This window comes from Prionailurus bengalensis, chromosome C1 (assembly GCF_016509475.1).
Source record: "Prionailurus bengalensis isolate Pbe53 chromosome C1, Fcat_Pben_1.1_paternal_pri, whole genome shotgun sequence".
In the NCBI taxonomy this organism is placed as follows: domain Eukaryota; kingdom Metazoa; phylum Chordata; class Mammalia; order Carnivora; family Felidae; genus Prionailurus; species Prionailurus bengalensis.
The window spans coordinates 211771459-211895717 of NC_057345.1; the positions used below are offsets into that span (position 1 = coordinate 211771459).

The following is a 124259-nucleotide window of genomic DNA, read 5'->3' on the forward strand; positions in this document are numbered from 1 at the left end:
ATTATTCATTTTCTTCTGGTGGCAATTTTTACTAAAAAATATTAAAACTATGAATAAAGGTAGCCCTTTAAAATTATATTTATAAGTTCACTCTACTAGGAAATGAGAATTTTTAATATGTGGGTTTGAAAATAATTTATTCTTCTCTGATTATAAAAGCAATATGTGTTTATTATAAAAAACTGACAAATATAGAAAAAAACCATGAAAACAAGTGGGGAGAGCCTCCCATCACCACAGGTAATTTCTGTTTTCATTTTGGTGAATTTCTTTCCAGTCTTTTTTTTTTTTTTAATGTATAAGTACAAATATACACAGTTTCCCATAATGGCTTAAGGTACTACTTATAACTTTGTGTCGTATGATTTATAACTTTGTGTCATACGATTTTCTCTATTTTTTTTTTTTAATTTTTTTTTTCAACGTTTATTTATTTTTGGGACAGAGAGAGACAGAGCATGAACGGGGGAGGGGCAGAGAGAGAGGGAGACACAGAATCGGAAACAGGCCCCAGGCTCCGAGCCATCAGCCCAGAGCCCGACGCGGGGCTCGAACTCACGGACCGCGAGATCGTGACCTGGCTGAAGTCGGACGCTTAACCGACTGCGCCACCCAGGCGCCCCCGATTTTCTCTATTTTTATGTCATTAGCATTTCCTCCCTTGCGTAAATGTTTCAAAATTATTTAAATGGCAACATATTATTCAATCATATGGAAATCCTATCATTGTTTTAATCACTGTTCTATTATTAACTAATTGGGTGTTTCCATTTTCTTTCCTATTCTACATAGTGCTGCAATGAACAGTTTTGTGTGTCATTTATGACTTTTTTTTTTTTTGCAAACATTTATGATTGTATTCTTAGTAAATGCAGATTGCCTGAAATAAGTGATGAGGCTTAGTCGTTCCTAGGGTAACTCTAGAAACGGGTAACAAATGGACCCTGAATCTCTCTCTCCAGAAGTGCAGTGAACTGGCAAAATCCGGAAGGATCTAAACATCACATATTAGAACTTGAACATGTCACCACGTCGACCCTGCTGGTCGTTTAGCCAATGCCATTCTTCAGGACCAAAGGACAGTTGTTAGCCCTCATATGAAACTGTGTGCTTTGCAGGAACATGTGGCATCGGTCTCCATCTGTGCCCTGACTAGGCAGCATTCCTTAGCAAATTATTCCCTGCCTACTCGGACTATTATAGCTGGCTCCTTCATGTCAGCTTTGAGAAAGCACGCAGGGGAATTTTCAAGTTTACAATAGGGAGCAACCGAGATTTCACCATCAGAGCAATAACTCAGTTAGATATTTAAAACCTCTAATCTGTTAAGTAAATACACTCAGTACCAAGAGGTTCCTTTGGAAAGTACGGGAGTCATAGGGACTGCCCTCCTCCTTTTCATCGGTTCTCTTCCGGTTCTTCGATGTCCCTGGCAAAATATTTACTTTAAGGGTTCAGGGCGTGGCATATACACTTCACAGCATGTTCGCTTTGTGTCAGGTAAAAATAAATAAATAAATAAATAAATAAATAAATAAATAAAAAGTCCACAGCAGTTAATGTGGCAGAGGCTAGGATGTATCACAGGGGCTGATAGCATTCAGGCATTTGCCACATTTAGACTTATATTTAATGGAGAAGTAGTTGTTCCTTCCACAAAGCCCTAAGTAAATACATGCATTTCTATTTGTTGATCCTGTGAAATACACAAGGAATTGGGTCCACTCACTCAGAATTCTGGTAGGTAGCTTTGCAATCTCAAAACTGTGAAATAGGTACACATTTCTAGACCCTAAAATTCCATTTCTCGGCCTTCTTTTAAGAAAGTGATTAAGAATATGTACAAAGATTCATCCATACAGAGTTCTTCATAGTACTATTTACAACAAGCAAAAAGTTAGAAACAACCTAGGGCGTTTAATCAGGGATAACCATGCAATAATGAGAAGCCATAGTACTGTTTAAAATGATAGAATAGAGAGTACATTTTTTGATATAAACATTAGACCATCTCTGTATTCTTAAATGAAAAGAATAGGTTTTTATTTTTTTTTTAATTTTTTTTTTCAACGTTTATTTATTTTTGGGACAGAGAGAGACAGAGCATGAACGGGGGAGGGGCAGAGAGAGAGGGAGACACAGAATCGGAAACTGGCTCCAGGCTCTGAGCCATCAGCCCAGAGCCTGACGCGGGGCTCGAACTCACAGACTGCGAGATCGTGACCTGGCTGAAGCCGGACGCCCAACCGACTGCGCCACCCAGGCGCCCCAAGAATAGGTTTTTAAATACATGTGCCGTGTGATCTGACTTAGGTTAAAGATATGAATAAACACAAGTCTACAAAGTTAAACAAAAAGTTTTTTTTTACCTCTCTAGTTCTCTAGGATGGTGAGTTTCTAATTAATCTTTGCTTTTCTCTTTTGACTTCTTTAATATCTTTTCTTTTTCAAAAATTCTTTTTTAACGTTTATTTATTTTTGAGACAGAGACAGAGCATGAACGGGGGAGGGTCAGAGAGAGAGGGAGACACAGAATCGGAAACAGGCTCCAGGCTCTGAGCGGTCAGCACAGAGCCCGACGCGGGCCTTGAACTCATGGGCCGCGAGATCATGACCTGAGCCGAAGTCGGCCACTTAACCAACTGAGCCACCCAGGCGCCCCAATATCTTTTCTTTTTCAGTGGCGTATGCATTATGGTAATATTTTTTAAAGGGGCAGGAAGATGTTTAAAGCTCTGTTTTTCTATAGTATGCCTTATAGATTTTCCCCCCAATTTTCAAGAAGAGACACTAGAAGACTTATGTGTTCAGCTTGATGTATACACTTTGTGATAAAATGTTTTTGCAAGGAAAAGACTAAATATTCCACCCTCTCATTAAACCCTTCAAACAATTCAGGAGGAGCTGTCACTCCAGGGACCACAAGTTTGCTGCCCTCGTTCACGTCTCCCTGCCTCACGGAAGCTACCTCTTTAAAACATCATGATACCTCACTGCCCCGCTCTTAACCTCAGAATCCTTGGCACATTTCATAAAAGGTTGACTTCCATTTGGAGCACGGGAAATATCATATTAAAATAATCATGAAACGGTTGAATTGCATTATTGCTTTTTCCACTGAATATGGTTATAAGAAAACTCCACTAAACCAAGCATAGCATTTCATCAGTGAGAAGTCCTTTAAGGAAAATACAATTAATGCTTTGGACTGTTTGAAGGAAGAAGTCAAACCTCATATTTGCCTGGGGAACTTTAAGGTAGCCTCCATGTTGCAGATATAGAAAATCAAGAATAGTTTTGTAGCACAACTTGTCAATTAGCGTGCATGTTTTAACAGTGTATGCCTAGAAAATTTTAACGTCTTCTCATTGTTACCCACGTACAAACCCACAACCAGCGTGAACACCGAAAATTTTGGTATCTCGGATGGTATTCCCTCTTATGGGAATTTTAATCTTGTGATGTTTCATGTAGCTATTAACCCTTCTTCAACCTGGATTTCAAGGCACAGATCTTGTGCGAGCAAGCCAGGCAAGCCTGTTAACCACTCTTCTAAGACGCACACTCAATCTTGGCTGAATGAATGAACGAATTTCTCTACTTCCTCCTCATGCACAGTAGGGTCCATGTAAATGAGGCGTTCTCTCCGGATCTTTCTTTTGAGGGATAATACTTCACATTCTTTGTCCCTTCCGTCTTATTTTGCCCTCTGTACATGTGTGTGTGCATGTATGCCTGTGTGTGTACATGTATATATTTTAAAATTCAAGATTAAGTCGGGATAATTTTCCACAGCAGGAAAGAAGTGGTGTCAGCAGCTCCATTGAGTCAGAGTTCCATTTAGAATTCTCTGGGAAAGATTCATTCCGTCCCGTGGCAGCACGGTGGAGAAAATAATTTTTTAGATGTCTATGAAGAACGTTTCCATTTTCCCAATGTCAATAACAAGGAGCAATGGTTCACCTAGTGGGCCCTCCAAAGACTTTGAGATGTGGTCTATTTGACCTGAGTTAAGTTTTCGTAATATTTGCTATTGAATGGAGGAGAGTGACTTCCTACGCTGTTGGGAAGGAGATACTGAAGGATGTCCATGGAGTGATGAAACGCTGGTCTTAATGTTACCCTGGGACCTTCTATTGGAGGCAAGTCCTCCTTGTGAGTCATAATGGCTGGGAAGAAGGAGCCCTGTTGTCTCTCTGGAGATATTCTGCGAAATAGAACCTCTCAACCTGCCAATGTCAAAAGTGCCACAGTTTGGTAAGTCCAAGATGGTAACATGGTGGGGGGCTTTGATGGTAAGAGAAAACAGGATTTTCAGCAGCCCTTTGGCAAATGTAAGCAGTTGGACAAGAAATGAACACATTTGATAAAATCATTCAAGAGCTACACTCAAAGTGGACTCCAAGGTGGAGAACCAGCTCATTTGGGGGGTGTCTGGAGGTGACAGAAAGAAGACCAGCATTGAAACGGAAGTGATTACAGATCCAACTGTCCTGTTTCTGGATGAGCCCACTGCTGGCTTGGATGCCAGACCATCAAATACAGTTTTGTTTTGTTTTGTTTTTTGTTTTGTTTTTCTAACTCTTGGAGAAGATGTCAAGTCCATGCTTGCCTTCACATCATCTTTGACCTGCTTCCCTATTCCATCTTTGTGATGTTTGATAGGCTAACCTTGCTGGCTTTGGGAAAGGTGACGTTCTATGGCCCTGCACAGGAGCTATGGCTTGGATTGCATCTGCTGGTTGCATGTGTGAGTTCTAAAACAACCCTGTTGATTTCTTCCCGTATGTCGTGAATAGAGACTCCTCTGCTGTGACTACACAGAAACTGAGGACCTGGGAAACGGGAGGCATTTGAAGAGCCTCGCAGTCAAGATAAACAATACAGAGAGGAATTAGCTTAAGTTTATGTTAATTCTTCTCTCTACAGAGCAATTAAATCTGAACTGGATGGACTCTCAGGAGGCTAAAAAAGGAGTATGCTGTTTTCACACATATAGCCTGAAGCACTCTCTTTGATCACTGGCTCAGGTGGGTGTCCAAACGTTCACTCAAAACTTTACACGGTGAGCCTCAAAACTCTCCTGAGATAATAGTGCCAGCTTTCAGCCTCCTAGTTGTAGAAGCTCTTTACTTCGGCTTAAACAACCCTGCAGGAATTCAGAAGAGAGCTGGCTTCCTGTTCTAACTGAAACCAATTCTTCAACCATCTCTCGGTGGTGTCTCTTTGGGCTCTTGAAAAGAAGCAGTTTATGCATGAGTCTGTCGGGGGCAATTATAGGATAACGTTATATGTATTTTTTGAAAACTAATGTCAGACCTGGTGCCTGTAGGAATTTGATCACGTATCACGTTGACAAGCAGAACCTGTTTAAGGTTGAGACTGAAACTGAATGGAGAAAACTTCTTTGTCTTGAGGCCTTTCCTCATGGTGCTCGCGCTGATGCCCAGAACCTTGTCTCTGGTGTTGCTTGTTGCAGGTCAAAGTCCCATTACATTCTTTGGCTGCTCTTCTTTTCACTATCCCTTTAGTGCTAATTATGACCTTACGAGGCCTCTTTGTGAATCTCAGAACCATGAGGTCTTGGTTTTCCGGAGTACAATGCGTAAGTATTTCTTAGGGTAACTACACAACTTTGCGTAATGAATCGATAGGCCAAAGCATTTGTCTCAGGATAAATGGGACACAAGAAAACAGAGCTGTTACTTGGCAGTGTGTTCCAGGGAAGACTTTTTACCAAACAAAGCTGCCCTCCCGGGGCCGGTGGGGGAATCGGCTGACCTTCGCCCACGTGACGGTTCGTTTCTCCACAATTCCCACCCCCAGATTTCTGCTTCTAGGGAAGCTTTTCTAAGCCAATTGTACCAGGCATCTCTGGACCCCCTGTCACGTTCTTTCAGCCACCATCGAGTTCAGCCTCAGCCCCAGATCCCAACTCACTGGCAACAACTTACCTTGTCTTTCCGCTCTAGGAAATTCTCACGGCTGAGAGAAAATGTTGGACCCGTCTTTCCCCTCCCAAGGAAAACTTAAATCTGTAGGGGAACTAATACCCCTGGGGACAGTCCTCAACTAATGAGGGATGTGAGCCAACTGCCAAATACTCCATTCACCATCGTTCAGGGGCATAATTCCAAGACATCTGTTTGTTTCTCAGGTGGCTCTAATGGAATCGGTGTCCCCAGAATGACCTTAAAAGCTGTTTTCTCCCTCCACCTTCCTGCTTCACTCGTGTTTCCTGATTTTATCACTCAAATAAATGACCTTCACCTGGGCCTTTGCTTTTAGGAAATCCAAACTAGGGTGCCAAGAAACAAGATCCTCGGTTTGTTTTAAGTAGTCATTGTGCGAATTCATATCGTTGCGACCCTCCGTTGGAGTTGTGGTGTATTATTTTCATTTTTAGTGATCTCTATAATACCTCAGCATTTGGTGGGTATGATTAAGCCTGTATAGAAACTACAACCTGTATTACTATCTAGAAGAAATGAAAGTGAAGCCTAACTATAGGGAACACCATCCATTGGATAATCAGACAATCAAAGTTTGAGGAGGAAATGAGGAACAATCCACTGACTTAGAGAGGAGGCCTGATTTCTAGATCTAGCTCTGGTCATGATTCCACAGTGACAAAGGCAAACGTCTCTCTGCCTTTGGTGTCCTCATCTTTAAAATTAAGGTATTGAATTAGATGGTCCCTGTCTTTCTCTAGCTTAGAAGTTCTGTAATTTGTACAAGTCAACACCGGGGTAAGAACCTTTCCTGTCAGCGGAGCTCAGCTACAGTCAGGGTCCGCTGTGTGGAACCCAGAAAGCCCATGGCTGCCGGCTTTTGGTGCACATCCCCTTGTTGGAATCGAACATCAGGTTTCTTTGCTTTCACAGCACATTCCCTTCCAAAATATCTGGCATCTCATAGGTGCTCAATAAATGCTGTTTTAAAGGGAACTCCTACCATCTTCTAAAAAAGACTTTGCATGGAACTCTACTAGAAAGAGAATGGTTTTTGATGGACGCTCCATTAGTCAGGATGTCATAGAAATGGAAGGGGAATTAAGCAACTTTTAAATGGTCACATTTTGTGAACAATTTCTGTGACAATGTTTTATGTAATATGAATACGACACTTACCCAAATTGCCGTGTCTTGTAGTTACTTGTGTTGTGTTTGATTCTCTTATTGTAAGTTCTCTTGAATTTAGTCACGTTCTAGTCATCTGTATATACCGCTAAGTGCTTGCCACATAAGACACTTGTCAATTTTGGGGATGGGAAGAGAAAGACACCAAGACTCCACTACATGTAGGAATTAGGACTCATTAGAAGTGTATCTGAGATATTTGAAAAGAACCGTTGGAGGGGTACCTAGGTGACTCAGTCAATTGAACGTCTGACTCTTGATTTCCACTCAGGTCATGATCCCAGGGTAATGGGATCAAGCCCTGTGTTGGGCTCTAAGCTGAGCATGGAGCCTGCTTGAGATTCTCTCTCTCTCTCTCTCTCTCTCTCTCTCTCTCTCTCACCCCCTCTCTTTCCCTCTGCCCCTCTCCCCTACTTGCACTTGCTCTCTCCCTAAAATAACAACAAAAAAAGAATAGCTAAAATAAATTCCAGTGTGATAAATAGCTTTCTAGTAACTTAGGTTTGAAATACTCTTTTTTTAAATAATTTTTTTACTTTATTTATTTTTCAGAGAAAGACAGAGAGACCAAGTGTGAGCTGGGGAGAAGCAGAGAGAGAGAGAGAGAGAGAGAGAGAGAGATTGAAAGACACACAGAATCCAGTGCAGGGCTCGAACTCACAAACTGTGAGATCATGACCTGGGCCGAAGTCGAATGCTTAACCGACTGAGCCACCCAGGCGCCCCTAGATTTGAAATAATCTCATGTTAAACTTCCCATTAACGTGTTTATTGACCCTCCGCCCCCCACCAAAAAAAAATCAGTTGAAGGTCACCTTTAAAAAACTGTTTAAGTGACAACATCTGTCAAACTAAGCACTGGGAAATACAATTTCAATCAGTATAAAAAAGTACCAAAAGAAAAAATATCAGCCAAAAACCACAATGTGCTTCCGAGATGAGAAAGAAGGAAAAGAAGAGACAACAGGAATGGAGGAAGAAGGAAAAATGGAGACAGTAGAGGAGAGAGGATCTGTGCATAGTGTGAATGTTTGATCGAGGTAGGTAGAGAATTTTTTACTGTTGTTATGAGCTTTATTGACATATAATTCATGTATCATAAAATTCACTCTTTCCAAGTGCACACTTAGCATACTCACAGTGTTATGCAACCATTGCCACCACCTATTTTTAGATTATAGAGAAACCACATACCCATTAGCAATCACTCTCCACTCCCCTCCTTTTCCCCTGACACCCCACCCTACCCCTACTTCCTGGCTCTATAAATTTACCACTTTTGAACATTTCATACAAATAGGATCTTATAATATGTGGCCTTTTGTGCTTGTTTTTTCTTTTCACTTAGTACATTGTTTTTTTTTTTTAAATTTTTTTTTTCAACGTTTATTTATTGTTTGGGACAGAGAGAGACAGAGCATGAACGGGCGAGGGGCAGAGAGAGAGGGAGACACAGAATCGGAAACAGGCTCCAGGCTCCGAGCCATCAGCCCAGAGCCCGACGCGGGGCTCGAACTCACGGACCGCGAGATCGTGACCTGGCTGAAGTCGGACGCTTAACCGACTGCGCCACCCAGGCGCCCCAGTACAGTGTTTTTAAGACTCATCCATGTTGTAGTATCTATCAGCACATCATTCATTTTTGTTGCCAAATAATGTTCCATTGTACAAATTTACACATTTTATTTAGCTATTCATCACTTGATGACATTTAGATTTTTCCTACTTTTGGGTGATTATGAGTAATGAAGCCATGAACACTCATGTACAGGTTTTTGTGTGGGCATGTGTTATCACTTATCTTGGGTGTATACCTAGAAGTAGAATTGCAGAATCATCTATGGGTAACCATTTGAGGAACTGTCAAACTATTTTTCAGAGGGACCACATCATTTTTCATTTCATCAACAGCATATAAGGGTTCCAATTTCTCTATGTCATTGTCAATATGTCTTAGCCATCTTTTTCGGTTATAGCCATTCTCATGGGTGGGAAGTGATATGTTATTGTGGTTTTGATTTACCTTCCCTAATGACTAATGACTTTGATGATCTTTGCATGTGTTGTTGGTCATTTACATCTCTTTGGAGAAATGTCTATTCAGATATTTTGTCCATTCTTAAATTGGGTTGGTTATCTTTTTATTACTGATTTACAAGAGTTCTTCATATATTCTGGATACAAGGAAGTCACTTATCAGATATACGAGTTGAAAATTATTTCATGCCTTTTTGTGGGTTATTTTTTGACATTTTTATAATAACCTTCGAAGCCCAAAAGTTTATCATTTTTATATACTCCAGTTTATTTGTTTTTTATTTTGTTGCTTGAGCTTTTGGTATTATGTCTGTAAAAAACCATTGCCAAGGTCATGAAGACTTACTCCTATATTTTCCTCTAAGAGTTTCATTGTTTTAGCTCTTATATTTAGGTATGTGATCCATGTTGAGTTCATTTTTGTGCATGGTGCGAGGTAGAGGGTTCTCATCATTTTTGTGCATGTGGATATCCAGTTGTCCCAGCACCATTTGTTGAAAAGATTTTTCTTTCCTCCACTGAATGGTCTTGGCACCGTAATGAAAAAAAAATCAGTTGATTATACAAGGGGGCTTCTAACTGGGCTCTCAGTCCTATTCCACTGATCTACATGTCTACACTTATGCCAGTATCACATGCCTTGATGACTGTAGTTGTGTAGTAAGTTTGGAATCAGGAACCGTAGGTCCTCCGACTTTGTTCTTCCATTTCTTTGTTGGGTTTGTTCTGAATATTTGGGATCTCTTGTAATTCTATATGAATTTGAGTATTGGCTTTTCCATTTCTGCAAATAAGCCAGATGGAATTTTGGTAGGAATTACGTTGAATCTGAAGATCAATTTTGGGGGTGGGTGGGTGGTGCCATCTTAACAATGCCAAGTCTGTCTGATTTATGAAGGAGGATGTCTTTCTCTTTATTTAGAAGTCTTCCTTCATTTCTTTAATAATAGTTTGTAGTTTTAGTTTCATTTTCCACATCTTTTGTGAAACTAACACCTAGGTATTTTGTCTTTGTTTTTGTTTTTGATGCTATTGTAGAAGTAACTGTTTTCTTAATTGTATTTTCAGGTGCGCATTATTATCAGTGAACACTGATAGTGTGTAGAGATACAATTGAGTTTTGTATGTTGACCTCGAATCTTGCAACCTTGCTGACCTTATCAGTTCTAATAGTTTTTTTTTTTTTAAGTGGGTTCTTTAAGATTTTCCATATATAAGATAATGTCATCTGCAAATTAAGATAGCTACTACTTCCTCTCCAATCTGGGTGTCTTCCTCCTTTTGTTGTACAGATGCCCTGGCTAGAATCTCCAGCACAATGTTGAATAGAATTGGTGAGAAGGGACATCCTTGTCTGGGGCCTGATCTCAGGAGGAAAGCATTCAGTCTTTCGACAGTAAGTATGATTAGCTGTGGGATTTTCATCGATGACCTTTATCAGGTTGAGGAAGTTCTTTACTCTGCCTAGTTTGTTGACTGTTTTTATTATGATAGGGTGTTGGGTTTTATTAAATGCCCTTCATACTTCTTTTAAATTTAGTTAATATTATTTATGCCATTTCATGAGATAAGTCCCGCTTGGTTATGGTGCGTGGTCCTTTGTATATATGTCTGGATATAGGTTACTAATGTTTCGTTGAGTATTTTTGTGTGTCTGTATTGATTAAGGCTGTTGGCCTATAGTTTTATTTTCTTGTGATGTCTTTATCTTACTTTAATATCAGTGTGATACTGTCCTCATAGAATGAGTTAGAAATCGTTATCTCTTTTTCTACTTATTGGAAACGTTTCTGAAAGAATTAGCTTCAATTTTTCTTTGAATATTTGGTAGAATTTACTTAGCTTTCTTTATGGAAATATTTTTAGTTACCAATTTGATATCTTTGTTTGTTGTTGGGCTTTTTGAGCTTTTTATGTTTACTTGAGTCAGTTTCAGGACGTTGTATCTTTCTACTCATTTGTCCCTTTTATCTATACTATCTAACTTATTGCATACAGTTGTTCATAGTCATTTTTCTTTCTTACAGTTGGTAGTGATGACCTCTCTTACATTCTTGAGTTTAGCAATTTGTCTCTCAGGGCCCACACCCCCTTCCCCTGCTTTTTCTTGGTTAGTCTAGTTAAAGGTTGTTAATTTTGTTGACCTCTTCCAAGAACCAACTTTTAGTTCCACCCATTTCCTCTATTGTTTTGCTATTATTTCATGCATCCTTGCTGTAAGTTTCCCTCTGAGCAGTACTTTCGCTGCACCACATGAATTTTGGTATGCTTGTGTTTCCGCTTTCATTCATGTCAAAGTATTTTCTACTTTCCTTATGATTTCCTCTTTGACACATAGGTTATATAGGAGTGTAACATTTAATATCCCCATATCATTGTAAATTTCCCAAAGTTCCTTCTGTTATTGATTCTAATTTAATTCCACTGTGTTTTGAAAACATACTTTGTATGATCTCAATCCTTTTAAATTTATTAGGACTTGTCCTCTGGCCTTGCATGTGATTTATTCTGGAGAATGTTTTAGGTGCACTTAAGAAGGGTGGATGCCTATTCTATTGTAGGGTGTAGTGTTCTATAGATATCTGTTAGGTCTAGTGGCTTTTCTATCTAGTTTTTCTATTCATTATTGAAAATGTGGTATTGAAGTATCCAGTTATTATTGTTGAATTATTTATTCCTCCATTCCATTCTGTCAGTTTTGCTTCATATATTTTCGGGGGTTATTGTTAGGTATATATATGATCATAACTCTTGTATCTTCCTGATGAATTTATCCTTTATTATAATGTAACCCCCTCTTTATCTCTAGTAACAATTTTTGTTGTAAAATTTATTTTGTCAGATATAAGCATAGCAACTCCAGCTTTTTTTTTTACTGTTTACATGGTATATCTTTTTTTGACCTATTACTTTCTTTTTTTTTAATATGAAATTTATTGTCAAATTGGTTTCCATACAACACCCAGTGCTCATCCCAACAGGTGCCCTCCTCAATGCCCATCACCCACTTTCCCCTCCCTCCCACCCCGCATCAACTCTCAGTTTATTCTCAGTTTTTAAGAGTCTCTTATGGTTTGCCTCCCTCCCTCTCTAACTTTTTTTTCCCTTCCCCTCCCCCATGGTCTTCTGTTAAGTTTCTCAGGATCCACATAAGTGTGAAAACATATGGTATCTGTCTTTCTCTTATGACTTATTTCACTCGGCATAACACTCTCCAGTTCCATCCACATTGCTACAAAAGGCCATATTAAAAAGAATTATTCACCACGATCAAGTGGGATTCATTCCTGGGCTGCAGGGCTGGTCCAATATTCGCAAATCAATCAATGTGATACATCACATTAATAAAAGAAAAGATAAGAACCATACGATCCTGTCAATTGACTTATTTACTTTCAACATATTTGTGTTTAGTGGATAGTTTTTGTTTAATGATTTCAGGGTTTTTTAAATTTATTTTTTTAAATAATCATACAATACTATTCATTTTTTCTCTGGATGTACAGTTCTAGGAATTTTAACATACATGTAGATATGTGTAACCATGCCTATGATAGGATAGAAAATAATTCCATTATCTCCAAAAACTCCCTTCCTACAAACCTAATCCCTAACATACAATGATATTCTCCCTTGTGGAGAGTTCTTATTATACCATCATAGGTCAGGGATCCATTTTACATTATTATCATTATCCCTATTATTTTTTTTTAAATTTTTTAATATTTGTTTATTTTTGACACAGAGAGAGAGAGACAGAGCATGAGCGGGGGAGGGGCAGAGAGAGAGGGAGACACAGAATCCGAAGCAGGCTCCAGGATCTGAGCCATCCTCACACAGCCCGACGTGGGGCTCGAACTCACGGACCGCGAGATCATGACCTGAGCCGAAGTCGGACGCTCAACCGACTGAGCCACCCAGGTGCCCCAATCATTATCACTATTATTTGACATGTATTTTCTGGATTGTCTTTATTCTTCAACTTTTCTGAGACTTTGTATTGAGCTATAAAACTACATCCGCATGAAGAGTTAAGGGCAGACGGGGAGTATTTTCTGGGCTGCGATATTGATTAGTCATATAAATGTAGAAGATTCTTAGAAGAATTGGCATGGCATCAAGATTGAGGCTTGAGTCACACTTAAGGTCTGGTATCTTCTGCCAAAATTGGGAAAACTACTACACCACTGTCATATTACCTAATCTGAGTGGTAGTTTGGAAATACAAGGTCTTCGGGGATAGCTGAGCACCAACTATTCAATTGTAAATGCGTCCCCAAGTATGCCTGGCGTCCTGTCTCATCCTCTTGCTCCCAGTTGACTCTGGAAAGCAAATACAGTGTGAACAATAGAGTCCTATAACGTCCAGGTGTAGGACTGACCTTTGTATCATTGTTAATCCTTGTCCTCTCTTTTCAGAGACGAGACATTAAGTTGAAACTGCATGAAAACCTTTCCTGAGCCACAGGGCTGGGCAGCTTTTCCCTCTTTGCAAATCCAAAGGATTTAGCAGGATTTCCCCCTTCTCAAACGCCGCCCCCCTCCTCTGACCTTCACAGCTTCCCAACATTAGGGAAAGGCAGGAAGTTTTCCCTGTGGTTATTTTTTTGTGACGACATGATGGGGCAGGTTGATCAATGGGGGAAAACCCACGTTAGAACACGCCTTCTGTGTACATTCCCAATATTTGCTATAAGTAGGGCCATCCCAGACCCAGGCTGCTACCAGAACCCAGCAGCACTCCTAGCAAACTGGGTACCCAGCACTGGGCAGATCTATTCCCTGAGCTGAAAATGATGGACAGTGGCAAGAATTTGCTCTTGGCTGCTTTGATGTCAGTGCTGCTACTCCACCTGTGCAGCAAGTCAGAAGGTGAGTATCACTCTTTCTGCTAACGCAGGAGGAAGAACTATTTTCATTTTCCACTAAGCCTTGAGCTCACCCGGGGGTCCCCAAGGAATGGGAGCCTGTTAGAAAGTCTTCAGAAGTGATGGGAGTTGTCAGCTCATTGGCGAGTGAGGAGGGAAAGGTTGCTGCTGCTGACCGGGCTTTTCTCTCTGCTGGCAATCCCAGCAGATTTGGAGGTGGGTGGGTGGGCTCTTAGGGACCCCCAAGCTCTGCAACAAGGCCAAAGCGCTATTTCTGGGAGTGATGTAAATTGGGTAACATTACCAGTAAATGGGGTCAATTCAGAAATGTGGGGAACACTCCCACCTTCCCAACTTTCTCACCTCTCAGCTAAATAGTAAAGATCAAAACTCACCCTTTAGGGGCAGATGATGGGACCTGTCTTCTCCGTCCTTACGTGGCTTTGGGGCCATCTTTTGCCAACTAGGAGACAACATTTATTCTTTACCGTATAGCAGGTTATAATTTAACCTGGGGGGGCGGGGAATGTCCAAGAATTGCTTTATGACTGTCAGAGCACATGATGTCTAATGACAGGTGCATCCCTGAAAATGCACGTGTTTAACTTTTATGATCAAAATAAAACATTAAAATAATAAATTAAATTAAAATATTTCCATTAATATTATAATTTCAATTGCAGCCCGGATAAGCAGCTCCAATAAATCACATTTTCCTTTATAACTTCTTGCCGTTCCCCTCCTCTTGGTACCCAGTGGCCAGATAATAGATTAAGATCTCCATACTTCTTCATTTTCTGAATTTGGAAGCTTATCTATAAGAGTTTCTTCAAGTGGGAGGTACTCATATTCTTGAGTGATTATAGTGAACTTAAAATAAAACACTGTCCATTTGTGTTTCTTAGTAAAGATATTCCTTTCGTTGGAGATCACGTGCTTCTAGACTTTCGAACCAAAATTGCCCAGCACGTAAACCATTTTTTTTTAAAGAGAATGCTGGGAGCTACCTTAAATCAGGTCTCAAAGCCATTGGAACTCTTTCTCTAAATAGTTTATTTAGCATCTACAACTCCAACTCCAAGTAGTTCTGTAATACTATCACAAGATACGTTCATTCATGTGGACTCAATACTTGCAATTTCTTTTTAGCAGCAAGCAGCTTTGACTGCTGCCTTCGGTATACAGAACGCATCGTTCATCCCAGATTTATCGTGGGCTTCACGCAGCAGCTGTCCAATGAAGCCTGTGATATCAATGCAATCATGTAAGTTATCAACTGACTTGAATTCAATTGTATCAGATGTACACGGGAATTTCGAGTCTCAAAACATGTTTGCCTTTTTTGGAGTTGCATTCAGAAATAACTGATGTGGCAAAGATACGTTTGTTTTGATAGGGCACATGTACTTCGAAGTTTAAATAGGACAGGACTAAGGTGAAAGCTTCTTTTTTTAGAAAAAGAACAGAGTCGAGGGCAAAAACCGCTTTCTAAGATAAACTTGTAAGCACCTAATGCGTTAGCCCATGAAAATATGGAAGACATCAATTTGGAAATGAGCATCTTCCACCAGAGAATGGTTGGGGCTTTTATATTTTCACATATAATATTCTAGATTCATATAGGATATTATACTTCGGAATGATATAAATTAGTCAGATATACTCATGTTTAGTGTAACCACCGGCAACAAAATTGAATCATTCTAAGACTATTTTCCAGCCATTGTTCAACCATTTGTTCAGTTGCAGAGAAAGTAGGAGAGAGTCCCTTTCATTTCTTGCATCAAGCTTTATCAGAAATTTTTTTTTTTTGGTATTTTGTTTCACCTCTGAAATAACTAAAATGCTTAGTGGGTAGAGCAGTCAGCTGGAATACAAAATTTCCATTGGGTGTTCTATGACATAGCCGTTCAAAACTTTTGAAGCACAAATAAAATTTTCTGGTTTTTTTGTTTTTTGTTTTTGGTTTTTTATAGCTTTTACACAAAGAAAAAATTCGCTGTGTGCGCAGATCCAAAGAAGAACTGGGTGAAACAGGCTGTGCATATCCTCAGGTATGAGATATTTACCATCAGTCCCTCTCCAAATGTCTGGGGCAAAGGTCAAGTGCAGAGTAGTGGACCATAGACTCGCTGGGACCCTTCTGCCTAAGTACTGTAGAATTTTAAAGGGGAAATTTGAGTTGGACCATAAAACAAAAATTCATTTGTTCCCACTTACATCCTTTTTATTTGTTTTTAATTTAGTGAGTTTTACGAGATGTGTTAGTGCTCCATGCATTTAAGAGTCACAAGCTTCTTCATTTTGGTGCAAAGATGCCTCCTATTTATAGAATTTACAGACCACATGATATTTCTTTGTTAAAAACTAAAAAATAAAGAGCCAACCAGAGATCAATATTCTGATTTCCATCGATGATAATGGAGAGTAACATTTTATCAACATGAACAGAAGCCACCTAATCCAAAGGTGCCATAGACACTGAATTTAAAGATGCAGCCTAAGCGCTCAATCCTGTTTCCATCTCTAGCCAGCTCACTTGTGTTGGGCAGGGCCCTTCCTCTCTGAACCTTGATTTCCTCATCTGGACTCTGAGCTGCTGGCACCCTGAGATTAATGAGAAGTAACGTTTAGGTACAAAAGGCACTCCTACCAGCCGGTCCATCCTGTCTTTGCTTATTGTTTTCTTCTCTTTCTCTTGACAGCCAAAGAGTCAAGAAGATGTAAAAACTGATGCTCTCTGCGAAGGAATTGGACAGAGCCCAAGAACAAAAGAATCGAGCTGGAGTTGGCAGTTGAGAGTTTAGCGCTTACCTGATTGGTGCCTCCTTGGACTTGTCCAATTGATGAAGTTGATACATATTGCATCATAGTTTGCTTTGTTAAGCATCACGTTAGAGTCAAACTCTATTTTATGTTATTTATATCTATGTTTTTTTGTGTGTGTTGCTATTTAATACTAATTTCCTATAAGCTATTTGGTTTAGTATGAATGTGTAGAGGAATGAGGTTATATAGCCTTTCTTGTAAGCTGCAAGCTATTTGTAAAAAAAACCTATTTAACATTCTTCTGTCTACATAGTTTTGTTTCTTAAACTGTTGTAATTAACCTGTAAAAGAGAAAAATGATTAAAAATAAATATTGAAAATAAAAGAATGAAACAAAAATTATTTGTTGATAGAGTTATATAACACTTACTAAGATATATATTAAAATATTTTTAAAATATTTAAAGGCATGGTAAATACCAAAATTGGGGGTGAGGAGGAATCGTATTTCCCCACTTACTCCTGCCTGGTTGTTCTTCTTAACTCTGTTCCTCATGGTCCTGGCTTTCATTCTATATGAATTATAATGAAAAGGTGCTTTATTTTATTTTTTTATTCAAAGTCATCCAAACCAAAAATTAGAAAAATCCTAAATCTGAGATCTATAGCTTAGTGTTTACTGATGTAAAACTTTTCAAAATGGAAAAGTGTACCCATAAACTTTGAGACTACAGGGATATAACAACAACTTCAAAAACACCCTGAGAAATTCCTTTGTCCATCTAGGGACCTAGGAATGGACACTTCAGCACTGAAACATTTCTGTATTTCAAAAGTCTTCCTGGGTCGTCTCCAAGCAGTTTCCAAAAAGAAAATGACTATGGAGAGGGTTCTAGAAACTGATTGCCTCTCTAAGCAGAAGAGAACTTCCGGGGCATGAAACCTAGCAAGAACCCAGACATAGGACAAAAGGGTCCTGAACCAGAGTGGTTATTATTGCAATGTTCAGGGGGCAAAGGTGATGGAGTGCCTGGACACAGCACTTGGGACAGTCTGCCTCAGATTTCAAAGGCCCCAAGGGATCACGGGAGGCAAGCACACTGATGGTCTGATGCAAAATCCAAACCCATGAACCCACAAAGCAGGGCGACGGAGGGTCATTGGTGTAGAGCCCAAAGCTGTCAGTGGCTCAGTCAGCCTGGAAGTCATCTCTATGCCCGGGAATAATAACACTGAGTCATCAGGGAAAGTATGCTCAATATCCTGTTTGTTTATTCATCAAATATGAGTTTATTACTTATGATGTGACAGGTACGGAGCCAAGTGAAGCTTGAGATACCGAGAGATTAAGTTCGGACTTGGTCTTTGCTCCCAGGTAATTAGGGCTGAGCAGTGAGTTGAGAGGGAGGGGACAAGAAAATCAGCTCTTACCACACATGGTGTGAACACCTGGATAAGGAAAAGCACAGAGTGCGGTAGGGCGTCAGTAGTGAGAGCTTCCAGAAAGAAAGAATACTTGGTTGAATCCTATTAAATAGTCAACACTCTGTGTTCTTGAACCATGAGGATGACAACTGTATATGATTCCATACGTGAGCTGAGGTATGAAGGGCCAGTATGAGCCACCCAGTTGGAACAGCAGGGGCTGTTTGGAAATATCTGGGAGCATATTTTAGTTCTCAGAATGTCTGAAGGTGGGGTATCGCAGGTATTCAGTGGGCAGAAGACAAGAACGCTAAACCTATTGGAATGCACAGGCCAGTCCTGCACAATAAAGAATTGCCCCATCCAAAATGTCAAGCGTGCCACCAATTTGGCAAACTGGATGAAGTGGAAAGTATGCAGGGAGTGGGGGTGGAGGTGCAGTAGTCGCAAGTTAGGCAAAACTGTTATCTCCGCCAAATCTAGTGGTTTGAACTTGAACATGGGAGCCCTGAAGAACCATTGAAAAAGTCCAAGCAGGGGGGAAGGGAAGTGGAATGGGAAAGGGAAGAAGCAGCGAAGAGAGTAGCAGTGAGTAAGGTTAGACACGACGAGAACTCAGTGAGAGCCAGTGTGGAAAGACAGGGGCAGAAGAGCTGAACTGGCGATTTCTAAGAATCACTCTAGACCTCCTTCCCACCCACACCCGTTCCACTCTCTTGGAACAGCACAGAGAAAGCAGGCCATGGTCAGGGAGCCCCGCACCGGGCTGGCTCCTGAGTGGTCTGGGCAAGGGATCCTCGAGGAGCCAGGAAAGTAGCACATGGGTGCTCCGAAGGCGTCTGACTCAAGACTAGGAGTGCTAGTAACTATTAGCTGAGTTTCTGGAGACTGAAATTTCCAGGCCAGGATGCCAACTGATTAATCACAGTGAAAACATTCCAGTGTCAAGTACACGGCCATGAGCACATGGGTGGATCAGCGCGTTCCCCGCTATGAGGTCAAGTTGGAATCACAAAGTCCCATTGCTCAAGCTGGGATCCCAGTGCACAGCTGAGTCCCAGCCGTACCATCTGAATGTTGAATTCCTTAGTCTCCCTGCACTAACTGCGTGGGTGGATTAGGGAGGTCGCTCCCTTTACACAGCTCTTCTTCTCCCACCCCACCCCCCTTTTTTTTCATTTTGGAAAATGTGTACCTTTCTATTTAATTTCTAATTCGGGTATAATTTACGCAGAGTGAAATATACAAATCTGAGCTTTGCATAGGTGCACGCCTGTGTGACGACTCCGGGCCATTCAAGATGTTGGATGCTTTTAGCACCCAGAAGGTTCTCTCATGCCCCCTCACGTCTGTACGGCCCCAGAATAACAGCTGCTCTGAGCCACTTCTTAATAGATGAGTTTGCCTCTTCTGGGTTTAGTATGAGTAGAACACCACAGAATGTACTCTGGTGTCTGGCTTCTTTCACTAGCCTCTTCTGTCTTTTTAACTGATATTTAATTATACACGTAATACACCAATCCATTCTCCTTCTTAGATTCCAGTGATTGAGAAACAGCAAAGGCCTCCTTCAACTTCCAACAAGGCCCCTCCTTCTCCGGAGGCAGCGCCACAGGATGGAGTTTGCTTTGTTTTACTCCGAGTGGCCCTGTCTGTCTGTGCAGTCGTCCTGAGAACAGAGATCGTCACCACTAATTTGCAATTAGAGTCTAGTCTTCTCTCCCCGGGATTAATCTCTGACCGCTTGAATGCGTCTCAGTTGTTCAGTCCTACTTTTTCCAAATGTCTCTGTGTAAACTGCTAATGCAAACGCGGATTTGGTTTGTATCCTCAGGGGTGGCTCCAAGTTCTTCTGTACCTCACCAGTGCCTCCCATTAGTGTAGACGTCAATAAAAGGCCACATAAGATCAGGATGGGGTAATAATGCCTTTTGACTCTGGCAATTGATTCTGTAGGTCATTGGTGATTTTAGAAATAGTGGGTTGAAGAATGAATGGTGATAAATAGTTTGGCAGCGAAAGGAAGAGGAAATGGAAGCTAGAAAGACAGGTTTTTTTCCTGACATTGAAAAGTATTGAAAAATCCAGAAGAAAGACAGACAGACAGAAGGAGAAAGAGGTTGAGAAGACACTGAGGATATTAAAGAGTTGAAGATTCTTTTTTGTTTTAATTTTTTTAAAGTTTACTTATTTTTGAGAGAGAGAGAGAGACAGAGCATGAACATGGGAGGCACAGTGAGAGAGGGAGACACAGAATCCAAAGCAGGCTCCAGGCTCTGAGCTGTCAGCACAGAGCCCGACGCGGGGCTCGAACTCACGAACCGTGAGATCATGACCTGAGCTGAAGTCAGAAGCTTAACCGACTGAGCCACCCAGGCGCCCCAGAGAGTTGAAGATTCTAAGAGGAGGGTAAATAGTGGTTAACTTCCCTCAAGAGGTGGGAGAAGTGGTTTCCAGAACACAGGTTCGCGGAGTTCGCATCTGGTGGTCTTGCCTTTCTTAGTGAAACACTCATTGTCCTTTCAGAGTTTTCAGAGTGCCGAGTGAAGAGGCAGAGTTGGGGCTTTGAGCTGAAAGGGGAAGCTTTGAGACAGCCAGCGAAGGACACAGGGACAGGCTGAAGGATTGTTCCGTGGTGTCGCGGTTTTACCGAGGTCGGGGACACTCGACGTGCTGTGCCTCCAACTGGCATGTGCCGTGCTGTGCCTCCAACTGGCATGTGCCAGGCAGCCTGTTGCAGGGTGAGTGTGAGAGCAGAGAACTCATGGGACGAGTCCAGGCATAGGCTTTGCCTCTAGAGACAATGTGAGGACAAGAGGGCAAGACAGTCAATGTCGAAGGGAGAGAGAGAGAGAGGTTGAAGTCCTCAACCATGGGCTGTAGACCAGAGATGAGATGAAGCCAGAAGGTATCTGAAGACTGGCAGAAAATGGAGAGGCCCCCAGATGAAAGGCCTCAATGTGGTAGAAGGGTGGGAGAGTGGGTGGGCTGGAGGGGCTGGAGGGGCTCCAGGGCCAAGGTGCAGGGTTATGACTGTGGTGTGTGGTGTGTGGGGAACTGGAACTTTCCCGTTGCATGGGCCACCCCCATGGATTGCTTCTCCCCACTTTGTATCAGGGAAAGTACAAAGGCAGAGGATCCTACGCGGAGCCCCCCTCACACAGCTTTAACCAACGAATGGCCATCTTGTCACATCTCTTAACATCGAACTCACTTCTCTCCACTTACGTACCCCCTGAGTAACTTAGCAGGAATCCCCAGACACCAAATTACTCTGTCTATAAATATATATTTGAAATGCAAGAACAATTTCAGGATCATAGATTTAAAGATCAACACTGATTCCCTAATATTACCAAATACCTGGTCAATACTGAAATAGTCCCGTTTGAAAAAGAAAGTCCCTGTTTGTCCCCCCCCCCCGCCGCCAAAATTGTTTTTATTTATTTATATATATTTTAGCAGTTGAATTTTTTTTTGAATGAAAATCCAGGGGCATGTGGGTGGCTCAGTTGGTTAAGCATCTGACTCTTGATTTCAGCTTAGGTCATGATCTCCCGGTTCATGCGTTTGAGCCCTGCATCGGGCTCTGTGCTGACAATGTGGAGGCTGCTCTCTCTCTCCCCCTCTCTCTCTCCGCCCCTACTCTGCTCACACCCTCTCACTCTCTCTCCCTGTCAAAATTAAAAAGAGAGAGAGAGAGAGAGAGAGAGAGAAAGAAAATCCAGAGAAGGGCCACACCACTGCGTTTGTTTGATTTGTTTCTTTTTACTTTTAATCTATGTTTCTGGTCACCCTCACCTCTGCAATTGATGTTTTGGAGAAACCAGGACATTTGTTCTGTAGTTTCTTACCTTCTGGATTTTGTTGATTGCCTGCCATATGGTGTCATTGAGCATGTTCCCTAACTCCAAGTTACAAATAGAGGCTGAGATGAAGCTTGATTGGAGCAGGGGGACATTTTATAAGTGACATTAGGCCAGGCAGGTGTAAAGTTGCCTACCTTGATGTAGCAACAGGAATGAAAGAAGCAACTGTAGGCCTGTGCCAAAGTCTTCACAGAATGTGAAGGATTGTTCCAGACCTTCAGCTGGCAGCTGGGGGTGGTGAGGGAGAGGGGATGTGTTAACCTCATGTACTTCAAAGGGGGTGATGGGGAAAGTGTAGAGGAATGGAGAGGTGCCATCATGGAGGCACAGGAATGCTTGTCTCAACCTGCTCCCGGCCCTATGCTTGTCAGAGAAGACCAGAGGGGGAGTGATGTCCTTGCCCCACACTCAGTTTTCAATACAGGCAAGGAGCTAGAGGAGCGAAGGATGGAAGAACAGGAAAGAGTTGCCAGGAGAGGCCAGAGCGGGCCATCGTGGACATGAGTTGGAGGCACAACACAGAATTAGAGTGGGAGCATGAGCGGTCTGGGAAAGGACAGACGAATGCAAGGATTTGGGATTGGGTAGCAGTCCTGTCATCAATAATATCTAGACTAGTAAGCCTAGGTGCTAATATAGGCTGCTAAGACTGCTGAGGTATTCTCTCATTTAAACAAGAGGTAGGGACTACCTTTGGGTCTGTTTTGCAGGTAGAGAAACTGAGGGTCAAAGGAATTAAAGAATTCATCTAGTGTCACACAGTCTCGTGAGATATGATGGAATCAGCTGGTCTCAGGTTCTGAGCAGGCATCAGGCATAAAGATGTTTCTGTGTCAGTGAAGACGGTAACAATGAGTGGTATTATTATTATTATTTTTTAATGTTTGTTTCAGAGAGGATGGGGGGGGAGGAGCAGAGAGACAGGGGGACAGAGGATCCGAATCGGACTCCACATTGTCAGGACAGAGCCTGATGCGGGGCTGGAACTCACTAACGGGAGCTCATGACCTGATCATGACCTGAGCGGGGGGGGGGGGGGGGGGGGGGGGGGGGGGGGGTAGAGAGAGAAGCTTAACTTGGCTGAGCCACCCAGGCGCCGCGGACAGCAGCACCCCTGATGTTTGATGCTTCCTAAGCTTCTTTCTTTTGGCTCTTGGTCGTCTTCAGAGTCCCCTGTGTGCTCTGCCACTTTAGAATGTATCCAAGTGTTAGAATATGGAACCTTGTAGACTTTTGGGAGGAGGGGGTATCAAAATGACTTAAAAAGTCTGTTTCTTGGAGAAGCAAACTCCCGCTGTGATGTGGGCGGAGGCAGACGCTTGTCACAACGTTGTGCTTTTTCTTTCCCCTTAGGTGGCAGTTTGCCAAGCCGTGGCTCCCGGGCTGGGCCCAGTGGGTGCAGTCCCCTCTGGCTGGGAAGCTGCGTTTCACCAGTGGAAGGGATTCCATTTCCTCAGTTTCCGCCCCCAAGGCTCCCGGGGCAGGGTTCAGGTTTGCTCTCACCGCCTGTGTCTTCCTGCCGCAGCCACGCGCTCGGCTGGGCTCTGACCTTGCCTGGGCCTGACCCCCTGCCCCACTGTACAAAATCGGCTCCACAATCTCCAGATGTGAAACCTGCCTGCGGATGAGTCAGCCTAGGTGGAAACGTCCCTTGCCGTGAAGGAGTGTTTTCCGCTTTGCGACAGACCGGGGACGAGGGGCATGTAAAAATATTGTCTCCCAGGAAAACCAACTAGAAACCCCCAACAGCATGGAGCGACCCAGGCAGGCTGACTGCCTCCTCTCTGAGAAGCCGCCTCTTCGCGGGCTTCCTAATCCCATTTCCGTGCGCCTGCTGTGCTTTAATCTCATGCAGGTCTCTGATTTCTTGGTTCCCACCTTTTCTTTCAACCTGTCTGGCTTCCGTTCCTCGCCTGCCAACCGAAACCTTATGATGTGTCACCCCGTTTCTGGCCACCTGATCCAGGCTGTCTTCCCACCTATTTCTTAGCACCTTGTAAATTACTCAGATGAACCGGCAAGCAGTTAGTGCCTCCGTTTCCATGTTTATAAAGTGGGGGTAATTCTAGCGCTTGCTATGTGCTGTTCTAGTGGTTATTATAAGGATGAAATGAATTTATGGTGGGAACTGTTCTCAGCGCCTCATAGACACTCAAACATTATCATTCCTGCCCCTTGCATCATCGATATTTATCCATTTATGTATCAGTTGGCTAGTTTCTTGAGCACATTCTGATATTGTAATGTAAGTTCATTGGTGCACATTTCTTTCTACTTGTATCCCCAGATACTCACTACTGTATCCCCAACGCCTAAAAGAGTGAGTACCTAGAGGGGATTCTCAATAAATAAGAGTTAAATGAAATTATTTCTGTAAAATACCAATCAGGCAGGTGTTCAGAGTATATATACATAGAAACAGAAAATCTACAAGAAAAAAAACAGTATTGATTGTTTGATTTTACATATATTATAAAAAGATAAGGATTATATTTTTATATTAATTATAAAAATATATAGTGTATATATGTTATATATCTTATGTGTATTATATATATCGTTTATATGTATTTTATAAGATATATATAAAATATAAATATATTCATATAAATACATTATAAATTTATATTTATAAATAACAAATTATGTATAAACATGCTTACATATTATATAAATATAAATAAAAATATAAATAAAAAGATGTATCTGTATATATATTTCAATATATTATATATATCTTTTTATGTATCATATATATTATAAAAATATATATGCATATTCATAGAAAAATTGAAAAATGAAACACCAATCTGATTATTTTTTTTAATTCTAGGCCTTGGAACAATGGGTACATTTTGTTTTCTTCTTAACATTTCATTTTCTTTTTGAAAACTTCTCTACCATGTACACATATTAATTTCATAATCAGAAAAAAATTTAAAAATGAATGCTATCTAAAGTTTTGATGAAATATCTAGACTTACTTAAAAATAGAAGCAGAATGGAAATAACCATCGGGTTTCATCTCTTGTTAAAAATAGATATTTCTAGAGATTCTGATTTATTAGGTCTAGAGTGAGGTCCACGAATCTCTATTTCTACAAGTGCCCAGCTGGTTCTCGACGGTGAAGTGAATTTGGTTCCTGGAAAAAGTTCATGAGTAAGGGAACAGATCTGTTTATCTCTGTGGAGGTTAAAGTCAGCCTAGAGGAGTCCTATCTTAAAAAGGTCTTTAAACTGGGGGGTTGATTAAGGAAAAGTCGATTAAAGCAAGAAAAATGTTTTCTTCCCCAAGGGTTGGCCTTCTTCATCTAAAGGAAATAAGTGAGCTTTCTCTCCCTACCCAATGGGATCAGGTCACTCCCTGCTTCAAAGTAGTTCTGTGTTGGACTTGTCCACCATGGGCACCAGGAAGACAGAGCCATCCAGGTGGGACAAATACCCAGGATTACATGGTCAGCAAGAGTTAAGGCTGGGAATGGAGCCCATGTCAGCTTGGTCCCCAAACCCATCTCTTTATTGAAGAGAATGAGACCATCATCAGATTAATGGTAGCCTTCCAAGCACATGTCACATACCCAGAAACCGAGGACCTTGTTCACCACTCTATGTCAGAGCTCAGCAGAGTGCCTGTCACATGCTGGGAACCCAGGAATACCTGCCAAGTTAATGAATGATTGTGAACTTGGCCTGCTCCTGTACAACACCATACATTGGTGATTTTCATTTAACATGAGGTCTTTAATTTCAGAGAACTCAGTGCAGTTGATACCCAAAAGAGGGATAAGAAATTAAAAGAAATTTGGGCATAGCTGTGGTCTACCTCTGTCATCAGCAGAAAGCAGCAACCGGGGGGCGCCTGGGTGGCTCAGTCAGTTAAGCGTCTGACTTCGGCTCAGGTCATGATCTCCCAGCTCACAAATTCGAGCCCCACATCAGGCTCTGCGCTGACAGCTCAGAGCCTGGAACCCTTGGTTCAGGTTGTGTCTCCCCCTCTCTCTGTTCCTCGCCTGCTCACGCTCTATCTCTCTGTCTCTCAAAAATAAATAAACATTAAAAAAAAAAAAAAGAAAGAAAGCAGCAACCCAGTGTCATTGTCAGACTCAGAATATTGAGAGCAGATGGGCTTCCATTCTCAATTATGTTTCAGGCTCTCACCGGCGATGTTAGAAGAAACACGCCCCTTTGCCTTGGCTTTCTGATTGAAGTTCATTGCACACATACCCGTGACCTCTTATCTTTTTCAGAACCACAGATTTCTGTGAAGCTTCTGTTATTTTATTTTGCTCTGTTTTCTTTTCCGTCTTTAATCAACTCTCTAACTGCTGAGTTTGGAGTTGGACCCGTAGTCGGGTAAGGTTAGTGAGCATCTCAAGGTGAGAGAGGCCCCAGGGAAAAATAAAGAAAGGCTAAGTAGAGAAGTGAACATAAAGTGTCGCTTATTTGAAAAGAGGCCTGAATGCTGCCCCAAATGAACGAAATACATCACTCCTCACTTAACGTTAACAACGGAGTAAAAGATCAAAGGAAAGGCCTCTGAGGTCACTTTCTAAAATGTACTTTCATTATTCATTTACACATTCCTTAAAAATTATTTCATTATTGGGGCTCATGGGTGACTCAGTCGGTTAAGTGTCCGACTTCGGCTCACGTCATGATCTCACAGTTCGTGGATTCGAGCCCTGCGTCGGGCTCTGTGCTGACAGCTCAGAGCCCGGAGCCTGTTTCAGATTCTGTGTCTCCCTCTCTCTATGCCCTTCCCCCACTCGCGCTCTGTCTCCCTCTGTCTCAAAAATAAGTAAACACTAAAAACAAACAAAAAAAATATTTCATTATTTTCAAGTTGTGCCTTTCACTCCAGGTCCCTGTTTTAAAATAATCATCTCTAAGATGGCTTCTAATCTTGTATCTTATAATTCCACGAATCTGCAATGTACTACTTTGAGACTCTGTTTTGGTAAATAAACAGTATCTGGAATGCGCTTTAAGCTAACAAAACTATTTTTTAAGCGCTTGGTAGTGTATCGTATGCAATTATAAGCTTAATATGCCATTTTGTAAAGTTAAATGTGCATTTCTAAGTCACATGTTTAACCTGAGCACGGACTGTATTGCATGGTTTTGAAAGAAGTTATTTCATTCTTGATGCAAAGCTGGCTTTTCTTAACACAGAGTTCCTGCCATGTTGATAAACTGCTGAAGACGATAAGGTAATCTGTAGAAGAGGAAGGTTGGGAAATATCAAAATGTCAGCATGGAGATTCTTGCATCAGACGGAAGATTAGATCTCATGACGTCTACAAACCTTTACACCTTAAAATCCTGCATGCTTGTCCATGGATTTCTGTGTTAGGCAGATTGCGTCATAATTACCTGGAGAGATTTTGAAAATACATGCTAGACTCCACCCAGAGAGATTCTTATTCTATAGGTTTTCGGTGGAGTCTGGTACTCTATTCCAGTGCCCAAGGTAGTTTGATGTTCCAGATTTTGGAATTCCTGACCAAATGTAAATTCCTGTTATTTCCAAATATCTTATATTTTAAGATACATGTTTCTCAGATTCAGAAAACCTTCCAGAGTTCAGTGTGGATAATGGAAGCCACTGTAGGTATTTTAATCAAAAAAGGTTTCAATGGAGGAAATTAGGTTTTTGAAAATTATTGGAAGGGTTGACAGAATGCATTCAAAGTTGGGTCTCCAGGAATAATTCTAGAACCATAAAGAAGTGACCCACCATGGGAATCAAGAATATTGATTGAAATCACCCACTGCTGGAAGTGGCCCTGGTGTCACCACTTCAGCCACCTCTAGATTATCTAGAAACTGGAAAATAGGTGCCAGGATCTTCAACCCAGGGATTAGAAAGCCTCAAAGCCTCATCAAGAGGCACCGATCACTCCCTACCCTCGCGAGTAGAGATGGACTTGGGATGCTAGCAGAGAAACCTCACGATGTCATGGTTTCTCCAGACAGCAAAAACCAGAAAAGGGGAATGTGAAGATGACCCTGCCTTATTTCTACATTCCAAATCTTGAACGAGTACATCTAACAGGCAGATCACACAGGCACACCCAGCACCCTGGCCGCAAAGGGGTTTGAAAACTGTGGCTTTAGCTTTCCAACCTCTCCGATGACAAGAAGGAGGGTAGTTGGGAGGCTGAGTGAGTCCATTTCCAGTATCCGGCACACTGGGAGAACAAAGGGACCTCGTACAAAGGTCATTTCTATCAAGTAGAACAAAGTCATTTGTCTGACTATTGTGGGGATTACAAACAGGAGTATGGCAGGAGACACAGAAGGGAATTTGGGACTTGACTTTGAACCACCGGAGGGTGAATAACATGATCTGATCCTTGCATGAGGTCCTCGTTTGTGTTGCTCACTGTGGATGGAATCATGGTTTTGTTTAGTGTATTCGATTAATATTATTTTAACCTTATTTTATTTTATTTTTTTAACATTTATTCATTTTTGAGAGACAGAGGGAGACAGACCACGAGCAGGAGAGGGGCAGAGAGACAGGGAGACACAGAATCCGAAGCAGGTTCCAGGCGCTGAGCTGTCAGCCCAGAGCCCGACCTGGGGCTTGAACCCACAAACTGCGAGATCATGTCCTGAGCCGAAGTCTAATGCTTAACCGACTAAGCCTCCCAGGTGCCCCATATTTTAACCTTATTCTAAATTATACTCTCCATTATCAGTTCTAAAACATTAATTTATTCATTACAGTTTCTTCTTTTTGTTAACATTTTTCTTACAAAAATTTTCAGTTGTGGAGAAAATTCGAAAGGCTGGGAGCAACACTGTGTATCGAATAACTAGTTTCGACACTTTTAAACATTTTGCCTCATTGTTCTCTTGCTCTTTTTTCAATCTCTGTCTGTCTGTCTCTTTCCCAGAATTATTTAGCTGAATCATTCAAAGTAAGTTTCAGATATAAGGCTATCATATCATAAGAATTTAGCAGGCACCTCCTAAAACAATGAAATTCTCCACGATCAACAGGTAAATTATCAACCCTGATAAAATTAACAGTCATTTTATAATATATCTAGTGCCTAATCCATATTATACTTCCCCAAAATTGTGCTCCACATATCTGTTTTGGCTAGTTTTTTCTTTCACATTAGTTTCCAACAAAGGTCTACACATCGTGCTTATTGATTTATTATACCTCTTTTGAACAGTTACGCTAGTTATTTGAATAATTTGCTCGAGTAATTATTTTATAAAAGTGCACATTGGGCATTTGGTGATTGTGTCTTTTAACTTCACTTATTCTCTGTCCTCCATATTTCCTGGAGGAGCAAAGCCTACGAGCTGACTAGATTCAGGTGAAATCTTCTGACATGATTTCATAGGTGAGGTTAATATCATGTGCTTCCCTTCACAAAGCACATAATGCCAGTTTGTCCCACAATTAGTGATGCTGATTTGGTCACTTGGCTCAGGTGGTGACAGCCATCTCTTTATTTGTAAAGGAAGTAATTCTCCTTGTAAATAGTAAGCCATCTGTGGGATGATACTTGGACACCATGCCGATATCCGCGACGTAACTTACGTAGCAGCTTTACATCCACTGCTGGTCCCTGCATGAATCAATTATTTCTGGTGGTTATAAATCTCCTATTATTCCTTCTATATTACTGGTTGGAGTTCTTCTGGAAAGAAGAGCTTTTCTTCAGCACTTGGGGATGATGTTCCCAAAAAGGTATTAATTTTCAGGATAATGATTTGGTAGGGTAGACACCGCCAGTGATGGCAAACGTTTCCTTTCTTTCTCTGGGTAATAGTATGGATATTTACTTGGTGTGTCACAATCCCTTAGGCTTCATGGAGCCCATAGTGTCCTAAAACCTGACTCCTGTGTCTGACATGTACCCAGTGATCTTTGCACATTTCTTGTTTCAGCAGCAAGATATCCCAGGCTTGTCTTGCACTTTCTCTGCCTCAGAATTGGAATCTGCGATTTCTCCAAGAAATCATAGTTGTGTCTGGGGGTGTGGGGGCGGTATATAGAAACCAAGATCTTTGTTCTAAGGTACTGGTTGTAACTGGGTGTACTGCTTCTAATATCTTCCCAGAGAAAGGACTAGGGAATATGTTTCTAAAAATATATGAGTATCTATAGATATTTCCAATTAAATATTACATTTTGCAATTGTAATTAATATTGCAGAATTTTTGCTTAGATCCTTGGGTTTTAGTGTTGTTCTCTCCTTTTGCACTGTCAATCTTGGCTCCTGATAATAACGATGTATTCACTTGCTTTATCTCACAGTATTTATGAGATAGTTTCAAAATAGTAGCAATGTTGTTCTTAACCATAAAACCAATAATTGAAGTTTATAATTTCTTTTTTAGGTCTATGTAGAATATATCCCACTAGGTTTATATAGGCTGCTGTGTTACAAATCACTTGAAATAAATGTTTTCCTCTGTGTTGTTATCAATTTGACCAATGACTAGGTGAATTATCTCCTTTTCCTTTTTCTTATTGATTTGTTTCTCTAGCATTTGTTATAAGGTTTTTCAAACATAGAGAGAAATGGAAACAATTGTACAGTGAACACCCATATGATAACTAGATATCATGATAGACATTTAAGTCTGCTCATCTCCATCATCAGTCTGACATGTTTTTGATGCATTTCCAATGACTTGCAGACATTAGCACACTCCACTCCCAACTATTTCAGCCTGCATATCAGGAAGTGTGGTTTGATATTTGTTCCAGTACTCCAGTTTTTTTTTTAAATAATTTACTTGAAACAAAATGCACACATCTTAAATGTGCCATTCCATGGGTTTTGACAAGTGCATACATTTGTGTAATCTAATCTGTTATCAAGATATATTCTCTTTTGTGTTTGGTTTCTTTTACTCAGCAAGGTTTGGGGATTTATCCAGATTGAAGTATGTATTAATACTTTATTTCTCGGGGCGCCTGGGTGGCTCAGCCGGTTGTGCATCTGACTTCGGCTCAGGTCGTGATCTCACGGTCCGTGGGTTAGAGCCCCGCGTCAGGCTCTGTGCGGACAGCTTGGAGCCTGGAGCCTGTTTCAGATTCTGTGTCTCCCTCTCTCTTTGCCCCTCCCCCGCTCAAGCCCTGTCTCGATACACATTGAAAAAAATATTAAAGAAATACTTTATTTCTCTTTTATTACTGAGTAATAGCTCATTGTATAGATATACCACAGTTTGTTTATCCATTCACCTGTTGGTGGACATCCAAGATCTTTCTTGTTTAGGGTTTTTATGAAGAAAGCTGCTATGAATATTCTTGTAGAGTATTTTTGTGGACATACATTTTCATTTTTCTTGGATAAATTAACTAGGACTGGAATTCTGGGTCAGAGAGTAAATATATATTTAGTTTTATAAGGAAGTGCCATATTTTTTTTTTTCTGAAATGGTTATAACATTTTATTTATTTATTTATTTTTTTAATTTAAAAAAAAATGTTTTTTTTTCCAACGTTTATTTATTTTTGGGACAGAGAGAGACAGAGCATGAACGGGGGAGGGGCAGAGAGAGAGGGAGACACAGAATCGGAAACAGGCTCCAGGCTCTGAGCCATCAGCCCAGAGCCCGACGCGGGGCTCGAACTCACGGGCCGCGAGATCGTGACCTGGCTGAAGTCGGACGCTTAACCGACTGCGCCACCCAGGCGCCCCGGTTATAACATTTTAAATTCCCACCAACCATGTAGGAAAGTTCCACATCTTTGCCAATATTTACTGATGCCATAAAAAAAAAAAAAACTTTTTTTTTTTTTTTTTAGCTATTCTGGTAAGTGTGTGGTGATTTTGTTATTGTTGCAAAAAGTTTTATCTTTTGAGAGTGTAAAATTTTATGATCTTTTCTGATTTATAAAAAAAGTTGTATTGCTTTATTAATTCTGGGGCCTCAGTATCAATCTTTCACAGAAATTAAAGCCTGCCTGTGATGTTAGATGTTATTTAATTTAACTCTTTTTCTAGGTATAGAAAATGAGGCTTAGGGAGCTTGTCCAAGTAGATGTCGAGAAGATTCTAGAATGTGAACTATGAGATTTCTATCCCAGTGCGCTTTCTTTTCTACAAAGCCCCTGCTACTTGCTCATGTGTTTTTCCCCCTTACTGATGACATTCTCTTCTTACAAAAGTTGCCTATTCTTGACTTTTAAAAAACAGTATGGCTGACTATGAGGGCACATGTGATCATTCTGAGTGAAGCTTTAATCTATTTTTTGTTTCATTGACTTATAACTATCATTCATTAAGAAGGATTCATTCATCAGTTAAGAAGGAATTGGGTGAGGCTGCCAGGGGCTGATAACAGGGAGGGTTGAGCCTGGAGAATCTTTCTTTCCATCTCAAACCTCATTTTCTGAGAGTGTTGCAAAAATTCACAATTTTCTAATGACATTCGCTTTTCCTACCAACTTTGGAGGAAGTTCTTAAATAACTTCTCCGATGGGCATGTACTTAACGTTCAATTTGAGGAACCTTTTCAAACACACGTTGTCCAAGTATTTCTAGAGGAAATGTCAAATGTGGAAAAGATTTTCAAATGAGAATTTTAAACCAACTTCTCACAGGGGCCCTAACCAAACGTCATTTTAAAACATTATAGAGCATTGACTCATACATTTAATTAACATCTAAATTAAGGGAAACACTTGTTTTTAAATGGGGAAATTTTTACTAGCAATACTACACTGGCATTTAAAAAAAGAATCCCTGAACAGTTCTAAATTTTTTTTTTTTTTTACATTTATTTATTTTTGAGAGACAAAGTATGAGCGGGGGAGGAGGGGCAGAGAGAGAGGGAGACACAGAATCCGAAGCAGGTTCCGGGCTCTGAGCTGACAGCACAGAGCCTGACTCGGGGCTCAAACTCACCAACCACTAGATCATGACCTGAGCCAAAGTCGGGTGCTTAACCGACTGAGCCACCCGGGGCACCCTCCATCTCATTTCTACTACCTCTCCGGTAAATAATCTCCAAAGAAGTATAAAGAGACAGTGCTAGGTAGGGCCCAAAAGGTCTCTTTTTTGCATTATTTAATTAAAAAAATTGGGGGGCCTGGGTGCTCAGTAGGTTAAGTGTTTGGCTCAGGTCATTATCTCACGGTTTGTGACTTTGAGTGCCATATTGGGCTCATTGCTGTCAACGCAGAGCCCGCTTCGGATCCTCTGTCTCCCCCTTCTCTCTGCCCCTCCTCTGCACTCTCTCTCTCTCTCAAAAATAAATAAACATTAAAACAATTTTAAAAATCAATCCATAGAAACTTGTAGTTTTAGAAAATTTACTGCTGAGCATCTATTAATGGACGGGGCGAGAATTTCAGGAGGGGCCCCAGGCGGTAGGTAGAAATGAGTGATTCTGCCGGCATCCTGCCTCCAGGGGTAGCAGAACTCCACAGAAAGTCCCTGGAAAGCCCAGATCTCTTGATTCCAGAACTTCTGGAATGGAAAGGCGGGATGGAAAGGCCCCTCCTGAGCTCAGGAATGTGGAGTGCTGACCATCCTTTCTCTTAGGGCTGGAGTCATGGGATGCACCACAGCCCCCTTCCTCCGCCGCCCCCCTACCCGCCCCCCCCCATCCCCTGCACAGAGGCTTTTACAAACTTCGTCCCATGCCCCAGCAGTGCTGGTGGAGCAAAGCCTTTACGTGTCAAAGAAAAGAAGTTTTCAGAGTTGTTGTCATTCCATGCATGCTTAACCCCAGTTCTCCTAAGGTAGGTCCTTGGAAAATTGTCAGACACGGCATAAGTCTGGAATGAAACATAAAACATAAGGGAGTTTTATGAATTAATAAATCCATGGGAGTTCTTGCTTCGACAGCACATATACTAATAAATGCATGGGGAACACCCTCTAGAAACCAGTCAATGGGGTAGCTCTGGGCATAGAGAGATGAAAATGCCCATTCCTGCTCATCAGATGGGCAAAGAAGGTGAGGCTCTGAATCAAAATGAATTTCCACAGACTGCCAGTGGGAATATAAATTGCTACCACCTCTTTGGAAGACCGTTTGGCATTTCCTACCGAAGCTGAACAGGAGCATGCTCTGTGACTCAGCGATTCTGTCCCATTTCTGACCTGGAGAAATACTTGCACACATGTGCCAGGATTCTTGTATAAGAATGTCTGCAGCAGCAATGTTTACGGTAGTTCCAAACTGGTCCATCAACTTTAGAGTGAATGAATAAATTGTGGGCTCTCATGCCATGGAAAATGTGCACGGAAGGGAAACTAAACAAAACCACAGCTAAACGCAATAGCCTGGAATCTCAAACACAGCACTGAGTGCAAGAAACAAGACAAAAGGCAGGGATCTTCGTGCCCTACCCCTGGGATGATCCCATTTTTATAAAATTCGAAATCAGGAAAAATGAAATGTTGTTGCTTAAGAAGGCATACGAAAGTGGTAAAACTCTAGAGTGAGGAGGGGCGCCTGGGTGCCTCAGTCGGTTGAGCATCCGACTTCGGCTCAGGTCATGATCTCACTGTCTGTGGGTTCGGAGCCCCACGGCGGGCTCTGTGCTGACAGCTCGGAGCCTGGAGCCTGCTTCGGATAAGTGAGGACGTGATTAGCCTAAAGGGAGAGGATAACAGTTATCTTCAGGGGTAAGCCGTCTGTGTGACAAAGGATACGTGAGACCTTGAAGAGTGCTAACCCAGGTGGAGGCTCTCTGGATTTTTAAAGATTATTATTCAATGTACTCCATATTTGTTTTATGCACTCTTTCCCTATGCTGTTATATCTGAAAAATTTAAAAACAGGTCAATTTAGGGGCACCCGGGTGAGTCAGCTGGTTGAGCATATGACTTTGGATTTTGGCTCAGGTCACGACCTCAAGGTTGTGGGATTGACCTGACTGTCAGGTTCCACACTGAACATGGAATCTGCTCAAGATTCTCTCTCTCACTCTCTCTCTCTCCTTCTGCCCCTCTCCACTGCTCTCTCTCTCTCTCTCTCTCAAAAAAGATAAAGAGGAAAAAAGAACACGTCAATTTATAATCCCACCTTGAATTTTTACTGATAAGGAAGTTAAACCCATGGGGTGACAGAAGTAGACATGACTTTTGACTAACCAGGCTAGGAAGGTCATGGAAAGGTGATGTCCTGCACGGGCACTGGAGGAACAGCAGGAGATAAGTTAGAGAAAACAGGAAAGCATTCTGGACAGAGGTAAAACTTATCCCGGAAAATGAATGATGGCTGAGACTCCAGGTTTATGTGTGAGAGAGTAAGGGGCAGGCAAGGAAGGTCAGATGCCAAATGTCCCGCTTGCTTATAGGAGATTTACTAGAAGCGCTTTTTTCCCCCAAAATAAATGCATTCTTGTCATGACGCAAGAACATGAAGACCTAAAGAAAAAAGAGGAAACGAAGGAAAACTTCAAAGGGAAAATTGAGGCATAGACACAAAGGAGAAAAGCAGGTAGGGGATGAGTCGGGAGGAAATCTGAGGGAAAAAATTTATAAAATGTATAAAAACTAAAAACATGAGGAAGGACTAGAGTGAGAGAAGGGAAGGCAGGCAGGCTGTTAAGAGCATTTTCCTCTCAGGTGAAGGAAGGGGAAAGATACATGAAAGAGAATTGAGAAACAAAGTTTTAACAGAAAACAGCGAAATCGATCAGAAATGTCTAACGGGAGTCGGGAAATTAAAAGTTCATGGGGTAAGAATAAAATGAGGCTTAGTTTTTAAAAGAACAAATATTTACAGGAAATCAAGAGGGCTTATATTTCAAAGTTCAACAAAACCAAATAATAGAAGTTAGGGGGAAAAAAGCCCAACAGCCAACAACGGTCATAAGAGAAAAGTCCAATTAATTTACTCATTTGTAGGTGCTTGGGGAGACGAGCAGGTCAATGGGGCAATATTTACGAGTTGTGATATCAGAGAGAGGATAGAAGGAAAAAAAAGATGAAAATGGTTAGATTTTCTAAATTTCCAGTGTCTTTACTTCTTGCTTTGCTAAGAAAAAAAGAAAAAGGAAACAAAAGATGAAAGACGAAAAGCACCACGATGCCAATCATTTAGGGTCACTCCAAGTCATTAAAACAGGAAGGCACAGGCGGCCTGGTCACAGTTGGGAGGAGGATGGGAAAATGATGAGTTCACTTTTCCCGGGGGCAGGACACTCCCTCAACTGGAAAGGCCAGTTCCACTCAAGCTAAAGGAGCAGCTAGGAAGTGACTTCACAAAAATCTTCCTCTGCTCTAGGGTAATTTGTGCCTTTCATGATTTAACTCAGTCTACCACATCTTGACCTAGTTGAAAACTGGGTCAGACCATTTTATAAACGGAAGCCTAAAAACCACTCACCTTTAAACAAATTCCTATTTTGCACTATTTTCCATATTCAGTTTCTTTTCTAAGTTTTTGGAGATGCTCACAAAAACTGCTTGAGCCCGACGAAGAGCCCGGACTCTGAATCCACAGAGAATTGGAAAGGAACAGGAAATTCACCAGACAGTAAGAGGATTTACTGGCAGCCCTTCCTGCTTGGTCCTGGGTGTTAACTTAGGAGATGTTCAGCTCGTTTCGTGGTGATTGTGACATTTCTCCTTCTCTCGTTGACAACGCAAGTGCAAATGAACCCCATTTTGGCTCAAAGACTTATGTGAGAGGCTGGAGGAAGACTGTGTGGAGGGAGTTGGGGAAGAGAGGAGGAGTGAGTAACACTTAAGGCTGCACAATAGGTTGGGGGCAGGGACTCCCCGGCAACATGAGTTTGCGGGAATTATAAAGAATGGTAATCTGCTCAGCTTCACATTTGAAGCAGGTTGGAAGGGACTTGAGTCTCTGGCGGAATGAGGGGGAAGAAATTGGTCTGAGCATAGGTCCAACGTGAGAAGCTGCTTACTATTGAACAAGCTTTCAGCTTGTCCGGGACCATAAACTTCTCTGAGAGTGTAATTACCCATGCTGGGTTTCCCATCTGCCTGTTTGAAATGGGTACGCTCTCCCAAGGAAGGTTGCCAGGGAAAATAGAGGGCAACCAGTTCATCTTGAGTTCCAGATACACAACGTATTTTTTCTTAGCATTGTTATGTTGCAGGCAATATTTGGAACAGACTTAACCTAAAAGTACTATGGGCTGATTATCTGCCATTCAAAGTTAATAGAGCATCGTGGATTTTTATTTGCTAAATCTGACAGCCGCGTCACCAAGGCATTCTTGGGAACCACAGATAGAAGAAGCTAGGGCCGAAACATGAAAGCAGATTGTGCCACTGAATCAAAGCTTGCGTGAGAACTACACAGGAGGGCTGCCTGGATTTTAGGACTCCTCCAGCTTTTAGAACAGTAAGGGAGTAAAGCGATGTTTTAAGTCACTAAGGTTGTGGTAATTTGTTACAGGGATTAATACATAGCTTAGCACTTTGGAACTACTGAACCTCTTCTCTTCTGTTTTTCTTCCTTTTCTGTCTTCCTTGTCTACCTCTCCTTAGACACAGAGAATGCCACCGCTGGAAAGGATATTAGAGATAATTGGAACCAATTCGCTTGTTTTCAGATGAGGAAACTGAGGACATGAGGACCATTTAATTCACTTGTAGAGTAGCTCACAGTGTTCTTTCCTCCATGCTATCTATACACTTTCATATTTCTTGTCCCCTTCCTCCTCTCTTCATCTCATTGTCTCCCTGTTCCAAAATCTTTCTAGTCTTCCTGTTTCTAGCCCTTATTCTTTTCTCCATCATCCATCCATCCCCCCTCCCTCCACACATGCATCCACCCATCCATCCATCATTTATCCAACATAGTATAGTCTTCCTTGTTTTCTTTAATTATTCAAAAGGAGCACTTTTCTTTTTTCTTTTTTTTTAAAGAAAATTTTTAAATGTTTATTTATTTTTGAGAGCGAGATAGAGACAGAGTGTGAGTGGGGGAGGGGCAGAGAGAGAGGGAGACACAGAATCAGAAGCCGGCTCCAGGCTCCGAGCTGTCAGTCAGCACAGAGCCGTGAGATCATGACCTGAGCCGAAGTCGGTTGCTTAACTGACGGAGCCACCCAGATGCCCCCAAAGAAGCACTTTTCTTTTCTTTTCTTTTCTTTTTTAATTTTTTTTTCAACGTTTATTTATTTTTGGGACAGAGAGAGACAGAGCATGAACGGGGGAGGGGCAGAGAGAGAGGGAGACACAGAATCGGAAACAGGCTCCAGGCTCTGAGCCATCAGCCCAGAGCCTGACGCAGGGCTCGAACTCCCGGACCGCGAGATCGTGACCTGGCTGAAGTCGGACGCTTAACCGACTGCGCCACCCAGACGCCCCAAGAAGCACTTTTCAAATTCACTAGTCCTCACTTCCCTCCAATTTAATCATTTGGCTCCTCCTTTCATTATGGTATGTCACTAGTTATAGATCTATCTGGGTAAAGAGATTTCCCTTTTAAAAAATGCAATTATCTCTAATTTGGTAGTCAGATTTCCATATGCAAAAACCTGTCTGGGGCACTTTGTTAAGAGTCCTACTCCACACCTACTCTTTGTATATTGCTTCAGTTCTCCATATACTTTGTATATTTGAATATTGTTTCAGTACTTTGATGAGCACCTAGTAGAAACCACTTGTTTCCCAGATTTTGGGATTTCACCGATTGGTTTGAAAAAAGATGTAGGGGATTCACCGTGAAGGGGGATTGAGGAACACAGAGTTATCAATTCTTTATTTTTCAAGGCAAAGTAATTAAAGACAAATGAACAAGCAACTATGCCATCATCTCATTTAATAAAGAACATTTTCCCCTCCTAACTATGAGAAGAATAATTTCAGAGCAGCGGACACTCGTCTCAAGAAAGCACAGGGAGCAAAATCACGTTGATCTCTAAATGTCCCTTCGAAAAAAGAGAATATATTACAGAATGCAAACAGATAAAAATACAGAACAACACGACCGTTTATTTTACTTTATTTGAGTGTGGCTCTTCTTTGATAAAAGCCTGTCGATTGGCACATTTATACCTGAAGCGGCGTGAAATGAGGTGACAATCTTCTTCTTCTTCCTGGATTTAATGTGTGTCAGTTACTGTTGGAAATCCGGCCTCAGATGCATATGTTGACAGAAATAGAAACCACTTTCTTCAGGCTCTGTCGGTCAACCTATAGTATCCTGGATACAGATAAAGAAGGGACGTCATGGCTCCAGCCATTTCTCCTGATTTTTCGCATCCTCAGGGGTGAAAGCAGTTCTTCTTGTTGATTGGCCCAACTGGGAAAGAAAGAGCCAGAGGTCCCAGGGCTCTCTCCATTCCTGGTGGCCCCTTCCACCCTGGGCTGCCCCACCCCCCCACCTCCGGGGGTGGGGGGTGGCTGAATGCAAGTGTTCTGGGTCCAGGTAGAGGTCTGGATGGGGGCGAACCTCATCCCCGCAGAAACCACAGCTCAGACTTCTGTTTGGGAGCCAACCTTTCTTCATCACAGGTGTGATGAAGATTTGGTGGCCCCTGGTTCTCCAGGGCACATCAGAATCACCTTTTAGAAATGTGTAGGCACTTGGCTTCAGTTCAGCCCCTGGGATCAAAGATTGTGGAAAGGAGGTGGTTAACGTATGTTTTTATTTTGTTGTTGTGTTTTAAACCACAAAACGATCTGCTGTCTATCTAGTTAAAGACCTTACTATGCATCAGTGGTTCTCACCGATGTCCATGAGTACACTTGCTTGGGGAGCAATGCCTGAGTCCACCCCAGACCATTTGTATCAGAATTATCTGGGGCCGCCTGGGTGGCTCAGTGGGTAAGCGTCCGACTTCGGCTCAGGTCATGATCTTGCAGTTTGCGAGTTCGAGGCCTGCTTCAGGCTCTCTGTTGTCAGCGCGGAGCCTGCTTCAGATCCTCTGTCTCCCTCACTGTCTGCCACTCCCCCGCTCTCAAAAAACAAAAAAGCAAACCATAAAAAATTCCAGATGATTCTAATATGCTGCCAGAGTTGAGAATAAGAGGGAATAGATGCTTGTATCTACAAAATTTTGCATGCCCTTTCACAAGCCCAACATTAAGGAATCTGGCAAATGACACTTGTAGCCAATAGTCAGCTAGCTACTCTTCAGTGTGACTTTAAATTTTTTTTTCAACGTTTATTTATTTTTGGGACAGAGAGAGACAGAGCATGAACGGGGGAGGGGCAGAGAGAGAGGGAGACACAGAACCGGAAACAGGCTCCAGGCTCTGAGCCATCAGCCCAGAGCCCGACACGGGGCTCGAACTCACGGACCGCGAGATCGTGACCTGGCTGAAGTCGGACGCTTAACCGACTGCGCCACCCAGGCGCCCCTCTTCAGTGTGACTTTATAAATCACGTCGGCTTTTTTAGAAGCAGAGTAAGTGTTGTAATAGAAGCTAATGCTTTCCGAGCACCTCCTGAGTGCCCAGTCCTGTTCCAGGGTTTGCACGTATTGCTAGAATGCACAAAGATGCCAAGAGGTTGACACCATTATTATCCTTGTTTTACAGGAGAGAGGACGAGGGTTGATTCAGTCGCCTGGGTTCGTGCTGTGGAGTCATGAGGCCGGTGTAGAGGCTTGTGATACCCTGGCAATTAGCACGAGTCCAGCGGGACCCTTGTGGAGGGCAGACACAGGAGAAAAAGAGATCTCTGGAGCATCCCTAGTGGGAAAGAGAATTGGTGCACGAAGACAGCTGAGACTGAGACGAAGACAAAGGTTCTTATCCTGTTTGAGCAAGTTTCCAGAGCTTTCTACCCTCAGAAGGGGAAGGAGACTGTCTTTTAGTGTGAGGCCTGCAAAGTGTAACCTGCCCTTCCAGGGTGAGCTCTTCCAGTTACCACGGGGCTGCCCAAAGAAAATCATCGGAATTGAAGATACAGCATCGCACTGGTAGGTTCTAGAACGAGGGAGGCAGCAGCCCTTTTCCCTTGTGACGTTCAGACCACAAGCAGAGAATGAGCCATATCTGGAAAAGCAGAAGAGGGTGTGCAGGGTTTCGAGGTACCTTGAAGGGCACGTAGAGCTGGCTTCCCATGGGCTGTCCTGTAGAAGATTTATTAGACTTGCTGAGTCTGGTCTCCAGGGCTGGACTGTTGGTGGACACTGAAGATTTATCCTGTTAGAACAAAGCTATCTCTAACCGCCTTGAGAAGTGAATTCTTTATTCCTGGAAAGAACCAAGGTAAGTCGAACCATGCCTCTGGACGAGAGCACCTTTCCAAGGTCTTGGCAAGTGACCTTGTGTGGTTCTGTGATGATTCCTGATCCTTATTCAGTTAGTGAGCAAGGGTTTATTGTCCTTGAACTAGGCACGAGGGACGCAGTGGTGAACCCACGGATGTGGCAAGTAGGGAGGAAAGAGAAATGGCAGCTTCATTCCTACACCCATGATCCCTCGCTCCCAGGACCTATTCAGATTGTTCGGATTCAGATTATTTGGCACGTTTCTTATTATATTTCGGAGTCAACCTGTCTCTTTCTCTTTTTCTTTCCTTCTCTTTCTCCCTTTGCTCATATGCCCTACGTAATTCCCTCCCTCTTTGTCTGCTTTTAATGCCTCCTTTTCCCTTCTTTTTAACCATTTCACTCTGGTTTTTTTAATTTTCTGTTTTATTCCCTGTTCTTTCCTTTACCTCCATCCTATCACCCGCTAATGGGTGGAATTAATACATATATTAAAGAATATCTATGCACTATATTTATATAGGTACACACCTAAATATCTGCTCAATGTTTTTATATTTGGGGTTAATTTAGAAGAATCCAATGAATATGGTCTGCAAATATTCAAGGATTGCATATAACTTTCACTGGGCTTATGAAATATTTTAACTACAGAGAAAGCAGATTGCTTCTTTCCTCTAAACCAGTTCCCAAAGGTGAACTTCCTTTCTCGGCTCTGTGTATGGGAAGCACTGAGCAGGTTATGTCATTAATATGTCACACAATGTATATTTTGTTACCCGCCAATGAATAGCTTTCTTGTTCTGTTCCGGTTTATCAGGTACCAACATTTCGAGGACAATAGCATCAGTGGCACAGCCAGCCCTGAAAGCTAACTTCACTTCATTGTTTCAAAAAGTGGTGGTTTCCACTGTGAAGAAATGTGGTTTAAAGTTTTTATTGTTGTCACTGCTGGAGGTTAACGTGGTGAGTGAATTTTGAGAACAAGCATTTCCAACAGTTCTGCTCTAACATGAAAGTGGAGACCATGTAACAACATATTTTAGGAACTCTAACTTGGAAGGTGCTAAAAAAAAAAAAAAAAAAAGAACACAGTAGACGATTGCTATGTATTAAAGAGCACGTTCTGCTCCAAGAGGGAAATAAATGAAGACGGTAGAGGAAGCAGGGAGCTACCCAAGAACACGGTTCTGTCTTCTGTAAACCACTTAACAAACACATCTGGTTAAAGCCGTGGTGCGGTCCCGAAGTTTTAGTGGGATATTAACCCCCCATTTTAAAGGGGACTTTGGCCCAGATAACTTCCTACTTCTAAAAAGAAATCAGATTGCCGTGATAGTTCCCCTGGCTTCATGCCCTGTTAAGATAATATCATGAATTCTTTCCTTACCGTTCCTACGATGTTGCACTACTTTTTTTTTTTTTTTTTTTAACCTCACTGTGTTTCTGGAAAAGATACAACCAGTTGCCAAACTGCCAAACAGATCTGTCGATTGTTGAGGGACGAGGAACCGCCATTTGGCGATGTGTGCCAGGTACTGTACTAGGTGGTTTACACTCATGATCTCACTTATTTCTCACGACAGGGAGAGGTTATCCTTCCACGTACGGGATGCTGGGGCTCAGCTCTGGGAAGGTCAGGGTTCGGCAATCGATGAGGGGATTCACACTCTCATTCTTCTGACTCTGACACCCCCGCACTTAATATTGCAGCTGAAAACAGAGCCCAAATCAGGGTTTAGACACCTCTCCCCCCATTCTGCTTGGGAGAGGTCTAGGGTGGCGAGGCCGTGTGGAAAAACGTATGCTAGAAGGATGTCTGGGAGATGCAGTCTTGGATTCTCAGCCTCCGGCGTGCAGTAATGCCTGATCCAACACAAGGGGTTGGAATGGACTAGATGGAGCCATTATCCAATGCTCGCCACAGACCACACCTTTGGCCCCCCCACACCCACGAATACCCTTCATCCTGCCTGTCAACTTTCAAACCACAGCAGCAACAACAAAAAATGCCCTCATTATTGTCATGAAACCATCGCTCATGCAAATAACACATTCAACCTGCCCCCCAAAGCAGACACCCAAATGTTACCGGTGTCAGCCATCGCCTCTGGAGGTCAGCCTTTCCTCCTTTAGTTCGATCTCTGCCTGGGTTGTTTTGCTATAACCTACTGGCAAAATTATAACCAAGCCCCATGGAAAATAGTAAGAAAAGGGAGGGACAAGGTAAGATACGACACAGCATGGTGAGTGGAAACATGTCACCCTCACAGTGTTCATTTCTGCATCTGGTTGTGTGGCTTTATTCAGTATTTGCTATTTCTGTCTTCCTTACTCCACTGCCAGTTCTGTGTCCCCCCCTCAGCAGGTTGGGGTTCTTAATTCAGGGGGAAACTGAAACCTTGGTTCTCGAGGGGCATGAATCTTAAGGAAGTCCTTGTTAAATCGATTCTCATGGTCTTCCATTGACTTTGACCACCTGATATAGAGCATGATCTAGACGATTTTGGGGGCTCGGGGGATCGTCTTTGGTCAACATTCACAGGACGTAATAAAGATTCTCACAACCTAGCCCCATTCTGAGATCCCCTCCGCCTTCGTCTTCTCTAGACCTCCTTGTCTCAAAATTCCAACTTTTTCTTTCCAGTTCCCTGAACATTTTTCCAAGTGGTAGCCATTGCTCACACACCAGGCCCTCTTTCCCACCCCAGGCAAAGTGGACGTTGAGCTGCGCCATTTCGAGTTCTGTTCCGAACATGGCTTTTCACTCCCCAGTGTCCCTGACGGTTACTGCTAACTGGGATTGTAACTCTGCAGCTGTCCATGTCCAACCCATGAAGGCACATTTCAATCATGTTTAATTTTTTTGTCTTCTTCAGCCCACTGCAAAGCTCCTGACGTGGCTAGAGGTGTGGGCAGAAGAGAAAATGTCAGGGGAGCAGTATAGACATCCTAGGGGTATACAGTTTGTTCATGCAACGAACTGATGCCTTCAGGATCTGCTCCAACGGGATCCCACGAATGTGCTCCCTCTTGTTGATAGCGTGCTGCTGGTTACATCTGACTTTATTGCTTGCAGAGCCAGGCAACATCCAGTTTGTGGTGGACACCTCCATTTACAAGGCAACTGGTCTTTTGGTAAGGGGTTTAGCCTCTACTAGGGCTCCATAGCAAGCCAAGCACTATTTTTCCAAAGAAGATTTTCTTCAAGAAGCCATGGTGTACTTCGAAACCCAGTGATTTTTCCTTCACGTCTCTCTGTCTAGAGGCTCTATCCATCATCCATTATGCTTTGACCCTTAAGAACCAAGAGGTGGGGCCGTTCACACTGCAGCCTGGAGAACTGAGGGCGCTCCCAGCTCAGTCCCACTCAGTCAGCCGCCTTAGAGGTCATTCAGTAAATGAGTTGAGACCTTCCAGATTCCCACCAAGCTTTTTGCCTCTTAATTGAATGGAGTGCGGGGTACAACATCTTATTCTTCTCTGTGAAGCTTATGTCCCAACAAGCTTGAGAATACTGGTCTCCCACAAACATCTGGAAGGTGGCAGATCCTTGCATTTAACGGAATTTATCTCTGAACCACTTGCATCGATGGGGTACAGCAAGGTATCCTGCCCTTGCTCACTCCATCTTATTAGTGTATTGTCATTACCTAGTGAACCAGCATGGTCTCTCGGGGGCCACTGGGATGGCCAAAGTGCCCCCATGCTGTGGACTCTCAATATTTCATCCTACAATGGTTACAGACCCAACCGTATCCGATGACCACTCCAAGATGCCTATCTTTGAATATCTCTCTCCAATCACTTTTTCTGACCGAGTAATGATTGGGCAGGGCTTTATTTTGTTTTATTTATTGATTATTTATTTAAAAATTTTTAAGACATTTTATTTGTTTTTGAGAGACAGAGAGAGACAGAGCATGAGTGGGGGAGGGGCAGAGAGAGAGGGGGAGACATAGAATCCGAAGCAGGCTCCACGCTCTGAGCTGTCAGCACAGATCCTGACGCGGGGCTTCAATTCATGAACTGCGAGATCATGACCTGAGCCGAAGGCGGATGCTTAACCTACTGAGCCACCCAGGCACCCCTATTTATTTATTTTTTTAAGTTTCTTTATTTATTTCTAGAGAGACAGAGATAGTGCAAGCAGGTGAGACACAGAGAGAGAGAGAGAGAGACAGAGACAGAGAGAGACAGAAAGAGACAGAGAGAGACAGAGAGAGAGAGAGAGTATTCCAAGCAGGCTCCACACTGTCAGTGCACAGCCTGATGCGGGGCTCGAACTCACGGACCGTGAGATCCTTCCCTAGGCCGAAACCGAGAGTCGGACGCTGAAGCGACGTAACCACCCCGGCGCCCCCAGGACTTCATTTTAAACAAAAGTCATTAAAACAGGAAATGAGAACGTTTCCAAGTCCCTGGAGGGCTAGAAGAACAGCTGTTGAGCGGAAACTTCAGGGGGGTCTGTGAAAACACCACCAGGGAGCCGGTGAACCACGTGGGTGGCCAGCTCTGCCTCGGTCAGAAGGCAGGGACTCAGGACGCCAGGACCCGGCGGATGGCCACCGGGGCCACAGCACCGTGGGCGTTCCGGGTGGCCCACGCCCTGCTTACCGGCATCCACGAAGCGAGAGGGCAGACGTGGCAAAGTCTGTTAAAGCTGCTGCCGAAAAAGCTGCGGCGCTCCCTGCGCTGGGAGGCTGAGCCCGCGGCTGCAGCACAATTTCTGCTGCCCGACGGTGGCTCTGCTTCCGGATGGCACAGGCGCCACCTGTTTGGTGGGAGTCAGGCCCCACGTGCACCCGGGCTCTGACCCCATCTGCAGCCACCAGCCGACCCGAGGCCCCCTAGCGGGGGGATGAAGCCCAGCTGAGGGAGAGCCTTCCTTGCAGGGTCTGCCAAAGGGGCCGCGCAGGAGTTCTGGAAATCGAAACACTCATCGGGGCGATTCAACAGGAGGACAGAGAGGGAGGGAAGTGGAGGAAGCGTCCGAAGACGAGCCGGTTTGGGAAAAGGGTGCTGTTCCGTAGGTCCCGTTGGAGACAGCAGCGCGGGACTGGAACAAGAAAGAACCAAGTAGATCAGAGAGGCAGGAGAAAGCCACAGACGCTTTGGGAAAGAAGGGGGTGGCATTGAGAGAAAGGGGAGCGAGGGGGGAAAGATCCGGAACCCCCACTGACGGTAGAGCAGCTGAGCTCCGCTCCGCTCCACCTTCCTGTGATTACCCCCAAACACCGCTGCTCTGAGACATACGGGAAGTCCAGGGGATTTAATTCGGGGGGAAAGGATGACAGCAGCAATGACAACAACAAGGACAGCACCCTGGGTCTCAAATTCCGTGTTGCTGAAAGTAGTTCTGCGTATATTCCCATGGCAAAGAAGACAGGATGAGGGCGGTTTGAATTTTTTTTTTTTTCCTTTTCCATTTTGAAATAAGAGCTGTTAGCGACCAGGCCGTGGGTTGAATTGACCCACGTGAAGTCACAGTCCTGGCTGACAGAGGGACAGACATTACTGCCCTGCCAGGGCCGTGGCTCTGGAGTCCGCACAGACTCCTCTTGGGGAAGGGGCTACATTCTTTGAAAGAAAAGCAGGGGGCCCCTGGGTGGCTCAGTTGGCTAAGCATCTGAGGTCATGATCTCAAGGTTCCTGAGCTCCAGCCAGCCAGCGTCTGGGCTCTGTGCTGACAGCTCAGAGCCTGGAGCCTACTTTGAATTTTGTGTTTCCCTTGCTCTCTGCCCCTCCCCCACTCATGCTCCTCTGCTCCTCCCCCACTCATGCTCGCGATCTCTCTCTCTCTCTCTCTCTCTCTCAAAAATGAATAAACATTAAAGAAAACCTAACAAGAAAAAAAAAAGGCAGGAGAAAATAGAATTTCAGATTTTTTTTGAATAAAAAGTGTAGACTAAAAAGGCAAGCGAAAAAAATAAAACAACTGTTTAAAAAGGCCACACACAGGGGGAAGGAGGCTCAAGTTACCTTGCCCTCTCAAAGCCTCAGTTTTCCGTCTGTTAAATGGGGACAATGATCCTCACTTCACTGAGGTGTTGTGAAGATTAAATCAGGTCATAATTTGTGTAATACACTCACCCCTTTGTGGCTGGCACAAAGTAAGCGCTCAGTAAATGTAAATTATTATTACGGTTACCGTTGCCAGCATATTTGCATGTTATTAGCAAGGCTCTCCAAACCACGTGCTTTGGTTTCTTACAGCTCTGTCTCCTACCGTAATCACTACCGTATTATACATTCCATAATTGATTTCTTTGGTTTCTGTCAAACAGATTAAACTGTGGCTGAGAATATAGCAGTGAGGCATAAGTAAAGTTGAATGCGATAGAAAACAAGAGAGTCTAGCTCACCAACATTGAACATTCTTTCCAAGCAAAGAGGAGCACACATTCAAATGACCAAACCTCAACAGATACAAAATCACGAAAAGATGAACAAGAATCTGTCTTGTGTGCTGTTTTGGTATATCCAGGGCATGGTCTGCAAGGACAGGTTTCTGGAATCCCGACGGAGGGAGTGCACTCTGCAAGAGGGTTGGTACATTCCTTTGTGTGACCCAGTCTCTGCGGTCTCTGCACGTTGGAAAGCAAGGGTCCCCGCTCATAGGGAACATATGTATAATGCTGCCCCCTACTGCCAGTGGGCTACTTAGCAGCTAAATAACCGCAACTGATGTGTAAAAAGCCCTCCAAGTGATACTTAGTTTGAAAGAATGGTCAGCTACATGGTACATGGATACGTTCCAGAGTTAGATATTTCAGCTGTAGAGGCAGATAATTGCAGTGTGATAATGTTTAAAGAAAAATAATGTTAGATGCCTGCAGATTTAAAGGGGTAAACGGTGCGTTGCGTATAGTTATGTCATTAATCGGTGCACGAGTCTCACGAGGCCAACGCTATTATTACCCCTGCCGTGAGTGAAGGAAACCAGGTTCTAAAAGTGACCCTGCTGTACACGGCAGAACCGGCATTCAACTTCAAACTTCTCTGACTCATTTGGGCGTCCTTTCCAGGCCACGATGCCTCCCTGAAGGAGACACAGCGGTCCACAGCATCAAAAGGTTGACTGTTGGCAAGTCTAACAGAATCGCTCTTACACTGCCTCTGCCCTTACTTCTTCTGCATTGAAAAGCGGCTTGCAGGCAAATGCACTTCATTAGAGGATGAGCCACACAAGCGAGTTTAGGGGGGGCTAAAGGCTTTTATGTGAATAGGGCTGGGAGGATCAACACCCCCCTTGGGCATGCGCGGAGGACAGCCCTGCTCTGGAGGAAGAGTATGCAGAAACCTGGCCCATGGCCAGCTCAGGTCGGCCTGCTATGGGGGTGCCCCCATTAATCCTGGCCCTGGAACCCTAGAACGGTGAAGGGGCATCGTTTATAATTTTCCAACCCAGACGTGACACCTTTTTATAATCCCCCAAAGGCATGGCTCGTGCTAGTGTCGACTCCGTAGAAAGCACTGCTGAGTGTTATCTGCCTGTTGGTGATTCACAAGTCCGGCCGAAAGTACTGGCAGACGGGTTCCAAACCGACCCCCTTCACCAGCACCACTCACCAGCATATTTAGAAAATGACCCTGTCACGTGGGTAGACGAAGGAAAGATGGGGACAGTTTGTTATAAGATGAGGGGGGGTGACGGAGAACTTCTTTGGCGTTTGGGATCCAGGAGCAAAGAAGAACGATACCAGCCTTCTCTGAGATACTGGAATCCAACAAGCCTCACAGCGGAGCTTTTGTGTGTTACCACAACGGGTGGAAACTGGGTAGACCTGGCAGCCCAAGGTGGGTTAGAGAGAACCCCCTAATTTCGCATGGTCCAACTGGTGAGTTTAGACACCGGAAACTTCTCAGGGCCCACGATCGGGGCACGAAAGGTAACACAGGAAAAGCTAGAGAGCCTTCTAGGTTCTGCTGGCCTCGAGGAGCAAAGGGAGAGGTGACGCACAGACGGTCCAGCTGGGATCCAAAGCAAGACATAGTCACATCTCAGCAGCCGGCTGCAAAGAGGCGGCAGGGAGGACCCTGGCAGGTAGGGGGAGGGCTTGCGAACGCAAGTAGGAAGGCAGGACCAAGGGTAACCGGGACTGAGACTTCCGGGCCTTTCTCCGCGGCAAGCCAGGCCAAGTGGCTATCGTGTAAGATCCATTGGGAGTTTAGAGTAAACTCTGAGGAGCGCAACACAAATACAGTTCTGAATGTAATGAGGTTTTAAACACGAAATGGCTTCCAGAGGAATCTCCGGACTCCTATCAACGTACCTGAAAGCGGCCGGGTGCAGGGTTCTGAATGGGGGCTCGAGGCGGGAACTGCCCGCGTCGTGATGGGAAACCCACACGCATATGGTTAAATTGAGCTGAGCATGGGCATCATGCTCATGACTGGAGCCTGGTATGACGTCGGAGCGGAGGAAGCACGCAGCCTGTCAGGTGGAAGGGTGCCAGACCCAGAGCCCAGAGCATGAATAAGCGGGCCACGTTAGGCTGCACCTGCATGGAATGAAAGACAACGATCTGCAGATGAGTAACTGGGCGAGGACAAAGGATTGCTCAAAGGTCACCGGTGGGAAGGGCAGGATGGGAGCTTTCGTCTTCCAACCTCCAGTCGAGCGCCATTCCCCTGTCCGCATTTCTTCCCTTGTGAAAACACACAGGCAGAGCAGAATCAAAGAACGGTAGCACCGACACGGAAATTAGACCTCCTATGTAGTTTGGACTCTCATCCCGTTGACATTGTGTCCCGCAGTCACAAGCCGGCAGCTGGTCAAAGCGCCTCCGTGAAAACTTGCCACGCTGGGAAATCCTCAGGATTTTCTGAGACAGGCTGGTCTGTTACTGGTCACGCTGGCACGAAGTTCTCTGTATTGAGCGGCCCTCTGTCTCTGGGGATCTGCCTCTGTCAACCCTGACCTCTACCTGCACACAGTCAGTTGCTTCCTCTTCCAAATGGACCCTCCAAGTTCTTTCTTTTCTTTTTTTAACATCTCTTTTTGAGAGAGAGAGAGAAAGAGCGCTCAAGAGGGGAAGGGGCAGAGAGAGAGGGAGGCAGCGGGTCTGAAGCACTGTCAGCGTGGAGCCCTATGCGGGGCTTGAACTCACGAACCGTGAGATCACTGTCTGAGCTGAAGTCGGACACTCAACCGACTGAGCCACCCAGGGGCCCTGGATCCTCTAAGTTCTTAAGCATCAGACATTAATGGAGGACTCACTCTGTGCCAGGCATGGAAGGTGGTATCGTGCCCATGCTAGGCTCCCTTGTTCACGTTTTACACATTCTCAGGTCCTTACCCACTTTTGTTGTTCTTCTCTGGACAGTCTCTAGAGTTGTTAAGTCACGTAGCCCTCTCCTCCATTCCAAATCCTCACGGGCCATTTCTTTAAGAAGGCAAATCTATTTGGATCTACACAGAAAGTAGTTACGTCCCTAGGGATGTAAACTAGTTTTCGTATTCATACAAATTATACCCATACTAACATAACTGGAAATGTATACAGAGGACTCCAAATTGCACGTAGGTGATTATTAGAGGAATAGTTGATCTAGGTTATCAGTTTAAATGGTAGGAATATGCATACACCCTTTCCCCAGTTTCAAACAAACAGCCTTAGGAAAACAAATGCTGGTTATCACCCCCATCGTTGACACAGAGTGTTTCTGAGCAAGCCAGACGCGGAGATAACAACCCCATTAATTAGATGCTGGCATCATTTTTATCTCTCCGATGAAGAAACTGAAGCCACAGGGGTCATGGACCTTGCCTAAGAGCACACGGCTGGTAGACAGCAGGGTCAGGCCTCAAGTCAAGCCTCCTGCTCTTAGTGGCAAAAGCTGTTGGTGCACCAGCCCTGTCAATGTGGCCCGCATGTCCCCACGGTGACCCCTCAGTGAAGGTAAATGCGGTCCCACCTAGAGACATGTCCCCGTCCTCGCACACAATAGTTTCAAACCACCTGAAGTCTGATCCTTTCTAGGAATGACATCCCCCAGGTATTTTTTTGCAGAATTAGATCCCTTGTACCTGAATGGTGACTCACACTGGTACGTCTTTGAGGCGTACATACTGAATGATTCACTTAGTGGCCCCTGGCCCCACAGGTTTCCCGGTTCCAGGTTAAGATGAGTCCTTCAGTGGTGTGGAGGCAGGAATGGGAAGAAGGTTCAAAAGCCCGGCGGCAGCCCCTCTGGGCTCACTGTGCTGGGGTCCACTTACCTGGTGGGGGCACAGCTCTGCCCTGTACTGCCAGTCTCTGAACATTCAGATCTCATTCTTTGTACTTTCTTGCCAGGAAGGCACCGCCCCTTTTTAATGGACCGCTTTCAGCAGGTGCCCCAGAGACCAGTGAGTGAGGCCTCTCATCCATGCCATCGCTCCTTCCAGAAGAAACGGGTCAAATGGGAACCCCTGAGCCCCGCTGGGGCCGGAACCCCATTCCTGCCCATCTGTCTCACCTCAGTGCTGAGCCAGGTTCTCCGGCCTCCCTTCCTGGGTCCTTCTCCTCCTCCTTCTTTCCATCTCCCACTTGTAGATTCCCCCGCCCCCAGCCTTCCTTCACAGTCTGGTACCTATTGGTGTCTCTCAGGGCATTGAGCCTCTGAAATCCAATTACGTGGAGAATTCCAGTTCCTTCCCACATTGTTTCTGGGTCTTACTCACAATCTCGGATGTGGCTGAGCGACCAGTTTACTGTCCCTGACGACCAGGGAAGACTGTTCAGAATACATAACGGGCCTGACAGTAGGGGGACGGTGACCGATTTCACTCAGCCTTGGCCAAGTCATGGCCACTTACTACACCAGCTGAGTGGCTTTCGCTCTTTACGGTTCATCAGAATCACCAAAAAGGCTTATTCAAACATGGACGGTTGGGCATCACTACCAGCATCTGTGACCCTGTAGGTGGCAGGGTGGGGCAAGAATTTACATTTTTAGCAAATTATGGGTGGTACTGATGCTACGGATCCAGGGACCCACTGAGAACTGAAACCCAGAGTGGCTTCCATCCACCAGACAGAATTCATTTGGGGGAGTGAAGTTGATGCTACTAATTTTTAAGTTTCTGGTTGTTCAAGGCAGATGCCAGTGGGAAGAAACCCAGAGTCAAGAGTTACATTTATAGGTACCAATCCGTACGAATGGCCGTTGTTGATCTAGTGAGTCACCGATGCCCAAATCAACACAGAATGGCACGAATTGAGGAAAAGTATTATACGACTTTTAGGAAGGTACCTGCGTAGCCCCGTGAGGAAGTCGAACCTAGTCAGCAGGACACTGAGATGAGAACCCATTACCCGGGCAATGTGGGAGTTCTGGTTTTGCAAATTTCTGTACATCACTCATGCTCATAGCTCTGCACTGGGGCTGAGTTAGCGTGAAACAGACTTTGACTCAGGTTGAGAGATTCATGCAGCACCTTCTGGGAATGAGTAAAGGGTGAGTCAGTTCAGTGTAGCTGTAACCTCAAGTGAAGCCAAGGCCAAAAAGAGAAATCTGCCGGCACTCGTGAACTTTGCTTGCTTCTCTGTGGATCACCGCTTCATTTGCATGTAACCCTACGACCTTCCAAAGAGGAGGATGGGGTACTTACATTGGGTATTGGGACAGGATTATGGGTTGTCATGTCATAACACTAAGAATCCTATCAGGAGAGTGTCTAGGGAGGGAACTTGGGAAACTGAAGGACAGCCAGGGTGCTTGGACATCCAGATAAATGACTCTCGAGCAACAGCAGAGGTGAGGGCTCCTGACCTCTGGGGACCACGGGCTGTGGAAAGATCAGACCTCAACGCCAAAGGCCTGTGCTCCAGGGATGGTAAGCAGGGCTCTGGATATGATGTGGCTAGGAAGTTCTCTAACTTAAGTGGGAGAACTTGGCTTAACTTCTTTGAGCCAATGGAAGCATGTCTAAAGCTTCAGAGCTGGCATTCTTTTTTGAAAAGCAAAAGGACAACCTGTTAAAGTTTGGTTCAAAGGAGTAGGAGAAATCCTTTACCTGGAACAGAAACACAGGAGCCACTTAGGAAGTCCAGGAGTCCTGCAAATGGAGAGAGTGGGGAAGGATAGGTCACAAAGGTGAAGGCTTTTGGTCTCATAACTAGAGGAAGATGGAGGTAGAATTAGGGGTGAAACAGGGAGTGAACTTGAACTTGGGACTCTCTTAACAAAAGTGCAGCCAAATAGTGCTGTGGTTGTTATCTATATCCTGGAGCATTCTGAAGCCTGGCTTGTTTTGTGAAAACAAAGGCCACTCTATTTTGTAATCATTTCAAACATATGAAAAAGTTACAAGAGTTGGATGAGGAACTTCTCAGAAGGAGCCCTTTTGCCTAGCTGGATTCCACATTTTGCTCACTGGCTTTATTGTTTCTTATCCACCCACCTATCCAAACACACACACACACACACACACACACACACACACACACACACACCTATACATAAACATAAAGTCTTCAAAAAACATTTGAGAGTTGATTGCAGATATCATACCTCTTTATCTCTAAATAAGTCAGTGTATTTTTTTCTAAGAACAAGGACATTCACTTATATAACCAAAGTACAATTATCAAAATCAGGAAACATAATAGTGATATACTATTAATATAATGTTATCTAAACCACCATTCCTACTCAAATCTCATCCAATTGTCCAACCATGTCCTTTAGAGCTAATTTTCTTCCTGGTTCAGGACCCAGGATCACTCAGGGCCTCTAATTGTTTTATGTCTTTAGTGTCCTTTAAATTTTTTTTTTTAACGTTTATATATTATTGAGAGACAGGGAGACACAGAGTGTGAGCAGGGGAGGGGCAGAGAGAGGGGGAGACACAGAATCTGAAGCAGGCTCCAGGTTCTGAGCTATTAGCACAGAGCCCAACATGGAGCTTGAACCCACAAACCACGAGATCATGACCTGAGCTAAAGTTGGATGCTTAACCGACTGAGCCACCCAGGTGTTCCAATGTCTTTAGTGTTCTTTAATCTGAAGTAGCGTTCAGTCTTTTTCTTTCTTGACCTTGACAGTTACTTTGTACAATTTCTTCAGCTGGGGTTGCCCTGATGCTTCCTTGTGATTGGACACAGGTATGTATTGCAGGCAGGAATTCCGGAGAACTGCTGTGTCCTTTTCAGCGCTTGTAATAGGAAGTATGGATGTCAGTTTGTCACTATATTGGGGAGGTTAACTTTGATCACATGGCTATATGGTGTCTCCATTTACTATTTTTCCAAAGGCCTCATTTTAATTTTTTTTTTTTTACATTTATTCATTTTTGAGAAAGAGACAGAGCACAAGCAGGAGAGGGGAGGAGAGAGAGGGAGACACAGACTGTGAAGCAGGCTCCAGGCTCCCAGCTATCAGCACAGAGCCTGACGCGGGGCTTGAACTCACAAGCCGTGAGAATAATGACCTGAGCTGAAGTCGGATGCACAACCGGCTGAGCCATCCAGGCTCCCCCATTTTAATGCGGGCCTCATTTAAAATTTTTTTTTTCAACGTTTATTTATTTTTGGAACAGAGAGAGACAGAGTATGAACGGGGGAGGGGCAGAGAGAGAGGGAGACACAGAATCGGAAACAGGCTCCAGGCTCTGAGCCATCAGCCCAGAGCCCGACGCGGGGCTCGAACTCACGGACCGCGAGATCGTGACCTGGCTGAAGTCGGACGCTTAACCGACTGCACCACCCAGGCGCCCCAATGGGGGCCTCATTTTAAATGTCACAAGCATAAACAATAAATGGGTGAACAAAATCTACTAAAGGCTACCTCGTTTCTATAGATGAACTCTTGGCCCTTCCATACTTAAACCTTTTCCAGTGTTAACAATGAGGGCAGAGTTTGAAGTGGAAGGAATCTTTAGATTTCGTCTGGTTTTCGGTTTGCCAAGTGTGGGATGCTATGTGCTGGCCATTTGTATTAGGCTACATTGTATCACACAGTAGCAAAGGTTCCCCTATTCATTGATCTCTCCAATCTCCTGGGTCCCGGAAGTAGAAAGGCTCAGTTGGGTGCCTAGGCTGTCTTGAAAATTTCAAACGGTTGCTGATTTTTCCCTATTTTTTTTTATTTGTTTAAGAAAGGGAAGGCCTTTGGTTCTTGGTCTCTGGTAGGCACTAGTGTAGAATTATTCAATAGAGTTTAAAAAAATCACACGTGGGGCACCTGGATGGCTCATTCGGTTAAGAGTAGGAATTTTGGTTTCAGTTCAGGTCATGATGTCACCGGTTGGTGAGTTCCAGCCCCATGACGGGTTCTGCACTGACAGTGCAGAGCCTGTTTGGGATTCTCTGTCTCCCTCTCTCTGTTCCTCTCCCCCCTCAAAATAAGTAAATAAGTAAACATTTTAAATAAATAAATAAATAAATAAATAGTCACATTTATTGCTACAGTTACCTGCTGCTCTTCATTGAAAATCGTGTACACATTTTAATTTACAGGATTAACACCTTTCTTCTTCAGTTTACATTTAAAAACGTGAAGTAAAATAAGCGAGTCGATTTAGAGAAATTGTAAGATCTTGCAGAAAACTTTCAGGGAGGGGGTCATGGGAGGCATAGGGGAAATTCTGACTTAGAAACTTCGGCCAAATTCCTTAAAGGAAATGGGCAGTGTGGCTTGCTGACCCTTCCCGGCCAGTTCTCCTAATGGCAACTCAAGCTGGCAGGCAAAGGACAGACGCTGGCAAGAAACAGGACAGGCCACCAGAAGGTCCGGATGGCCTTAAACCCAGGGTTTAGGGCACACCGGGCTCCAGGTTACAGCCTTTCATCCCGCTTCCGCTGCTACCTAGCTGGGATCGGCTGTACTTTCTTTGAATCTCAGTCGTCTCATCCGTGACATGGGCCGGTAAGAAACGGTGCACAGCTCCTCTCTCGGTTGGTCTCTATCCCTATAGGTGCAGAAGGTCCCTGGCGCAGCGTCAGGAAACGTAGCCTCTTCAGTGGTGCTCCTAATTCTTTTGTGGGGACCGGGCCTGTGGAGGGGCCTGGAACGGTGACCCGGAGGGGATTTTTCTTCCATCCCTCCTCCTGGGAAACCTAATGGGCCACAGTGCACGCGGCCCGCACCTCGCCCTGCTGGGCCGCGCCTCTCCCCTTGTGAGGTCACCCCGACTGAAGACGCGAGGGGACCCCGTCTCTGTCCGGCCGGGGCGCCGAGGGTGCAGATTCGGGCGGGAGCAACGCCGCGATCGCTGTCGTCGGCCACGCGCCCTGGAGCCCCGGTCCGCCCCCGGGGACACGCAGGCAGGTTCGGGCGCGCCCCCTGGTGGCGCCTCGTGGGGCCGCGGGCCCCGGTCCAGCCTGCGCGCCCAGCTCCTCGCGCTGAAGCCCGCGCATGCGCGCAGTTCGCCCCGCCGCTGTTTGGCCGTTTCCATGGCTACGAAGAGCCTTGACAGGGGGGTCTGGGAAGGAGAAAATGAAACTCAAGAGCCTCCTGCTCCGGTATTACCCTCCAGGTACCCGCCGGGCCCCTTCCGTCCTCGCGTGGGGTCCTTGGCTCTGGGAGGGTCTGGGGCGGAGGAGGCTGCGGGGGCCCCAGGGGCCGGGGTGGGGGGTCCCCTATACGGTGATCCACGTGGCGGACAAGAAGCAGGGCACTACCCAACCTAACCCACCACTCCTTGGGTTGCTGGGCTCTGTTCCTGGACACTTTCAAAATGATTCTTTTAGGAAACCTCTAAACGTGGAAGTTACAATGCTTTTCTGGCTAGTTAGGAATGTGGCAGGTGGGGAGGGAGAAGGCCCAAGATACTGGTTTCCAGAGGGGAAGACACCCAACAAGGACGACACTTTTCATTTTAAACGTCCCAGGATGATTACGTCAAGGTATGTTGGATATGAAAAGAATGCATATTCAACAGAGCATATTACGTGGGTGACCGCATTCCAGACCACACAAAGCAGTTGATCCGTGCATTTATTGAGGGCCTGCCAACGCGCACTCTGTGCCTTGGGGCTTGAAGGTCACAGCCCTCGACGCCCATGAGTTAAGGAATTTGGAAAGAAGTCCACAGGACGCTATAGTTTTAGAAAAGGATAAACTTGCCTGGTTCTCTTGTTTCATAGGTGAGGACATGGGCATCTTTGAAGAATTAAGTGAAGCCCACTGGTCACCGGCTCCTTAGGTACAGACATAGGGGAAGAACTCTTGGTTCCGGGTCAGAATTCCCGTAGAAAATAAGAAGAATATAGAATAAAAAGTCCGCAAAACTTGCTACAAAGCAAGTAGGTGACCAAATATCCTGGCCTGATGAGACCTGAATGACTTAACTTTCACCCCTTTGCTGCGGAATGGAGGTTAACATGAGGAGCTCTGGGGTCATGATAACTGGCTCTCCACCATATACAAATTTTGTAACGTGGGCAATTTGTTTCGAGCCATCAAGCCATTTTGGTCACCAAGTCACATGGTGATAATAACACTTCTCCCACTGGTCTCCTGACCCTTTGCAGGTGCTCTCCCATTTGTCTCTTTCCCTTCCCAGCAAACCTCCTTGGAGGAATGTTTTCCTCATTTCTCTTCTCCCGTCTGTCTGGGACTCACTCCTATCATGTTTTCACCTTCACCGCTCCATTGAAACTGTGCTTTTCAAGATCTTCAGTGGCCTCTAACATCACTAAACGCTCTGGCCACCTCTCAGTCCTACCTTTCCTGACCTGAGAGCAACATTTGATGAATTTGGCCACTCTGTCCATGTCCATTGGCTTCCACACCTACTTTTTTCCCTCTTGCTTCATTGTCATTTCTTCTTTGTCCATCATGTTGGCTTCTCTTCCTTCTGACTTTGATGTTGGAGTGTCCCAGAGCCCTGTCCTTGGACTTTGCTGTCTATACTGGGTGATCTCATCCATTCTCAAGGTTTAAAAACCTGCGTAGTCTTGAGTAACTCACAGCCTGCCTGGTTATTCCTTTGGATCTTGCAATGTGCACGTCATTGAGGCATCCTACGGTCTGTCTCCTATCAGTCAATGGCAGTTTCCTTCCTCCACTTGCTCAGGCCACAACCTTGGACTCATTCTTTTCTCCCATCTTGCACACCCCACGTTTAGGCCAGTAATAAATCCTACTAGTTCACCTTTATTTTTTTATTTATTTAAAATTTTTTAATGTTCATTCATTTTTGAGAGACAGAGAGAGACAGAATGTGAGCAGGGGAGGGGCAGAGAGAGCGCGGGAGACACAGAACCCGAAGCAGTCTCCAGGCCCAAGCTGTCGGCACAGAGCCCAACGCGGGGCTCCAACCCATGAACCGTAAGATCCTGACCTGAGCTGAAGTCAGACGCTTAACCGACTGAGCCACCCAGGAGCCCCTTACCAGTTCACCTTTAAAATATTTACAGCTATATATACAATGGAGTATGACTTGGCATTCAAAAAGAATGAAATCTTGCCATTTGCAACTACATGGATGGAACTAGAGGGTATTATGCTGAGCAAAATTAGTCAGAGAAAGACACATATTGTATGATTTCATTCATCTGGGAACTTTAAGATACAAAACAGACGAACCTAAGGGAAGGGAAGCAAAAACAATATAAAAACAGGGAGGGGGACAAAACATAAGAGACTTTCAAATATGGAGAATAAACAGAAAGTTACTGGAGGAGTTGTGGGAGGGGGGGATGGGTAAATGGGTAAGGGGCATTAAGGAATCTACTCCTGAAATCACTGTGGCACTACAGGCCATCTAACTGGGATGTAAATTAAAAAATAAATAATAAAGTAAAAGAAAAGAAAAGTAAATATACACAGCATTCATGGTAGCAATGCTTACCATGTTTCCTGTTGTTAGTGTGTTCACCCTTGCCCCACTCCTGTTTATTTTCAACACAACAGCAGGATGACTGGAGAACCTAAATCTGATCATGTCACTCTTAGGCTTGAGTCCTCCAATGACCTTTCATTTCACTTAACGTAAAAAGGCTATGGTCTTCAAGGTCATAATCTCCAAGGCCCTACAGGCCCTTCCATACCTTTGCCTTGGACTCCACCCTCCTTCCCCTCCAGCAAAGCTGCTCTTCCCAGTGTTCCTTGGCTGAGCTGGGCATGACCCCCACTCGGGGTCCCTGCACTTCCTCCTCTTTTGGCCTGGAATCATCTTCCCTGGACATCTACATCATCAACACTCTCATGGTTTGTGTGTGTGTTTTTTTTTTTTTATAGCTCTGTCCTTAAAAGCAAGTACAGTGAGAAAAGTGAAAGTGAAGCTTCCCTTCTAGAATTTCTAGCATTGCCAGCTTCTCCTCAAGATATTTCATAGCCTCCCCGCCTGCTTTGTTTTTTCTTAGCATGATCTCAGCTCAATATACCATGATTTTAATTTACTTATTTCCCTCGATCACCCCTGCTACCATAAAAGCTTCATGAGGTACGGGACTGTGTTTTGTTTACAACCGTATCTCTAGCACCTAGAGGAGACAAGAGACTGGGGAATGAATAGACATGCAACATAGTTGTTGAGTAAATGAGTTTAATGTATTGATATGTATTGAGTAGAAAACCTGGAGCTCCTGAAATGTGAATAAGTCAGAGAGATGATCTGTAGGGTTCGCTCCGGCTCTGAAAGTCCAGGTTCCAGCAATGCCACATTCCAGGAAGGCTGTGGTCTCCCACTGGCAACTGTTGCCTTAATGATTATCTTTCAATGAAGTCATATCACTTATCAGGTTAGACACTGAATTTCTGAATTCCAGTCTTTGGTGAGCCATACATTATATGCAAGTTTCCAAGGTACTTCTGAATAGCAGGTGGGTGTTGGAATAACATTATCAAGTGGGAAAAAAATCGCTCACCGCTGAATCATTCCCATGTTACCTTTATCCCTTCTGCAGTTTTGTTTCATCACTTAATCCCCCGATTTCCATCCTCCTACTTTCTTTTGAGTATCGCATAGGTCAAGAGCATTCCATTGTTGGCATCCATGGAATGATCTCTCTCCCTCCTAAAAGTCCATAGCAGTAATACAGCTAATCAATCATGGGCATTCTCTTTTTATCTTATTCATTAATTCATAAGCTCTTTGCTTTGTGAAGAATGGGTGTCCCATACGTGCTTTTCACCTGACTCAGGCATCACAGCCATTGTCTTTTACTTCTTGTGTGTAGGCCTCTGGTGTTTTGGGTCAGGAGAAGGAACTAAATAAGCAGTAATGAAACTAGTTAAGGGGCGCCTGGGTGGCTCAGTCGGTTAAGCGTCCAACTTTGGCTCAGGTCACGATCTTGTGGTTTGTTGGTTTGAGCCCCGCGTGGGGCTCTGTGCTGCCAGCTCAGAGCCTGGAGCCTGCTTCAGATTCTGTGTCTCCCTCTCTCTCTCTCTCTCTGACTCTCCCCAGCTCGCACTCTCTCTCTCTGCCTCTCAAAAATAAATAAAAGATGTTAAAAAAAAAAAGCCTAGTTAATATTTTGGGCACTTTAAAGGTCTTTGTTGGTTGAATGTGATCTGAGTAAGGAATGCTCACATCTTTTAAGGCTTAGCCTTTGAGAACATTGCAGAATTTGGGGAGTAGCAGCTTCTTCGATGTTTTGGGAATCATGCTTATTACACGAAAATGCACAACCAGGGGCAGATCAAGAAGACTAAGGTACTGTGGGAAACAGTCACTGAAGAACCACATGTACTCCTGGAGCATCTTTGTCTGTGTTCCACTTGACCTCTTCACTGTGCACCACCCAGCCTCTGGCTAGTACGGGAACTCAGTGGTCACGGGAGGGGTGAGCATTTGACCTTGGTGTTTTGTCTCAGTGAAATAGTCCAATGCTCAGGTTTCAGATGTTGCCCTTTGTTTCCTAGATCTGCTTGTATAGTAACCCACTAATTTTTAGTAGTCAACTTAAAGACCTAACATTTTTTTTATTTTATAAGAAACAAGATAGTTGTGAATAAAGAACACAGAATTTTGTGCATTTGCTGCAATTTTTTAGTGCATTCCCTTAGGATATAGATTATGCCGTGTCGGCTGTCAAGTGCTAATTTTTTTTTTTTAATGTTTATTTACTTTTGAGAAAGAGAGAGAGTGCGTGCCTCTCTTCCCCCAACAGTGCACATGAGCAGGGGAGGGGCAGAGAGAGAGGGCGACAGAGAAACCCAAGCAGGTCCTGCACTGTCAGAGCAGATCCCAATGTGGGGCTCAAACTCACGAACCTTGAGTTCGTGAGCTGAGCTGAAGGCATTAAATTGATAGCAATTTGGTAGGTTTTATAGTTCTGTATCTTATTTGACTTTTCAAATAACCTTTCAGGGATCTTGATCTTCAGGACTTGATGTTCTATTAATGTTAATCTCTGTCATTTTTCTTCCTTTTTCTCCATGTTCTAATTTTTCTCCTACTTTTTCCTTTCCTTTCCCTCTGACTTTTTTTTTTAATTACAGAAGTAGTATTTACTTTTAACAAAATTCTGAAAAATACATAAAAGGTTAGCTGAGATCGTGCTCAACTCACTGAAGGTGTGACGGGCCCTGGAAGAGAGCCACCTGATATGTCTACCAACAGGAAGTGAGAATACCTGTCCCGAACCTTGCTAATATTTAGTTAGTATCGTCAATCTTTGCAATATTGCTAATCTGATGAGTAAAAATTATATCTGTTGTTGCATTTTGTGTTTCTTATTAATGGAGTTGGGTACATTTTAGTTTGGTCTGTTTATTGCCTTTTTCTGTTTGCAAATTGACTATTCATGCCTTTTGGCCATTAAAAAATATTTTTAGGCTCCTATATATTAAGTTCTTCAGGTTTTGCATTTAGAGTTGAAGTTTTTTTGGTGGCTATCATTTGTCTTTAACTTTGTGGTATCTTCTCTTGCGAGAAGCTTCAAATTTGGCTTCAGACAAATGCATCAGTTTTTCTTTTTTGGGCGTTGAGTTTCACATCATACTTAAAAAGCCAACTACATACACTAAGATGTAAATATGTTCTAGTATTTTGATCATTTTATAGTTTGTTTTTAATATTAAAATTTCTAATCCGCCTAGAATATGTTTTTGTATATTGTAGAAATCCAATTTTACCAATTTTTCCAAAATCCAACTGCTTATTACATCATTATTTATTGAATAATTTATTCTTTCCCCATTAATTTAAAATATTACCATCACTTCATTTTTAAATTCCCATATATAGATGATTCTCTTATATTGATCCAATTTTGTGTCAGAACTGCACTTTATTGTTTTATAGTTTGTGGTAAATTTTCAAATTCCAAAAAATAGAATCATTATAATTACTTTAATTCATCGATTAATTTAACATCTTTATAATATTGCATTTTCTCATCTAGAAATGTGTCTCTCCATTTCATCACAATTTTCTTTTATGTTCAATAGTACAAAAAATTTAAAATAGTACAGCCAGGCCTTGTACTTTTGTTGTTAATTTTATATTTAGGTGTTCAATGCAATTGCGAATTTGATCTTTCCTTTTCTTGAATCTTCCCTTGTCAATGTATCTAATTCTTACTTCCAATCTTAGCTTCTTGTATTCTATTTTTCTAAGCTCTCTTAAATCCTTTCCAGAACATATGGCATACAAATAGGATTTTAGAAAGATTTTGACAGTGTTATGACATCCATATTTTGTTGAAAAAGTTAGTGTGGAACATGAAGCCTCTTTTTACACTAAGGAAACAACAGTATTTACAGTGGTTGGCTCTGCACTGGATCCTTTCTTTTTTTAATTTGTTAAGTTTGCTTCTTAGAGTCTGGCTTCGGGTCTTTGATATGAAAGAATCACTTCTTCGGGAAAAGAAACAAAATAAAACTGAACCAAACCAGCCTGTTCGGTACAGCTGTTTGCCTGCTGGGTCTTGCTGTTCTGGGCAGTTTGTTGTTGTTGTAGTTGTTCGGTTATTAAAAGCATTTGGAATGATTTTTCGGTTACAAAATGTTACCCTTCATTACACAACGGCTGGTAGGGTTTGCCTACTTAGTTGTGGCAAATCCATGAAGCCGACTGTGTGAAAATGAGCTCCTCCTGAGACTGTAGCTGTGCAGTTGGGTGAGTGGTCATGTCTGACACTGAGGAACAGCTCTCCAGGAGAAACAGGATTGAAGAGAAAGATCCTGGACTTGTGGGAGGTGCAGGCGAGATATCAACATGTCTGGAACTCAGAGGAGGTCTAGACGGGAGAGTTATTTTTGGTGTTGATGGCAATTAAAGCCGTGAGGATAGGTGAATTTATACAGAGAAAAAGACTGGCACCCTAAATCAGTAGTTCAAGGTCAGGCAGAAGAGATCAGTAAAGGAGAAATGGAAAATAACGAAGTGGAGAAAAAGATGGAAGGATTTCATAGAAGCCTATTGAGGATAGTATTTGAAGGAGGGACGTGGTCATCGTGCCAATTATTTCTGAAAGTCCATGTGTCATAAAGACAGGGACTGTCAATTGCATCAAGCTGTCTGGAGACACTCATCCAATCATCTGTCCGTTAGTTCACGTATTCAACAAGCACTGTTTGGACAGTTCCTGTGTACCAAATTTCATGGTAGATGCTAGGGGTGAAGAGAGGCAGACCCAGGAGACCATAGTCATTATGTTGCCAGGACAGAAGATAGAAAGACGGTAAAGACAATGAAGTAGGCAGGCACCATGGAGGGAGAAATGGAAATCACAGAGGGGAAGTAACGTCAATCCATTTGACAGTGTTGTTTGTACTTGAAACTGGCCAAATCATGCACTTATTGTGTGGAAACCATCACGACTCATTCCAGGGAGGGTCCTCCTGGGAGTATGAAGAGGCAAATAGTTTCCTTCTCAAAGGTGTCACAGTGTCATTGAGAGAGAAGGCATCGATGCAATTTAAGTAATACAAGCTGACTATGTCGGATATGTTGCAAGGCAGTATTTGATTAATCGTTAGGTAATAAGCACTACTTAATGAGTTTCTATATGCCAGGAGCTTTATGTATGTATTCTTTAATTTCAGCCAGCAAACTGAAGGTATTCTCTACAGATAAGAAAAGTGGGATATAAAGGGATTACTTTACTAGTATCATGAAGTAAATAGGGAATCGAGCTGGAGCTCAAACCTGGACCTCTTTGATGCCAAGCACATGCCTTTTCAACCCTGCCACACTCCATTTCAATGGTGTAGTGCTTTGGAAAGCAAATACAGTGCTTTGATAGAATTTCCTATTTTCTCTTGATCTGAAATGCTTCAGAAATCCTATCTTTTATATCAAATATATCTGATAGCAGGGATTCTCAAATTGTAACAGGACCCTTGGGGTCTCTTGCACCCTTTCAGTGGGGCCTCAAGGTCAAATCTCTACATAATAACAGTCAGATACCATCTGCTTTTTTCGCTGTACTGACATTTGCCCTACTCGTACAAAAGCAAGGGGAGGTGAAACTGCTAGAAACTTACTACAAATCAGGCGGTGGGTGGCCACAAACTCTCAGAGTGGTCATTGTATTTCTCACTGACACACACTGGCACAAGGAAGAAACCCCCTCAGTTTCACGTAGGAATGTCCTTGATGAAACAGTAAAGCTCACTAATGTAGTGAGACACTGACATAGGAGTACTTGCATTCTGGGTGGTGAAATAGAAACTACTCATTAAACACTTCTGCACAGTAGTGTTCCGTAGTGGTTTTGAGGAAAACACCGTGCGGTCCTTTGAGCTGAGAGATGAACTAGCCATTTTCTTCACGGAGCACCATTTTTACTTGAAGGACTGAGAAGCAAATGTAACTTTCAGACCCGGACATTTGGGAGACATTTTGCTTGAAAAGGGGCAAAGTGAGCCTGAAACTTACAAGCAAAACTGTCAGCATTTCTTGCCAGTGACAAAATTTGAGCTTTCAAGCAAAAACTAGAATTTCAGAAAACTTGTATCTACCTCCATGAGCTGGGTAGCTTACCAACACTAAAAGAGTTTTCTGATGATAGATGTTGGTAGTGATATTAACAAATGTGATTTGGGGGGGGGATATTGTATGATTATATACGTCAACATTTAGAAGATGTGCATAACTCGGTAAACTAATATTTTTCAGATGTCTGGTGCATGGTTTATAAACCATACATGAATAAGATATCCTTTGAACATGCGATATAGACCAGTGGATTTTAACGTAATGTACGCAGTTAATTGATGTGGTTTCAGATTCTGTATTGCAACCATTCTTTATGAATTAACACTTGTTAAGTTTTAATGTAGTATTAAAGAAGATTATCCATGATTACCGGAAAATGCAGTTAAAATATTTGTCCTTTTTCCAACTGCATATCTGGATATGACCAGATTTTTTCCCATATACTTCATCTGAAATACCATGTAGCAACAACTTGAACGCAGAAGCAGAGATGAGACTCCAGCTGTGTTTTTATTTATTTATTTTTTATTAAAAATTTTTTTTTGGGGCGCCTGGGTGGCGCAGTCGGTTAAGCGTCCGACTTCAGCCAGGTCACGATATCACGGTCCGTGAGTTCGAGCCCCGCGTCAGGCTCTGGGCTGATGGCTCAGAGCCTGGAGCCTGCTTCCGATTCTGTGTCTCCCTCTCTCTCTGCCCCTCCCCCGTTCATGCTCTGTCTCTCTCTGTCCCAAAAATAAATAAACGTTTAAAAAAAAATTAAAAAAAATTTTTTTTAATGTTTATTCATTTTTGAGAGACAGAGACAGAGCACAAGCAGGGGAGGGACAAAGAGAGAGAGGGAGACATAGAATCGGAAGCAGACTCCAGGCTCTGAGCTGTCAGCACAGATCCCGCCGTGGGGCTCGAATTCACAAACCGTGACATCATGACCTGAACCGAAGTTGGATGCTTAACCGACTGAGCCACCCAGGCACCCTGAGACTCCAGCTGTGTTTAATTAAGCCAGATATTAAAGAGATTTGAAAAGTGTAAAGCGATGTTACTTTTCTTGGTTATTTCTATAAAATATGTATTTACATGAACATGATATGACTTTATTATTGCTATTTTAAAACAGTTTAATACAGAATTTAAATTTTCCCATTTTTAATGCGGAAAATATTACAGAAATAAAATTTCTTTGGCCTCCTCAATAATTTGGAGAATGTAAAGTGGTCCTAAGGCCAAAACTTGTGAGATCCACTGGCCCACATTTATAGAGGTAGTACAATAAAGTGGTTAAGAGGCCCTGTTCAGGTCCCCACCCCCCCCTTCAGTAACTTATCTTTCTGTTGTTCAGATGGAATATAGTCTATTGATCTGTCTTCAAGTTCACTGATTCTATCCTTTGTCCTCTTCACTCTCCTATTGAACTTATTCAACAAGTTTTTCACTTTGTCCTTTGAATTTCCAGTTACATAATACCCATTTAGTGTGTTTTAAAAACTTCTATTTTTCTGAGATTTTAAAAATTTCGTTCATTTGTTTCAAGTGAATTTGTAAATGGTTGCTACAGCATTTTTGATCTCTCCTTTAAAATCCTTGTCAGATATTTCCAGCCTCTGATTCACCTCCATGTCTGTGTTCATTGATTATCTTTCTCTGGTTCTTGGTGTGAGAGGTGATTTCCTATGGTATCCTGGCTATTGGGGTTTGTCGATGGTCTTTTCCTGTTTATTGTATCCTGGACATTTTGGTTCTTATGTTAGCAGACTCTTGATCCTATCGGAATCTACTTTGGCAGACAGTTACCACGTTTAGATTTCGCGTAGAAGTTCTGGTCTACTTTGTGGGCTTTAGTTCCAACGGCAGCTTAGTGTTTTGAGCCCTTGCAATGCTCTTCCGGTCTGCTTTGTTTTTCTGATGGTGCTAAGGCCCTACTCAGTTCCAGCTGGTGCCACCTGCAGGGTAGGAGGTACTTCCCAGGATGGCTGGTCTCACTGAGTGACCTTCTGGGGGCGGGGAACAGGACTCTACCTGGTTACACTGCTGGTTAAAATGCAGGAAGACACTTGCTTTGTCAGCTCGTTGCGGAGTGGGGTCTGGGATATCCCAGGACTTCACTGCCGCCCCCTTTGCAGGTGGATGAGACTGCCCACCAATGGCTTGGTTGTGGAGTGGGGTCTGAGCGGTCCGGGGACTTCTCTGTCTCTGCTGCAGAGAGATAAGATAGTGCCCCGGGGCCCCAGCTGAGAAGCCGAGGTCGAGGACACCTGGGGCTTTGTCGCTGGGCTGCTGCAGGCAGATCAGAGCACTGCTGGGGCCCAGCTTTGCAGGAGAACTGGGGCAGCCCCGGGCTTCCACGGAGGGAATCAGACTGCCTAAGGGGCCCCAGCTGTGGAGCAGGGCTTAGGGCTCCCCATGAATTTGTTTGTTTGTTTGACTTCCTTCTCCTGGTCCTCTGGCCACAGGGAGCAAGCTTAGCTGCGGCTCGGTTTTTGTTGGCTGTGCTCTTTGGTGGTTCCGGGCAGCAGGTCAAGCTCCTCTCCTGTTGAGGGACACGTGGGAGACAAAAAGAAAACCCAGGGGACTCACCATGCTGTCATTCCTCAAGTCCTGAGGCCTCTGGCCGGTCCACCTTCTACCCAGCTTGCGATTATTTTAGCATCACCTGTTGAAGACTTTCAAGAGTATGTAGCTGTATTTAGGGGAAGGACTAGGGAAAAGCGAGTTCACACAACCGTGTTTTAAAATCAGACATCACTGCATTATGTTTTATGCTGAGAAATTTTCATTTTTTAATTATTTACTTTTGAGAGAGAGAGAGAGAGAGACAGACGACAGAGCCTGAGTGGGGGAGGGGCAGAGAGAGAGGGAGACACCGAATCCGAAGCAGATTCCAGGCTCCGAGCTGTGAGCACAGAGCCCGACATGGGGCTCGAACCCACGAACCGGGAGATCATGACCTGAGCCGAAATCAAGAGTCGGACACTGAACCGACTGAGCCACCCAGGCGCCCCGGATGCCAAGAAATTTTACAAACTAAAAAAATAGACGAGAAAAAAAGGTTACGGCAAAGTAGACTAACTTCTGACGTTGGCGTGTCATCCCCAGTGTCTTACACCACGTTTGTTTATTTTTACAGGAATTATGTTGGAATATGAAACGAGTGGAGAACTGAAGACCAAATGCATCGATTTGCTCAACCTCAGTCCCAGGTAAACCCGCCATGTGGTGCAGCCTGGGTTTCCGAGCCAGATTTGTTATTGACAAATGCTGGTGCGGGGCGGGGTATGGAAGGGCTGCGTGGACTCACCGTGCAGTGCTCAACACATGTTCTGCGGCGTATTGTTTCCTGCTTGCTTCAGTGAGACCTGCTGGAGTGCCTTGCTGGGTGAGGACGAGGTGGGAAAAGGATCGTCCGTCTGCCCTTTGTTTTTCTTCCTAAATACACCTGTTGTTGTTTTTAACCTTTTAGGTTAGAGCAGTTTTAGAAAGCTGTGAAGACAGGAGCTCCCCCACGCCCCATGCCCCGCATCCCAGACTCTTAACTTCGTAGATTTGTGTGGTGCGTTGGTCAGAGTTAATGAACCGGTATTCGCACATTATTACTAACGAAAGACCATATCTTGTTCAATTTTACTTGTGTTTTGTTGTTGTTGTTGTAGTTGTTGTGGTGGTTTGTTTTCTGCGTGATTAGCTTTTTCTCGTCCAAGATCCCACATTACGTTTCACTGTCAAGTCTCCTCAGGCTTGGGGTGGTGGTGACAGACTCTCAGACTTCGCTTCTTCTTGATGACCATTTAACATTTTTGAGGAATGCTGGTGATTGGCATTTTAAGAATAGTACTGAGCCTGTTATTTCCCTGGTAGACAAACATCTCACGGGGCTGACTGTATTCCGCTCCCCTCATTAATTGTGACGGGGCAGAAGTGGGAGGACGCCATCTTTGTCTCCAAAGCTTGTTGTGCGCCCAGAGGAAATCCTCTTGTGAGGGCATATTGCCCAGAATTCATTCCCTTTAGGAAATCCTGTGCAAAACTAAGAAAAAAAAAAATCATCCTCTGCAAAACTCCACTTCAAGAGACAGGATCAGATCAGTGATTATCCTGTGGGAGCCCAGGCTCAGATAAGGTGAAGATATTTTGAGTGGAAGAAAATTGTAAAGCAAAACAAAAATGCCACGATATGTGTTTCAGAGTTGTGGGCCAGTGAAATAAGCGAATTTCCACTGTGACTGACCTGCTTGGCCATGATTAGTGGAGCAGGGACAGACACGGGCAGCGAAGAGGACCTCTCACAGAACCACAGTTAGATAGTAGACGAGCTGCTCTCCAGTTTGAAACCTCTCTCATGGCCACGGCCACTTGAGCAGTCTGGAGTCTGTGGTGAGGACCGGTCGTGGCTCAGATGGTGACGGCCCAGGTAGAGTTCATTGCCACTGCCAGGTGACCCCACAGAGAAGGCGGTCAACTGTTTGCTTTTTAATCAAAGAAGAAATGGTGGCAAAGATAAGGCATCGAATGTCATCCACAACAATCATTGCTCTATCTATTTTTCGGGGGAGACAAAGTCTCAGATCAAGTCACGATTTTCGGTTCTTTGGGTAACTGGCACATATCACTGGTAAGTGTGATTCCGCCAGCATGCTGAAAGTTCCTTTGTTAGACATTCATTTATTTAGTCTGTAACGATGTTTTGTGCACCACCTCCATGCAAAGCTCTAGGTTAGGTTCTATAAGAGGTTCTAAAGATATTAATCTTAATCCCTGCCTCAACGAATTTATTGTCTAGCTTACTAGAGAAACGACTTGTATAAAACATGAGTGGCACAGATAAATGTCTATATGAGAAAATATCTTGCAGGTAGAGATTCAGAAAAATACAGATTTTGTATTTAAAAAACTGTAGATCCTTTTGGCGCCTGGGTGGCTCAGTTGGTTAAGTGTCCGACTCTTGATTTCGACTCAGGCCATGATCTTAGGGTTGGTGAGATCGAGCCCCGCATCAGGCTCTGCACTGACAGTGGGGAGCCTGCTTGAGATTCTCTCTCTTCTTCTCTCTCTGCCCCTCCTCCATTCTCAAAATAAATAAAATCAACATTAAAAAGAAGTGTAGATCCTGGGGATGCTGTAGTCATCCTATGTAGTGAATAAATGTCTCAAAGTAAAAAAGAGAAAGGACGGATCTTATTTCTAGTTCTGCTCAAGAAGCTGAGTGAATTCTGCATATAAAAACATTTGCATGACATGGGGCACACTCGAGTTACTGTATTAGAATTAGAATTCGAATTCCACAGGGTTGGGATGGACAGATTAAATATCTGGTTAATTTAGACCTTGCTGGGAAATCTGTTTTGCTTTACAACATTTGTTGGAAACCTTTCCAAGAGGCATTATTATCTTTCTAATTCTTATGAAAGTATAACTGCTTTGACAACAGACTCTGGAAATTCATCCAACTCATCATTGTAAACTGTCTCTGATTCATTCCTGTTCTAAATATTCACTCCTATTCCGATAGATTGTATTTCTTGAGAGCCGAGCTGACATCTTTTACACTCCCAGGGCCCAACCGTAGTAGGGACTCAGTAAATGTAGGTGGGATGAATCGTCTTCTAACTCAGTCCCTTACACAAGACTGGAGCTCAGGAGATGTTTATTTACGAAGACCAAGGCCTGCTTATCAGAGTTTGCATTTCTGGGCAGTAGAGGCTGAGACGGAGGCAGGTGGGTGAGAGGTTTATTGGGAAGTGACATCTGTGACAGACGGGATGGAACAAGGCTCAGCACGAGGAGCCATCAGCCACGATGATGCAGAGGTGATAACATTTTCTGCCAAGCCCACGAGGGAGCTCCAGAGTAAAGCTCATTGGTGAGAGTCGCTTGCGGGGCAGAAATGGCCAGGCTGACCTTGGGCTCAGCCCTGGGCTCGGGGCCGCTAGGGAAAAGCATGCCTCGGGCTCCCATGCTGAGGTGGATCCCGAAGGAGCGGCCGCTGGAGACTGTCAGCTACCTAAACACCTGCCCCCCAGCGGGGCCCCGAGTCCTTTCTTGAAGGGAGGGAACTGGACAGTACATCTTTGAGACATGTTCGTGACATGTTTTGCAGAATGACCCCATTTTGGATGCTTTGTGGCTTATAGACGCTATTCTTTGTCCTGAACAATTATTATTCTGGCCTGGCAAAATTTACCAGAATCGCTACAGGTTATTTGAATACGGAGGGAAGCCTCGAATCTGCATATCCCCAAGCAGTTCTTTTTTAAGAAAATGATGTTGTAGCCCGTAAGAATTATTAATGATAATCATCATCATTCTTTGAATGTTCATTTTTTGGTTCGCTACTTGCTCCTTCCCTAAAAAAAGTATTTCAGGGGTGCCTGGGTGGCGCAGTCGGTTAAGCGTCCGACTTCAGCCAGGTCACGATCTCGCGGTCCGTGAGTTCGAGCCCCGCGTCAGGCTCTGGGCTGATGGCTCGGAGCCTGGAGCCTGTTTCCAATTCTGTGTCTCCCTCTCTCTCTGCCCCTCCCCCGTTCATGCTCTGTCTCTCTCTGTCCCCAAAATAAATAAAAAACGTTGAAAAAAAATTAAAAAAAAAGTATTTCAAACGTAACCTTTTTCAAATCTCAGTTTCTTCATCACCAAAGTAATTATGATAAAAGCATTATTTTAGAGGATTGTTATAAGATTAAACAAGAAAGTATATGGAAGGCACAAAGTATAGTCGTATCGGGAACAATCTGTATATGTTCATTAAAGAGACAAAGGAAGCAGGAAAAAAGTAAAGAGAAAGAGCTCAGTCTGCACTTGACCTTCTTAGGTAAGCAAATCAATATCCTTGCTCCCCTTTCCACGGGGAAGTCACAATTAATGAAGAATCATTCTGAAGAACCCAAGCCACTTTCAGGGAGACTTGATTTCTTTATTGATTTGTATTCCCCCCCCCCTTCCCCAGAAATCTCTTAGTAAAGCTGATGGTGTTTTTACATTTTATAAATGTGCTTCATAAATGCTATGTCATGCTTCATGGGTTGCGTGTGTGTGTGCAAATTTTGGTATAGAAAATAGTAACTTTTGTGTGTGGGAATTTCAGTACGGACGTCAATGCCTTAGTAGAGGAGATACAGAAAGCGGAGCCGGTAATCACAGCTTCACGATCAGACCAAGTAAAGCTTTTACTACGGAGATTACAAGACAAACTCAGGCAGCACAGCAACCACCAATTCTATCTTTTTAAGGTAATGCATGTTTTATTTTTTTTTAATTTTTTTTAACGTTTATTTATTTTTGAGACAGAGAGAGACAGAGCATGAACGGGGGAGGGGCAGAGAGAGGGAGACACAGAATCGGAAGCAGGCTCCAGGCTCTGAGCCATCAGCCCAGAGCCCGACGCGGGGCTCGAACTCACGGACTCACGGACCGTGAGATCGTGACCTGAGCCGAAGTCGGTCGCTTAACCGACTGAGCCACCCAGGCGCCCCAGGTAATGCATGTTTTAAAATGACCAAATAGAAGAACTTCAAAGAATTGACTGACATCCGATCAATCTGAGATAAAATGCAGATTAAATTTTCTCTTTCCCTTGGTGTCTCATATATATTTGCCAAGACTCAGTCTCAGCAAGTGTTTATTTACTGACTGAATGAAACTGAAACGTGTTTCTCGAGAGAAGTTAAAAAAAGATTTGTAGTAAGTTTAGCTATTCTTTACGATGTTCCATTTAAAGGATGACCATTAAGGTAGCTTCAAGTTATTGAATAATTGAAGTTTCTTTTCAGTTGGAGTAATATTAAGAAGTTCTGTTTCATGGAATATCAATACTTACTATTTTCTGCTTCCATGTGAACTAAACTATATTTCAAGAAATTATTTATTGATACGGCTTATATAATAATTTTAATGCAATGTAAATGTGCCTGTTTTTCTCTATAGTTTTCTCGATGATTAAATTTAAAGTATAACAAATGTAGTCAATTACTCAGGAATAGCTTTTAGTTTTTCTTAATTATTTAACAATATTTAATAGTTTATTCTAATATTGCTTCATATCACACTGGTTTTCTTTTTATGATCTAAATGAATTTTTAAGAAATGCCATTGTTATCAGGGCGCCTGGGTGGCTCAGTCGGGTGAGCATCTGATTTATGCTCAGGTCATGATCTCACAGTTCATGAGTTCGAGCCTCGCGTTGGCCTTTTTGCTGTCAGCTCAGGGCTTGGAGCCTGCTTTGGATTCCGTGTCTCCTGCTCTCTTTGCCCCTCCCTTGCTCGCTGTTTCTCTGTCTCTCTCTCTCAAAAAGAAATAAACATTAAAAGATTAAAAAGGAAATATTATTATCTATATATTTGACATATTCTGTCTCATAAAAAAATTACATCTTTTGTAGTCATCCCTTTAATGTATTATTGAAAGATGAGGAAGTTATTCTTGTAATATTTATTTTTCCAGCAGGTGGCACTATTTAACTTCAAATATCAGCTCTATAACTAGAGTGACCTTGTAATTTATCTTCCAATGGGAACATTTTTGATAGTGAAAGCAGACACTATTGATAATTATGCCCCCACAGCAGACGTAACTGGGACTGTCCCAGCCTAGCCAATCACTCCATCTGTAAACAGACTATCCAATTTATGTATGTTCATTTGATTAAGGTATCCACTCTGTGCTTGACAGTGTAGGAATTGAAAGATAAATGAAATAAGAGCCATCCTGACTCTAGAGGAGCGTTAGGATTCCAGAAGTATTAATTAATTGCAAAATCTGCATTTGAAACGTATTTAGTGTATTTCCTCTATATGCTTTTTATGCCTATGGACAAAATCATGTGCAGTATTTAAAAGACAATATTATAGGGGCGCCTGGGTGGCGCAGTCGGTTAAGCGTCCGACTTCAGCCAGGTCATGATCTCGCGGTCCATGAGTTCGAGCCCCGCGTCGGGCTCTGGGCTGATGGCTCGGAGCCTGGAGCCTGTTTCCGATTCTGTGTCTCCCTCTCTCTCTGCCCCTCCCCCGTTCATGCTCTGTCTCTCTATGTCCCCCAAAAAATAAATAAACGTTGAAAAAAAAATTAAAAAAAAAAAAAGACAATATTATAAATTAATGCTATTTGGTATCTTATTTAATAGCAGTAATTTATCTTAAAAGCCATTTCATGGAAAACACAGATCCAATATTGTTTTTGTAATTATGTTAACTACCAAATGTTTTATTGGTCTTAATGGTAGGAGATACGTAGTTTTTTCTCTTCTGCTCAGATAGTGAATATTGTCCACTTATTATGTATAAATAAGATAAACTTGAATATCTTCCTTGGTTTGAAATGAAAATTAATGATTTAAACTTTTTTTTTTAAGTTTAAAACAAATGCTGTTTTCTTTCATTGAAGGTTCTCAGAGCACATATACTGCCATTGACTAATGTTGCACTTAATAAATCGGGGTCTTGGTAAGTTTCTGTTATTTATTTAAAACTTAAAATTTTAAAAATTTTAAATGAAAAAATATTTATTTATTTTCTTGCACCCAAAGTCGAAAAGTTGCTTTTATTTTATTTAATTTTTAATTTTATTTGAATCCAAGTTAGTTAACATATAGTGCAATAATGATTTTAGGAGTAGAAGTTAGTGATTTATTACTTACATATAACACCCAGTGCTCATCCCAACAAGCGTCCTCCTTAGTCCCCCTCACCCATTTAGTCCATCTCCTCCAACACCCCTCCAGCAACCCTCAGTTTCTTCGCTGTATTTGAGAGTCTCTTATGGTTTGCCTCCTTCTGTTTTTATCTTGGTTTTCCTTCCGCTCCCCTATGTTCACCTGTTTTGTTTCTTACATTCCACATATGAGTGAGATCATACGATATGTATCTTTCTCTTATCTTTCTCTGACTTTTTTCACTTAGCATAATACACTCTAGTTCCATCCACATTGTTGCAAATGGCAAGATTTCATTCTTGTCGATCTGTAATATTCCATTGTACATATAAACCACATCTTCTTTATCCATTCATCAGTCAGTGGGCATTTGGGTGCTTTCCATAATTTGGCCATTGTTGATAGCGCTGCTCTAAACAGTGGGGTGCATGTGCCCCTTTGAATCAACATTTTTGTATCCTTTGAATAAATACCTAGTAGTGCAATTGCTGGGTCATAGGGTAGTTCCTTTATTAATTTTTTGAGATGAAAAAAATATTAAAAAAATTATTGGACTTTATTATTTATAGTGGTTTTAGGTTTACAGCAAAATTGAGAAGAGGGTACAGAGATTTGCCACATACGTCTGGCCCCCACACACCCTCAGCTTCTTTCACTGGCATCTTCCCCCAAGGATTGTGCATTTCCTACATTTGATGGGCCTACATTGACAAACACATCATTATCACTCAAACTTCATAGTTTACATTAGGGGTTGCTCTTGCTTTCTTTCATTCTATGGGTTGACAAATGTTTAATGACAGATCTCTACCATTAAGGCATCACACAGAGCAGTTTCTCTGCCCTAAGGATCCTCTGTGCTCCATCTATTTATTTCTATATATTCCTTCCTTCCTTCCTTCCTTCCTTCCTTCCTTCCTTCCTTCCTTCCTTCATTCCTTCCTTCTCCCTCCCTCCCTCTCTCCCTTATTCCCTCCCTCTGTCCCTTCCTCCTTCCCTCCCTCCCCCCCTCCCTTCTTGTCTCTATTTTAGAGAGAGAGCAAGTGATCAGGGGAGAGGGGCAGAGAGAGGGAGAGAGAATCCCAAGCAGGTTCTGTCCTGCCAGGACAAAGCTGGATTCGGGGCTTGATCCCATGACCCTGGGACCATTACCGAGCTGAAATCAAGAGGCAGACACTCAACCAACTGAGTCACCCAGGTGCCCCTCTATATTTCCCTTTCTATTCTTCATTTCTAATTTTTAACAACCAAGGATAAATGTTTTTTAAATAAAATTGTATATATATTTAAGGTGTACCACATGATTTGACGTACATACACATAGTGAAATAATTGTTGCAGTCAAACTAATTAACATATTATCTCCTCACAGTTACCACTTTTTGTGTGTGTGAAGAAAGCACTTGAAATCTATTCTTTTAGTGTATTTCCAGTATTCAAGCCAGAATTATTATTTTATTTTATTTTTTATTTACTTATGTTGTAATTTACATTCAAGTTAGTTAGCCTATAGTACAATAATGATTTCAGGAGTAGAATCCAATGATTCATCCCCTACGCATAACACCCAGTGCTCATCCCAACAAGTGTCTTCCTTGATGCCCCTTGCCCATTTAGCCCATCCCCCCACCCCCAACCCCTCCAGCAACCCTCAGTTTGTTCTCCATATTTATGAGTCTCTTCTGTTTTGCCCCTTCCCTGTTTTTACATTATTTTTGTTTCCCTTTCCCTTCTCTTATGTTCATCTGTTTTGTATCTTAAATTCTACATAGGAGTGAAGTCATATGATATTTGTCTTTCTCTTACTAATTCTGCTGAGCATAATACACTCTAGTTCCATCCATGTTGTTGCACATGGCAAGATTTAATTCTTTTTGATTGCCAAGTAACATTCCATTGTGTGTGTGTGTGTGTGTATGCACACACACACACACACACACACACACACACATATATATGGCACATCTTCTTTATCCGCTCATCTGTTGATGGACATTTGGGCTCTTTCCATACTTTGGCTATGCACTCCTATGAACAGTGGGGTGCATGTGCCCCTTTGAAACAGCACGTCTGTGTCCTTTGGATAAATATTCAGCAGAGAAATTGCAGGGTCATAGGGTAATTCTATTTTTAATTTTTTGAGGAACCTCCATACTGTTTTCCAGAGTGGCTGCACCAGTTTGTATTCCCACCAGCATTCCTCTTTTTCCACATCCTCAACATCTGTCATTGCCTGAGTTAAATTTAGCCATTCTGACAAGTGTGAGGTGGTATCTTATTGTGGTTTTGATTTCTATTTCTCTGATGATGAATGATGTTGAGCATTTTTTCATGTGTTGGTTGACCATCTGGATGTCTTCTCTGGTGAAGTGTCTATTCATGTCTTTTGCCCATTTCTTCACTGGCTTATTTGTTTTTTGGGGGTTGAGTTTGATAAGTTCTTTATAGATTTTGGATACTAACCCTTTATCTGATATGTCATTTGCAAATATCTTCTCTCATTCTGTCGGTTGCCTTTTAATTTTGCTGGTTGTTTCCTTTGCTGTGCAGAAGCCTTTTATTTTGATGAGGTCCCAGTAGCTCATTTTTGCTTTTGTTTCCCTTGCCTCCAGAGATGTGAGTAAGAAGTAGCTGCGGGCAAGATGAAAGAGGTTTTGCCTGCTTTCTCTTCGAGGATTTTGATGGCTTCCTGTCTTACATTGAGGTCTTTCATCCATTTTGAGTTTATTTTTGTGTATGGTGTAAGATAGTGGTCCAGGTTCATTCTTCTGCATGTCGCTGTCCAGTTTTCCCAGCACCACTTGCTGAAGAGACTGTCTTTATTCCATTGGATATTCTTTCCTGCTTTGTCAAAGATTAGTTGGCCATACGTTTGTGGGTCCATTTCTGGGTTCTCTATTCTGTTCCATTAATCTGTGTGTCAGTTTTTGTGCCAGTACCATACTGTCTTGATGATAACAGCTTTGTAATTCATCTTGAAGTCCGGAATTATGATGTCTCCAGTTTTGTTTTGCTTTTTCAGGATTGCTTTGGAAATTCAGGATCTTTTCTGGTTCCATACAAATTTTAGGATTGTTTGTTCCAGCTCTGTGAAGAATCCTGGTGTTATTTTGATAGAGATTGCATTGAATATGTAGATTGCTTTGGATAGTATCGACATTTTAACAATATTTGTTCTTCCAATTCTTGAGCATGGAATATTTTTCCTGTTTTTTGTTTTGGTATCTTGTTCAATTTCTTTCATGAGCTTTCTATAGTTTTCAGTGTATAGACTTTTAACGTCTTTGGTTAGATTTATTCCTAGGTATTTTATGGTTTTTGGTGCAATTGTAAATGGGATCAATTCCTTGATTTCTCTTTCTGCTGCTTCATTATTGGTGTATAGAAATGCAACTAATTTCTGTGCACTAATTTTATATCTTGTGACTTTGCTGAATTCATGGATCAGTTCTAGCTCAGGCCAATATTATTAACTATAGTGATTATGCCTGTGCATTACATCTCTAGATTTATTCATCCTACATAACTGCAAATTTATGCTCTTTAACCAATGTCTCCCCATTTCTCCCACTCCCCAGTCCTTGGTGACTACTGTTCTACTGTCTGCTTCTATGAATTTGACTTTTTTTTAGATTCCACCTGTGTGTGAGATCAGACAATACTTGTTTTTCTGTGTCTGGCTTATTTCACTTAGCATAATGCCCTCCAAGTTCGTCCATGTTTTTGCAAGTGGCAGAGTTTCTTTCTTTCTCATGGCTAAATAGTATGACATTCATTCCCTGATGGATATTTGTTGTTTCAGTGTTTTGGCTATTGTGAACAGCGCTGCAAAGAACATGCAGTGCAGATACCTCTATGAGACCCTGATTTCATTTTTAAATTTTTTTTAACGTTTATTTATTTTTGAGACAGAGAGAGACAGAGCATGAACAGGGGAGGAGCAGAGAGAGAGGGAGACACAGAATCTGAACCAGGCTCCAGGCTCTGAGCCGTCAGCACAGAGCCCAACACGGGGCTCGAACTCACGGACCGCGAGATCGTGACCTGAGCCGAAGTCGGACACTCAACCGACTGAGCCACCCAGGCGCCCCTGATTGCATTTTTTTAATATACACCCAGAAGTGAGATTGTGGGATCATATGGTAGTTTTATTTTTAATTTTTTTGGGGACCCACCATCCTATCTTCCATCACGACTGTGCCAGTTTACATCCCTGAAAAGCTAAGAGGAAGTGTCTGGAGAAGAATCAAAGGTACACTGCCTTGTCAACCCTTTTGTTTGGTTGAGTTTCCTTGTCAGAATTTATCATTTATCTGTTTACCTTTTATTGTTACCACTTGACACTCAGACTGCTTTTTTAAATTTTATTTATTAATTTATTTCTTCATTTATTTGTTTTAATTTATTTAAATTTAAGTTAGCATACAGTGCAGTATTGGTTTCGAGAGTAGAACTCAATGATTCATCACTTCTGTATAACACCCAGTGCTCATCACAAGTGCCCTGCTTAATGTCCATCACTCACTTAGCAAACCCTAACCCTAACCCTACCTCTAACCCTATCCCGCCTGCCTCCCTCCATGAACTCTCAGTTTGTTCTCTGTATTTAAGAGTCTCTTACGGTTTACCTCCCTCTGTTTTTATCTTACTGTTCCTTCTCTTCCCTTATGTTCATCTGTTGTGTTTCCTAAATTCGACATATGAGTGAAATCATCTGATACTTGTCTTTCTCTGACTGACTTTTTTTCACTTAGTATAATATACTCTGGTTCCATCCACATTGTCGCAAACGGCCAGATTTCATTCTTTTTTATTGCAGACCAGCTTTTTACTTCTGTGCACTTTTTTCTGTGTTGGGAAAGTAGCTTTCCTAGTGGAATATTTAAGGAATAACTAAGATAGTATTTTTAACTTTAAAATATTAGAGGTCAAGGGGTGCATAGGTGACTCAGTTGTTTCAGTGTGGTCAACTCTTGATTTTGGCTCGTCATCTCAGGGTCGTGAGATCGAGCCCTTCATTGGGCTCCATGCTGAACATGGAGCCTGCTTGAGATTCTCTCTCTCTCTCTCTCTCTCTCTCTCTCTACCTCTGTCTCTCCTCCCCCTCCCCACTTGCATGTGCTCCTTCTCTCTAAAATAAAAAACTACATATGAGAGGCCAACGTACAAATTATTCCTGTAGAAGAATGGTCATGTAAGAGGATTGCTAATCTTCAGTAAATATTCACTGACACTTGCTAGTTTGCCAGTCATGTTCCAGGTCCTGGGGATGATGGCAGTAAACCAGATGGGTAGAAGAAAGACTAGCAAAGAGGTGAATGTGCCTGCTCAGGGTGTGCTTTGGGGTCAAGGTGAGGTCCCAGAGACAGCCAGTGCTGTTGGTCTTGTGGGCCATGAGCAGAAGTTTGAATTTTCCTCTAGATTGTTAGGAAGCCATTGGAGGGAAGTTAAAAAAAAAACAAAACCTCCAATTTCGGTGTGGAAGACAGACTCATAGGGAGTAAGGACCATGTGTGAGCCAAGATCTATTAGAAGATGGTTTCATTGTTTAGGCAAGAGACGGAAGCAATGGATCCTGGTGAAATGCATCCACACTAGGGGTGTATTTTGAGATTGGGCTCACAGAATTTACTAATAGATTGTGTGTGGTATGTGAGGGGATTAGAGGAACCAAAGATGATGCTAAGATTTTATGGGTTGACTAATGGGAAGAACGATACTGTTTATTGAGATCTGTTAGAATTTCAGAAAATGTTGCTGATTAATATTATTTAAGTCGTAATTATTTATAAGAATGATTATTGGCAGGATTACTCTTAATCTGATTTAGTGGCTCCGTTTTGGTTTAGGGATAAAATTAAAAAAGTTCCTAATAAAAGGATGTAGCTATTGTTCCCAATTTAACGGTTCTCCATACACGATTTCATTTTGTAAAAAGCAAGATGGGGCACCTGGGTGGCTCAGTCTTGGTTAAGCGTCTGACTTCAGCTCAGGTCATGATCTCATGGTTTGTGAGTTCGAGCCCCGCCTTGGGCTCTGTGCTGACAGCTCAGAGCCTGGAGCCTGCTTCGGGTTCTGTGTCTCCTTCTCTCTCTGCCCCTCCCTTGCTCATGCTCTGTTGCTCTCTCTCTCAAAAATAAAGAAAGATTAAAACAAAGAAGAGCAAGATAAATGGGGTTATAATCTTGTAGGTGAAAAAACGAGGTCTTTATTAACACGCTGCTGTTGTCACTTTGTGATCTATTTGTCTCCCGCGTGTTAGCTTTATTACAGGAAGCTATGATCGGACGTGTAAACTTTGGGATACTGCATCTGGAGAGGAGCTTCATACCCTGGAGGGCCACCGGAATGTGGTTTATGCCATAGCATTCAACAATCCATATGGGTAAACAGACATTCAGTCATTCACTTCTTCCTCATTAATCCATTAAATCCTTTATTTTCTCTCCATTTATTCATGTCTTCCTCTGTTTTTTGGGGGATGAAAAGAAAAAGAGAACTAAAATTTCCAAGTGCCTGGATGTGTGCTTTGAAAGCTTTTTAAATACCCTTTTCGGTGCTTAAAGGAGTTTGGGGATAGGTCTTCTTTTTCTCACATAAAGTATATAAAGTTTAAGGACCTTTGTCAAAATCACGGGGTAGTTAAGAGGCGAGCTGAAGTCCCAAGTTCAAGCAGGGCTGAGTCCCGTCCCCTGGGAGGTCTCTGACAGGCACTTATGTCCTATTGATGTTTAGAGCACTGGCTTCTGGAGAATGTGACATACCTCCGGAGCATGGTTTACCTTGTTCAGAAGTTAATTTACAGTCTTAGCTGAAAAAAAAAATGGGTCCAGTGGCATGCTAGATAACAGTACAAGATATAATAGCATTTTTAGACCAGCCTCTAGTTAACTGATTCAACAGATGAACCAGTGTTCTCTCTAGCTCTCCTTCTGCATGACGTACTGCTGGTACCCAAGGCTCCCTGGATATTTGCAGAAACTGGGCCATCCGCTGGTGTGCTCAGCTTTTCTTCCCACCGGTTAGGTCTAAGTCCACCATGAGTTACTTGTATTTGTCCATAAATCTGCTTATGTTTGTTGTGATTTCAACTTTAATGATCGAATTGAATTAAATAGTGCTTAAACTAATGAAATATGCGTGTGAAAAGAAAGCTGTTATTTTTTCGTGAAAACATAGCTAAGGTAAATCTTTGAAAAATTGCTAGTGAGTGAAGTTGTAGGTGAGGTCAGTGTAAACATTAGAAAATGCATGGAAACATTTTGAACTATCTTTGTACTCAGATGGTCCTACAAGTGTGCTTAGGAGACATCTCGAACTATCTTTGTACTCACATGGTCCTACGAGTGTGTTTAAGTTCTCAAATTGGAGCTTGTAGAGGTTGGATATGATTTCTGTAAGGCAGATAATGAGCTCCAGGTAGCCAAAGAAAAAGCCTTTGCCTTGTGTATTTGAGTAAAGGTTTTTAATGTGTGTCTTTCATGACTGACCACTGTGACTTTTTCCATTCACTAAGCTGTCTCAGTAAATATGTCTCTTTTATGATAGTATTATGATGACTAGAACACAACAGTAAATGGCTTGAAAGTTAGAAGAGAAAGGCCAGTGGGATTTCTCTTGGTGGAGGTTGTGAGGATGATGTGCAACTCCAGCAGAAGCTTGGAGGTGGAAAATAAAGGAGGTGGGAGGGCACCCTGGGGGAGGGCACCCTCCAGCTCCATGGCCTAGGTGGGGCTTTGCCCGGCTCCCCAGTGCCCCTGGCTCTCTAGTGGATGTTTCCTGGTGAGAATCAGAAGTGGGTGAGCTCAGAGTGTTCTGCATAGTTTGAACTCTGTTCTCGACGACTGAGTTGTCATGAAGGCTTTGTGTACAAAGGAGGGACGCAATGCAAGTGCCATTTTGGGAGGGCTGTTCTGGCAGAGAGAAGGGGTCAGAGGGTTTGGATTGGGATGAAACAGGAGGCAAGGAATTTAGTTAGGAGGCAGATAAAAAGATACATTCATGGGACGATGAGAACAGTCTAGGGTAGTGGCAGGGGCGATAAAGGGAATCCTATCAAAATCTGATGCACTTAAAGTAGAAATTTTATACCATATACGTTAAAAACTTGATATGTAGGTTGCTAATGTCATTATACCTTTCTAAGATGTAACAAGTTTAAATCATATCAATTGTGATGGCACAATCAAACTTAATTGGTACATTAAAATGATTAAGTATTCCAATTACATTACCAAAAACTTAACTTTGATGTATGCAGTTTTACATTGTAGAGAATGATAGTTTTTATAATGCCTTATTGCACCAACCTGTGGGAGAGAGATTTAATTGATATTATAAATGATAATGCTTTACCTCTACTATAATTCCTACTTTACTTGCAGTGTTATTTAAAGGACTTTAACAGTATGTTCTGCATGATATAATATAATATCCTATAATATTATACTTACAAGACAGGATATTTTTGCATATCTATCTTAGAACAAAGTTTTGGGGGGATAGTGAGGGGAGGAACTCTTCATCTGTTGGCCTTTCTATTGGATTCTACCAAGACCCCCTGACAAAAAACTCGCTTGTCTGATTACATAGTCTGATGATTTACGTATGGATTAAAGCAGCCTTTTTCACAGCACTTTGGGGGCACTGGGGGTTCAGCAGAGTGAGTTCAAGATTCAAGATCGCCACCAGAGAATGAGACGGTGTGTGTGTGTATGTGTGTGTGTGTGTGTGTGTGTGTGTGAGAGAGAGAGAGAGAGAGATAGAGAGAGAGAGAGACAGAGACAGAGACAGAGAGACAGAAAGACAGAGATAGAGATAGAAGAACCAGGTTAGTTCTTACATGTTTTATACATTGGGTCGGAAGTAAGGTTTGATTCTATAAAGTAATTCTAAAAACTGTGAAATCAGTGTTATCTTTTATAATGTAGTGGCGAATGGGTGTAGAGAGCAGTGTGTGATCCAACAGGAACTGAGAGAGAAACAGCAGCAACTTGAGACAATATGTCTGAAGGGGAGGAGGGCTGGAAAGTGGAGGGAAGGAGCTGATAAAGAGCACACAGTGCTCTCAGCATATCTGAGCAGAAGTTGGACATCAGCAGCTGATGAGAAACGCTCAGACCAGATGGGGAGAGAGTTAGTGCAGACTTTGGGTTGACAACCAGCCTTGAGTGTTAGGAAGCTCGAGTTGGGTGGGTGGGTATTCTCCAGAACAGTCTGTCCCTGGAGCATGGAGCATGGACAGAAAGGACCTGACTCCTTTAGTATCAGAGACCACAGAAATACTTATGTGGGTGGCCTGAGAGCGAAGGAGAGATACAGGGCATTAATGTTAGTTTGGATAAAATATAAATCCTATGACTGTGCCAAGCACATAGAATTTGCTTTAAGATACGTATTTGGGTCTTAAGACCCAATAAGGGTCTTGAACAATGAGCTTGCAGTATAACCGGTGACCCCGTTGGGTGAAGCATTTTGATGAGTTGCTATGAAAGACAGGGGTCAATGGTAAAGGAAAAGATTTAGTTCCATGGTCAAAGGTTATGCGGGCCAACCTACTCTTATCTATCTGGTATTGATAGTAACCCTGCTCTGCGGTGTACATGGAAAGCCTCTTGTTTGAAAGGGACTGAGGTCTCACCATATTTCCTCTGAAAACCGTCTTCCTTCACCAAAGAGCTGACAATTGGAATATTAGCAGCATTATTTTCCCAAGGAGACACTAAATTCTCAAAAACTCATCTAGCCATGTGGTTCATTGGATTTATACCTTTTCATTTTTCTTCTTTTAAATTCAATGTTATCCTTGTCAGTAGATCTAATAGAATTTTTCCGTTTCCTGCCTCTCATACATTTTTAATTTCCATTTGGTAGGAGTTTTCTAAACTAAAAAATTTACCATATTCATTGTGCTAGTTTAAAAACTGATTGTAATCCCAAACATAAATTTATACTTTCGATGTAAAACATTTTAAATTAAATGCATCATCTTATATTATTGAAAAATCAGACCTTAAAATTGTTATCCACCGAAACAAACGTAAGATTGTTGTTTCAAAAACGAAGTAAATTTCTGAGTAGATACAGACCTACGTATTAATGTCTTGTCTTAATTCAGTGTCTCATACAGTGTGTTTGAATTTGTTTTCAAAATCTACCTTTGTTTTAAATTTTAGTGACAAAATTGCCACTGGATCCTTTGATAAGACTTGTAAGCTATGGAGTGTAGACACGGGAAAATGTTACCATACCTTTAGAGGTCATACAGCAGAAATAGTGAGTATATTTATTTTGTTATATTTTTTATGTTGTTGTTTTCCTCCTCCTCCTTCTTCTTCTTCTTCTTCTTCTTCGCTTTTCTCTTTCTCTCTTTTTTAATAGGCTTTATTTTTTACAGGAGTTTTATATTCACAACAAGACTGAGTGGAAGGTACAGAGATTTCCCATATATCCCCTCCCGTCCCCCCAAAACCAAGCATGTCCCTTTATGAACATCCCCCACCAAAATCGTACCTTTGTTACAATTGATGGACCTATGTCAACACATCATTGCTATTTCTTTTTAGGAGTCCATTATATAAAAGTGGTGGTTCTACCTTCATGATTAATTTGATAATTCTATCCAGTATTTTTAGTTTACATTTATTTCATATGGTGACATTTATGTAAATTACAAGCTATTCGAGTGTTTATATATTAAAGATGTCGTTCAATAACCTGCATCCTGCATTGACCAATTAGATGTGTAATATGATAAACATTTAAGTGCAATATCCAATCTGACTTCTTCTTTTTCATTGACTTGCTTTTGAAGGATTGAATTGATGTGGGTTGATAAAATTCTTAACATAGCTTTTAAAGTACCTTTTTAAAATATATATATATATATATATACACATATATACATATATATACATATATATATATACATATATATATATATATATATATATATATATATCATGGGAAATATTTAGGCTGATTGTTTCCCGGATATCGTTAGAATTCAAATTTGCATAAATAGTTTGATACTCTGAATAGCTTTCACTATTGGGAGGCCTTGACCTTGGCCAATTCTGTGTTACAGCTTATAACAATTAGTGAGATAATTGGCACCCCATGGAACAAATGATAGCTTTTAAAAATAAACAAGCTGCTTATTTTAGGAGTAAAATTTATTTATATTTATCCTTCAAACTCATGGTGTACTCATCCAATAAGGGCTCATGCTATGTTTAATACTTTGCTAGACACTGGGGGATAATGCAGTGAAAAACTATAACCGGCTCGTTAATTGCGCTCAGTGTGCACAAAGCGCTGTCCTAAGCCCTTCACATATATTAGCTTAGTTGCATCTCATAACAACCCTAAGGGCTAGATATTTCCCCCTTTTACAGTCCAAGACGCTGAGGCATAGAGTACGTAATTTACCCAAAGTTATAAAAAAGACATAATCCTCATTCTCACACTCCCTTGGAACTTTGAAAAAAAATTTTTTTTATATATGGTTCCTAGGAAAATATTGATTTTTTCATAGTCAACAACATTAATTCAATAAATATTTACTAAATATTGGCTGCGTGTCGAGCCCTGGCCTACATGTTTGGCATGCCAAATAGAATCACACATAGATCTTGTCCTGCAGGGATTTTGTACTTTAGTAGAGGGAGTAGAGGCACCAATAAATAAGTTCAAAGATGCTTTGTGGGTGTGCTAGAAGTTCGTGGGGAGTTTAGTGTGGTCACAGAGGGGAGCACCCAGTAGGGGGGTGCTGAGGAGAGACTTTGCTCGTGTACTCAGGACGAGGAAGCAGCACGCCCAGAGGAGGAGTGCAACGGTGGTGGGTGCTTTTGAACTCGGGTGACTCTGTGTGGCCAGAGCAGCGCTTCCCAGCCTCACCCCGGGGTGATATACACAGAATATGCCAATGTGGCCATGCGACACAGGGAGGGGAGCTGCCTTCTGCCCATGGGCAGGGGTGCTGGCTGAGGACCCCTTGTGCTGCCCAGCTGCCTGGATTCAAGGCACCTTATCTTGGCACCTGCAACCCATTCAGAGCCACATCGCACGGTGAGCATGATGGAAGTGGCCCGTAGTTTTGATTCCTATGCTATACTAAGGAATTAGGGCTTCATCCTGTGGATGGTGCTGTGCTGTTGGGACTCTTAAGCTGGGGGATCGCGTGGTCACTTTGAGTCTTTGGGAAGATCATTCTTTTGGCAGTGTGCAGCGTGATCGGAGGTAGGGGCCGGCGGGGCATCTTGTTTCCAAGCAGAGATGACGGAGGCGTAGGTGGTGGAGGAGTAGGACTGGGTCAGCAAGTAGATGTGAGACCTGAAGGAAAAAAGGGCCCCCAGAGAGATTCCCTGATTTCAGACAATGGCAGTACCGTTCACCAATTCTCTATATGGAAGGAAAAGCAGCTCTGTGTTCATATGACTCACGTGTCTTAGACTGATTGGTCCAAGCTGCCCGCGTGATGTCCATCGGAGGCCCTTTGGGCTTGAATTGAGTGGCGAAGTCTGGGCAGGAGACATGGATATGTGGGTGAGTCAGTGGTATTAGGGTGGCAGTGGGGACCACCGAGGAAGTGAAATTTCTGGAAGGAAAAGGGTCAGTGTGGGGAGAAGTGTGATGGCATCTTGAGCAGACGGAGAAGAGAAGAACCCTCCAAAAGATACAAAAAACAGATAGGAAGCAAAAGAAGACAAGCAGAGCAGGGTCATGGCTGCCAAGAGGGAAGAAAATATGGAGAAGAAAGGGGTCAACACTGCAGATGTCAAGGAGGTTAAGTGGGACGACCGACAGAGCCATTGGATCGGCCCTTTAACCAAAGTGGTTCCAGCAGAGTTGAAGAGTGGGGCATGGGCAGTCAGGGATTTGGTGGTGAAAGGGAAAAAGTAGTCGAAAAGGGGGCACATAGAGTCAAGGGAGGGTTTGTTTTTATGTGGGAAAAGCCCAAGCATGTTTCTAGGCCACTAGGAGGGATCTAGTCCAGAAGGAGAGAAAAAATCAGTGGGCACGTGGCTCCTAGGTATGTGGGCAAGAGGGTGTCTCAGAAGGGCGAAGGGATCCCTCTGCACCTGAGACGGACGGAAGGGAGGAGAGGCCCAGGTGAGGAAGTCCCGCCCCCCCCCCCCCCCCAAGATGAGTTTTCTCAGGGAAATAGTAGGAGGCCAGGCTATCTGTGGAGGAGGGGTGAAACAGACTGGGACAAGAGTGGGGAGGGACCATGTACTGAGGCAGAGGCACGTTCACGTTGGGGAGGGTGCTGAGCACACAGCTGAGGACAGAAGGCACGAACGAGCAACGCCATAACCTGCTGTGCAGTTTTCTGAAGCTAAGTGGTGACGGAGGGCAAGTGAGTGAACGCAGTGGCAGTTGCTACAGTTGGTGGGAGTCTTACCGATGGCGCAGTGGAAAGACAGGGAGTGAAGGTATTGAGGATACTGGCAGGAGCCATGTTCTCAAGATGTCAGCTGAGTGGGGGATGAGGGGCCGGGAAAAGGCAGGGGTCTGAATGAGATGGAAAATGTCCTGGGGATGGCTTGGTGAGGAAGGAAGCGGAAGTCCTGGGAAATTGTAACTGGAGATTGATGTATTGGTAGTGAATTTTCTAGAGGAAGTGATGTCAAAGTCCAGGGTGTGGCCATGGAGTGATTATGAAAGGGAGTGCAGGGTCACGGGTCTGGGGTACGGAACTGGTGCCTCACAGGAAGGCCGCGTAGGACTTGGACTTGAGACTAAAATCCAGTAGCCAAAGTCCTTGGTGAGTGAGGGGGAGGATTGAAAGGGCTGTGAAGTTAACACCCCGGAAGCCGGAAGCCAGAAAACACGAATCTCATCTCGAAGGAGGTGGGTTTGCTTTTGTTCGCGTTCTGTGGTCTGGAAGCGGGGAGGGGCGCCAGTGCCCCTGAAATCCTGAGCCGGGTGCCATGGGAGAGCAGGAAGCTTCTTCCCAAGAGGAGAGTGCTTCGGGATCGAACCGGCGCAAGGCGGGCCACCCGGATCTGATGTTTCACTGCGTGGTTTACAAAGAATTAGGCTGAATCCAAGGTGGTTGCGTCTCGAAGCTTTTCTATGCAAAATTGACAGCGCAAAACTCTTCTCTCTCTCTCAAATCTTTTCCACTTCCTGTAATTCAGGTGTGTTTGTCATTCAATCCTCAAAGCACCCTCGTGGCCACTGGCAGCATGGACACAACAGCCAAACTGTGGGACATTCAGAACGGAGAGGAAGCGCTCACTTTGACGGTACGTTCAAAATGCCGACAGCCTCCGGAGCCTTGCATTTTCATTCGCCGCCCTTTAGCACCGGCCTATCATTTGAGTTTGTTTCTATTTTTGTGTTTATTGCAAACTGACCTCTTGGGCTTTCAGACTCTGCAGTGAAAAGAGTGTCCCGGTTGGTTTGCTGGCTCTTCCACAAGGCTTTGATGGGAGAGCTGGGGAAGCCACGCGGGCTCTTTCCTGTGACTGGCTTTAGTCTGTAAACCATACCAACTGTGACTTAAAGCCACCGCCGTCTTAAAGCCAAGTAGGAGGAGGCTGGCACTTTCTGGAAGGGGCGGAAGTGGAGAACTTGCTAGAAGATTCCTTAAAAGGATGACTGCTCGCTCCGTCCTCCACCACCCCCCCCCCCGCCCCAGTCTTAGAAGCCTTCTGTGTTCCAAAGTCTGAAATGACAAGGGGCCAGCGGAAGGAGGAGCAAGGCCACAGGGCACCGCCCATAGCCCAGGTGCTGCCTGTCCCCACAGGGGCCTCTGTCCACTGCCACCAGGCGTCCAGCACTTGCCTGCTGCCTCTGCTTCTCCCCACCGCAGCCCACACCCCCGTGCAAAAATAGGGTGGTTCTCTGTGCCGATCGGTGGGAACTGCTAGCTGGAAAACCCAAGTCTTATCCTTCCAAATTATAATTTTTTTTTCAACGTTTTAATTTATTTTTCGGACAGAGAGAGACAGAGCATGAACGGGGGAGGGGCAGAGAGAGAGGGAGACACAGAATCGGAAACAGGCTCCAGGCTCTGAGCCATCAGCCCAGAGCCCGATGCGGGGCTGGAACTCACGGACCGCGAGATCGTGACCTGGCTGAAGTCGGACGCTTAACCGACTGCGCCACCCAGGCGCCCCCTATCCTTCCAAATTATAAATGGACATTAAACACAGGACCCCTCTCCTAGGAGAGCTTTTTCCAAGAAAGTTACAAAATGGCCCGGAGAGAGAAAAAGCACCCTTTTTTTTTTTTTCAACGTTTATTTATTTTTTGGGACAGAGAGAGACAGAGCATGAACGGGGGAGGGGCAGAGAGAGAGGGAGACACAGAATCGGAAACAGGCTCCAGGCTCTGAGCCATCAGCCCAGAGCCCGAGCGCGGGGCTCGAACTCCCGGACCGTGAGATCGTGACCTGGCTGAAGTCGGACGCTTAACCGACTGCGCCACCCAGGCGCCCCAAAAGCACCCTTTTTAACTAACGCCGAGGGATGCAGAGTGCCAGCCTTAATTAGCGTAAGCATCCTCCTTCGATCTTCGTTCTCATCCTGTCCGAGGGCGGCTGCCTCTGTATTACCTCCTCTTTCAGACACATGCCTGACAGTCCTCGAAGGACGCATCTGTCCCTGCACACTTACACCTGCCTGCCTCCAGAGAACACGTTCGTTTCGTGTGTTCGGAATTGCCATGTTCAGCCGCATTTAGTTTTTTGCCATTCGGGATCAACCAGAAATTTGATTTGTAAATGAACCTTTCTGCTACTTAAAAAAGTAATATATGTTAATTTGCTACAATAATTAGAGAAACAAAGGAGACACTGCAGAGTAGAATCTGCTGCAGAGAAGGGCTTCTTCGGACTGTCTCAGGACGTCTGATGCATCAACCGTAGAGAGGGACCAGGTGAAAGTCAGGCCAAAGGCCAGATATTTATTAACCTATTTGATGTTAAGTCATCATAAGAATATCCTTTAATTTTTTTTCAATGTTTATTTCTGAGAGATAGAGAGAGAGAGAATGAGTGAGGGAGGGGTAGAGAGAGAGGGAGACACAGAATCCCAAGCAGGCTCCAGGCTCCGAGCTGTCAGCACAGAACCTGATGTGGGGCTCGGACTCGTGAACTGCGAGATCACGACCTGAGCTGAAGTCAGGCACTTAACCGACCGAGCCACCCCGGTGCCCCAAGAATATCCTTTTTTTTTAAGTTATTAACTTTATTTCACAAACTTGCCTATTGTTAACCCATAAAGCGCACAGCCCTTTTATTTTTTTTATAATCATTTTAAGTTTATTTTTTGAGAGAGAGAGAGAGAGAGAGAGAGAGAGAGAGAGAGTGTGTGTGTGTGTGTGTGCAAGAGAGCTTGAAGGAGAGGTAGAGAGGGAGGGAGACAGAGAATCCCAAGCAGGCTCCACACTGTCAGTGCAGAGCCCAACACGGGGTTTGATTTCACAAACCGTGAGATCATGACCTGAGCTGAGATCAAGAGTCAGATGCCTAACCCACTGAGCCATGCAGGCTCCCTGCATACAGCTCTTCTAAAAGTGTTTTTAAGACAATGTGAAAAAAGCCCTCTGATTTCCCAAATCATGCTCTCGCCCTGTCTATTCAAACAGAAACAAAAATTAAAAAAAAAATAGCTGTACAATGTAAAAATGACCTGATTTAAGTGTGTAAGTCAACTTTTAGAAAAATTTAGTCAAGTCCCACTTTCCCCAAACTCTAGTTTCCAAACATTTCCCCGGAAAGAAACCTGTGCCCATTTGCAATCTCTCCCTATTGCCACCCCCAGTCAACCACTAATCTTTTTTCCCCGTATAGAGTTTTGCCTTTTCTAGCATTTTCTTATCAACTAGAATATTGTGCATTTGTAGGGAGTGTTTTTCCACAGGTGTGTGTGACGGTATCCACTCTCTTTCTAGGGACATTCGGCTGAAATCATCTCTTTGTCCTTTAACACCTCCGGAGACAGAATCATCACAGGGTCTTTTGATCATACAGCTGCAGTGTGGGAAGCTGAAACTGGAAGGTATTCTCTGTCTTTGGGAATATTAAAATCTGTGGGGCGCCTGGGTGGCTCCGTCGGTTAAGCGTACAACTTTGGCTCAGGTCACGATCTCATGATTCGTGGGTTCGAGCCCCACATTAGGCTCTGAGCTGTCAGAGCCTGGAGCCTGCTTCGGATTCTGTCTCCCTCTCTGCCCTACCCCTGCTCGTACTGTCTCTCTCTCTCTCAAAAATAAAATAAGAAAACATTAAAAAAAATTTAAAACCTAAATCAGAGGGTTAAGAAAATCTTTGCTGTTCATTAGTTTAATCTTATATCTATTAAGTGTGCTTTGGATTCTATAGGAATAGGACACACCACAAATAAATTAATTCATTATTTAATGGTATTTCTGATCCATAAAACATGTGTATTTTCTTAGAATTCTGAGCAAATAATGCCACACAGCAACAGACAAGGAGAATGTTAACAGTAGCCTGGGTGTATGGCTGTTACTTATTCTGTATACTATGTAATCAAATTTCAGTGGCTTCTCATTACGGTAGGCATGGATATCAGGAGTAAATAAAATCATGGCTAATTTCCCCTACTTAATTTAGTCCACGAACTTCAATTTCCTTCCTAATTATTTTTGGTTCTAGTTGCTAAGATGTTAACTAAATTAGACTATTTGTTCTATAAAGCCCTACCTTGGACCTGTCTGCATCTTGGTAAGGGGGCTAATCATCAGGGGTAGCAATCAAGATGAGGAAGGGCCCTTCAGACACTCGAGGGGAAGTTTTTGAACTACCAGGGGGTCCGCTCATCCGGTGTAAGAGCGCTTCCAGAATTTCAGACCATCTTTATTATTTTTTACCCATGGCTTTCTGAGGTCTTGTCTTAAGTAATGTTGCCATCTTTGAGTGCTTAAAGTTTTGGTATATTTCTGCTGAAATGAAATGAGTAGCCTAGTTGACTCTTTTTGAGCTAAAGCCATCATTGTTTGGTCATCAAAGATGTTATTTTGTAAAAACCAAAGTTTAGATTCTTACACCCACAGGGGGCTGGACATCATTATTTGGGCACATATCCTGACGTGTGGCATCGTCCACCAGCATGCATCCTTTCCATTCTGCAGGAAGGTGTATACCCTAGTTGGGCATTGTGCTGAGATTAGCAGTGCTTCATTCAACTGGGATTGCTCTCTGATATTAACCGGCTCTATGGACAAAACCTGCATGGTGAGCTCAAGAAACACCTTTGCTTTACAGTTCTTGTGTGCATGCTTTTACTGTGTCAGACATTCCCTGCAACATTAACAAATCTCAAAGGTACTGTAAAATTAAGATATTAATTTATAAATGATAGTTGGCATTAAAAATTTTTTTTAAATGTTTTATTTATTTTTGAGACAGAGAGAGACAGAGCAGGAGCAGGGGAGGGGCAGAGAGAGAGGGAGACACAGAATCCAAAGCAGGCTCCAGGCTGTGAGCTGTCAGCACAGAGCCCGACGCGGGGCTTGAACTCACAAACCGCGAGATCATGACCTGAGCTGAAGTCAGACACTTAACTGACTGAGCCACCCAGGAGCCCCCTTTTTAAAAAATTTTTTTTAATGTTTTATTTATTTTTGAGACAGAGAGGATAGTTGGCATTTTTAAATGTTGTTTCTGATCTCCCGAGTTTAAAGAAACTATGTAGTAAAACAATGTTAATTGAATCAGATCAAACAATGTTAATTATTACAAGATCTTTAAAAAAAATAAAAGGCATGTTATTTTTCTTTATTCTCTCTGTTCATTTATTGAAGTTTGATTAGAGGCAGTCTCAATGAGGCTCAGCACAACATCTCCCTGCCTTTAACTTTCTTTTGCTAAGAGCTTATGCTCTGGAATTATTATTTGATTACACATCCAATGTATTATAACCTTAGTGTACTTTTCACGTGCTGGCGTTACAGTTTTAGATCAAGCTCCTTATCATTTGATGACCTTCTTATGAAAAGAGGACACTTCCTCTCCAGTCAGCGAAGCAGGCACTTTGAGATTTTTCCTACTATTGTGGCAGATTTGTACTACCCATCCTAAATGTCTCTCTCTGATCTTCTCCTCGTCCAAAGTGTGCCTTGTTAGTTGGTTGGCTGTGGTCTCTTGTCATGAATCCAGGTAGAATTAACAGAACATGTGAAAATGATACACATGATCTTGGCCCAGTTATTTAGCCAGCCGTTCGCATGTCGTCAAGACTACTACTTGCTGTTTTTGCACTTCAGACAGGAAGTTATCATAGTCGTCTTTTTTTTTTTTTTTTTTTTTTTTTTTACTTGTAGCTGTGGGACGCTGCAAATGGAAAATATGTGGCAACATTAACAGGCCATGACGATGAAATACTAGACAGCTGTTTTGATTACACTGGAAAACTTATTGCTACTGCTTCAGCCGATGGTAGGTCATCGGTTCATACATTTAATTTATGGGGGGGGGGGATTTATGCTTTGTTTGAGAAACATGTATAATTCTACACTATAGGTCATCTACCTGATGACCAGCTGTGGTACAAACCACATCTGCCTCATCTCTGTGATGTTGGTATCTATGTCCGTATCGTATTCTTGGTAACCATGTCACGATATCTGCGTCACCTCCTTGGCAACCACGTCTGGTGTTATGCTCGGTCTTCACACCTCCTTGATGACTATGGATGGTGGTATATTCTGGATCACCTCCCTAATCCTGCATTATGCTGCACTGTGTTGACCTCATCAACTTGACCACCATCCACAGAGCTATAATAAGTCTGTATTATCTCCTGTATCCACACGTGCTGCTCCATTACGTATAGCGCACTTTTGTGACGAACACACATGATGCTGTGCTATACGTCATCTTCTCCCTTACCATTGATGAGTCTACACTGTATCTGCATCATCTTATTGGTAACCGTGGACTGGTGGTAAACTGTGCATGCCTCAACTCATTGAAGACCACATATGATGCTACAATACATCTCTGTCATCTTCCTGTTGACTGTGCATATTATTATGTCCATCTCATCCCTCCAGGACACAAGTTACAGGGTACGTCTACTCCAGCCCTGGGTCACCAAGTAAGACCCTACATTATACCAACATCCCCTCCTGATGGCCGTAAATGATAACACACCATACTCACATTTTCTTAAAAACCATGCACGATATTCCATTTCACTCCATCATCTCCTTGATTGCTGCCTAGGAGGTATCCTCTCCTTGATAAACATGTATGGTTACCATGAACTCACCTTGCTGACAAATAAATATGATGTTACACCCTGTCTTTGACATGTCACTGAAAGCTTCATATCATGACATCTGTCCCCCCTCATTGACAAGCATCGGTATTACAACATTATGAATACACTCTGTCTTGGGTGGTAATTTATTATACTAAACAACAGGTCACCCTCATAACTATGTATTCCTGACAAGCATGTAAGAGACTCCACGACTTCCACATCATTTGCTGGCAACCCTGTCATTATGTCCACATCACGTCCTTGACAGCTGCATGCGATGACGCATCTGCACCATCTCCTTGGCCAGCATACGTGACGCTATACTAAGTCTGTGTCATCTCATGACATCACACAACCATGTGTGATGCTCTTCTTTGAGTCATCACTCTGATAATAAAGTATGATGCTACACTGTGTCATCTTCCTGAAGACTGCAGGTAATGCTACCCCACACCTGTGTTATTCAGCTGATGACCACATATGCAGCTGCACCTCGTGTGCATAATTCTTTTAATAGCCACCTACGATGCTACATTGTGTCCGCACCGTAGACCCGAGGATTACGTTTTAAGTTACACCATGACTTTGTTATCATTTAAAGACCACACTGGACGCTGCACTCTTATCTGCCCCATCTCCTTGGCAAGCTGGTGTGGTGCTATCCAAAGTCTACCTAATCTCCTGGGTAACCATATGCAATGCTATTCCATGAGAGACCTCACCTTGGTAGCCAAGTATGATGCTGAACTGTCATCTCCCTGGAGACCAAATGTGATGCTACACTGTGTCTATATCATCCACCTGATGACCATGAAGGGAGCCACATAAGTCCACATTATCCCTCTAATGACCACATATGATGTTATCTTGTGTCTATATCATATACCCGACCGCTATGTTTTAATTTACAGTCCTTGTCATTCTCTTTAAAATCTTGTATGATACTACACTATACCTTCATCTAATCACTTATAACCATGTATGATCCTCTGCCATATCTTCACCACTTCCTAGAAATTTATGTGCGACGCTGTAATATTTCTACCTCATCACCTCGGCAAACACGTCTTCAAGGTCCGCTATGTCTGCTTCACCTCATTTACAAAACTACATGATTCCACATCATGTCTGGATTGTGTTTTTGAAATCTGCTCCTCAGGCTATACCTTTTGTGTCACCTTGAGTGCTACGTGTGATGCCCTAGTGCCTGTCATCTCAATGGTAGGCTCGTATAATGTTAATCTGTGTCAACAATTAATAACGTTATGTGATGCTTAAGTGCTCGCTACCCGCCATTAATGATGGTACACTCTGATTGCATCATCTCCCTGGCAACCATATATAATACTACACTGTGTGTCATGCCCTGATAATTACATCATCTCCCTGACAATCAAGTAGGGTACTGTGCTGTTTCTGTGTTATCTCCTAAAACACATGTATGATGTTATACTATGTCTCATGTTCTTCCTAGCAACATATAAAGCTATATCATTTTCTTGATAATCATGTATAATGTCTATACTAGGAGAGATTCCTTGATGACCATGCATGATGCTACATGATATATGCACCATATCCTACAAAACCATGCTACATTATGTGAAACCCCCTGTACAAGTATGTGTCATGCTCTATGATTACTACATCACCCCTTTAACAACCCTGCACCATGCGACTAAACTATTTCTGTATTATGTCCGTGATGATCATGTATGATGCCACACTATGTCTGTGTCGTTTGGAAAACAGGATATGGTGATGCATTATTTCTGTGTTACTTTTCTATTATTTGTGATGTTGAAATATATGTGTCTTGTATTCCTGATCAACACCTATGACATTATAATATGTCTGTGGCGAGCCTATTGTATCCACATATGACACAAATTGTGTCTATATCGTCCCTCTGATGACCACATACGACACTGCACTGTGTGTCCTCTCCCTGACAATGTACGACACCACGCCACATTTGCATCATTTCCCTGACAGCCAGGGTGATGCTACACCATTTCTGGTCATGTCCTTGACGACCACGTACGAAGCCATGCTGTGTCTCATCATGTCTTGGCCAGCGAATGAAGCTATAGACTCTGTTTGCAAATTTCTTAACAGTCATGCGTGATGCTCTATTATAAGGAATCTCCTGACAATCACGTATGGTGCTGTGAGATATCTGTGTCATCTCGCCCACCGCGCATGACCCTGCACTGTCTGTGGCCAGCCCATGTGATGGCATCCTGTAACTGCATTACCTCTTTGATAACTGTATTCGTTTGCCAGGGCTGCCATAAGAGAGTACAACAGACTGAGTGGCTTAAAAGACAGACATTTCTCTTCTCACAATTCTGGAAGCTACAGGTTCAAGATCAAGGTGCTGGCAGCGTTGGTTTCTTCTGAGGCCTGCAGATGGCAGTTTTCTCCCTGTGTCTTCACATGGTCTTCCCTTTGGACGTGTCTGTGTCCTAATCTCTTTTTCTTACAAGGGCACCGGCTATATTGGGTTAGGGCACACTCTAAGGACCTCATGTTAATCTCATTTCTTCTTTAAAGACCCAATCTTGGGGCACCTGGGTGCCTCAGTTGGTTAAACGTCCGACTTCGGCTAAGGTCACGATCTCGCGGTTGGTGGGTTCGAGCCCCGAGTCAGGCTCTGTGTTGACAGTTCAGAGCCTGGAGCCTGCTTCGGATTCTGTGTGTCCCTCTCTCTCTCCCCCTCCCCAGCTCGTACTTTGTCTGTTTCTCTCTTAAAAATAAACAAACATTTACAAATTAAAAAGAAATAAAATAAAAAGACCCAATCTCCAAGTAAGTCAACTTCTGAGGCACGGTGGGTTGGAAATTCAACATATGAGTTTTGTGGGGACCGCAGTTTGGCCCAATAACAGCATGTGTGACATACAGCATGTTTGTGTCTTCTGCCTGAAGACTTCTCTTCTTGCAAATCCCACAGTATGACATGTCTGTATCGTGTCTTTGCTAATCATGCTACACTCTGTCTGTATCATCTTTTAACCTACTATATACGATGCTACATTGTGACTTCCCCACCTCCCGAGAGCCATGGATGATGCTATACCAGGGATAAACTCTCTGAAGACGGTGAATGACGCTTCTTGATGTCTGCATCATATCCTTGACAAAAACATGAGATGCCACACTCTGGATCATATCTTAAGTATGTGTCATGGTGTGCGATTACTCCAGAATGTTTCAATACATACATAATGCTCTGCCATTATTCAGGTCTTTGACAACCTCGTAAGGGTATAATGCTGTATATCCTATACTGTGTTTATATCATCTCCTTGATAACCATGGGGAGTGCTATGCTATTTTGCAGCATCTCCTAGACAGCTAAGTGTGATGCTAAGTGTGACAGTATGTGTCATGTCCGTGATGACCACCATGTATGATGCTCCAATATATCTTGCCACCTGTTGATGACCCCATATGTTGCTACGCTGTGTGTTTTAATCTCCTTGGACAAGCATACATCGTGCTATACTATGTCTGCTTCGTCTCTGTGATGGCCACATAGGACACTATGTCTGTGTCATGCTCCCAAGAATGCGTATCATGCTGTGCTATGATTGTGTCATCACTATGTCAACACTCATAAGCCTCCGCTGTGTCTAAGGCATCTCTTTGATATTCACATATGATGTTTTATCATGTCCAATTCCTTCGTGACTCCAGGGGACTGTACATCATGTCCATGTAAACTTCTTAACAGCCATTTCAGGAATTCTAGCAAAGATGGAAGGCTTTTTTGGGGGGGGGCGTGATTTGTTTTTAGTTTTCCTGCATTTGCTCCTTGTGGCTAACATACTGTTAAGCAGTCGCGTATCTTTTGTGTTATAATGACTTGTAGGGTTTTGCCAGTGATTCATTTTAATTACACAGTCTTTATTCCACCTGTGTCTCCTTTTTAAAAATTACATTTGCATGCTTATTCTCTTACTCACTAGGACTTTTCAAAGGTGATCCTTTGATCATACATAAAGTTCTTTCTATGCTCTGGAATTATAAACACCCTGAATTTGAGAGTTCTACTTTTTCAAAGTAACCACTTACTTTTTCATCTTATCACAGAGCTTGGCTTTTTAAAAATCATCCCTTAACTGTAATTAATCTACCCTTTTCATTTTAAATATCATTCTAACTTATACAAAAAAATTCATTCGACAAAAGTAGAGAGGGTACCTACTTTGTGCCAGGAATCGTTTTAGGAGCATGGGATAGATCAATGAGTGGAAGAGAGAGGAATCCCTCCCCTCATGGAGCTGTACTGTGGAGGGGGAGACAAGGAAGAATACCATACATATGTTTTACATAGAATGTGAGGACATAGAGAGTGTTAGATTATAAAGAATGTTAAATTATAGAGAATGGCAGATTAGGAAGCATGTTAGGACTTTGTCAGCACTAGGGGAGCAGAAAGAAGCCAGGTCTGGAGATCAGGATGCTGAGGGATGGGTAAGAATGAACTGCACGTTCAATTCTTCTCCTTTTGTTTTCTCTACCATCTGTTAAGCCCTCCTAGCAGTGATTCTATTCTTTCCCTGTTCAACAAGACGTTGCTTCAAAAAAAAAAAAATCTTCTTCTTCTCTTTTGGCATGTCTTGTGAGCCTCTTCCCATCGTGTACCTTCTAAGAAGTCTTGATGCTTAGGAAATCTTGTTTACTTAATCTCTGGTTCTTGCCCCACACCCCCTTCTTAAAATTGGATCCATTCAACTGGGTTAGTTACCTGGGTTAGTTACACAGCTACATCTGTGTGTATATATCACCTTTTTCTTCCTCATTGGAATCGTTCTCAAGACTGAATTATTTTTTGGTGTCCTATTCATATTTCTGTCTTTTTAAAATCATAGTTTCAGACTATATTATTTCTGTCTTGCCTGGGTTTAAAATGCTTCTGAGAAATTTCAAGAATGACTCCATGTAGAATATTCACTTTTGTCGTATTAACACATTCTTAAAACACGTTGGTCACTTGAAGATTTTTGGAATGTCCAAGTAGCAAGTTTTATATTTTTAGTCATATTGATTGTACAATAGCACTTTTCATCTACTCCTTCCTGAAGTTGACACTGTCAGAAGGGCAAGTACAAAATTTACTAAGATACTTTGTTCTTCTCTGAATGAAAATTAAGTAACCAAAATTCGTTATCTTTGCTAATTTTGCCTCTATCTAATGTTTTTTTAAAAAATTTTTTTAAACGTTTATTTATTTTTGAGACAGAGAGAGACAGAGCATGAACGGGGGAGGGTTAGAGAGAGGGAGACACAGAATCTGAAACAGGCTCCAGGCTCTGAGCTGTCAGCACAGAGCCCGACGCGGGGCTCGAACTCACGGACCGTGAGATCATGACCTGAGCCGAAGTCGGCCACGTAACCGACTGAGCCACCCAGGCGCCCCTCTATCTAATGTTTTAATTGCACTAATTTTGCCTCTGTGTAAAGTTATAATTGCAGTAAGAGAGCAGCCTTCACCTGGCTAGATAAATTTTAATTTTTTTCTGATAATTTTACTACTGCTGTTTTTCTCCTTCTACACTTGTTTAACTCCTCCACTCCTTAATTCTAAAGAAATGTATATACCTCTCCCTCCTCCCTCCCCCCTTCCTTCCTTCCTTCCTTCCTTCCTTCCTTCCTTCCTTCCACCCACCCATCCATCCACCCACCTATCCTGTATCCACTTAATGGGTGTCTACTGGGAGCTTGGCACTTCTGGGCACTGGAGAACATCTGGGAACAAACCATTCTACTAGCTCTTTCTGTAGAAAGGCATCCCTAATGCCTATTCTTTGCCCAGCAAGTAGTGGCTGTCGTTCCTTTTCAAGAAGGCCTCCTGAACCTTCTGTGCCCTTACACGCTTTTTGGTGTGTGGTGCTGGTCTGGTGGCTTATTTCATCCCCAGCTTCTCAAAACTTGTTTTGATTCTCCCCTTTCTCTTTAAGATCTTCTTTCTGGATTCCTTCCCCGCCTTTTCGACCTTGGAACCCATTATTTCTTCTAGTAAGCTCAGGGCTATAGACGCACCCTCTTCCCCCTCTTCTCCCGCGGTGGCACCAGCTTGCACGGTCAGTTTCAGGTGGTGGCCCTCGCCGCAGGAAGGGAGACAAACACACAGAGCCTGTATGTCAGAAGGATAGATATTTACATAATTCAAAGCACAAGGTTCAAAGTTCTGTATCGCACATGAATTCATATGTATCTCCACTCTTTCAAAAAGGAACGGCAAGGGTTTTCAGTGCAGCCACAAGGAAATGCATTGCCAGATTGGAAGGCCACGAAGGTGAAATTTCAAAGGTGAGTTGCATTCTCATCTGGAGCAGTTTCTTTAGGTAAAAAGAATCGAATGCATAGTGGTCTGTTGGCACTAGGGTTTGCCCAATTATCCTACTCTTTCTAGAAATCATAAAAACGATATTTTTAAGTGTGACCTCAAACTCAGCATAATAAATGATTCCTAAAATCTTTAAGACAGTTTAAGACAGTATTTTTTCTCAGCCATCAGCAAAAGATCGAGTTAGCGGAAGATACTTATTAAAGCCATTTGAGAAACTTGTGAAGTACTTTTCTCGGTCTTGGCTGACACACAAATGTATATTATGCAGAATAACATGCTGTTCAGCAAGTATCAAGTGTGCTGTGAATTCAATGCAATTGAGAAAGTGCGTCCGGGAAATATTTAATACTTCACAGTTTAAATTTTTTTAAATGTTTCTTTATTTTTGAGCGAGAGAGACAGAGCATGAGGTGGGGAGGGGCAGAGAGAGAGGGAGACACAGAATCCGAAGCAGGCTCCAGGCTCTGAGCTGTCAGCAGAGAGCCCAACCCGGGGCTCGAACCCATAGACTGTGAGATCGTGACCTGAGCCAAAGTCAGATACTTAACTGACTGAGCCACCCAGGTGCCCCAATACTTAGTAGAGTCTAAAATGACCTATTTTGAAACTTCAGAACTGTAGCTTAGGATTTTGTATAAGCTTCACCCATACGTGATTCACAGAGCAGAGACTTCCAATCAGTGATCTGAAGTTTAGCCATGTCCTGTGACAATTTTGGAAAGATCTGGACATGGAGACCCTCCACTCCCACCCAGTTCAGCCCAGTTCTTTGGTCTTGTACCTGAGATCAGATTTGCTCCTTCCTTTTAAAGTATAATTTTGATGGCTTCAGGTCCTGGAAGGCTGCCCCTAGACCCTGGAACTGTCCCTGTGGTGCTCCCCACCAACCCACGCCTCCCTCCCCCCATACCTGCTGCTGGTGGCCCGGAGCTCAGGAGCTCCTGTCTTTCAGGGTTGGTCTCTAAGGCCACGCAGAGCACATCTTCTCCATAGGCTGGGATGGGCAGGAAGGGAGAGAGGGAAGTGTGGATGTGGGAGACAGCCTGGGAAGAGAGCCCAGACTGTGTTTCTGAGTGGCTGGTCTAATGACATGCATGATGTGTCCTACTCAACAAGTGCACATGTTTTTGTGTATGTGTGAAAATGAAGAGTTCTCAAACTCTGTATTATTGCATTTTAGAAAGAGAGAGAGCACAAATGGGGGAGGAACAGAGACAGGGGAAGAGAGAGAGAGAGAGAGAGAGAGAGAGAGAATCCCAAGTAGGCTCCACATTGTCAGCATGTAGCCCCATGTGGGCTCAAACTTACAAACAGTGAGATCATGACCTGAACTGTAATCAAGAGTCCAATGCTTAACCAACTGAGCCACCCAGGCACCCCTCAGCAAATGCTTTTCGATAGCTTCCACTGTGCTAGGCGTTGTACTGGGGACATAAGGACAAAAAAAAAAAAAAATCCATGGCCTTGAGCCTTTCCCTCATCAGATTTTTAGTCCTAGAGGATGTGACCCAAATCATTGCGTTATGATGATTTAGAGAGGCTTAGAAGCATGGTGCCCAAAGGAATAGTGAACTGACCATTTCCTTTGACAGCTGCTCAGATATGTTTGACGACACTTGGCACGTAGGAGGCACTAAGCACAGGTTTATGCAATGTGCTTTGCTTTGAGTGGCAGTAGAGAGAAAGTCCCTGCCTGTAGGCACGACATTCACTCATTCTGTGGCCAGGTTGAGGGAGGATCTGTATGCTTTTGCTTACAGAAAGTTGGGTTACGGGGATGACATGGGGGGTTGGATTTGAAGGAGCCTGACTTTTGTCCTCATCCACACCAGGGCTCTCTTGGTTTGCCTGGAAAGACTTTGGAAAGAGGCTAGGTGGGGAATACTCAAATTAGAAGAGAGCTTTGGTCTTTGTCCTTAGAGTTGTTGTGTGTGGTGGTGGTGGTGGGGGGTGTAGCCAATTAATTTCTTCTGTCTAGAAGAATTATTATGTATTCATAATAATCATGTATTAATCCCCGCAATATTTTTTCCCATCAGGAAGGAACTATTCTATGTAAGAATAAATGCCAGGCTAGGAAGATGACAGGTGCTTAGTAATGTCCTCTTTTTGCTGGTGAAAAATATGTCGGGAATCATATTACACAAACCTGTGATCCTTTTTCCTTTCTGTCTTGTAGATTTCTTTCAACCCCCAAGGGAATCGTCTTCTAACGGGCAGCACTGATAAAACAGCGAGAATCTGGGATGCTCAGACTGGTCAGTGCCTCCAGGTTCTTGAGGGGCACACTGATGAGATCTTTTCATGTGCTTTCAACTATAAAGGCAACATAATCATTACAGGTACGGGAAAGAGAAACACATCTGGGTGTTCAAGTTCACTGTTTTTCCATTTGATGGCATCGTTTGAGGGGAGGGCAGAGAGGATAAGCAGAGGAGATGCCTGGGGTGGCTCCATCCTCGTCTTGGCCAATTCTGAGATGCTGTGAATTTCGCTCCTGTGAGTAGGACACAGTCTTGCCCAATTTGTGACTGACAGGAATCATTAAAAAAATTTTTTTTTCGCTCCCCAAATGCCCGAGCTGCTCAAAGGCTCCACGGCTGGACACACTGAGTGTATTGATGATTGTCAACGACCCAGAAGATGTTAATTTGTGAAAAGAGAGAGTTAGTGAATAAAATAAAGGAAAAATAACTTTGTGCAATTTATTTTGTTAGGTAGCAAGGATAATACCTGTAGGATATGGCGTTGACGGAAGAGAGCGGCTGATGAGCGGATTTGCTAGCGATGGAGGTGAAGGTAGAGCTTCACAGTTGTCAAGCAAGCTATTTTCATGTTTCACATCTTCTCTTTTTCCGCAAGTCAACTATATGCTGTCGTTAGCTTCGCAGATATGACCGTTAAAACTAATAAACTTATATCACGTCTTCATAGTATTTGATGGAAATGGTAGGACAGGCCACAATGTGTGGCCAATGTCACTGGTGATTGCATCTTTGTTTTTACTTTTAGTAGCATCATGATAGTGATAAAGGAAATCAGAGTGATTTCACAGTGTGTCTCAGATTCTCCTTTGAAAGCTCTTATAAAATCTGTTGAATAAAGGTTTTGGAAGCAGTTGTGAGTGAATTACGCATCTACATGTATGATGTATGTGTCTCTTGTGATGAGAACTTTTAAGATCTACTGTCTTAGCAACTTAAAAAAAATTTTTTTTTAATGTTTATTTATTTTTGAGAGAGCGAGAGAGACAGAAAATGAGTGGGGGAGGGGCAGAGAGAGAGGGAGACACAGAATCCGAAGCAGGCCCCAGGCTCCGAGCTGTCAGCCCAGAGACCGACGTGGGGCTTGAACTCACAGACCGCGAGATCATGACCTGAGTTGAAGTTGGACGCTTAACTGATTGAGCCACCCAGGTGTCCCTGTCTTAGGAACTTTCAAATATACAATACAGTATTATTGACTGTTGTCACCATGTTGTATATTACACGTTCAGGGGTTATTTATTTTTAACTGGAAGTTTGTACCTTTTGACAGCCTTTACCAATTTTGCCCACTCCCCAATGCCCTGCATTGGTATAAAGGCATAAACCACCAATCTGTTCTCTGTGTCTATGAGTTCAGTAGTTTTTTGTTTGTTTGTTCATTTGTTTTCTGTTTTGGTTTTCTTTTAAGGTCCCACATAGAGTGAGATCACATGATATTTGTCTTGCTCTGTCTGACTTATTTCACTTAGCGAAATGCCCTCAAGGTCCATCTATATTGTTGCAAATGACAAGACTTCCTTCTTTTCTATGGCTGAGTACTATACCGTTGTATTTATAGACCACGTTTTTTAGTCTATTCATCCAGCGATGGACGCTGAGGTTGTTTCCATATCTTGGTTATTGTAAGTAATGTTGCAGGGAACATGGGGGTGCATAGATCTTTTCCAGTTAGTGTTTTCATTTGCTTCAGGAAATACCCAGAAGTGGAACTACTGAATCATATGGTTCTATTTTTAATTTTTTGAGGAAAGTCCATCCTGCATCGTGGCTGCACCAGTTTGCATTCCCACGTTTTGAGGAGGACATGTATGTTTGGAAATTGACTAGAAGTTTTATTACTTATTTTGTGATTTTACTTTGTGCAGCTAGGAAGGAGAGGCAAAATTGGAATGGAAACTTAATCTTCCCTCATATTCAAAAGTGTATCTATGCCTCCTCCCCCCAGAAAAGAAGTTGCCAACCTACACTGATAAAATTAAGGCCGCATATAAGGAAGGCAAAATGGATATCACTTAATAGAAAATATGAATCGAGTTCATAGTGGATGTAAAATATATGGGCCGGTTTTTCTTAAAAAAAATGTTAAACAGGATAGACATTCAGACGAATGAATTAAAAAATCTGGATGGAGGGGCGCCTGGGTGGCGCAGTCGGTTAAGCGTCCGACTTCAGCCAGGTCACGATCTCGCGGTCCGTGAGTTCGAGCCCCGCGTCGGGCTCTGAGCTGATGGCTCGGAGCCTGGAGCCTGTTTCTGATTCTGTGTCTCCCTCTCTCTCTGCCCCTCCCCCGTTCATGCTCTGTCTCTCTCTGTCCCAAAAATAAATAAACGTTGAAAAAAAAAAAATTAAAAAAAAAAAAAATAAATAAAAAATCTGGATGGAAAGCAACTGGGATACCAGGAAAATTCATCCAACACCAACCTGATTACTGCTGAAATACTGAAAGCTATTTTTTTAAAAGGTTTTTCTATGTAAACGTGCCTTAATGCACATTAAAAGTTGCTGTTAAAAGATAAAGCACAAGGTAGAACCACTGATGCTTGAATCCGGAGCAGAAGAACACATGAGAGTCTCATGGAGTCATTTTCTTTTTTTTAAATTTTTTTTTTCAACATTTATTTTATTTTATTTTTGGGACAGAGAGAGACAGAGCATGAACGGGGGAGGGGCAGAGAGAGAGGGAGACACAGAATCAGAAACAGGCTCCAGGCTCCGAGCCATCAGCCCAGAGCCTGACGCGGGGCTCGAACTCACGGACCGTGAGATCGTGACCTGGCTGAAGTCGGACGCTTAACCGACTGCGCCACCCAGGCGCCCCAGGAGTCATTTTCTTAATAATAACAAGAGTGGTCAGTGTGGCTGAGGGTGTCGCCCGCCAGACACTGCCCACCCACCTCACACATCATCCCTGAAACTCTCCAGCCAACCGTTTCTGAGCAGGTGACGGTCCTGATCTGAAAATGAGGAAGGTGAGTCACACTCAAGTTAGATAATCTACCAAAGACATCTCGTCCATTATACTCCGTGCTTAAATGAACACTTATGGGAGAAGAGTATCAGATGTATCCGTGGGAAGGTATGGGCTGAGAATTACCCCTCAGATCATCTACGGATGTCCAGAACCCAAGAAGAAAAATAAAACAAAAGCAGAAGAACATGAACAAAAACTTCAACTGCTGGAAGGAGGACCTTCAGAGATGGTGAAGCCAAGGAGAGCTCGGATTAGACAAACCTGGGCCAAAACTTAGCTACTTCTTATGAGCCCAGAAGGAGAAGCTGCCATTGGCTCTTCCTCTGACTCTGATGGCTTTAGGGAAAGCCGCAATACTGTTTTGTTACGTCATTCAATAGAGAGAGCCATTGTATGGTCATGGAGATCATCCTATGTCTCACTGACCTATTTAGCTGTAGGAAGGCCTTGGTCAGAAAAGGCTCCTCTAATTTTTATGTGTTGAGGCAATCTTTCTTCATAGAATATTTATTAAGGTTTCCAGTAGTATTTTTTATTATCGAAGTATAGTTGGCATACAATGTGGTGTTACTTTGAGATGAACAACATAGCGATTCCACAATTCTATACATTCCTCAGTGCTCACCTCCAGAAGTGTCGTCACTGGCTGTCACCACATGTTACTACAATCGTATTTACTATATTCCTTATGCTGTCCTTTGCATCTCTGTGACTTATTTAATAACTGGAAGTTTTACTTCTTCCAGCAGTATTTTTAAAACTACTTAAAAAAATGTTTGGACACTGAAGATCGTAAGAGAAGTGATAATATACTCACTTAATTTTCATCTGGAGTGTTGTAGAGAGGAAGTGAAGTGTATGTGGAGTCTGGAGTCAAATTGCCTGGACGTATATTCTTCCTCTTTTTTAATGTTTATTTATTTATTTTGAGGGGGGAGGGATGCTGGATGCAGGGCTCAATCTCACAACCATGAGATCATGACCTGAGCCAAACTCAAGAGTTGGACACTCAACCAACCGAGCCACCCAGGCGCCCCTGCCTGGACATACATACTCTGATTTCAACTTTGAATTGTTGGACCATTACCCCCACCACGCTGCCTCAGTTTCCTCAGTTAAACAATGGTGATAATAATCATTCTTGTTTTGAGGATTGGGAATATCTGGCAAGCATGATGAATATTTTCTATTATTCTTATAAACAGTGACTTAGCAGTCACCTTAAAAAAACTATCTTTGATACATGAGCACATTTCTCAGGAAAGAACATAACATTATTTACTCAGAAGTGATAGTTGAAACATAACTCACTTTAATGTATTATAGGTATCCTGGGGAGAAATAGAACTCAAATTTTTATCAATTAAAATTTAAGAGCCCTGGGATCATTGTCCTTTTAAGATTTCTCTCTTGGACAGAAGTGCTGAGATGTGAGGTGATCATCAGTATAAATGATTAATGTCTAACCCATCTTCATATATTCAGATTTAATATAGGATTTTAGGAAAGTGAATCATTCTCATACAAACGAAATCTCTTTTCTAACAACTCCTGTCTAAAACTGCAGTAGCTCATGGTTTAGCATAATGCCTGATTTAGAGACAAAATAAATGCTTTTTGAACTGAACACTGCTTTTATACGCCCAACTTTTACATAGCGATTTAAAAACACATCCATAATCTTTCAAATTACAAGTGGCTTATCTCCTGTCTCCCCACAGCTGTGGTTATTCTTCAAACAATTTACCTTGGTGGGTCTCCAAGGGGAGGAGACCCCTCCAAGGGGGGGAATTTGTAATGACAAGAAAAAGCAATTACTATAATTAAAGACGTGTTCCTTCTCAAACACAAAGAATTGTAAAAACTGGCTCAAAATTTCTATAATCTTTTCAGTTATCTTACCAAGATTATTTCATTTTTTTGTTCAACTTCACGGTTATCTTGATTTGGACGATTTTGGCGGCAAGTAGCAAAAGGCACAATTAAAACAAAGTCATTTCCAAAGTTGGTTGCTTAAAAAAATTTTAATGTTCTCTGTCAAAAATAAATAAATAAACATTTAAAAAAATTTAATAAAGGGGGGGGGCGCCTGTGTGGCTCAGTCAGTTGAGGGTCCGACTTTGGCTCAGGTCATGATCTCACGGTCTGTGAGTTTGAGCCCCACGTTGGGCTCTGTGCTGACAGCTCGGGGCTGGAGCCTACTTCCGATTCTGTGTCCTCCTCTCTCTCTGCTCCTCCCCTGCTCATGCTCTGTCTCTCTGTCTCTGTCTCTCTGTCTCTCTGTCTCTCTCTCTGTCAAAAATAAATAAGTAAACATTTAAAAAATGTTTTTTAATTTTAATGTTTATTTATTTTTGAGAGAGAGACAGACAGACAGAGCATAAGTGTGGGAGGGGCAGAGAGAGAGAGAGGGAGACACAGAATCGGAAGCAGGCTCCAGGCTCTGAGCTGTCAGCCCAGAGCCCAACGTGGGGCTCGAACTCACAAACTGAGATCATGACCTGAGCCAAAGTCAAGAGTCAGATGCTGAAGCTACTGAGCCACCCATGCACCCCCTGAATAATTTTTTAAAAATAAACATGATGAAGCCTGGTTCTTTTTTCCAATTAATACAAGTTTGAGTTTGGACCTTTATTAGGCATTCAGTTATTTAGTAGCAGGGTCCCAATTTCCTGTGGCCTGGGAATCCTAAATTCACATTTCTCCTAGCAATCATATCGTAACAGAGTAGAAATGTTTATCCCAAACATTACAGATACCAGATGAAAATTAAAAATAAAAGCTTTTGGAAGTAGAAAAGAGCAAGGGCTCAGATTCTTTTTTTTTTTTTTTTTTAATGTTTTTTATTCTTGAGAGTGAGAGAGACAGAGTGTGAAGGCGGAGGGGCAGAGAGAGGGAGACACAGAATCCGAAGCAGGCTCCAGGCTCTGAGCTGTCAGCACAGAACCCAACGCGGGACTCAAACTCACAGACTGAGATTATGAGCTGAGCTGAAGTTGGACGCTTAACTGACAGAGCCACCCGGGTGCCCCACAAAGGACCTCATTTTTTTTTTTTTAATTTTTTTTTCAACGTTTATTTATTTTTGGGACAGAGAGAGACAGAGCACGAACGGGGGAGGGGCAGAGAGAGAGGGAGACACAGAATCGGAAACAGGCTCCAGGCTCTGAGCCTTCAGCCCAGAGCCTGACGTGGGGCTCGAACTCCCGGACCGCGAGATCGTGACCTGGCTGAAGTCGGACGCTTAACCGACTGTGCCACCCAGGCGCCCCAGGACCTCATTTTTAAATGCAGTCTGTGATATCCAAAGTACTGATTTTTGACTTACTAACACAATAAGCCAGTGACAGGTTATGATTCACATATATTTCTTTCCTTTCCCTTATATTGGAATGAGTTTATCATTCTTAAATATGGCCCAGGTCCACCTATATGGTTAAAGGGAGTAAAGATTCTAGCGCAGAAAAGTGTCCTCTCCACAGCTGTACTCATTCTGGTGAGATCCCTGAGCCCAACTAGATTCAATTGTGGTTGGTTGTGACTCGATTCACGTCTGCTTTTGGCAACCGCCATCTTTTATGTTGTTATTTTTCATGATTTAAACATCAATATTGAGATTCCTCAAAAGACTAAACATACAATTACCATATGACCCAACAATTGCACTCCTAGGTATATATGCTCCCTACCCCCCAAAATGAAAAATGGTACTTAAACATAATGTACCCTCATATTCATGGCAGCACTGTTCACAACTGCTTAACTGTCTTACTGATGCGTGAATGGATAAACAGATTGTGGTATATCTATACAACGCAATATTATTCAGCCATAAAACTGAAGCATTGATATACACTACAATGTAGGTAAACCTCTGTTGAAAACATTATGCTGTAAGTAAGAGAATCCAGATACAAAAGATCATATATTGGGTAATCCCATTTATTTGATGTATCCAGAATAGGTAAATCCATAAAGACAGAATGTAGATTGGTGGTTTTGCCACAGATCGGGGGTAAGGAGAAATGGACAGCACCTGGTTTACAGGAGCAGAGTTTTATTTTAGGGTGATGAAATGTTTCGGAATTAGAGGTGGTGATTGTACAACCCTCTATTAAATGCTAATGACTTGTTCACATTAAAATGGTTCATTTTATGTTATATGAATTTCACCTCTATAAAAGTATATCAAATGTTCAATCTAGGTCCACAGTCTTTTGCAAGTGGTTGGGTATTAATTCTTTAGACATAGTCATAGCTGGATTATATCTTTCAACAATTACTTATTGTCTCTGAGACACTAGGTGCAAAGAACTTGATTAGTTTTTTGGTGAAAAGGCTATGAAATTTCGGGAATTTCATTTTTTTTTTTAGAAATAAAAGTATATTGTGGAGAAGTATACTTTGAAATAAAACCTAAAGGATGAAATGATTGAATCATGATGGGAAAAACTCTTTCTTATTATTGCATAAAATCTGGCCCAGAAAGAGAGTATTCAGTTGGTTTTTATGCTTTGGAAGTTACAAGATCCAGAAGCCTTCAAAATGTCTTCTTATGACAATTCATGGTTTGATACTTTCTGACTTTGGTTTGGTTATATGAGAGTAGTCTGTGTTTGGGAATGTTACTTTTAGGATTGCCCTGTTCTTTTAGGGTGAACACGGTGGAATTTTACAGGCCTCTATTCATTGTAACATCTGGAAGATTCCACCAGGGGGTTTTTATAGCTTTGAGTCTTCTACTCCTTTTTACTAGCCACCTCCACCTTTTTCTCCTTTCCTCTGAAATACTCTGGTTTTTATAAGAAATCCTCAGAAAGGATATTGGCTTAAAACATGGAGAGGAAATGATAAAGTTGTGTGTGTGTGTGTGTGTGTGTGTGTGTGTGTGTCACAGGGGTCCTTAAATTCTGCACATTAAGGTAAAACCATCAGTTTCTCTCTACTAAATTTCCTCTTGAGTTTGGAATCTCAGTTTCATTACTAGATCTGACAAACGAGTTTATGAGAATGCAAGAGGTGGAAATCTCAGAAAAGTTGTCTGGAAGCTGTAAATACAATGAAGACCAGAACTGCTATTCATTCTACCTTCTGGGAAATGTTGGATGCATCTCTCTGAACAAAGTTTCCTTTGCTACTATTTTCTTGGGACTGTGAGATCTTAACGAAGTAATTAATGTTCCTTCTCACTAATGAAAAAGTAGAAAATGTTGCTGTTTTGACAGTGCATAAGGTTGCCTGCCTTTATTCTCTTATCTCAGCAGGTGGCAGTGTTTATCTTTTGGCAGATGAATTGTTGCTTCTAATAGCTAAAAATGGAGAGTAGAAAGAGTAAACTTTTTATTCTCTGTCCTTTAAAGATCAGGGTTATGTGGGGATATATAACCATGCTCAGATTTTGGTGTGGTTTACACTTAGGGCCATCATGGCGTCTCTGGGGCAAACGACACATCTTGATGCAGTGTAGAGATATTTTTCTATCTATGGGGACTTAGACCAGTAGGGTGAATGGGAGACAGTTCTTTTTTTTCCCCTATAGGTCCCTCTATTAATCATTTTAAAACACAATCAATCTGTCAAGGATTCCAACATTCATTTATGTCTTTTTTTTTTTTAATTTTTTTTCAACGTTTATTTATTTTTGGGAGAGAGAGAGACAGAGCATGAATGGGGGAGGGGCAGAGAGAGAGGGAGACACAGAATCAGAAACAGGCTCCAGGCTCTGAGCCATCAGCCCAGAGCCCGACGCGGGGCTCGAACTCACGGACCGCGAGATCGTGACCTGGTTGAAATCGGACGCTTAACTGACTGCGCCACCCAGGCGCCCCTCATTTATGTCTTTTAATGGTAATACCTGACCAGAGTGTAACATCGATTCCTTTTATGTTTTAATAAAGTTTACTGTAATTTCACTGGGTGAGAGTCTAAGAATTGTGAATACTTTGAACTTCAGTATGTTAACATGGCCATAAATCAAAAGGGTCAAATTGGTTTGTGTTGGGCTATGAAGGACAAGAGTAAGCCTGAGACTAAATTAACAACGGCTGCTTATTCATAAAACTTGTGGGAGGGAGAGTCAGGTACTGTCACTTTCCTTCCAGCGGGAGTTTTAACTGTTCAACGGACAGTCAGTTTCATGGAGTAAAAAACATGAAACACCGAGTCTCTGACGAGTGTTCTATTAGGATGGGCGCTTTGGGAACACCTTTGCACTTTTGGTGGGAATGCAAACTGGTAACTTCCTAATTGGTCTTCGGGTACCTTAGGCAGTCCTCAGTTGGTTTCAAGGGGCACACAGATAGCTTGGGGACATTTCAAAAGAAGGATTGCTCAATGTTATGGGCAAAGGGTTCTTTTTTTCCCCTGTGGCGGCTATTTCCTGGAATAAATGGGAATACTTTGTTGCCCTCAAACTGTCATACTATATTCGTTATTTGGTGAGGGATGGCTGCCATGACAGCCAGTTTCTTATGAAGGACAGCATTTTGGTAATTAAAAACATGAATTCAGGAATCAGAATTCCTGTCTCAATACCATGTTCAACCACTTCTTAGATGTGGGACTTTGAGAATTCAAACACCCCTTAGCTCAGTTTTCTCATCTTTAAGAGAGGACTAGCAATAGTATGGGCAAGTTTGTGAGCGTTAAATACATTAAGTTAATAGAGACATAATGAGACTGATACAATGTAAACATTCAATTAATGGGGAAGCTAATATTATTCGTAGATGCTGCTTCAATGATTTGGATTTAAAGGATTTAAGAGTTGAGAAAGAATTTGCACATTCAAGGCGAATATTCTTATTAATTCATGATGGTTTGGGGCCTGTCTGCAATAGACAAAGCCTTCTAATTCACCTTCTCCTAGGAAATTAATAAGGAAGGGATATCTTGAGGGCTCACCTCTCATGAGTTCTCACGGATTCAGGTATGTGAATAAAATTTCGGTTCAGCTTAACACACACGTTGTCTCTAGAGCTCTGAATCAGCCCAGTGTTTCTATATTTTTCCCCTTTTGCAGAACTGTGTTTTAGGTAAAGCCTTGTCCAGCCTGCACGGCCACGGAAATCATGGTTGAAGAGGAAGAAGATGCAAATACCATTAATTAAGTGGAATTTCAAAATTCTTCCTGAAACCCTCCTCTTAGTGCTCGAGGAGATGTTCTTATTAGGGAAATTAGAGGGGATTTATCAAACACTTCTCAGAAATATCTTAAAGGTGCAAATAGTCCCCAGGATGCTCTCATGTGCCTATTAAAATGTCAGTGATTTGCATGTGTCGGAGGAGTTGACAAATGCCCCCAGATTTGGATTTTAATTACTCATACTGGTCGATCAAAGGAGCCAGTGCCCCTTCAGTGAGAGTGAGCACACCCTCCCGTCGTCACCTCCGGCGTGTGACGGGCACCGTGTCGGGTTTGGACTCAATGCCCAACATGCAATAATCCCCTTTGAGTCTTTTGTGATGTGGTTCCTAGTTGTAGTGTTTTTCTTCATCCTAAACACTTTGCCAGTGGCTAGTATTGGACTCATTCTCATCTTTAATTATGGAAATAGCAGTTCAAGGAGGAATGGCTGAATTTCGGCTCCAGGTAGAGGTGGTTTTCCCGTTTTCCCGGAGGAATATACATTCCCTCAGGGGGAGATGACACTGGGTGTTTTTCCCCAGGCGGGAGAAGACTTGTTTCCCAGGTGTGCCTGAGGCAAAGGGACACGCGCAATTATTTTCTAGGTCAGAAAATCTCCGACAGGGGGTAGAGTAACTGTTACAGTTATTAACTCTTGGGTTATTACCATGAATAATCAGCTAGGTTGAGTCATGTGCAGTTGCCAATGTTGCCAAATGTTGATCTGCAAAAAGTAATTTCTTGTGGGTCACCCCACTGTATTGCTGTATACGTGCAAGGTGAGAGATTTTATGTCCGTGTTTGTTCTCAGACGGATCCTTGATCACGGCCCACGCCCATTATTGTGGCCTGGTGCCCTCCTCCTGCAGAGGGCAGACGGCAGGCTTCCAAAAATGGCTGATGGTATCTTGACCTTGATCATTGGCAGAGAACTCGCACTTAACACGGTGTGTGCCACAGAGTGTGCCCTCTGGAATGAGACAGGGCTCACCTCATCATTTTATTATTATGCGTAAGTCATTTGACCTTCTTGGGTTTGTTTCCTCATCTATAAAGTAGGAATATAATAATAGACTGAAATGAGATAATACACACAAGGAAAAACCAACTCAAAGGCTGTGGGATAGCTGGCAGGTAAGAAGTGTCCTTGACCTTGCGTTACTCCATTAAGAATTCCCTATCTCAGGGTTGCAATCGGTGTTGACTTGGGTGATGGGGACGATGACGATCTTGCATGAACTGCCCTTGTGGGTGCTTCTCTGCCTTTCTGAATGCCAGAACCCTCCCTTCCCAAATGTGCTTCTCTCTAGCCACTCGGAGTTTACTGACTCCCTTGGGAAAAGCAGGTGGCCTATATTTAGAATAGCATCAGCTGCTTTCTTAAGCATCTGAGCTAATGCTTACAAGTATTAATCACAAAAACTTTTTAAGCATTGGCGGAAAGTAAACATTTTGTTTCAGACAGTCTTTTAAATATCCCAAGGGTCTTTTAGACTTGGTTTGAGAAGGAGGATAAAAATAGAAGAGTATGAACATATATATCTGGGAACAAGTCTCTTTGGAGGGAAGTCAGTTCCTGCAAAATAGACATTATAACCTATATAGATAATTAGTACATGAATGATGTTAGCAAGTTTCACCTTCAGTTTTGAACAGTCTAATGAAGTGATGTCATGTCAGGTGTTCATACAGTTCACTGTTTAAAGAAGAGGCTCAAATCTCCCGTTCTTATGTTCTAAGTTATTGGGGAACTGGTCCTAACCTACATTTCTGCCCTAATCCTTCTTGCTCCCTGACATCCAAGATGTTATGGGATAAATTGTATCTTTCCAAAATTCTTATGTTGAAATCCTAATCCACTTCAGAATGCAATCAGAGTGTAATTATATCTAGAGATAAGGCCTTTAAAGAGGTGATTATGTTAAGGTCTCTAAGATGGTCCCAAATCCAATCTGATTGGTGTCTAAAGGGGAAATTTGTACACGAAAGGAGACACTGGGGATGCACACGCACAGAGAAAAGACCATGTGAAGACAAAGCAAGATGGCCAAGTCAAGGAGAGAAGCTCAAGGAGAAGCCAAACCTGTCAAAAGCTTGATCTTCGACTTCCAGGCTCCAGAACTGTGAGAAACACATTTCTGTGGCTTAAGCCATCCAGTTTGTGGTGTTTTGTTATGGCGGCCTGAGCTAATACAGTAGATAACTAGACCACTCATCAGGTCTCAGATACATGCCAGACCTTCCTCCCTCTGTGATTTTACTGTTACCTGTTTTAGTCCACTTGGCTATTACAAAATAATGTCACAGACTTGGGGGGTGTGGCTTATAAACACCAGAAATTTGTTTCTCACAGTTTTAGAGGCTGGAAGATCCAAGATCAAGGCACCAGCGGATGCAGTGTTTGGTGAGAGCCTGCTTCTTGGTTCATAGATGGCCATTTTCTTGCTGTGTCCTCGCATGGTGATGACACAAGGGAGCTCTCTGGGATTCCATGAGGGCATATAATCCTATTCGTGTGAGTTCTACCTTCACGACCTAGTTAGCTCCCCAAAGCCCCACCTCCTAATGCTATCACACTGGGGGTTAATTTTCAACATACAAATTTGGTGGGGGGCACCTATTTACCCTAAAACTCATTTTCTTGTATCTCCAGCTGGACAACCCCCCACCCCATGCTTTACACTTGACCCCAGATATCATTTTTTCCTTGACCTCTTCTTTGATCCCCCCCACCCATCCTTACCCCTCCAAGGTAGGAAAGATCTTCATCCCAAATTCCCTTTGTGCATGTCTATTTTATAATTTTGAGTTATGTTATTCTTAAGAATATGGACTGGGTTTCAAGAACTTGGGCTGGAGATGAAAAAGTTGAAGGGGCCATTGGTCATCAGAGGCAATCGTTTGTTTTAGAATGAATGAAGCTTGTGCCTGATTTCAGACTGACAAAATGGTTCGAGTGGCAAAAGGAAGGTTGCAGAGTTAGAAGGAAACTGAAACTTGCTGGAACCTGGTGTTAAAGGAGACAGAAGAGGTGGTCAAAGAACAGACAGAAGGTTGATGTTGAAAGAAAAAGAGTTCATGTTCTGACTCTGGATGGGAGGATGTGGGGAAGAAGGTAATTTTCCTAATTTTGTGGGTTGTTATTTCTAAAGTCATGCAAAGCATGAGCTCGAGCCAGATTCCCGAATCCCTCTACCCATCACGCTGGATCTGTGACGCGGAGGGCTTTTCAATTCCATTCAGCCTTTTCTTTCTTTCTTTCTTTCTTTCTTTCTTTCTTTCTTTCTTTTAAGTTTATCTATTTATTTTGAGAGAGACAGAGACAGCACGAGTAGGGGAGGGGCAAAGCGAGAGGGAGGCAGAGAATCCCAAGCAGGCTCTGCACTGTCAGTGCGGATCCTGATGCAGAGCTAGAACTCACCAACTGTGAGATCATGACCTGAGCTAAAAACAAGAGTCGGATGCCTAACAGAGTGAGCCACCCAGGTGCCCCATCAAATCCTTTCAGTCTTAGTGTTTCCATATCTTCAGTGGGCAAAATTGTCACTGTCATCAAAGGATTAAATGAATAACACATGTTTAGCACAGAACCTAACGATAGTGATAACAAAACTCCTATTAGTAATATCAGTGTCTTCCTGACAAAGGACAGATTGGGTAGATTGCTCCTTGGAGGAAAGAATGTACTCCCCCGAGGAATCATGGAGCCTCTCACAAAGGGACTTTTGGAAAGGATTTATTACAGGGTTTGGGACTGTGTTAGGTTCTTGGGGGAGTGTTTAGGGATTTTGCTCTTTACTCCAGGTTGCTCTCAGAAAGCGGGTGCAATTCTGTGATTGGATATACTCAGATTTTTTTGCAGCTGGTAAATTTTATGTAATTGGTGAGGGAACAGGCACCACTCATATGAGCCAGGAGAGGGGGATGTTTGGTCATTTTTGTGCTTGAACAATGGTAATATTCTGGCTGTGTTTGGACATGATAATGGAGTGGTTTTGTTTTTGCCTTGATGTCAAGGAAGTAGCAACACCAAGACCTGGCTGATAAATGCCTGATGACCTTGGTTTCTGTAGGGCTGTCTGCTGAGAATTTGGTGCTTAGAGACTGAGAGGAAGGTTGCTTTTTTTTTTTTTTCTCCCAATAGTCACTGAAGGAAATCCAAAAGGCTGATGGGCAGGCACCAAAGGTTGAGCCAGTCGGGACCACGGATGTGTGTAGGCATCCGTACTGAGATTGTGGAATTCTCTCCCAAGGTGTTTGGTGGCACAGCACAGGTGTGGAGAAAGCATGTCCTACAATTGGCTCTGGCCTGGGGTTTACTGAGAGATGAGGACAAAAGGACAGCAGCAAAATCGAGAGTGCCAGGGAGAACAGTTCTGTTGGTTGGCCGTGAGGTAGGGGTAGTGCAGTTCGCAGAGACAGAATATGGGGAGACTAACCTCCAGCACAAGAGTCTTTTAGAAAGCCCAGAAGTCCTTCTGGGTCATGAGAAGATCTCTGGCTAGAAGGAGTCTAGGGCATTGGAAGTGAGAAAGTCAGGGGGGAAATGGAAAGTCTGCGTCGCAGAATGAACCAAGCAAGTAGACTGAATGCTCTCTGGGCCACTTGGGATTTGTCAGTCTTCCCTTTTCTTCTAAGACAGGATCTAGGTGAGGTGACAAATACCCTGCCTCTGTCCACAATGACCCTTACCTTTCCCTCTCCTGAAAGGTGGCATTCTCTCACATTCCATTTTTAGAGGATGTTCCACTTGAGTCAAGATGATGCTTCTGGCACTGACGCTCTGTGTGGCAGTTTGTCATGTGGGCTATGAAGCAGCCTTGCCATCCCCCCCCCCCCCCCCCGCCGCTTCCAAGACTTTCAGGATGGAGTAGTTCATTTCTGCCTCCTCTCCCCCAGGGCTCTGGCACAACTTCACGGAGGAGAGAGGAGGTCGGAATAAACCTTGTCAGCACCTATTTGTGGTTTTTACAAAACTCCCTCTCCTCTCACAGGGACTGATTGTTTTTGGAATAAACCTCAGAGCCCTAGAAGGCCACCTGTCAGGACCTCAGGAGAGTCATCATTGCCTTTCATGCTGGTCCCACCACCAGGAGGGACCCTCTTTTCACCCTGAGCTTCTCCAGACTGTGGCAGAATGCTCCAAACAATGATTGACTGACTGGTTAAATGAGTGAACTAATATTGACATGGCCTGTTACTTCAGCACTGATTTTCAATAGATGTTTTATGGAACATTAGCTGTTCTTTAGAGGTTTCTTAGAGACATCCATGCCGGTGAGTGAGAATTCCGTCCTCCACATCTTTCTTTACCAGAAGAGTTTAACTTTTTTGTTCTTCCTGATTTTAGCCTGCAAGTGAAATGCATTCAGAGAAAGGTTTTTGAATGTTTGAGAGAGAGGGAGGAGAGAGAGAGAGAGAGAGAGAGAGAGAGAGAGAGCACCACCACCACTGGCTACATTCCATCATGAAAAATCTGGTCATGATTGAACCTTCCCAACTTATTTTCTTCTATTTGCTCTTATGAATTCTTTGTCTCATCTAGCTTATCTCATCCAGCTTATACAATGTATCTGAGAATGCCGTTTCCAGTCTCCACACTTTTGGTCCCTAATTCTCCATCCTGCAACTTCAGCTCATGGTGGAAATCTTCCCTCGTCACCATGGCTGGATGCTTTCTTTTTATGATGAATTGCATAGCATTTATGGTTCTTTTATGGCCCACCCTTTATATTGCATGCTTTACTTCCCCAATCAGATGGCTCATTCATTCACTCAGTCATTTGGCAAGTGTTCATTGGTGCCTGTTATGGACCATGCATATTGCTAGCTATTGGGATTCATAATGAAGAACACAGATACCTCTGCCTTCAGAGTATACAGTCTAATGGAAGTTGGCATGTATTAATTAACATTCAGTCAGAGAAACAGAATTGGTAGGAGATATATATTAAGAGATTTATTGTGAGGCTCATAGGATTTGAGGGATCACAAGAAGTGTCTGAAAGGCTCAGGGCAGGCCATCAGGATGAGCTGGGCGAAACTCTCAGACCCAAGCTGGAGCTGCTGCCCATGGGTAGAATTTCTCCCAAGAAGGCTTGGTTCTGCTCTTAGGATCTTTCACCTTGTTGAATCAGGTCCATTCATATTTAAGATAGCATTCCTTACTTCAAGTTAGCCAATTACGAGCTTTGATCACCTCTACCAAATACCATGATAGCAACCTTCATAGCAAGTGTTTGATTGAATAACTGAGGACTGTGGCCTAAGTTGACAGATAAAACTGACCATTGCAGGGGAAAACATTAAAGAAATCACTCAGGGGTGACTGGGTGGCTCGGTCAGTTAAGTGTCTGACTCTTGATTTCAGCTCAGGTCGTGATCTCACGGTCCATGAGTTTGAACCCCTCATCGGGCTCTGCCCTGACAGTGCAGAGCCTGCTTGGGATTCTCTCTCTCTCTTTCTCTCTCTCTCTGCCCCTCCCCTGCTCGCGTGCTCTCTCTCTCTCTCTCTCTCTCTCAAGATAAATAAATAAACTTAAAGAAATAATTCGAGGGGCGCCTGGGTGGCGCAGTCGGTTAAGCGTCCGACTTCAGCCAGGTCACGATCTCGCGGTCCGGGAGTTCGAGCCCCGCGTCCGGCTCTGGGCTGATGGCTCAGAGCCTGGAGCCTGTTTCCGATTCTGTGACTCCCTCTCTCTGCCCCTCCCTCGTTCATGCTCTGTCTCTCTCTGTCCCAAAAATAAATAAACGTTGAAAAAAAAATTAAAAAAAAAAAAAAGAAATAATTCGAAAATATCATGATAAGTTTCAGGAAGGAGAAAAGGTTCTCTATTTTCCTCTGTTTGCTGGAAGTTTAAAGTTAAATTTAATGTACAATTTTAAGATGTAAGAGACTTAATTTATTCCAGGAGTTTAATGCAAGTATCAAATCCACTGAGTCTCAAACCAGAAATCTTGAAGAAAGATACTAATGCCTAAACCCTAATATGGACCAATTAAATTGAAATCTCTGGGGCTTAGCTCTGGCATTGGCATTTTGGAAAGGCATTTCTAGGTAATTCTTTGATTAAAAAAATTTTTAATGTTTATTTATTTATTTTTTTAATTTTTTTTCAACGTTTATTTATTTTTGGGACAGAGAGAGACAGAGCATGAATGGGGGAGGGGCAGAGAGAGAGGGAGACACAAAATCGGAAACAGGCTCCAGGCTCTGAGCCATCAGCCCAGAGCCTGACGCGGGGCTCAAACCCACGGACCGCGAGATTGTGACCTGGCTGAAGTCGGACGCTTAACCGACTGCGCCACCCAGGTGCCCCTTTTTTTTAAAAAAAAAAATTTTTTTTTTCAACATTTATTTTTGGGACAGAGAGAGACAGAGCCTGAACGGGGGAGGGGCAGAGAGAGAGGGAGACACAGAATCGGAAACAGGCAATGTTTATTTATTTTTGAAGGAGAGAGAGAGCGTGAGTGGGGGACAAACAGAGAGAGAGGGAGACAGAATCTGAAGCAGGCTTCAGGCGGTCAGGTCAGCATAGAGCCCAACATGGGGCTCGAACTCACGAACTGTGAGATCATGACCTGAGCAGAAGTCAGATGCTTAACCGACTGAGCCACCCAGGTACCCCTAGGTAATTCTAACACATAGAGTTGATAACAGCTGTTCTAACGAACTTGAATATTCTAGTTGTCCACCTTTATACTTGTTTTGATATTGAAATAAACTTTTCATCATCCTTGGAAGCAAATACTTACATAAATTAGAAACAAATAATTATTTTAGCTCAAAATATGTGGGCTGATCGCAGCCACTGAGATCACTGAAGTTACCTCCCTGGATTGTACACCTATGACGGGCAAGTACCGTGTGTTAGTTAATCATCAATTAGGATAGATAAGGTTAAGCTGCAATTACAAACAAACAAGCAAAAAGACCCTCAGTTCTCAGGAGGTTAATAAACAGCAATTTATTTCTCACTTAGCCAAACTCTGCAATGGGTCTAGGCAACGGTTCGGGGCAGGTGTTCTCTCCGGATAGCTCATTAGTGAGATCTAGTTGATTTGCTTTAGTGTCTCTGCATTTAGCCCAATAACTGGCACATCGTAAGAGCTTACTAGATATTCAGCGAATTCACATCCTCCTCTTCTTCTCTTTTAGATACTGTGTGTGATTTTGTGTACGTGTAGGTAGCGGGTCTACTTTTTTCCTCTCCAGGCGGGTGTTTCTCAGCCCGCTAGCTCTGTAGTCTACAGCTCCCCAAACCCATAGATCCTGGGAGTGGAAGAACAGATACCTGGGACCATGAGATCTTTGTGATGCCAACTGCAGTGACATCATCAGTGAAGAGAAGCTCCCTGCGATACCTGACCTTTGTCTCTTCAGACTTTCTCTTTTAGACCAAATAAAAAGGCAAGAGACCGTTTAGAAAACCCCCCATTAAAAAGTCGATTTGCAATGAACCTGACTAGGTTCTGTGGAGAATCAGTAATGCAGTTCCAGATTCACTTCCCTAGTCAGATACATCTCCCTGGTCAGCCCTGTCACCGCACATCCCAGATCTGAAGATTTGAGGCTTGCCTGAAAAGGCCTGTAGTCAGCTCTCCAGGATCTTTCTAGTACCTGCACACTTCTGCATTTCCTAGCCCTTCCTGTGAGAGATGTAGCCAACTGGTTAGAGAGGTTCACCAACAGACTTCCAGAGGGTGAACTTTCCATGAACATCTCCCCAGGACAAAGGAAAATGGGAACATTTCTATAGCAGAGCAGCATTGGGGAAGACACATCTTTATCCAGATGTTAAATTTTCATTGGAAATACTTGCTTTGGATTTAGATTTCATAAAATTTCCCATTGAAGAGTTAGGCTCGCATACCTAAATTTTCCAACCATATTTGAAAGTTGCCCAACAACTAAACTGAATACCAAATAATCATTTTCCTTTCATAGACCACCCACATTGACAGACCTGGTTCACCTTTATTAGAGGAATTGATTTGGCTTTGAAGCAAAAGCATGTGTTTCAAAATTACATATGTCCAAGTTTTAACTAAATTCATTAATCCTGCTATCAATCTTTATTATTAACTTCAAATTAATAAGTAAAATCAAAACTTCACTCCCTCAGTTACATTGTCCACATTTCAAATAATAGCCATAAATGACTAGTGGCTACCATATTGGAGAGTATAGATATTGAAGATGTCAGTTCTGAATAACACAATCAGGTGGATTTATGATAGTTATTCTGTAGCCAAGTCAAGGCAGAGGCCAAGGTCAAGCTGGATAACAGTATTTACGTTTTCTTTGTCTGGCTTGGGAGGCTGACATTTTATGGGTAGACTGACTCTAGTTTGTCTTGAGCCATGGGGCTGCCAACCTCCAGGTAGTCCAAGGGCTTGCGACTATTACCCACTGTTTTTGTGTGGGAGATGCTCAAATATTTGTTGAGCGATTGCCAAGTTCATTTACTGCCTATTTGAATCTTAACCTGTTTTACCTTGAGAGAATTTTTTAACACCTAGTCACAGAAAAGGAAGATTGAAGTACTTATTAACTTTTCCGATTTGCTGCATAAACTTGATATTTTTTTTTTTTTGCATAAATTAGTTTTGCCATTTCTAAAATGGCACCACACAAAAGCAAATTAAGGCAAGACCAATGAAGCATCGTAGGTGATATTTGAATTTGGGCTTCCTGACTGTTTTTTGGCCTCGCTCATGTCTTTCTGATTTAATTAATTTGGAAGTTTTGTCAAAGAGAAGCTTAGTGTAGATTCAGAGAAATTTTTAGCCTGAGGTGCTTGTTTTTTCAGAGACCTAGTCTGACAAATATGAAGTTTTTATTTTTAAATATAATTTAAATACTTAACTTTGTCCAAACACAATGACAAATGTGCTATCGTGAGGAAATGCATTTCTTAAAGGAAGCTGCTCTAAATTCCTTTAGCAATCTCTTTTGATAAATCCTCAGTCGCTTGTGTATATTATTAAAAGATCAGCCAGCAGGAAAGATATAATTTTATCTGGGTTAAAGTCTTTAGTTTTAAAATAATGAAGACAGATAAATAACAGGATTTTAGATACAGCCTGGTCTGACCAATGAGCCATCACAGAGGCTTGGTAGAAGATTGTTCTTTTGTGCTTGGGTCTTCTGATTAAAGTCTCCAGCTTGAAGCAATGGATTCATGAACTGCTGTTTATGCTTCTGCATGGGCCATTTTTGTTTTGTTTTGTCTTTCTTTCAATTTTTTTTTAACATTTATTTATCTGAGAAAGAGAGAGAGAGAGAGAGAGAGAGAGAGAGAGAGAGATGGAGAGCTGGGAGGGGCAGAGACAGAGGGAGACACAGAATCCGAAGCAGGCTCCAGGCTCTAAGTTGTCAGCACAGAGCCCAACCCGGGGCTCGAACTCACGCACTGCAAGATCATGACCTGAGCCAAAGTGGGACGCTTCACCGACTGAGCCACCCAGGTGCCCCGGCGTGGGTCATTTTGTACCAAGAACTAACATTTCTTTATAGGAAAAATCAAACTTGTATACAGACACATGCACCCAGGCAAACAAATACTTCATGTAATTATAAAAT

The 124259-nt window shown here is 42.9% G+C and overlaps 2 protein-coding genes across 3 annotated transcripts; both read left to right on the plus strand.

The window, feature by feature from the left end:
- Positions 1-13913: 13913 nt before the first annotated feature.
- On the plus strand, positions 13914-17206 carry CCL20 (C-C motif chemokine ligand 20). Of its 2 annotated transcripts, none has more exons than XM_043573457.1 (4): positions 13914-14048; positions 15194-15308; positions 16021-16098; positions 16750-17206. In XM_043573457.1, the coding sequence occupies exons 1-4, from the start codon at positions 13970-13972 to the stop codon at positions 16769-16771; spliced, it is 294 nt and encodes a 97-aa protein (XP_043429392.1). In that variant the 5' UTR covers positions 13914-13969; the 3' UTR covers positions 16772-17206. The 2 variants fall into 2 exon arrangements, with proteins under 2 accessions (XP_043429392.1, XP_043429393.1); XM_043573458.1 differs by having other exon boundaries at positions 15197-15308.
- Positions 17207-56424: 39218 nt separating this feature from the next.
- Positions 56425-104246, plus strand: DAW1 (dynein assembly factor with WD repeats 1). The gene is made up of 13 exons (XM_043578052.1): positions 56425-56711; positions 68194-68266; positions 72145-72289; positions 74439-74497; positions 80969-81091; positions 84882-84981; positions 88851-88958; positions 91612-91718; positions 92815-92917; positions 94006-94120; positions 101194-101270; positions 103490-103652; positions 104028-104246. Exons 1-13 carry the CDS (start codon positions 56591-56593, stop codon positions 104060-104062), a joined length of 1329 nt encoding a protein of 442 aa, XP_043433987.1. The 5' UTR covers positions 56425-56590; the 3' UTR covers positions 104063-104246.
- The last annotated feature ends 20013 nt before the right edge of the window (positions 104247-124259 follow it).

What these genes read in the sequence shown, in the direction of transcription:
- CCL20 (XM_043573457.1), top strand. Translation starts at nt 13,970, where the DNA reads ATGATGGACAGTGGCAAGAATTTGCTCTTGGCTGCTTTGATGTCAGTG. An exon ending in TGTGATATCAATGCAATCAT is followed by an intron (nt 15,309 to 16,020) that starts GTAAGTTATCAA and finishes GGTTTTTTATAG; the next exon opens with CTTTTACACAAAGAAAAAAT. An exon ending in CAGGCTGTGCATATCCTCAG is followed by an intron (nt 16,099 to 16,749) that starts GTATGAGATATT and finishes TTCTCTTGACAG; the next exon opens with CCAAAGAGTCAAGAAGATGT.
- DAW1 (XM_043578052.1), top strand. Translation starts at nt 56,591, where the DNA reads ATGCGCGCAGTTCGCCCCGCCGCTGTTTGGCCGTTTCCATGGCTACGA. An exon ending in GCATTCAACAATCCATATGG is followed by an intron (nt 81,092 to 84,881) that starts GTAAACAGACAT and finishes TTTAAATTTTAG; the next exon opens with TGACAAAATTGCCACTGGAT. An exon ending in AGGAAGCGCTCACTTTGACG is followed by an intron (nt 88,959 to 91,611) that starts GTACGTTCAAAA and finishes CTCTCTTTCTAG; the next exon opens with GGACATTCGGCTGAAATCAT.